We start from the raw sequence: 122,987 nt of genomic DNA, 5'->3' as shown, positions 1-122,987 counted from the left end.
TATCTTAAAGTTCTAGGTTCATTATTTCTACAAGAGCAACTCGTTTATCCTGCATGCATGCATGATACTCGCCTTGTGTTAACAGCCTAATACCTTTCGCGAAACAAAAAACATAAGATCCGTAACAGGAGATAGTTATATTTTAATTGATTATCAGTCAATGCACGTTTTGATAACTAACCAGTCAAACAAATACAAAACAAAAACTATGTCGAAAAATGTAGAAATGCGTCATATATTTTAGACTTTGATTGTCCCCGACATTATGATCTTCACACAACATAGCACCACACGCAGTAAAAGAAATGCATTGATTGTTTTACATACAATGGCTGTCATCAAAGATCATAATAGCTATCATTCAAAAAATTCTTTTATTACTTAGAGTGTAAAACTTGCTATTTTGTGAGTGGGCAGAGTTAATTTCTCATTCAAACTAATAGCTATCATGTGGTGAAAGCTAGACAGAATAGTGAATTATAATTATTATATCAAAAGGAAGTTGAAAAATATGTTGAAAATATTTTTCACGGATTTATGAGCTTGGTATACGTAACCTGAGTTTTTCTGCCACTTCAAATTCCCTTTAAAGATTTCATTTCATGTAAATTCACAGCAGCGTAGAAAGTAGCTAATTATTTTTTGCTGTGTGAAGTAAATTTGAAGACTGGTTGCATGTACACGTTCATTGTTTTAAATCATCTGAGAATGAACACTTTCTAAATACACAACTTCTGATATTTTCCCAGGTTACCTGACATCCATCTACGGTAGCTATACATACCGGCGCCAACAAACATTAACTTCTAATTAATCTAACTAAAATCTGCTTCCATTATCCAGATATATTATTACAAATTATGAGCAAAATTTCAGCAGTGATTGAAACTGCAGGCAAATTAACACGTCTTGCTGATAAAAGTCGAAGGCTACGGTTTTTGACAAAAAACAGCTTTATCAGAAGAACAGTTTGCGAAGATGTGCCCGTGATCACTATATTTTACTTGGATGTTCAATGCACCTGCTGTTAAGTTACAAACAAGCAAACAAATACAAAAGAAAAACTATTTGAAGAATGTCAAAATGCGTTCATTTAATCTAGACGCATAGTTCCTTCGTCATATGTCATTATTTAGTTCTCACACCAAATAGCGCATGCAATATGAAAATACATTCATTTTTGTATGCAATAGTTGTCATCAAGTAAATGATTTGAACCCGAGAGTATCGTTACAATCAGTTGTCATCAAATTAGAATTAAAACAGTCAATGGGAAAAAGTCCCTGTTTTATCTAGCTGAGAATTTCTATATCTTTCAAAGTGCATCGATTTGCTTTCTCAAAACTGATGTTTAGCAAAAGTAATCCAAATTATCTGGAAATAGATATTTATATTTGGACAAAGAAGTTTAAAAATTGGTTACCAATTAAAATGATTTATTGCAGCTTTGTTTGCAACAGTTAAAATCAGCCATTTTGTACTCTTCCCGACTTTTACTGCAAATTATGCATTCAACAGTCGAATCTACTTAAGAGACGGGAAACTCGTTTCAGAAAGGAAACTCGTATTAAAAAGTTCGTCCTATTCTGAAGGTATATGTGGGTAATTGGCTGAGAGTAATGCAAGCTGAGGTCTGATAATGTGCGTGCTTCGTTTTCTTTCGTGCGCTATTTTTTGAATGACCATCTAAATTCATCCTTTGATCGTATTAATTTCGTTAACTGGTCTTCTTTATCCGTCTTGATGCGAATTTAAGACACGTTTCCCGTCTTGACTAGATTCTGCTCAAAATTTTAACGTGCATTAGATTAACGTGGATAGAAATTCATATTTACACTTTCAGAAATATGTTCCACTTGAAAATCATTGGAAGCGAAAAATAGTCTTTCAGGCATGTTTAAAATTATCATGTCAGCAATTTCAATTTCCGCGTGTTTGGATTGGATGGCTTGATTCAACTACGGGCATCGACAATCAAAGTGCACGTTTTTTTGTTGTTTTATAATGAATTTTTACGAATTATGTACAAAATTTTTCAGTTGCTGAAAGTGTGTAACTAATATCTAAATGTCATTGCTCATGGTAGGGTCTACGCTTCTTGCCAACAACACCCCAATAATGGCTTAGTCGACAGAATCTTGGCTTCAACAAACAACTTTGCTGAAACAGTAGCTAATACAGGAAACATTGCAGGTGATCCTCAATTTAATTGGTTTTTAAAAGCACATGCTGATATGTTAAAATTAGCTTACAATAATTGCAAATCAAAACTATGTTAAGAATTTTAAAGGCGTCTTTAGTCTTTGATATTGTCACCGAAATCATTCTTCGGCGATGAAAAAAAGTTACACATGCCGCTACAGGAATAATTTCAGTTATTTTTATGCAGAACTGTCATTAAAGAAATTAAAAGAATCATTTTTGAAAACCCTTCACATGGCCTGTAGGCTAAGATAAAGATGTTTATTCCTCTGACTAAGTTCAGTCTCTTTCTAACGCTGGCGTTCATCTCAGTTCCTTTGCTTTTGCTTTTCTTGGCTTGGGTTTGTAAATAATAACGTGAACAATAGGGAATAAATTTATAATTTAAACTGGGGAAACCCACTACTTTATACGTTCTGAACATCGCGCATTTAAACCATAAATTGTACGGTTTTAACAGCTTATAAATGGTGTAAAATAGGCATATATAGCAAGTCTGGAATAGCAAATAGTAAAAACTAATTATGTCTAAATACAACGGGGCTCTCAAATCTCAATAACCCTGACCTGTAGGCTTCAGTCTACATAGCCTACTTAGTAATTCGTTACTGACTGTTTGGATGATTTTTAACAAAACTTTATGTTGTATTTCCTTGCGCAAAGATGTGTTCCTTGACTTATACATCTTCATTTATACCTTAAAAGATCATATCATGATACATCAAACCAAGTGTTAAAATTAGAAATAATACTGAGTGAACATTCTTCAATTTTAATATAACTTTTTACAACACACTTGTAGATTGTAGAAGTAAAATTCAACTGGCAGAAGAAGTTGTTGAACAGTTGTGCGTCGTTTGATGATGTATTTGTATATATGTTTCCTTGTTAAAAATTACAAAAGACATCTCATTCATATATACCTTTTATCGCCCCGTAAAATTTCTTTACGATCTTAGAAATGTAAATTCCATAAGATAATTCCATTTCTCTACCTAAGCAAACATACAAGGCAGTGTAAACGCTCGTGTATTTTACACACAATTGTACAGATCTACATAAAGAACTAAACTCGAAAAGGGAACTTAAGCTTTTATTACAAACACAAGCTTGAAATTGATTTTGCAAACAAAATTCATTCATATCATTGATGTATTCGAAATTGCCTACGGAATAGGTGCTGTTTTGGCTCTTTTAATAGTCCAAATACTTTATTGATGAAAACAACGTACTACCGTCGCCGGAAGTGTTGCAATATATAAATTGCGTTAGGCAATTTGTGATATATACATAAAAAGGCAATGTAAATAACATCTTCATAAGCGTATTGTAATTTGATTTTGAAGTCAAGAAATCGGAAATCTTCTATGTATCTTATTATTAAAGTTAAAAATGCTGTCATCAAAGATCATAATAAGTATCATTTAAAAAAATTCCTTTATTACTTAGAATGTAAAACTTGCTATTTTGTGAGTGGGCAGAGTTAATTTCTCATTTAAACTAATAGCTATCATGTGGTGAAAGCTAGACAGAATAGTGAATTATAATTATAATATCACAAGGAAGTTGAAAATGTGTTGAAAATATTTTTCACGGATTTTGAGCTTGGTATACGTAACCTGAGTTTTTCTGCCACTTCAAATTCCCTTTAAAGATTTCATTTTACGTAAATTCACAGCAGCGTAGAAAGTAGCTAATTATTTTTTGCTGTGTGAAGTAAATTTGAAGGGTTGCATGTACACGTTCATTGTTTTAAATCATCAGAGAATGAACACCTTCTAAGTATACAACTTCTGATATTTTCCCAGGTTACCTGACATCCATCTACGGTAGCTATATATACCGGCGCCAACAAACATTAACTTCTAATTAATCTAACTAAAATCTGCTTCCATTATCCAGATATATTATTACAAATTATGAGCAAAATTTCACAGCAGTGATTGAAACTGCAGGCAAAAAACAGCTTTATCAGAAGAACAGTATGCGAAGATGTGCCCGTGATCACTATATTTTACTTGGATGTTCAATGCACCTGCTGATAAGTTACAAACAGGCAAACAAATACAAAAGAAAAACTATTTGAAGAATGTCAAAATGCGTGCTTCGTTTTCTTTCGTGCGCTAGTTTTTGAATGACCATCTAAATCCACTCTTTGATCGTATTATTTTTGTTAACTGGTCTTGTTTATCCGTCTTGATGCGATTTTAAGACACGTTTCCCGTCTAGACTAGTTTCTGCTCAAACTTTTAACGTGTATTAAGAAGTTAGCCGGGAGAGTTTCAATGAGAAAATCACATTCACATCAGACGAGCTTCCCGTCCAAACGAGTTTTCTGGCTCTAATGTGAAATCGGCTATTCATGCATTTAAACATCTTATTTTACATCACCTCATACACCCTACATAAAGCAACTATTGCACATATTTTAAACCATGCAAGGCGTACATTTTACTTATAAACATGCAAACAGAAACTATACGTAGCTATACTACATATTTATTATATATATTTGTTTATATAAACTAAATCATGTTTAAAGATTGGTTATCCAGGCATTATATTAGTTAAAAATAAAAGTTTCTCCGGATTTTCACAAATAATTTTATTGAGCTTTCGACTCGTTGCTTCGAGCCTTCATCAGAATGAGGAAATTATCTATTTACACTTGCTTTTTGAGCGTCTAGCTGGATTAGCGGGTGGATTAATGTGATTGGATGGGGTGAAATGCGTTGCCATGGGTTTTGGTGTGTTGTGAATATGATCGGTGTTAATATTATTAGAGTGTAATATTGTAGTTTTGGTGTTGTTTGTAGTTTTTTTGTCCTTTTTCTTTAGTTGTGAGTATATGATGGGTATTTCGATATGTCTGTTTATTGTGTCGTTGTCTTTACTGTACAAGGTTCTTTAAATTCGCGTGCGTGTTCAGTCTGTGCGCGTCCGAGTACTTTAGTTTCTGTGCAGTCGAATGTGTGGTTGTTTCCGTGGGTATGTTCTGCCGGTAGTGAATTCGGATCTCGTCGTTTTATGGCGGTTTTATGTTCTGTGAGTCTTGTTTCGATTTTCTTTGATGTTTGTCCTATGTATTGTTTTGAGCAGTCTTTACATGCTATCATGTAGATTGCGTCGGTTGTATCATGAATTGTCGTTTTGTGTTTATGTTTGGTGAAACATGATTTTAGTTTTGTGTAGGTTTGTGGGCGACGTTAATATTATTAATCCCAAGCGAACAAAGCTGTTAAATTTAGTAAACTTCGAAGTCTAAAACACTATTCAAACGTATAGAACGTTGATAGAAATTCATATTTACACTGTCAGAAATATGTTCCACTTGAAAATCATTGGAAGCAAAAAATAGTCTTTCAGGCATGTTTAAAATTATCATGTCAGCAATTTCAATTTCCGCGTGTTTAGATTGGATGGCCTGATCCAACTACGGGTATCGATCAATCAAAGTGCGCGTTTTTTTTGTTGTTTTACAATGAATTTTTGCAAATTAAGTACAAAATTTTTCAGTTGCTGAAAGTGTAACTGTTCTATAAATGTCATTGCTTATGGTAGAGTGTCCGCTTCTTAGCTATAACAAACAACGGAATCTTAGCTATAACAAAGAACTTTTTTGAAACAGTAGCTAATACACGAAACATTGCAGGTGATCCTCAATTTAATTGGTTTTTAAATGCACATGCTGATATGTTAAAATTAGCTTACAATAATTGCAAATCAAAAACTATGTTAAGAATTTTAAAGGCGTCTTTTAGTCTTTGATATTATCGCCGAAATCATTCTTCAGTGATAAAAAGTGACACATGCTGCTACAGGAATAATTTCAGTTATTTTTACGTAGAATTGTCATTAAAGAATTCAAAAGAATCACTTGTGAAAACCTCTTATGCATTAAAATCCTAATAGCCATCAAAGTGAGTGGGTTGATTTTTTTTCTCGTGAATTCATATCTTGCAGTGAAAGATACGGAAATCGAAAGCAATGTTATTATAATTGCACAAGGAAATTGAGAAATCGACTACAAAATCAAGATTTTCGTCAATTTTGATATTTGGTAAAGTGCATCACTGCAACTTTTGTAATAATTGATCAATGCTCTTTAATGTACACTGAGTTTTGCTGCAGAAGCTTAGAGCATATGCCATCAAGAATGCATACAAAGGTATGCGATTTCTCGCCACCGTATAAAACATATATATTTAATATTCCATACTGTTTTCTGTTAAGCCAAGAGATACATTTTGCTGAAAAGAAAACAGAAATGTATCGAGTGATTAGGAAAAGCAAGTCTGTTAACAATTCTTTCTTCCTTAAATGTGGAATATATAAGTAGTTTTGAGTCTAATGAAAACTTATTACATATAAAGGATTGTAAAGAAGTAAGTGATTCCCTATTTATCTCGCTATGTCATCTTGTTTGTGTAACATGCCAGTGTATCCACCTGCCTCAAAAATCGACTACAAGGGGCACTTTGAAAGTGAATTTTATACAGTATTGACTGATTCTTACAAAATCATGTAGAACGTATGAGTATATTTGTTGAAAGTTCCGCAATGCTGTAGGTAACGTTGTTCTCAAACTCCTGCAGCCAATGCGCCCAACTCATACAGAATCATGGATCGTACACGATAGATGTCGCAAAGTCGAGAAAAGAATGTTTTCATTAAATAGTAATCTAAGAAGTTCAGCTGATATTTAATGTTCTAATGGCAATGCACATGCCGATAAGTAGCACTTGGCTTAAAGGCAGTTTAAGCAATGTCATGCAGTTAAAACAACGACGACCAAATGGAAATTCATATTTATTTCTTGCAAAAGAATGTCGAACAATTTATAGTTAAAAAGCTTAACACTTTGTCACTCGTTAGCAACACTATTCTGGGTAAGAGCAATACTGCTGCACTTACCATGATTTATCAATGCTGCTTCATTTTTCCTTGTTTTTGTTCTTGTCCTCTGGAATGTTGGTTGTGCAAGATAATATTTTAAAACTATGTCATGCAGTGAATGGAACATCAAATGAATAACAAATTATGATTTGGGAAAGGAAATTCCAAAGTACTCTCTAATTGTTTATTGATTTCGGTAGAAACAAAAACCATGCAAATGAATTTGAAAACATCCTCTGATGTATTTCGAAACAAAGTGCGATATATAAATACTATGCAGTCACAACATTTCATTTATTGCCTACCATCCAGACTGAGGTGAACACACATCAATTTTTTTGTGAAATTACCATAGTCATTGGAAATCTATAAAAGAAAGGTACTTGAAATAAAACTATTGATTTTCCTTGTCTTTGATGCTTCTTTTGCGTGATATAGTGGTATAAAATTTGGTTGTTTCATGATATTTTATAGAAATAGCTATCTTTTGTTTGTAGCATGTAGCAAGCGGAAAATGTTCCAGCCCTGTAACTTCAAAGAGTAAAAGGATAAATTTAAGTATAAAGTGCAACCCATAATTAAAAATATTTCAAACAGAATTTAAGCCATTTGATAAACCAAAATATGGTAGATCCAATTTTATTCGTCTGACGCTATTATACTTTACTTTCAATACTATTTTGCTACATCATTATATATAGAGCTATAAATGTAAATATTTAGCATAATGTTTCGAAAGGAGCTGTGCCGATATTATCATTGCAATCATAAAAGCTTAGACTATACTTGCTGGCTTTTGATATGATCTAGATTTTCTTAGGAGGGTCTTAAATTTTCGGTGCATGGGTAAATTCTTAAAAACTTTTAAAAAAATTTGTTCGTTAGAAAATTAGCTGTTTCCTCTGACATACCAGGTTCCCTTTCATTCCTGGACTGCGTGGCTTTTATAATTGGAACTGGTGTCATTTCGACATTCATACAGTTGAATGGCAGCGATGTCAAAGTCAATCAATCTACTTTAGTGTTTACTTTCTTATCAAAATTTCTTTACTCATTTCTTTGCTGAGCTTTCATAAAATTCAAATGGACTCTCACTCTGTACACACGCCCCCTCCCCAAATAATCAACCAAAGAAAATTTTTTGGAATCACATTGCCAACAATTTACGTTCAATCTATACGTTACAAAAAGAGAAATTTAATGCGTTGTGCATAGTTCGTTCTTCTTTATGATATAACTGAGATATGATTGTTGCGTAGTAACTACTACTAGCGTACAGCTAAGTTTACTTTAAAGAAGTATTCAGGAGAATACGGCAAGCTTGAACGTTGTAGCTATGTCGTATCTATGATAGCTAAAGTGGATGACTAAAGAATTACAATCTTTTGCAGTGCATGGCAAGGGAAGCCCAATCTTCACTTCTATACTATGCGGAACTTTTACTTCATTGTGTGAAAAATAATTGCCATCTATTGTTTTTCCAGTGATTGAACATAAAAAATTCACACTGTAGCCTTTGCTTCGCTACTGATATTCTGTTAGCTTTATTTTTGATCAATATATTTTGTTGACTCATTCATATATACCTTTTATTGTACTATACAATTTCATCTCCATCTTAAAAATATTAATTTAAACATAGAATTCTGCACCTTTACTGGTTCTCCCTTCCTTGGTAAGTAATATCTTATTTGTCTCAGACTTCTTGTAATTCAAAGCGCCTCAAAGTTCACACAGTGTAAAGACCCCTGTGACGGTGTTAGAAGAAAACATCAATAGACGACAGTGACCATCATGTTTGATGTTAGTTTTACAAATTTGAAACGTATGAAATGAGTTGTGTTATTTAATACTCCGCAGAAACTATGTAAATTGCGTATTTAGGTGTGAAAATGACATAGTAACATGAAAATCTGAACGCACACCTTCTGTAGCTTTAATAATTAAATATACAATTTCTTCCAAGCTTATGCCAATATCATTTACATAAAAATGCTTACAAAAGTTGCATAGTAGCATTTGATAAAAGTGTTCAGTCTTAAATATGCAAATTTAAATGAGCGACTGTGAGTGTGCAGCCTGAAATATTTTATTTTGAAAATAACTTCGAACCTCATATAATTTACTTTTGATATTAGCTAACATTAACTTTGAGTTGTAGCTATATAACTTTCAATATCATTGAATGTGAAACTTTGTTTCATCAATCTCGTAATATAGTTGCGGATTTAGGTACATCAAAATAAATGACTGCACCTTATTTTTGGATTTTTTTATATTTCCGAATACTTTTGAGGAAACTTCATTGGTAAAATTTTATTCTTTAAAATCGATAACCAACAGTTTTGTTCTGAAGGTATTTTGAATTTAAAATTAATCACCTATAATGTATTTTGAGGAACGCTTGATCCGCTACAGTCGTGATACTTAACGTAGTATTTATCATCAAAGTGCAATTTAACCCGTGAATGGTTGAATGTTGAATTTGAATAAACGTTAAATTTTATAATGTACACAGGAAGAGCTAGCTGCACGACACATTTTGCATCTTGTTGATGGTTACTAAAATTTCACTATGTCAATCAAAGTAAAGACTCGGCAATATTTTTAACTACCATAAACATTGTCGTCTCAGAAAATGACAGTGAACGTAACATAACGAAAGATTTTACCACAAAGAATCTCGCCAAACCATATCATAGGTGTAGGAAAATCAGTATTTTTTTGGGGGGGGGGGGGGGGAACGGAGGGCCATATTAGGCATGTTATAATTCATCGAAAACAGTAGATGTCAAAGGAATTTAATACTGCTTATCATAACTAAGAGCACTCTTTTCTATGCCAATGCACTGCTTATCGTTAAAACACAATTTCAATGAAGTTCAATTTCTCGCTATAATTTAGCATGACGAGCAAGTGGATATTTGTTGTGATCTTTTGCGTCCTAACAATTTCTACGAACATCGCTGACAGCATATGCTGCAATAGAATTAAGGAATTGGTGCAAAAGAAAAAGGCCTTTGCAACTCTTTGTGCATCAGGAAACAATCTCCCTCAGGGTTGCTGTGACGATATTAAGAAGGAAGTAAAGTCGTTTGAGGATGCATACCAGTCGTTATGTGTTAGTTCATGTAAGTTGACAACCACAATATGAACATAATATGGGCTCATATTTACAGAAATAGATCAATTAATATAAAATGGATCTGAACACTAATGACTGCACAATAGTTCTGTATAAAAGCATGATATATGAACGTACAAAATGGAATGAAATTTTCAAATGCTAATTCCAATCTAAGCCACAGGGGCGTAAAGCTACCAGGTTTATTTAAAGAATGGAAGATGTGACACAATTAATTTGTTTATTAAAAGCTATGCGGTCAGCAAATATTAAACAGTAACATGAACACGTATTGTTTTGAGAAAAAAAATCATGAATGAATGGGCCACAGTCACGTGCTCTTTGGCAATAAGTGCCAACAACTTAGATGATTTGTTTACAGTCCAAAAGTCAAGCTATGTTAATTTGAAACCATGCAATGTGCTATGCCATGGCAATGTAAATTGATGAAACAATATTTTAAGTTTTGTAAAAAAGAGCAGGTAATAAGAAGTTTTCTTAATTGCTTTCCAAAAACGCAAACTTGTATCAAATGACAGTTTCTTGATGTTTTATGTTTCGAAAACAGGTCATACTTAAAGCTAGCGGCTTAAAGCTAAGCTTACAAAAGGTTCATGTATGATTTTATTGTCATTCCTAGCAAACATCCTGGGGAACTCGAGCATTCTAAAGAATAAGCCGCAATGGATAACTCAGCTTCAAAAATGGCTGCCATCGAACTTAAGAGGTCATAAGACGGTGCTCTGTTACAGAGCAACCGTGAATGGTTGGAGGTCAAACAAATTCCACAGTCGTTGTGACTCGAAGGGACCAACACTAGTCATTATCAAAAAAGGATCGTATGTGTTTGGGGGATTTGCATCGCAATCTTGGGGAGGTGGTAAGCTTGAGAAAATTAGACAACTGTATAATTGTAGCTGTGTTAAGCTAATAATATAAACAAAACACAGAAAACTATTTTTATCTTGTAAATGACGTATTGGCAAGTAGAAAGGAATTTTAGGCTTAATAGCTTATGCATGCATCTATGAATACAAATTGCATGAAAACTTTTTTATTTCGGCCAACACATGCATGTATGCCAATATTAACTAAGAAAAACTACGAAATGTTTACAATAGAAAGGCATGAACAAAGATTAATCATCAAAAATTATCGAGCTCCGACTATTGAGAAAAATTACAAGCAATTAACATTATCTTTCACAAGTTAAACAATATCGGTTATGATTGGTCAACTACCTGCAAATAATTCTCGATATCTGTAGGTATGACGTCATGTCTACAAATAATAGTTTCTACAATAAAACAATTATTGAATTTGACCTTCGCATTATATCAAGAATTATTCAAACCTTGGTCAATGTTATAGTTGTCAATGTCTTGCCACCTACAAAGTATTGAAAATTATCTGTAGGCGTCGTAATTGTTTATGTGAAAATTGTAAACTAAAAAGTATGATCTTGCTCGAGATTTGCAAACGTTTTACAAACTATTTTTGCTCATATTATTGAATATAAAGACGTAAAAACAATTGAAAGGATTGCACTGTCAGTCAGGAGAGTTTTTGATGAGTAGTATCGGAAAAAAGACAAAAGCGAAATGCAAAAGTTTTGGCTTGATTGATTTTTCACTCAATATACGAAATCCAGCATTATTTTCTGATGCTTTTGCAATCGGCTTATTGTTGAAATCGTTACACAAATCTTGACAAAATCACAAATAACCATATAACACGTTGACTTTCAATAAGTCGTTGGATTTTTCCATGGAGAGAGATAAGCAGTATGAGCTATCTCTGTATAAGGAGCATCCAACTAAATTGTTGTTATGAAATTCTCTCTTAATTATAGGGTGGTTGCACCAAATTCCTTTATTATAGGAAGTGGTCGTTACATAAGAGCACCAAATTCCTTTATTTTCTCATTCAAAAACAAGGATGGTCTAAAACCTTTCAAAGCCACGATCTATAGATATCAGCAATACGCAATGTACACAAATACATACTATGGACCAACATTTGGAGGTGGTCATGACATTTATATCGCCAACAATGCTGGGTCCTATTCCAATTCTTACACAAACTTTGGCCATACATACAAGCTCCCATCTGGCTATTCCTACGGAAGCACAAAAGCAAAGAACTTATTGGCTGGCTCGTACAGGTTTTCTCCAAACGAAGTAGAAGTTTTTTATTTTTCTGCACGTAAGTTAGCAACAAAAATTTTATTTAAATTATAAATATATAGTTTTATTGACTTTAAATAAGATAAAATCTTGTGTCTTGATACATACAAGAATCTTGCAATGCAGGAAATATATCACAAGGGCATGACTTTTGCAATATATGACCTAGCTATATAGGAAAATAAGGAACGTGTATAAAAATATAAAAAGGAATGCATTTCTCGAATCTGACTTCAAGCCTTACATTTTGCACTATCTAAACTACAGAAATATGGCTGTTAGAGATGATGAAGGATGGTTTGTGTGCGTGTGTGTGTTTATAAGTGTTCGTGTAGGAGAGTTGTCAAACTGTTATGCTATTTCATAGATGTCGAGCTTTCACTCATCGTCAAACTGTACCATATGCATGAACTTAAAGATAATTTTCATAAATAACTGTGCAGTGGCTATTAGCTTTTGGCAAAACTTCATATGTTTCTCTTCCTAGCCAGAAAGTCAAGTTACGTCATGTTTAGAGCATGCTTAGCAATATGCGCTTACAATTAGCGGCGTAACTGTATAGGAGCTCTGCGTAGCAGAGCTGTAGGCACCAAAGCAATTACCTTACATGGAAGTACCTTGCGGTGTTATTCATGAAAATAAAGCGAATGAAATGAGTGTTTATTATATTTGGGCAAGTGGAAGCACTGAATATATCTCACTCAAAGTCTTTTATAAAGTAGTGCTCGTCTGAAAGTAAATTATATAAATAAATAGTGTTATATTAACGATTAGTCGGGAAATTTTTTATGTTGTTAGAGCTTTGGAGGAGGGAAAAAGTTAGCCCATTATGGAAAGTTACTGGCAGCCTAATTCAAACTTACGCCACTTCCTATAGTAAAGCAAAATTTCGAGACAGTCTTTATTGCTAAATTTGTTTTTCTTAATGATTTATATCTGAAGAGTTAACTTAAAGCAATAACAAAGCATTCAAAAGTTTCATATGGAATTTCATTTTCATCTCTAGCAATCCTGCAGGACTCAAGTATTATAAAGAATAAGAAATGGGTAGAAAAGCTTGAAGAATGGTTGCCGTCGAATTTACACGGCAAATTGACTGAGCGCTGTTACAAAGCATCCGTAAATGGTTGGAGTGGGAGCACATTTCACAGTCGTTGTGACTCAAAGGGACCAACACTGGTCATTATTAAAAGCGGATCTTATGTGTTTGGGGGATTTGCATCGCAATCTTGGGGAGGTAACTTGAGACAATCTTTCGAACATCATTAAAAAAAAATTTATAAAGAAGAATGAATTTTTCATGAGAATATCTTATACAACTTTTTCTCGTTAAGAAATTTCTATACAATGAATTCTTTATACGAGTATTTTTCCAATTAAAAAGCATATAGCTAAGAATTTATTCTTAAAACAAGAAATAAGACTAATTTGAGAATTAAAAATAATTCAAATTAGGTAGCTAATTAAGAAATCGTGGGAGAACATATTTTTGTATCAAGAATGTTCCCCCATCTGCATGATGCTCTTAATATCAAAACAACTGGATGGTTGAAAATTGGCTTTTTTAATTAAACAATAGAACTAAAAACATATATATAAGGTCTTCTAAGATAAAGAGAAAAATATGAGGTTCATAATAAATGCAAGAAAACGTTTGCCAACAAAACTGGCTACTAAATACAGTTATTAGTTAATATTTTTTTACAAAGGAGATTGCTGGCATTTCTCTTTTGGATTTAGCTACGATTCTACATGGCTTAAATCTTACTTCTAAGCTATAAAAAGATATTTCTTTCGTCATTAAGCATTGCCAAAGGACATAGCTATTAGTTTTCAACCCAGGATCCAACTATAGCAAATTTCATGAAAATCTTTAGTAAAAAACAAACTTCGGAAAGATTAGCCTTTGATGAAACAGCTAGCTTAATTTTTAACCTGTTTATATATATTAATGAGCTTATACCTGAAACATATTTTTATAAATGTACTAATATTCTATATATGGGCAGTCATTAATTTTACAATGTCGAAAGCCTTCTTTTGGTCGAGTTTTTGAAGAAACATTTTAAAAATAAAATATTGACAAAATCACAAATAGATTATCTTTAAATTAAAGAGATATGAGATTTGCCGATGAAGAGGCATAAGGTTCCAACTAAGAATTACAAGATTCGATCATTGAAAATATAGAATTGACAAATGGCATTGTTATATCTGTGCTAGGAATTCATATGCTCCATCGTAAATGCTCCATCTTAAATGTAATTTTGTATGTCTGTCTTTTATAGGAAACAGTCGTTACATACGAGCAGCAAACTCTTTCATTTTCTCCTTTAAAACAAGGATGGTCTGGCACCTTTTAAATCAAATAATCCAATAATGCATACGCAATGTACACAAATAGATACTATGGACCCACATTTGGAAACGGTTTTGATATCTATATTGCTAGCAACGCCGGATCCAGTTCCAGCTCATACACAAACTTTGGCTATGGATATAAGCTCCCATCTGGCTATTCTGCTGGGAACTCCAAAACACGAAACCTGTTACCTGGGTCATACAGATTTACACCAAATGAGCTGGAAGTCTTTTATTTTTCCACACGTAAGTTAACATTAAAAATCTTAATCATATATGGCATCATAAAAACAACAGCTTAAATTCAGCGGTTTGGCGTGCATAGCGACACAAGTCGCGTGACGTGACATTTGAAATCATGGAATTGAAATTGCAAAGACATTTCATTATGCAAGAACTACAAAAAATACTCGTGTGTACAGTAAAACCCCAATAACTTGTGTTCTCTTGAGGTTCAAAGAAATTGTGGGTTTTTATACTTTGTATATATTAGGTTATTATACGAAGGCATCGGTAATTTCAGTATTCGCTCACAATTGTAAGCTGCAACACAGCATTATACAAATAGTTCAAGGGTGATTAAAGTACTTTGCAAGACCAAACTTTTCAAAATTACGAATTCAGAAATATCAAAATCTTGATACTTTTCAGGCAAATTACTCATTATGAACTTATATAACTATGTGGAATGCATGATTTATCAATTTGTGCTGTTTAAATCAAATTTACACTTTTTACTTATATAATCTTCACCCTTGAAGCTTACCCTTTTATGATTCGAGATTAAAGCTCAAGTCATCCATAGAAATTTGACCTGAAGTAAAACGGAAATTCTTTCGAGTATGCATTATAAATTAAATATAAATTAAATAATATCAAATCCAGCAGAGCACTGCATAAATTTACATTGAGCTCGCGAAGAGCTCATGTTATTGTGGTTCTATTGTATTACTTTATGAAATGGAATATACGTTTCAAATATGACTTATCTAAATCTAATGTTTTTAGCTTACTCTAAAAAACAGTGAGGTAGCTATGAGGTGTGTAATAAGTTAGATGAGGGATGTGGATACACTGCGTTGTTTCGTAAATGCGGTTTTATCAGTAAATGCCAAACTGAAACATATATGCATGTATTGCATAAAGAAAAGATTCAGGTGTAAATAAATAGGTTAAATTCACATTTTTCTTGGCAAAACCAAAGTTCTTTCTCTCCTTCAAAAGCGCAAGCGACGTCACTGTCAGACCATGTCTTAATAACATAAGGTGATAAAAATATATTACTAAAAATCTGTGTTAAATACTCTTGTAGAATTAAACGACCTTTTTATTTTGCCTTATATTACATAAAGAGTTTGCTTAGTAAAGCAAGCAATTCAAACGTTTCATATAAATTTTATTTTCACGTCTAGCAATCCTACAAGACTCAAGCATTCTAAAGGATAAAAAGAGATGGATAGGAAAGCTTCAACAATGGCTGCCTTCGTACTTGAATGACAAAAAGACGGTGCGCTGTTACCAAGCAACGAAAAATGGATGGGGAGGGAGGACATTTCACAGTCGCTGTGACTCAAAAGGACCAACATTGGTTATTATTAAAAAGGGATCGTATGTGTTTGGGGCATTTGCATCAGAATCTTGGGGAGGTAAGGTCGAGTGACTTATACGACATTAATTGCATGTGAATACCTTTTGAATTCAATGGTCAGTCTGAGATAAAAATTGATGTAGCACGCATAAGAAAATAGTTTTTATAATAAAATGCATATTTTGTAAGGGATAAAACAGATATTATTTGCATGTTCGGTACCTTTTAATGGGAATCTATAGATATTTACAGGCTTGGAACTTCCTCATGTCGGAATATTACAAATATATATGTAAGCAAACAATAGTTAAGCCAACCTTAGTGCTTATTTCAATATGATAACAATAAAAATATGACAAACTGATTGAATAAGGCTAAGTGGAGTTGTCTTATATCTGCACGTCTAAGATTTTACGTTGACGTTATATCTAAGAATTAATCCTCATCAAATTTTTCATATAGAAATGAAATCTTAGCAAAATTGTAAACAAATTATCTTGAATTTCAAAAGTAATTCATGGCAAATTTTGTATAGCGGGTCATTGTTTCAGTCAAAAAGCATAAAATTTGATTAGTGAAATAGAAAATATCAACATCATCTTCATATATGAAACTTTTAACGCAAATTTTTTGTGTATTACTGTTAAATTACAGGAGGACGTTCTGGTTACATACAAGCACCAGAAGCTTTCATTTTCTCCTTTAAAAACAAAGATAATCTTGCACCCTTTAAGTCCAATGTTACAAGATACAAACAATATGCAATGTACACATACAGCAGCTATGGACCAACATTTGGTGGTGGTCACGACATTTATATCGCCAACAATGCTGGGTCCTATTCCAATTCTTACACAAACTTTGGTCATACATACAAGCTCCCATCTGGCTATTCTTACGGGAGCACAAAAGCAAAGAACTTATTGGCTGGCTCGTACAAATTTATTCCAAACGAAGTGGAAGCATTTTATTTTTCGCCATGTAAGTTATAACACCAAATTTTAAACAAAATATGGCATCATAATAATGATAATAATGTTTATTAGTTAACTACAATCGCGTGCGTCTTGGTATATATATCTACACCAAACTTAAAACATAGAAATATATCGTAAAATTGGAACATCATGCAAAGCCATCTTTACAAAACTATAAGAAATGATAAATGCTTACATGAAGAAATAAAATGGGATATAATTTTTAAATCTGACTTTCGTAGTCTAATTTTTTGCTGAATATAAAGGACAGGTGCACAGAATAAATAACTAATAAAAAAGTACAACTTGGAAGTTTTTGGTGCAACAGACTACTGCCAGAAGCAAGCTTCAAACCATGTTTTTGTGTGGTAAAGCGAGTGCATTTTAGAGCAAAAATATGGCTAAAACTGATTTATGAAGGTTAAAAATGCTTTTCTGGAATATAAGTGAACTATCTTTGTCACCAGTAATGTGATGTATTTTGAAGAAATTCTAAACACCTTTTAAACGATTTTGTAAACACATTTAGGTAACGTAAAAAAAATTTGTGATACACTATATTAGGAATTTATATTAGGTAAAATATTCTACGGCTTCCTCGCAGATTTTAGAGGAACTTTGTTGTCTAACTGGAGGTGTTATACGTAACTTTTTGTATGTATTAGCGACGTGTTTCAAAGGAGGAATTTCACAAACCAACTTAATGTCTATATGAAAAAGAGATCCGTCAAAACAAGGGCGAAACGTTCAAAAATTTAACATAAAATTTTATTGTCATTCCTATAGTGATCCTGCAGAACTCAGTTATTCTGAAAAATAAACAAGAATGGATAGGAAAGCTTCAAAAATGGTTACCTTCGAATTTATATGGCAAAAAGACGAAGCGCTGTTACAAAGCAACATCGAATGGATGGAGAGCAAGTACATTCCACAGTTGTTGTGACTCAAAGGGACCAACACTGGTCATTGTTAAATATGGAGGTTGTATTTTTGGAGGATTTGCATCAAAGTCTTGGGGAGGTAAGCCCGCTCTAATTATAAATTGTTTGGAAACTTAAGCATGTATTTATAAAACCAAATCTATTGAAACCTTCTACACGCCGGCAGGCACGTAGCCAGAACGATAATTGAGGGGATGGGGTATAATCATATATTCCTTTTATAATTGGTAAAAATCAAGGGATTTCAAAAGAAACTAATACTGTATATCATGCATATATGAAGGTCCCCTCCCCCCCCCCATCGTTCTGGCTTTGTGCCGGCACGCCCGAAGATCGTAAATACATAAACTACCAAACGTTAAGTTATGCCAGCAAATAGTTAAGAAAAACTATACCTATGTTTTAAAATAAGTGCATGAACTGTATTAGTTATAAAAAATAATCAATGGGAGTTATCTTATGAACATGCATTCTACATTTCTTTGATCTTGTTTTAAAGTTATATAGCCCAATATTTCTTTTGTCATTTAGCAGCACCAGAGTTATAAAAAACTTAAATCTTCGTCAGGGTGGGATATCATGTTTTGAAAATCTTCGTCAAAACAACAACATATTACTCACATCAGCTATGCAAACCGGGAGGTACGGGTACATGCATGCATGTGCTTAACTTGCAGTATTCAACTTTGAATCATCCTCGAAAATTTTATTCGCCGATAGTACCAGTCTACCCGCAGTTTTTTTGCAACTTTGACCAGCACCAAACCATATTTTTATAGTTATACGTAGTTTGCATACGAGATGCAAATTGAAGTTATGAAAAAACTCACGAGTCCATGATTTATAAATTGCATAAAAATAATTTAATAATATAGCTAAATGAAAGAGTTTCTCAATTCTGTTAATTTTTGACTTGAGCGTCGCACGTTTCAACTGGCAAGTTATAACTATCGACCGGCTCGTAATTTTTTAATTCGTTCAAATAATTTTTTTACACCATTGCTTCCAAACACAAAGCCAAAAACAAGGTAGCTATAATCAGAAGTGTTCGTATTTTCGGAAATGTCTTCCAAATGCAGAACTGTAGACTCGGTTTCTAAAGAAAATCTACTTAAAATTTACGCTAGCCATTGTATCCATTTGCTTTTGTTTACAATAACTTAAATTTCCCGCCATTGAAATGATTTATTTCGATTGGCTCTAGTTTGATTACCTTTTTGTTTGACTAACTAATCAGGTGCACTTTGTATAAGTAATAGCATGGTTTCGAGTGCAACTTGGGAAAAACATGCACGAGTAAGTTTTTCAAAGACTATCAAAAGTCCTAAGGTCAATTCAATTTGAAGTCTTTGAAAAACTCACGAGTGCCTGTTTTCCAAATTGCACGAGAAACCATGCTATTCCTTATTAATCATATACATGAAAAAATTTCTCAATTCCGTAGATTTTTGACTTCAGCGTACGTACATTGCAGCCGGCGAGTTTAATCATTGATCAACCGGTTCGTATTTTTCAATTCCGTCGGATATTATTTTCACGGCACCATAACTTCTGCACACGCAGCTAGAACAAGGTATCTACTTTTAGCAGTATTGTTATTTTCATCCAGAAACACTTTGCAAACGGTAAACTGTAAACTCCTTCGCTAAAGAAAATCCTATTTGCTAAAGAAAACTTACGCCAGTCGTTGTAATTGCTTTGTTTACAATAATTTAACTTTCCCGCTTTTGAAATGTTTTATTTTGATTGGCTCTTAGATCATTTTTTGTTTGACTAACCAGTCAGGAGCGCATTTTTCAAAAATAAATTGCACTGTATTTCCTTTTTTTGTATTGTGTTTCCTATTTTTGCACTGGTATTTACGATAAATTACACTCCTGTAAACCAATCAGAATTGAGAAATTTTTTCATGTATATCATTAGAAGAGAAATCAGCACTGGTGTTTCGCTTTTTTTACACTGATGTTTCTCTGAAATTTTCATTGCTTTTAACCAATCAGAATTCAGAAATTTTTCATGCATTAATATATAATATCTTTTTGACTTACCAAAAAGGAATGGAAATTACTAATAAATAATCACTAAAGAAAGCAATAAGAATTTCTAATTGAAATGTAATTGTTTTATGTTTTTTATTTGTAGGAAGTAGCCGTTACATAAGAGCATCAGACTCTTTTATTTTTTCTCTTAAAAACCCGGCTGGTCTGGCCCCTTTCAAATCCTCAATATATAGATATCAACAATATGCAATGTACACAAGCAGCAGCTATGGACCCACGTTTGGAGGTGGTCATGATTTGAAAATCGGCAACAATGCCAGAACCAGCACAAGCTCGTACACAAACTTTGGTCATACGTACAAGCTTCCATCAGGCTATTCGTACGGGAGCACAAAAGCAAAGAAATTGTTGGGTGGCTCCTACCAATTTCGTCCAAACGAAATTGAAGTGTTCTATTTCTCCTCATAATAATCGAACCATTCACGAATAAAAAGTGTCATAAAAAAAGCATGGTTTCTCCTTTTTTTGTTAAATTAACCGAATTAGCTGTCGCACGTAGCAAATAATCTCATAGATAATAATTGTAATCATTCAATAACAATGCAAAGAAACCAATATTGTAATTCCTTAAATGAGAATTGAAATACTTATTTTGCACTTATTAATTGCAACAAAACTTTTCTTTTCGACATGCTTTTGTCTTGTAAGATTCCTCTATAGTTGATGATGACTTTAGGTCATTGTGAGTAAACTGCCGTATAAGTTCAGGTTTTGTGTTCTTCAGTTGCATCATGGTGCTAGTAAGGACATCTACCTTGAATGATCGTTTGTTGTAGTCAATTTTTCGAGGAGCAGGATAACATCCTAACGCATCTGCAGCTAACTTTTGGATTTCGTCTATCTGCTTTCTTCTATCAGCTTTCGTTTATCTATCATCTTTTGCATACACACATTAATCGACTAAGGTTGAAGAGAAAAATGATACTTTTTAATGGTATTTGAGATGTCGCCGTACTATTCATTCATTATGGAGTATATGCTATTGATAGAAGAACACACGGCTGCGATGAAAAGAAGGTTAGTAATGAGAAATACTTTGTATAAAGTTTAGAATACCAATACACAGCTAAAGAATGCATAAATAACTGCAATCGTTTGAATTAATCACCTGAGTTTTCTAAATATATCATGCATACGCATACATTTATATGAGATTCCGCCAGCTACTTGTAGGCAAAATAAACGTTAGTCCCTGGAACATTTTTTGGGTGAAAAAGTCTTTGTCATTTCACCCTTTTACACATTTTACGTCTTTCTTTGCATTGTTCTCACTTCTCATAGTTGCTTTTGTCACTTAACACTACGACAATTACGTAACACTACGAGTATTGTGAACTCAAACTTACTATAAAATCAGAGCCAAACTGATAGCTGAAAAATAAATAGCCATTACAACCATGAAAATGCAAAATCAAGGATCGCTTCACTGTACATTATTGTATATATTTAATTAGATTTCTTTGCCGCAATATGTCATTTCATCATGTTTATTAGTGATGAACGGCAATTGACTGGTTGCCATTATGAAAATCACATGCTCAATAGATATATGTGGTCCAAAAGATTTCAATGAAGTGGCTCTTATATATGTATATTCATTATTCGGTGTATAATGATGAACAATAGATGTGACCACAATTATGTAACTGTATTAGTTATATGTCCCCAGTTAGTTGTAAAAATAAATACCATGTCCATGATTCACAAATAGAAAATGTTAATTTTGTTTAATACTATTTACAGATATATACATACATGATTTGTCAAGGGGCTTCAATTTGAGCAATTACAGTGTAGATGTTTGCAAGCAAAAGTGAAGCAAGCCATACATGGTTATTTTTATGTTAGATGCTTACAATTACTATATTCTCACAGAATATAATTTTTTGAATGGCAGGTTTGCATTGCATTCTCAATGTGGGGAAACAACTCGATTTTTTGTTCTTCAAAGCATTTGACCAGATGCACTTGCATCTTCTTCTGCAGCCAGGTAACAGAGCAAGGGTTCACACCATTAGCCAAAGCAACAGCATTTGCCACAGCAAAAAGACCACAATTAGATGATCCTTTTTGATGTTTTTGGAGAATCACTTTGACGTTTAAAGAACCATCCTGTTCTTGAAGGTTTTTGTAAACATTCTGGAGTTGCCTTTTTAATGATGAATTCAGGTTGGTACTCATAGATTCAAAGACCACTACTTCACCAGTTATGGATGTAGAAACCACCCAGTGGTGACCAATATTGTGACATTGAATTGCTTGGGTGATATTTTCAGGAATATCTATGAGTTTGTTACTGTATGTGACTGCTACGACTGTGTTCAGACCAGGGTGCGAATTAGTTGAGAAAAAACGATGTGCAAATTTTTTCGACGAAAATTTTTCTCCAGAGGCATAATCAAATGATATTAAATTAATTATTATACTGTACTATATACTAAATTAATACTTTTAGAACGTAATATTTTTATAACATTTTATCAACGTATACATATTTACAAGTTATCATGTTATAGTACACGATTAGTCACTTTCTGACGAGTCTTGGTCCGAAAAATAAGCATGTTTGCTGCAGCTTGATGCTTCTAACGTATCGACTTTCTTCTTTCGCTTCTCTGGGTAAGCGTGGCCTCCATATCTAATCCTTCGTTTCTTTTGTTCATACCACTGCTCTATTGAGAGAGCTGGATCATAATCTTCCACTGATGGACCCTCCTCACTAATTCGTAACAGACTGTCCAATCTTTCTCTTGACATTCTGTTACGTAGGTGTGGCTTCATTCTGGCCATTGTTGATAACATTCGCTCAACCACAGCATTAGAGATGGGCGTAATTAATAACAGTTCTACAATGTTAAGAACGTTTGAAAACTTTTCTTTACTAACTGGTGAAGAGAGAATGGCAGCCCAAACATCTAAGTATGGTATAGCTCTGCCATACGTCTCTGAAATCAACAACTTAAGCCCACTCCATTCTGTCAGCATCGTATCGTGCGACACATCGCATCCGTTATGCTTCAAAAGCTGAATGAAGTGTTCGACAAGTAGCGCAACCGATGCGTCTCCATAGCTCACCAAATTAACTTCCTCACCTGGCCAAGACTGGGTGTCTATAATTGGACAAAGGTGTTTGTAAACCTGGTGTCTCTTGAAGATCACTAAAGCGATTGCCCAAACAGAGAATAATCGCATCTATACACTCTTGTCGTTGTCCCGCAGCTCCATTTAGTTCACGGGGATAATTTGTGAGCACAACACCTTGATACGAAATCTGGTTCTTGTCGTCACCAGTAGGTTTGCAATCCTTCCGAAATTTATCGAAAGTAGCCTTTCAAAATGTACTAGCTTGAAGCTTGACCATAGTCCAGTCAAATTCCTTGATTCTCCTTAAAGCTTTAACTGGATCATTATCGTCAGTTTGTAGTCCAAGAGACAAAACACGCAAAGGACCAATAATGTCCACAAAGATAGAAGCATACATTGGGAAACGAGCGTCTTTCCATTTAGCTAGGAAGCCATTTATCTTCTGCTTTTGGGCATCAGGTGAAGTAGTTGCGGCCTACATAAGAAACAAAAAGTAACATATTACATGACATTAAATAATTTAATAAAAATGCTTATTACTGTTATTACAGGCAAACATTATTCTAGAAAATTTAAGGACGCGATGCAAATTTGATGGAAAACAGCAAAAGTTGGAAAATTAGCCATTTTTACCTGTTCAAGATGCTGCATATACATGCCGTAGTTCTCCAGGAAAACCTTCGTGGCGCGCACTTTGTGATCTATCCACCTTGTCCCACTTGCTTTGATGGGCTTATAGACAGTTTCTCCATACACTTCAGCTAGTTTTTTCAGCTCTCTCAGTTTCTTGGGTGACTTCTGGTACAGAGAAAACAGTTGACGCAATATTTCATCTACTTGTGCAAAAAACGTAGCATTGAATGCGTCGGCAGCAGCTAATTCTAGACGGTGATTGAAGCAGTGGACTACAGTGAGCCAAGGAGCGACATCTTTTAGACGAGCTGCTAAACCAGTATTTCTCCCCATATTAACACTTGCCCCATCTAGACCAGTTGCAGCTAGTTTCGATTCAAAGTTTGTAATGCCAAAACGGGCAAAAGCTTCTTTCATAGCTTCCTTCAGCCCTGCAGCATCTTCGTTTTCCACTGTTTCAACCGACATCAATTTGCAAGTACTACGACCGTTCTTATTCACATATAACACGTAAAATAATTCTTGTGATTTTACACTGGTATCGGTGCTGCAATCGCATAAAACTGACAAATATCTAGCATCCTTTAAATCTTCATCAAGATTTCCTTTCATGACCCCAGAAATGTGATCTGACAACTCAGCGGCTGATTGGTCTGTTCGATACGATTTACCTAGATCAACGCCGCACTTCTCCAGGAGCTCGCAAATGGGGATATACTTTTTGAAATGCAACTCTTCTTTACACTCAGTGTAAGTGGCATTAAAGAGATATTCCATCCTTTCGCGATCGGCAACTGCCATTTTGTTGAGTCCTTGCCCAATGGGAGTTTCGTTTAAGTATTCTTCAACATATTTCTCATGCAACGTTTCTTTCAAATTTAGCTTAACTGCCATCTTATGTTGATCAGAATTCATATGATTTACCACTGTGTTTTTATGAATGTGCGAGAGAAATTTTTTGCGTTTGTTATTCTGTCCTCTTTGTTTGTACACACTTTACAGCGCAGTGAATTCACCACTTGGCCATCATTCTCGTATTCAAGCCAGTCGGCATTTAATGTTTCTATCCATTTTTTTACTGTGTTAATTTTGCTAGTACAACCTTTCGACGAAGAAGCCATCATGGCAAGAAAAACAAAAGCGAGAAGAGAAACATGCACCTGCTTTTGTCTTCTGATTATCTAATATGTTTTATTGATGTTTACTTATAACAAAAAATATTTTTGTCATATTACAAACAATGCGTAAAAGCAAAAAGTACGGTTAATCAAGGTTGCCAGTTTGGTTTTTTTTCTAACGTTTCGCTCCCAAAAATCTTTTTGGCTTATTTTTCAAATTTGAAAATTTTAAAGGTTTTCTTAGGAATCAGAAGGAAAATGTCTCCTGATTTTAACGAAAACACTCAAAATAGCTATGATGCCAAAAAAAGTAATGATGTACAAACTACAAAACAACGCAATGCAAAAATTAATATTTATATATGTATTACATCCGTATATGGTCAGAAGAACCACGTATGTCGAATAGGAAGTTGACTGTTGACAGACTTTCCAGTCTCAAATTGACGACGTTCTTGAATTTGATGACATTGTCAGGGGCGGATCTAGAGTATGTCAAATCCGTCGCGCGACTGATGTTTGAAATTCAAAAATTACCTATTCATATTAATTAAAAATTCATTAATTATTCTTACTTTATTATCGCATTTACTTCGTGATAAAAGTCCAGCTTTATTCATTATTGAAAACTAATGACTAATCCAATGAATATCTCGTTGGTAACCAGATCAGTTGAATTTTAATTGACCTGGAATAACCAACTGATAAGCGGGGTGGCTTGACTGGTTCGACGGATAAAGGAGTCTATGAACGCCAAAACGCTTATTTCATTGGTCAATAGCCAGATCAGTAGACGATCTGGAATAATCTCGACCGATAAGCGTGGTGGCCGGACCTATAAGGGAGTCCACTTGCTATCGTGTAATTGGTTCGTTTAAATTTTTGTCTTACTGTGATTGGTTTGACCGATTTCGACTGATAGCCAACTGAACTAACATAGTCAAGCTCACTGTCTGAATTGAATGTTTGATCGTTTCATAGTAATTTTCTAAAGCATGATAGAAACTAAACTACAATCAGATGGAATTTATGGAAATCTTTTACAAATTCATATATTGACATAAATGCTGCTTTCCAAACTGGGAATTTTTTCAAGCGGGTGAAAAATTTATGGATGAACTGTAAATGCTTGGCAAAGACGATCTCGCGAGCGACATTTCAGTCATTGATGTTCAAAAGCAAGCCAACATTGTTTTGAGTTTTATCAGCAGAAATTTACATCCAAAATCGTAAGTAAAGGACAACTGAAGTGTATGCATGAATGTAATATATCAAAGTCAATTTATGCGAGTGTGTGATGCGATTTATGTTAATATGGCGTATGGTAAGCAGATTGATGCTTCTTAAATTGTTGCTGCCGAAGGACTTTTAGCTATGATTTCTTTTGTGCTTGGGGAATCGTGGCAGTTATATGGCAGCGAAATCCTACATTCCTGCAAATATATTTCAATGGGCAAAAAATCAGCAGCCATAAGGCGCCATACTATTATTTACTTTATCATAAACAAATGTTTGGGGCTTTTCAGTTTATGATCATTGATCATTAAATCATTGGACAGTTATATTCATGGCGTATTCGGCAAGATTCGAGACGCTTTCGGTGATTTTACAGTTCAGAGTTTAACAGGATGATAATACTATTTTAACAATACGTTTAATTTGAAGTTTTTGTTCTGTTAACACAAATTTTTGACAAAAAGTTACAAAATTCATTCAATTTTTGCTTTTGATCGAATTTTGCTGTATTTGAGCAAAATTTTTAATCATGAAAAAGTCAACCCTGGAAAAACTTAAGTGGCAGAATTCTGACCGTAGCTCAAGCCACTTTCGCCATAGCCTAGATCCGCCCCTGAATATCTTATATGGGTTTCCCCTTGCTTTCTGCCCTAGCTTTTCTATTTCTTCAAATGCAAATATTTCGGGAACTCTCCGTGTTTTGGGAAAAAGCCAACGTTGTGCTTTCTCACAATCTATCATCTTTCTCTTTACCATTTTTTCAGTTTTTCGGTTGTATTTTGAAGCCGGTTTTCACAGTTCAGGCAGAAAGTTGGAAAAACGAATAAACCGTCATTTTCCAATTGATTGAAATCATAGTGGTGACGAGGGAAAACTTTGCAGAATTCAATTACTTCATTCATTTTTTTCCTGGTGTCAGGTGGCTTCGATGACAAGTACTATGTAATCACCCATCAATATTTACTTGAGTTAACCTAGCTTGACCTTGATGCAATTGTAATTGGCATGATAGAAGTAAGTTTACACTTGCGATATAAAGTTCTTACAAACTAATGAGCACAATTGGTCAAATTATTATATTGTGGAGCCAATGAGATTCAAAAAATGCTCGTGATTGTTTCACAATATTATTTATACAAAATATTATCAAGGTTGCGAATTGCTGTTGTTGATCAATGATCAGATACAACATGACAAATGCCTATTTCAAGAATAGATTTTCATATTTCAAATATGATTCATCCTGGAGCTCAGATATAGCTACGGTTCGGGCAATAGATTAAAAGATCTGCTGGTCAAATTTTGTTTGAGACTCGTGTATTTTGATGTTATCAAACATATTTGTTACATTATATAAATATTAACGTGTATTAAGGAACATTTTACAAAGTTTGAGCAATTATGTAATTATTTATAAATGCTTTCACTGAAAAATGTTTAGAAAAAGCTCCGATTTTTGTCGCCAGTCAGAAATGATTTGACTTTTTCCATTTTTCCCGATCTCTGGATAATAAATGAAACAAATTGTATGCAACTTTTTCTATTATTGCCTACGCTGTTCATCAGCTTGTCATTCATTTGTCCATCAGTCTTCTTAGTTATAGCCATTCTGACCTTAATTGGTTTTTTATTTAATGAGTAGTTGGCAAACCCAATACATAGTTGGATAGTTTGCTTAAAGTTTTTAATTTAAATAGGTTGTTATATTTTACTGCTAAATACTACACTTTTCAATAGTCCATCTCTAAAATCTTTAGCGCTCGTCAAGCTTATGCGCAAATTTTCCAGTTTCTCCTTCAACAAGCAGTGTTGCGATTCGAGTTTTGCAATAAACTCGTAGAAAACGCTCTCTGTGTCCAGAAATTGCCTAAAACACCGGATAAATGCGACCAGGGTTAACCCACCAAACTGCAACAGGTCCAATAACGAATGACTGGATTCCTGATATCGCTTGAACAGAAAATAAGTAGTGAACGCCAAACCTGTATTTGAAATTTGAATGATTGAGCTTCCTTTTTTGGAATAGAACTTTATCTGCCTTAAAGTGTGCTCGCAAAATGACAAAATAACTAATATGGGAGCGAACTCCAAATAGGCTTTAATGCAATGAATATGAATACAATTACAAGGCTAAATCTAACCTGCACCAAGCATACCACGCCAACTCCATTTAATGGTTATCATTTTACCAGCAAGCTCATAAATAGCTTTTTCTGCTCCGTTCAATCGCCGGCTACACAAATCGATCTTCGTTTTTGCTTCCCTAACGATGTTGTCAAACTGCATGCCATTTAGGAAATCGACGCTTTCACTACCCAACATTTTTTTAAGCAACCTGCTCGCATCTGCGACTAAACTCTCAATGGATTTCTGGTGGTCCTTGACATCTTCCAAACACTGCACTATGTATTGACGCTCTCCTGGAAAAGGATCTTGATCGCTTGTCAGAAATGCGCTGACTATTTCCATTATCACGAAGATTCGAGCGTTAACCCCGATTTCTGAATAATTAATGTAGCAAAGGTACTGATGAGAAATAGATGCAAAATGGTTCAACAACATGGGTTTAAAATTCTTAAATCTACTTAGTTAAACTGCACCAAACATTAAAGATCTTTGGACACACACTGGTTGCATTCAGCCAATCAGAATTTGATGCTCAAAAAGTTGCTAAGCCCAGTCAATTCTGCAATTGTATAATAATATGTTCCTCTTCCAGGGCGATACAAGCAAACAGCTAGTCGAACCTCTGGAGGAATGGGCTCTTCAACTATGTTTTTCTTTTCGAGTACGTGTCTTAGGCGAGCAAGAATAAACAGAAACGTTTCCCGAGATATTCTAAATGTTTTCTTGTATCTCACTGCAGAATAGCTAACCTAAACAAGATTCCACCATCCTTTATTCTAGCAAGTCTCCGACATGATCGAGGCGTTATTGATGTTGAACGCGGGTTTTGCGAGCATAAACACAGAATCAGGGTGATCGCAGCTCTGATTGCTATGATTCTTCTATTAATCAATGACTGAATAAAAGAATCAAGCATTCTCCTTCGATTTTTGGCACGCTCTAGCATATGTCGCATAAAAATGATCTGTCTTTCTGCTATTTTTGTTTTCGTCATAATGAAAATCCCGCTATTTATTTGAGCATGCACGTTGTATAAACGCTGGCGTAAAGGAACGAAAGGTCATATGAATCATATGAATTAAAATTGACGTTTGAATCAAATTCCTATTTTGCCGTGCTCTGCCGAGCTTAATAGTAATTTGGCGCGGCACATCAGAAGTTCGCCGTTTGAACTAAGCCTTAATTGCCTACATAATTGAAATATACACGTAGTACGATAATATAAGGACGTAATGAAAATATTGTTTAGTTTACATTCCTTACAATGTAAAAGAACAAGTGTAAATTCTACTCACTTGTTAAATTATACAGTCCTCTCAATATTTGCTCCCTTTTTTTTGCATCCACTTTCATATTTTGACCTTTGTGTTCAAGCCATACCAGAGTCACGTCAATAGCTTCTTTAAATTGTGACAACCAGCTTGTTCGATTCGACCTTTCTCTTTCATTTTGGCGTCGTTTGACTTCGGTAATTGAGAACAACAAATCGCCCAAACGACGAGCTAATTTCCCGACTTCTTTAATTTCCTCACACTTAGCAGTCGCGTCCGTACTTGCGTTTTCATCCCCAAGCTCAAGTAGTTGGTTTGTTGATAACTGTTTTGCTGCCATAGTTGTGTAAGATTTTTTTGACTGTGTTAAGGTGGATCTCCACTAAACGATTTTTATGACGATCGTCTTAAAAATTCGTTGCGCCACATGCGCAGTAGGAAATAAAAATCGTCAACTAAATTGTCAAGCGCTCGACGAAAAGTAGAAACGGTTTGTTCAACAACAAAATGCGTTTTAACGGAAATTGTACAGGACGAAATCCGATTATGAAATTCTAGAATGGAATATAATCATGACAAAATGCACATTGCAAAGGACAAAATGCGCATTAGTAAATGAAAACATGGCTTTTAATTTTGGCGGGTTTCTACTTTTCGTCTATGGAAGGTAATCTCCGCCAAAATTAACAGCCATATTTTCATTTACTAATGCGCATTTTGTCCTTTGCAATGTGCATTTTGTCTTGATCATATTCCATTCTAGAATTTCATAATCGGATTTCGTCTTGTACAATTTCCGTTAAAACGCATTTTGTTGTTGAACATTCCATTATGATGACGTAACACATTATTCGTGACTCGCAAACATTGAGTTCTATAATAACTGGAGCGGCTATCTCAAGCGCGGCCATTGAGTTCTATAAGACCTGGAGGGGAAACGTCAACAAAATTACTATAATTTATTTAGCTAACTAATGAGCACAATTGGTCAAATTATTATAATATGGAGCCAATGAGATTCAAAAAATGCTCGTGATTGTTTCACAATGTTATTTATACAAAATATTATCAAGGTTGCGACTTGCTGTTGTTGATCAATGATCAGATACAACATGACAAATGCCTATTTCAAGAATAGATTTTAATATTTCAAATACGATTCATCCTGGAGCTCAGATATAGCTACGGTTCGGACAATAGATTGAAAGAAATGCTGGTCAAATTTTGTTTAAGACTCTTGTATTTTGATGTGATCAAACATATTTGTTACATTATATAAATATTAACGTTAACATATTATAAAACAGCAAAGCAACATTTTACAAAGTTTGAGCAATTATGTAATAACTTATAAGTGCTTTCACTGAAAAATGTTTAGAAAAAGCTCCGATTTTTGTCGCCAGTCAGAAATGATTTGAGTTTTTCCATTGTTCCCGATCTCTGTATAATAAATGAAACAAATTGTATGCAACTTTTTCTATTAATGCCTACGCTGTTCATCAGCTTGTCATTCATTTGTCCATCAGTCTTCTTAGTTTTAGCCATTCTGACCTTAATTGGTTTTATATTTAATGAGTAGTTGGCAAACTCTATACATAGTTGAATAGTTTGCTTAAAGTTTTTAAATTAAATGGGTTGTTATATTTTATTGATCAATTTACACCTGTTAAATTAACTGTCCTCTCAACATTTACTCCAGTTCTGTGTTCATAATTTGTGCTCCAATTGTTTGATATTTCTGTATGGTTACCATAAGAGTAAAATGAATGTATTCAAACAAAGCTTCTTAAATTTGTGTTCTTTTTTCAATTCGTTTGTTGTGTTATGATTTTCAATTTTCATGAAATCTCATTCGTGGATATTGCACTCGCTGATAACGTAACATGAGTCGACAAAAACAAACAATAAATTAACTTTGTAGGAACATCATCATTTGCAATTCTAAGTAATTACATTTGCAGACTACACCATCGAGCTACATGCATGCTAAAAAAAAATTAAACATTCCTTGGAAAGTCTGCTCTTTGTATTTCCCTTACAGTTAAAATCCATATAGATGCTGAGCCTATTTTCACCATTATTTGTGATGTGACTATTTGTTCATGTATCTTCTGAAGATTGTAAATCCTCAACCAGTCAAAAAGAACTGACCAAGTTCTAGAACCAGAGCTTATTTTTATAGCAGTCCGGGTAGCATAATGAGTTTTTTGAAATTTTAGATTCGTTTCCAGACCAACGTAAGTACATAATGGAGTGTGTGGAACATGTCAAAGAGCAACAAGCTCATATTGAATTGTCTACTATGAAGCGAGAAGGTTTCTTGATCAACGTCCTAAGGCAGGCTAAAGTGGGGGTCGGTTTGTATAGAATGCAATTTATAAATTATAATGGCGACACAAGCTAAATTTATAAGCTTGCTGAAAAATAAACATGTCAGGGGTGTCGAGTGGCACGCGTGTTGTGAGCAAGAGTAAAGATTAGAAATATAGATCACTGATGAAAAAGGCTTCATACTATAGTTGTACTCTATGAAGCTTCCGTCTGGCGTGTAGTTTTATCTTTCTGCCCATCCCATAAATCTATCGTTGAGCGTTTTAAAGTTGACAATAACAAAAATGAATGAAGAAACGTCGAGTAGCAGCATAACTCCCACAGCTTGAATACTATAAGAGAGTGGTCTGGGGAGAAAAATGCAGTCAAAGGCATTGTGTATGGTGAGCTCAGCAAAGTATTATGTTTTCACTATTTACCATCAATTCTCTTTGTATGTTGCAAGTAGATTGCCCATTCAGTAAATCAAATTTTTATAAAAGTTTAAAAAAGCCATTTTCTTGAAATAATATATGCTGTATTGCTTTTTTTCTACACTTGTACCTTATGATAAAAGCTATGATAGTAGTCTAGCATGAAACCTAAACAGCTTCCGTTTGGTCGCTCTTATTTCAACAATTTCAAAATGCTAATTAGCTACTATTTAGTTGTACTGCAGTGTTATAAAAATTACGTGATTGCTGGTTAAAGCGTGTTTGATAGCTTCTATATATCTAAAGCTATATGTAGATTTTTCACAAATAAAAATACAAGATAATAATATCAATTTTAGTAACTTCTTATCAACTAATGTAACATAATTTTTGAATAGATGTATATGTACAACTTTATATATAAGTGCTATACATAAAATACATGTGTGCAACATTGATGAATTAAATACTTCAGCAAATACTGTCAATACGATTACTGAATTAGAATGTAAATATTATTTTAAGTCTGTCTTGATATACCTCTACAACACTAAAACACCAAAAGAATCAAAGAATTATAAGAAACAAGGTCGTTAAACGCTGTCGTGTCATTAGACTTAGTTCTCTCTAGAACAACACCGTAATCGTTGTTGTAAGTTGTTCAATTTGATTGATAAAATTCCATACTTCAATTTATATTTCTCAAGATTTATTCGCAAATTATAAGCTCCACTGGGAAAGGGACGTGCCAAACACATGTAGCAGGAAGATATGCAACCTACCACGAACGAGTATGGGAATGCGAGCTGCTTCATTATAGAAAATACTAAAGAAGGTACAAATGTTTCAAGATCCACAAGTTTGCCTTCAGAGGATGTCATCCGAAATATAACATAGCAAGCTATCCCCCATCCAAGTAAACGAACGCTTCGTGTGACAAATTTTATTGTGCCAGCAATTCCCTCCAGTTCGTCAATGATGATTTTTGCCTGTGATAGATAGTCATTACAAAGATTAATTTCCAGTTGAGCACGACCATACAGCATTATTGTGTTTTCGCAATGTTTTATTTCCTCTTTTTCAATAAGCTCTGAAGTCCTTTCATATTTCACCTCAATCATACGAAAGCACTCTTCAATATGTTCGAATTTTGGTCTATGGAGAGTCTCTGGGAAGTCAAACGTGTCTTCCACAATTTTCAGATTCGGCATATTTTCCATTATACCAATTTGCTTCAATGATTTATTTGATGTGTGTTTGGGTTTTTCCAAGCAATCCCAAACATAAGCAAAGATGTGAATAATTTTTTTCCAACAATTTTTAAGATACGTCATTTTCATTCTACTGTTCAAGTGTACTTGCGAATGATTTTGATTCGGACAGGCCTTGATATTTATAGGTATGTGTTTAAATGTGTATTAAAGTCATTTTTTCTTTCTGATTTCAATTTTTTCTTTCTGATTTCAGTTTTTTCTTTCTGATTTCACTTTTTTCTTTCTGATTTAAATTTTTTCTTTCTGATTTAAATTTTTTCTTTCTGATTTAAATTTTTTCTTTCTGATATAAATTTTTTCTTTCTGATATAAATTTTTTCTTTCTGATATAAATTTTTTCTTTCTGATTTCAATTTTTTCTTTCTGATTTCAATTTTTTCTGACTTTTATTCTGACTGAGTATTTCATATATATATTACCATTTTTTTAATTTTAAAAAATAATTTTAATTTTCTTTAATTTTATTATTACAATCATATTTACTAAACTACTTCAAATTTTCTTTCTGATTTAAATTTTTTTTTCTGACTTAAATTTTTCTTTCTGATTTAAATTTTTCTTTCTGATTTAAATTTTTCTAACTTTTATTCTGACTGAGTATTTCATATATATATTACCATTTTTTTTTATTTTAATTTTTATATATTTTTATATTTTTTTATATTTTTATTTTTATATTTTTATTTTTGCAATTTTTGCATTTTTTTTTATATTTACTAAGTATTACGGTCTATCTGTCGCATCAACCCGCACCCGCAACCTTCAACCTGCACGTGAGCCTTGATGGGATTTGAACGCACATTCGTGGAATGGGAAGTATTGACATAACCAAATGCGCCATCTTGACACACTTAATTTTTTGAAAATTTTGCATATAAAATTGTTTTGTCTTACATTATTGTCGTCATAAGTACACGTACATGTGACATGACGTCATAAGTACACGTGCACGCTGCCGTAAAAGTGGTGAATCGATAATATGCATTCCAGCTGCTGTCAATCGTTGCGCATTCAATCATGACATAATAAGAAAAAAATGAAAGTTACAATATTTCATAATGATATTTGCGTTGCGTTCTGTCTTCTCAGTACTGATTCCAAATTTTATCTTGAATTCTAAAAGAAACAGTGATCGTTTTGCTACAGAAAATTGGTTAAACCACGAAGCTCTAAAAGAAATTATTGCGCTTTGGTAGTAATTCGTTGTTTAGACATTTCCCTGCTAAGTCGTGTATATCAATTGTATTCTCTATCGTCAGGTGTGACAGTTAAACTCAGATAAACGATATTACCTTCATGCAGTAATACAAATTACAAATTAAAAACTCTACAATGTTGATATGTCCAAGGGTGTTGATATCCTGTTTCATCATCAGTTTCAAATATTATTCATACAGAATGCGTGTACACTTACACAAATTGACTAGCAACATCTCAGTGAGGTGGGATTTTATTTACTGCACGTTGTCAGTTAGCTCGTTTTCAATTTACTCGAAAGTATTCATAAAGTATTTATTAAATGTGCTAAACGCTATCCCGACGAGAAAAATCATTCTGCAACAATTCTAGTCGTCTGTCTAAGTGGTTTAACTGCATCATAAAAAGAGTATGCTTGCGTCGAATCTTTTCAAGATTTTCTCGGAGCTCATAAGCACGTTTTGGGCGGAAACAAGACAACCACAAGTAGCCAGAAATAGCGCAGCCTGCCAGAAGAGGCAACCGAAGGGTTAATTTCTTTACTGCAGCACTCCTCAAAGGGACAACGTAGCTTGCAAGATCCTCGAGTTTAGATGTAGATGATGTAATACGATACAAAGAGTAACACGTGACTCCCCATCCTAGTAAACGCACGCCACGTGACACATATTTCACTATGCTTACTATTTCCATCAATTCGTCAATGGCAGTTATTGCCTCATCGAGAAAATCACGACAAAGCTGTATCTCCAATTGAGCACGACCAACGTATGAGTTAAACATGTCAATTTTGTGAGGTTCGAATTTTCTTGTTAGTTCCACCAAAAGGTCGGACGCCTTTTCAATAACATCCAAAGTTGGATAGTATTTTTCCTCCACCAAGCGAAGACATTCTTCAGCATATTCGCGTTTCGCGCTATACAGATTTCCCGGAATATCTAAGTTCTCCGATATGACTTCTAGCAACTTAATGGTCAAAGTTTGGGAGCCAAGAACTATAACCAAATATAAACATATTGAACAATTAATAGATTTGAAAGTGCCACGTCTTCCGCTTTGTATATAGTAATAGAGAGCTTCAGCTAGAGTACGACTGCGACGAGTAAGAAGTTTGACCGTGTAAGGGAATTGCGCGAGGAAGTTTGTTGTCGTTGTCGCTTCGTCAAAATTTTGTTTAGCTATAAACAACAGAACGAGCCTTTAATTGTGAAAAACACCGACGTTTGCGAAACAGCTACGGCTCCATTTGTCAATAATGATATCAACTAATCGGTAATACTGATTTTGCGAGAACATAGGATTCTTAAGAGTGAAAAATCTCCACTATTTTAAATTTTATGTACGATATATTTATGCTATTTTATTGTTTGTTTACCGTTCACTTTGCGTACGAAATACATGAAAGTTTTCAAGCAGTGGCGGATCCAGCCTGTAACTTAACCCTTTCATAAAATCTCTGTAATGTATTTTATAGGCGGCAGCAAACACGGCTTTTCGTTATCATTGCCAAAAATACAAACTCTTATAGATACATTGACAAAAACAAAAGCAACCGTTTATCAAGTAGAAAATACAAACACCTACCTATGATATGGTACAAGCCTCTTAACACCATCTCGTCCTCTGGTTTATTGGTAGTATCTGGTGTACTTGACGCGGTGTCTCGCATTGTTGAGTCAATGCTATCGATTTGGTCGGTTGCATGGCTATGATGCGATGATTGCTCCAACCAGTCCACAACCAAGCAGACAGTTTTCACAACTTTATTCCAACAATTTGTTAGGCGCTGATGTTTTGTCAATTTCACGTTGTCTTTCGTTTTCTTGATTTCCTGTTGTTTTTGTTCATCGTTTTCAAGATCGCCCATCGAACGTAAAAGTCTTGCGATTTCTAAAATTTGTTTTCTGTTTGCGACAGCAACAGGCCCTTCATTCTTCCCCAAAGGTAATCGACTTGGTCCCTTTGGATGTTGACTAATGTCTAATGCTTTAGATCTTATTGGGGATCTTGCCATACCTGTATTCGTTTGCTAGCCTTGCGAACCACTTCGACAATGCTCTCTCAAAGTCTCAACCAATATCCTATATCGCACAGATGTAACATGATAACAGCGTTGTCAAGTCTTCGTTTCATTTCATTTCTGGTGGCAATTTGTAGGGAAAGCCCCCCCCAAAAAAAACAAGTGAGAAACCTTGCCTTGCGCTGCTAGGTAACGGCACAATGTTCAAACTGCATGATATTTTGCAAACTATTCAACAAGAACGAACAACGATTGCTAAAATGATGATGGCATAGAGCCAATGAGATAATCGGCTAATACTCATAATTATTTCACTGTCTGTGGTATAACTACGTCTAATTAATGTTGTCAAAGTTTTTTTTGGTCCGACTTTGCAGTAATTCGGGTATTAGAAGAAAAATTGGGACTGTCAAGCATTTAATTGGCATCCTTACATTTGTAGTCATAATTTCTCTATTTGACTAGCGCATGTTACCAAGCAACGAGCAAGCGAGTCTTAGTGGTAAAACAATAAGATATGACCAGATTGCTTATCGCTCACCGATTGTCTGCCAAGCAGACCTTTCAGACCTACAAATCAGGTAAAACCACATGTATGCACTTCGTTCTTTTGACCAGGCAATAACCTATCTCTATTGTGCCAAATACCAAAATAGGCGCTATCGTTGCCCTTGTTATCAAGTAATATTAGTAAACAAATAAATTTGCACACAGCTTATTTTATAACTTTCCAACTCCTCCGACTCTTTCGTCTCATTCGTGAGGCAGCTTCAATGAGCGTTGATTTCACTAGTATTTTTATGGAATTGCATGACGGTAGCGTGAATATCATGGACATTCATCCATTACCGATCATCACGAACATAGGTGCTACTGGTGCGATAAGTTTTTATTTGCTGCATTTTTTAAGAAGCCTTGTGATGTCACCATAAATGCACAAGCTGGTAGAGTGCAATCTATATATTTAAATTGCTGACCGAAGCTACATCAATATTTTGTATTTATTATAAAATCTGACAAAAGTTGAAACTGTATTCCCAAACGTATGCTACGCAGAATGCAAGTAGTGCCAAAACTAATTATATGTACAACATTTAAATGAAACTACTTTAAGTAATTGCAATACGATAAATGTTTCATTTAACTTATACAATGTAAACTATAGCTCAGTAAAGAATTCTTGCTGAAGTGTGGTTTTAGTTCTTTTCTGTGATTCACTATATTAAAATATGAACTGATTAGTGAGTATTTGAATGTGCTAAACGTTGCCCTGACTAGGGGGATAAATCTTCGGCAACAACTTCAGTCGTCGATCTAAGTAGTTTAACTGCATCACCAAACGTTTACGTTTTTTCTTCATTTTTTCGAGATTTTTACGAAGCACATACGCACGTCTAGGACGCAAGTAAGACAGCCATAAGTAGCCAGAAATTGCGCAGCCTGCTAATAGTGGTAGAGGAGAGTCTAACACCTTCACTGCAGCACCACTCAAAGGGACAAAAGAGCTTGCAAGATCTTCGAGTTTAGATGTTAATGATACAATACAATATAAAGAGTAACATGTGACTCCCCATCCAAGAAAACGCACACCACGTGACACATATTTCACTATGTTAACTTTTTCCATCATTTCGTCAATGGAAGTTTCAGCCTCATCGAGAAAATCACGATAAAGCTGAATCTCCAATTGAGCACGAGCAACATGTGAGTTAAATTTGTTGATTTTTTTAGCTTTGGGATCTTCAGAATTTTTGGAATCTTTTGCTATTTCGTTTAACAGGTCGGACGCCTCGTCTATAAGATGTAATGTTGGAAGATATTTTTCCTCCACCTCACGAAGGCATTCTTCAGCATGCTCACTTTTCACATTATACAAATTTCCAGGAACATCTAAGTTCTCCGCTAAGGTCATTAGCAAATGGATGTTCAATGTTTGGGAGCCGAGAACTACAACAAAATACATATAACTACTAATAATGTTGAAACAGCCCACGTTTTCCGGTTTGTGATTTGTGGGCCTAGAACATAAAAACTATGTTAACTATGTAAATGCGGAAGACCGACACGTCTTGACAATAACAATCTTTCCTCTTTCGTAATACAACTTCTTGTTGATGTATAAATAAAAATCAAACACTTATATCTATTCAAAAATTATAGTCAAAAATTTTGACTCTGAAGATGACTACCGTTAAGGTTGTCGAAACGTCAGTCAACAACAACAAAAACAGTCCTTCTCAAGACTTTATTAACCTGGAGGATCATTATTTACAAACATGTATTTATCTATTTGGGAACCAAGTACAACAATTTCAAAACTGCTTTGAAAAGGATATGTCAACCAAAATGAGAAATTTTAAAGAAGCGATATGATGACAGTGTTTTCAGATTGCGTTTTGAATGCTTTCATTTTGTTCTCCGAGCGGTTCTCAGCTTCGTTCGTGAAATACCTATCTATATGGTGACCTTCTTATTGGCTGGAAAGAGTGTATAGATAGTCCAGGTGGTCAGGAAGAATATTTTGTCATTCTTGCTGGAATTTCATGTGTTGACCAATCGTGTTTCATCATTTATAATATCATCATCACATGTCGTTTTACATTAAAAGGAAATGCCGATGCAGCTGCAGCAATGTGGCAGAATCATCCGTTTTGAATTTTTAAACATAAAAAGAAGAACGTTAAATTTGTCCATCGTCCCATTCAACTAATCCTTTCTTTTTCACAATGTACTGTATTGGTCAAATTGCCAATGTTATTCTCAGAAATAAGGGGTAGAGAACATGCAGATAATCACATTTTTAATACCACATATCAAAAGGGCCCAGACTCGGCTGAATTTTTAGCAATGCATGAAAAAATTGCGAGTTACTAATTCAACGAATCTTAATTATTCTTTTTTCAAACATTTTCATGACATTATTATGTTTGACATTACATTTTTTGATGAAGTTTATTTATTCCATATGAAGACAGTGAACCACCATAGCTATCGTATCATCAAAAGCGCTTCCCCCAAGTATTTTAACTTCGTGGTTAAGTCAACTGCTTAACAAGACTTATGTTCATAATAAAAATGACGTTTTGCTTCTGTTAAAGAAACAAAATTTTATAGCAAATGCAACCATGACGAAGATGTCCTGAAAGCATGTAATAACAACTTTGTTTTATTGTTTTGAATAAATTTAATTCCATTTCCAGACTTCATGTGCTGTTTCGCGCATTGTTACAGCTCATCATATTTAGAGAAATTCCTAACTAAATGAAAAATTGAGGAAACTTCCCTTTTTGAAGCAAAACCTCGGCAACATATAGCAGCATTTTGTACTTGTAATAAAAAAATAGCAAATATATATGAGCAACATTTGTCAAATAGTGACAACATGGAGCCAATGTGATTCAACTAATCCTCGTTTTTGTATTGTTTCACAATTATATGTGCACGTATTATTGTCAATGTTGTTTTTCGCCAGCTATGAAATAACATGATGACAATGACAAGAATAGATTTTCTCATTTCAATGACAACTTAAGGCTTTGAAAGAAAAGATGTGTTAATCAAACGTTCTTGAATAGATCTTCGACTTTTTATACCACAAATTACAATAAAATATTACAAGATCATAAAATTACATTTTATATTTTACAAATCATGCATATAACAAACTATTAATCAACTTTTATACACACTTTTAACAGAAATATTTTCACAAAACGTTATTTAAGGTACTAAATCATGCAATTATTTAGAGTTCGAAAATCTTAGTGAAAATTACATTACAAATTTAAGCAAACTTAAAGTTTACATAAAGCTATGTTTTTGCTTATTTTAATGCGTAAAATAACACAGCTGAGTAGGTTTATCACGGTTCAATGTTTGAAAACAGAGGGTGAAAAACCACTGCGAAGTACGATGGCAAATAATTATACACCATTTTAGCTAAAGTACTATACACATTTCTTTCCAGGTCGATCTTCCATTTCTCTCAGGACAAGACCATTCTCTCTAGTATTAACACTTCGTGGCTTAAGTAACATTACTCAATATTGTAAATTGTAGGCTACAGGAACATTAAAACCCGGATGACCCCCTATTTTTGAATGGTCCATCTCTAAAATCTGTAGTGCTCGTCAAGCTTATGCGCAAATCTTCCAGTTTCTCCTTCAACAAACAGTGTTGCGATTCGAGTTTTGCAATAGACTCGTAGAAAACGCTCTCTGTGCCTGGAAATAAGCACATCCATCTTGCCTGATCAAAGGTTAAGATGTATGCACATGCACAATTTGGCTTGTCATCACGAGCGTTGCCATTTCACGTTGCCACAACAAGGTTGCAAGTTTAGCTTTTTTTCTTGTTTGCTGCAAGAGGGCTACAAACGTGCTGTACTTTGAAAAACGCGACGGCATTAGCATATTGCTATCCCCCACGACACTTCATTCAACTTTCAGTAAGACATTGCATCCGGGAAGTTAACTTTAATAACCAACACTCAGACAGGCATGCTCCCGGTTGATTGTCGCTTCAAAATATGCGTTTTCATCGCCAACTTCAAGCAGTTGTCGCTCGTCTTGGTTTAATATTTGTCTGACTGTCATAGAAATGAATGAAAGATACTCAATCAAAGTTTCCCTTTGCTACATGGGTTTCCCCTTGCTTTTTGCTCTGGCTTTTCTATTTCTTCAAATGGAAATATTTCGAGAACTCCCGTGTTTTGAGAAAAAGCCAAATTTGTGCTTTCTCACGTTCTATCATCTTTCTCTTTACCGTTTTTTCAGTTTCTTCGGTTGTATTTTAAAGCCGGTTTTCACAGTTCAGGCAGAAAGCTGGAAAATCGAATAAACCGTCATTTTCCAATTGATTGAAGTCGTAGTGGTGCCGAGGGAAACTTTGCAGAATTCAATTACTTAATTCATGTTTTTCCTTGTGTCAGGTGGCTTCGTGACAAGTAATAGGTAATCACCCATCAATATTTACTTGAGTTAACCTGGCTTGACCTTGATGCAATTGTAATTGGTATGATAGAACTACGTTTACACTTGCGATATAAAATTGTTCCAAACTAATGAGCACAATTGGTTAAATTATTATAATATGGAGCCAATGAGATTCAAAAATCCTCGTGGTTGTTTCACAATGTTATTTATACAAAATATTATCAACGTTCCGACTTGCTGTTGTTGATCAATGATCAGATGCAACATGACAAATGCCTATTTCAAGAATAGATTTTCATAATTCAAATATGATTCATCTTGGAGCTCAGATATAGCTTCGGTTCGGGCAATAGATTGAAAGATATGCTGGTCAAATTTTGTTTAAGACTCTTGTATTTTGATGTTATCAAACATATTTGTTACATTATATAAATACTAACGTTAACATATTATAAAACAGCAAAGCAACATTTTACAAAGTTTGAGCAATTATGTAATAACTTATAAGTGCTTTCATTGAAAAATGTTTAGAAAAAGCTCCGATTTTTGTCGCCAGTCAGAAATGATTTGACTTTTTCCATTGTTCCCGATCTCTGTATAATAAATGAAACAAATTGTATGCAACTTTTTCTATTAATGCCTAAGCTGTTCATCAGCTTGTCATTCATTTGTCCATCAGTCTTCTTAGTTTTAGCCATTCTGACCTTAATTGGTTTTATATTTAATGAGTAGTTGGCAAACTCTATACATAGTTGAATAGTTTGCTTAAAGTTTTTAAATTAAATAGGTTGTTTTATTTTACTGATAAATTTACACCTGTAAAATTAACTGTCCTCTCAATATTTATTCCAGTTCTGTGTTCACAATTTGTGCTCCAATTGTTTGATATTTCTGTATGGTTGCCATAAGAGTAAAATGAATGTATTCAAACAAAGCTTCTTAAATTTGTGTTGTTTTTTCAATTCGTTTGTTGTGTTATGATTTTTAATTTTCATGAAATCTCATTCGTGGATATTGTACTCGCTGATAACGTAACATGAGTCGACAAAAACAAACAATAAATTAACTTTGTATGAACATCATCATTTGCAATTTTTAAGTATTTTATATTTGCTGACTAGACCATCGAGTTACATGCATGCTAAGTTGCTTACAAAAAATTAAACATTCCTTGGAAAGTCTGCTCTTTGTATTTCCCTTACAGTTAAAATCCATATAGACGTTGAGCCTATTTTCACCATTATTTGTGATGTGACTATTTGTTCATGTATCTTCTGAAAAATGTAAATCCTCAACGCGTCAAAAAGAACTGACCAAGCTCTAGAACCAGAGCTTATCTTTATAGCAGTCGAGGTAGCATAATGAGTTTTTTAAACTTTTAGATTCGTTTCTAGCCCAACCTAAGTACATAATGAAGTGTGTGGAACATGTCAAAGAGCAACAAGCTCATATTGAATTGTCTACTATGAAGGCGAGAAGGTTTCTTGATCAACGTCCTAAGGCAGGCTAAAGTGGGGATAAATTTGTATAGAATGCAATTTATAAATTATAATGGCGGCACAAGCTATATTTATAAGCTCGCTGAAAAAATAAACATGGCAGGGGTGTCGAGTGGCACGATGGGGGCGAGCAAGAGTAAAGATTAGAAATATAGATCGCTGATGAAAAAGGCTTCAAACTATAGTTGTACTCTATGAAGCTTCCCTCTGGCGTGTTGTTTTATCTTTCTGCCCATCCCATAAATCTATCGTTGAGCGTTTTAAAGTTGACAATAACAAAAATGCATGAAGAAACGTCGAGTAGCAGCATAACTCCCAAAGCTTGAATACTATAAGAGAGTGGTCTGAGGAGAAAAATGCAGTCAAAGGCATTGTGTATGGTGAGCTCAGCAAAGTATTATGTTTTCACTATTTACCATCAATTCTCTTTGTATGTTGCAAGTAGATTGCCCATTCAGTAAATCAAATTTTTATAAAAGTTTAAAAAAGCCATTTTCTTGAAATAATATATGCTGTATTGCTTTTTTTCTACACTTGTACCTTATGATAAAAGCTATGATAGTAGTCTAGCATGAAACCTATACAGCTTCCGTTTGGTCGCTCTTATTTCAACAATTTCAAAATGCTAATTACCTACTATTTGTTGTACTGCAGTGTTATAAAAAGTACTTGATTGCTGGTTAAAGCGTGTTTGATAGCTTCTATATATCTAAAGCTATTTGTAGATTTTTCACAAATAAAAATACAAAATAATAATAGCAATTTTATTAACTTCTTATAAACTAATGTAACATAATTTTTGAATAGATATATATGCACATCTTTATATATAAGTGCAATACATAAAATACATGTGTGCAACATTGATGAATTAAATACTTCGGCAAATACTGTCAATACGATTACTGAATTAGAATGTAAATATTATTTTAAGTCTGTCTTGATATACCTCTACAACACTAAAACACCAAAAGAATCAAAGAATTATAAGAAACAAGGTCGGTGAACGCTGTCGTGTCATTAGACTTAGTTCTCTCTAGAACAACACCGTAATCGTTGTTTGTAAGTTGTTCAATTTGATTGATAAAATTCCATACTTCAATTTATATTTCTCAAGATTTATTCGCAAATTATAAGCTCCACTGGGAAAGGGACGTGCCAAACACATGTAGCAGGAAGATATGCAACCTACCACGAACGAGTATGGGAATGCGAGCTGCTTCATTATAGAAAATACTAAAGAAGGTACAAAAGTTTCAAGATCCACAAGTTTGCCTTCAGAGGATGTCATCGAAATATAACATAGCAAGCTATCCCCCATCCAAGTAAACGAACGCTTCGTGTGACAAATTTTATTGTGCCAGCAATTCCCTCCAGTTCGTCAATGATGATTTTTGCCTGTGATAGATAGTCATTACAAAGATTAATTTCCAGTTGAGCACGACCATACAGCATTATTGTGTTTTCGCAATGTTTTATTTCCTCTTTTCAATAAGCTCTGAAGTCCTTTCATATTTCACCTCAATCATACGAAAGCACTCTTCAATATGTTCGAATTTTGGTCTATGGAGAGTCTCTGGGAAGTCAAACGTGTCTTCCACAATTTTCAGATTCGGCATATTTTCCATTATACCAATTTGCTTCAATAATTTATTTGATGTGTGTTTGGGTTTTTCCAAGCAATCCCAAACATAAGCAAAGATGTGAATAAATTTTTTCCAACAATTTTTAAGATACGTCATTTTCATGTATTCTGTTCAAGTGTACTTGCGAATGATTTTGATTCGGACAGGTTTTGATATTTATAGGTATGTGTTTAAATGTGTATTAAAGTCATTTTTTCTTTCTGATTTCAATTTTTTCTTTCTGATTTCAGTTTTTTCTTTCTGATTTCACTTTTTTCTTTCTGATTTAAATTTTTTCTTTCTGATTTAAATTTTTTCTGACTTTTATTTCTGATTTAAATTTTTTCTTTCTTATTTAAATTTTTTCTTTCTGATATAAATTTTTTCTTTCTGATATAAATTTTTTCTTTCTGATATAAATTTTTTCTTTCTGATTTCAATTTTTTCTTTCTGATTTCAATTTTTTCTCACTTTTATTCTGACTGAGTATTTCATATATATATTACCATTTTTTTTAATTTTTGCAATTTTTATTATTACAATCATATTTACACTAAGTACTTCTTTAATTTTTTTTCTTTCTGATTTAAATTTTTTCTTTCTGACTTAAATTTTTTCTTTCTGACTTAAATTTTTTCTTTCTGATTTAAATTTTTTCTTTCTGATTTAAATTTTTTCTGACTTTTATTCTGACTGAGTATTTCATATATATATTACCATTTTTTTTAATTTTTGCAATTTTTATTATTACAATTATATTTACTAAGTATTACGGTCTATCTGTCGCATCAACCCGCACCCGCAACCTTCAACCTGCACGTGAGCCTTGATGGGATTTGAACGCACATTCGTGGTATGGGAAGTATTGACATAGCCAAATGCGCCATCTTGACACACTTAATTTTTGAAAATTTTGCATATAAAATTGTTTTGTCTTACATTATTGTCGTCATCAGTACACGTACATGTGACATGACGTCATAAAGTACGTGCACGCTGCCGTAAAGTGGTGAATCGATAATATGCATTCCAGCTGCTGTCAATCGTTGCGCATTCAATCATGACATAACAAGAAAAATGAAAGTTACAATATTTCATAATGATATTTGCGTTGCGTTCTGTCTTCTCAGTACTGATTCCAAATTTTATCTTGAATTCTAAAAGAAACAGTGATTGTTTTGCTACAGAAAATTGGTTAAACCACGAAGCTCTAAAAGAAATTATTGCGCTTTGGTAGTAATTCGTTGTTTAGACATTTCCCTGCTAAGTCGTGTAAATCAATTGTATTCTCTATCGTCAGGTGTGACAGTTAAACTCAGATAAACGATATTACCTTCATGCAGTAATACAAATTACAAATTAAAAACTCTACAATGTTGATATGTCCAAGGGTTTTGATATATCGTCCGAGACTCGAGTCATGTCTGAGTCATCTCTAGAACGCAAGCCGATAGGACGGAGTTCTATTCAGATGAATGAAAATTAGTTGAGACGATTCAAACAACGGACGACTATGTGAGAATTAGCCTAAACTCAACTTATCAAAACTCAACCCTTTACAGAACTTCACTTTGGATCTTCATTTTGATTCAGTTTTCAGAAATTTCACACCTGTTTCATCATCAGTTTCAAATATTATTCATATTGAATGCTTGTACAGTTACACGAATTGACTAGCAATATCTCAGTGAGGTGGGATTTCTAACTACACGTTGTCAGTTAGCTCGTTTTCAATTTACTCGAAAGTATTCATAAAGTATTTATTAAATGTGCTAAACGCTATCCCGACGAGAAAAATCATTCTGCAACAATTCCAGTCGTCTGTCTAAGTACTTTAACTGCATCATAAAAAAACTATGCTTGTATTGCATCTTTTCAAGATTTTCTCGGAGCTCATAAGCACGTTTTGGGCGGAAACTAGACAACCACAAGTAGCCAGAAATCGTAGCCTGCCAGAAGAGGCAACCGAAGGATTAATTTCTTTACTGCAGCACTCCTCAAAGGGACAACGTAGTTTGCAAGATCCTCGAGTTTAGATGTGGATGATGTAATACGATACAAAAGTAACACGTGACTCCCCATCCTAGTAAACGCACGCCACGTGACACATATTTCACTATGCTAACTTTTCCATCAATTCGTCAATGGCAGTTTTGCCTCATCGAGAAAATCACGACAAAGCTGTATCTCCAATTGAGCACGACCAACGTATGAGTTAAATATGTCAACTTTGTGAGGTTCGAAATCTCTTGTTAGTTCCACCAAAAGGTCGGACGCCTTTTCAATAACATCAAAGTTGGATAGTATTTTCCTCCACCAAGCGAAGACATTCTTCAGCATATTCGCGTTTCGCTATACAGATTTCCCGGAATATCTAAGTTATCCGATATGACTCCTAGCAACTTAATGGTCAAAGTTTGGGAGCCAAGAACTATAACCAAATATAAACATATTGAACAATTAATAGATTTGAAAGTGCCACGTCTTCCGCTCTGTATATAGTAATAAAGAGCTTTAGCAAAGTACGACTGCGACGGTAAGAAGTTTGACCGTGTAAAGGGAACTGCGAGTAAGTTTGTTGTCGTTGTCGCTTGTCAAAATTTTGTTTAGCTATAAACAACAGAACGAGCCTTTTGTGAAAAACACCGACGTTTGCGAAACAGCTACGGCTCCATTTGTCAATAATGATATCAACTAATCGGTAAAACTGATTTTGCGAGAGCATAGGATTCTTTAGACTGAAAAATCTCCACTATTTTAAATTTTATGTACGATATATTTATGCTATTTTATTGTTTGTTTACCTTTCACTTTGCGTACGAAATACATGAAAGTTTTCAAGCAGTGGCGGATCCAGCCTGTTATCTTACCCCTTTCATAAAATCTCTCTAATGTATTTCATAGGCGGCAGCAAACACAGCTTTTTGTTATTTAGCTATCCTTGCCAAAATACAAACTCTTATAGATATATTGACAAAACAAAGGAACCGTTTATCAAGTAGAAAATACTAATACTTACCTATGATATGGTACAAGCCTCTTAACACCATCTCGTCCTCTGATTTATTGGTAGTATCTGGTGTACTTGACGCGGTGTCTCGCATTGTTGAGTCAATGCTATCGGTTTGGTCGGTTGCATGCTTTTGATGCGATGGTTGCTCCAACCAGTCCACAACCAAGCAGACAGTTTTCACAACTTTATTCCAACAATTTGTTAGGCGCTGATGTTTTGTCAATTTCACGTTGTCTTTCGTTTTCTTGATTTCCTGTTGTTTTTTGTTCATCGATTTCAAAATCGCCCATCGACTGTACAAGTCTTGCGATTTCTAAAATTTGTTTTCTGTTTGCGACAGCAACAGGCCCTTCATTCTTCCCCAAAGGTAATCGACTTGGTCCCTTTGGATGTTGACTAATGTCTAATGCTTTAGATCTTATTGGGGATCTTGCCATACCTGTATTCGTTTGCTAGCCTTGCGAACCACTTCGATAATGCTCTCTCAAAGTCTCAACCACAGATCTAATAATACACTAGATAGTGCAACTGCTTACATTTCATAAGTAGTGGTTGAAGCCGGGCAAATTTACTTCCGGAGCCCCAAAGTAGTGAGAATCAATATGGCGTTGTATTAGAAAATATCTGGTCAAAGCTGATATCTTGCAATTACTTGCAAGTCACGACGGTTACATAAACTGGTTTACTCTATTAATGAAAAAAATCAATGTGACCATAGTTTTTCAAGAAAAAGATAGCAGAATACGCCAATACATCGCCGTAAAATTGATTTCAAGTGTAGCTCGATTTGAAAGCATCAGCAGCGACGAAGGCTTAAGATACTGGAATTTCCACATCTAAATATCATATCACAGCACAATCTGCCACAAAATAATCAATCGAACGTCGTGGAATTATCCTCCGATATTTATTGTTAAGTAAAACGAGTTGAAGATAACAGTTTGAAAGATTTTTCACGATTTGTACAAAGTATATTGTTCACTGTACATAATTGAATATTGCACTGGATTATTGTACCAGAAATACATTTTTCTTGTGTTTCTGGTCGGCAAACGAATATGCTATGTCAAGATGTGAGTAATTAATACGTTCAGAAATTATTTACAGAAAAAATGTGAAGAGTTTATCTCTGTTACACCAAATTTTTGTGAAGTATAATATAGCAAGTCACTTGTGAAACTGTTGATAACACAGGTTGATACATAACACTCTGTCTAACACGAGCAAAATATTTACTTATTAAATCAAGAAGAGTCACCAGACTTGTAGTATTGACTGTGTTTTACACATGTATATAAGCAATGTATTGTCATAGTCTAAACCAGTGGTATATATGGCCACTGCTCACAGTGCTTAATGTACTGTTATGGTGATGTTATGCTACTGTTTTCAACATTTTTGAAAGTAAATTTGGCTGCCCAAACACTAAGTTCCAGTGTTTCTGATGCAATAGAATACTGCACAAACACTCTTAAACTTCCACAATTTCAAGGATCAGAAGCCACTGTCTACTTTATTCGCATCATAGATCATCTGTTCGACATTCTTAACTCTCGAAACCCGTGTGCCAAAGGTTATAAGGCTGCTCTTCGAAAAAGCAACAAAGAAACTTGGGAGGCATTTTTAGCAGAAGCTTATAACTACATTATAAATCTGCGAGATGTATCTGGTAATCTGCTGTACAACACTCGCCGAAAGACAGGATTTGTGGGACTCTTGGTGGCAATAACAAACATCAAACAAATTTTCTCTGACCTAGTTGAAAGAAAAAATGCATAAATGAAATACATACTTACATACAAGTTCAGCCAAGATCACTTAGAGCTTTTTTTTGGGGCAATTCGATCAGCAGGAGGATTTAACAATAACCCAACAGCCCAACAGTTCACAGCTGCCTATAAAAGATTACTTTACGAAGCAGCATTGAAGGTAGAAATGGAAACTGCAAAAAGCAAGATAAAACAGACATCCTTGAGATTATTACTGATTCAGATAATGGAATTGACAAAATGATAAATATAAATGATGTTGCACTCATTAGGAAATATGATCTGGAAAAGGTGTTTCTGAGTCAACAAGAAGAAAATTTCTCTAATATGCCCAACATTCCTGTTGTCTCAGAATTTAAGACTGCTGCTATATCATATATAGCAGGCTTTGTTGTGAAGATGATTACAAGAAAAATTACCTGTTCTATTTGCTGTGGAGCACTTGGTTCAAGTCAACAATCTGCAGAATCTGATTTCCTGTCATTGAAAGACAAAGGTGGTTTGATAAAACCAACAAAAGTGTCATGACATATGTATTGAAACTGAAAAATATTTTCAGCGAATGCTGTCTTCAACAGATGGGCATCTACCACAAAGCAGAGCCTACCTAATGCTATTGCTATTTCAGTCTTAAGTAGCACAAATGGCAACTTCTTTTGAGGAACTAAATGACACATGTTTGATACAACTGTCACTGACAACCATACTCACAAACTCATTAAAGCCATCTCAACATGTTATAGCAAGATCCGATTTTACCACTTAGGGAAGTGTTATACAGAGAAGTTGTACAATAACAAAGTCAGGAAGAAACTAAGTAAGTTGGTATTATTTAAACATCAATGACATTTAAACTATCAATTGTGTATATATATAATTAGATGTATTTAACTGGTTTAAAGAAATACTCAATACATCTAATAGCTACATAAAATCCACCTAAGCATACTTTTTATCTAACTAATCAAAAAGTTATAAATCAGTTTTAAAGCAGCGAAGACTGCTGGAATTTTTTACTTCTACAAAACTAATTTTTGGAAGTTATTATTCTCTTTAGAAAATTAATTCCATTCAATAATGTTTCAGTCAATGAACACAAAAATATTTGTATTGCAGACGTACGAAACGACCTTGCTTTTTAACAGCAGTTATGTATTACAACAGCAGTAATGTATTATATTATACGTTGCGTTACTTGTACAGTTTAGCTAACATCTTTATTTGAAACAGTGTAAATATTTAACGCAAAGTATAATGTAATTTTGACGGTATAATCAAACAGAATAATATATTGAAAAAGATTTCATACCGCTCATCGTTATGCTTGTTGTACATCAATCAGCACAATACATCCATAGATCGAGTATGATATCGTTGTATTTGCCACACGAACTAAGCCACACTATCGCAGATTGTGCTGTGATATGATATTTAGATGTGGAAATTTCAGTATCTTAAGCCTTCGTCGCTGCTGATGCTTTCAAATCGAGCTACACTTGAAATCAATTTTACGGCGATGTATTGGCGTATTCTGCTATCTTTTTGTTGAAAAACTATGGTCACATTGATTTTTTTCATTAATAGTGCAAAAAAGTTGATGCAACCTTCGCGATTTGCTAATAATTGCGAGATATTAACTTGGACCACATATTTTCTAATACAACGCCATATTGATTCTCACTACTTTGGGGCTCCGGAAGTAAATTTGCCCGGCTTCAACTTTTATGTCAGTTGCTCTATCTAGTGTATTAGAGAGCTTAAGCAACTACGTTTTGCTGGACGGCAACGGCAAGAGGAAGTTGTTTTTATTTCCGTTCTGCGTTGTATCTATTTTGTTTACGCCGTCGGGCCTCTGCGCCGACCTGAAAATACTTGCTTGAAGGTTGCCTCTAAAACCTCTCTAAAATGAATATGGCTGACAATTCAAAGAAAATGGAGTGGACAGATGAGCACGATTTATTGTTGATGAGAGAAATGATGGTTAGTGATCTGTTTTAATACAAAAAGGGAAGCCCCAATCGGGGATTAGTATGGGATTCTATTGTCGAAAACTTAAATAAAACGGAAGCGCAAGTCTTTACTTTAAAAGACAAGAGAAGTGTTCGAGACCCGTGGAGTCTTTTAAAAGCTAAGTTCAAGCAGAAGATGCGCAAAGAAGAAAGGGCAAGTGGCATTGATGTCGACGAACTGTCGGTGAAAGAAAGTTTGATTAAAGAGTTGTGCCAAACAGAGGACAGCTTCCTTGAGGTAGCATCAGTTCAAAGGCAAAAGGAAAATGCAAATGCTATTGATATAAGGATGACAGCCTTGGAACGAATAGGCGAAACAAGCAAGAGAAAATCTGATGGGCAAAACTCTGATGTTAAGCTTAAGAGAGTACGCCGCGGAAGTTGTGAGTTAGTCGAATATTTGAGAGAAAGATCAAGCAAGGAAATTGAAATCCGTCGTGCAGAACTAGAAGTAAAGCGAAATGAGCAAGAAATACAAAATCAATTGAGTACCCCAGCAGCTACACAACAAACAGAAGTCTTAAAAATGATGCAACAACAAAATCTAAAAATGATGGAGAGCCAAGCTTTACTTCTTCAGCAACAACAGCAATTGTCAACAGCATTTCTTGACATTATTCAGAGGTTCACAACCAAGTAAGATTGTGTTGTCACTTACAAGGAAAGAATTCTTAACTGTTGTGTTTTAGCAATCTGTGTAACTATGAACTTTTAATGTTTTGCTATTTGAATTATAATACTTTTCTCACTTACATTTGTCAGTACTTACATAACAAGTTACATACTTGCTAATTGTTTGTGTGTTTAATAATGAGTCATTTTGGCATTCATTAATTAGTTATAAAGTAATTCTCCAAGGTTGGAGGATCTAACTGAAAAAACTTGGATGTTATATTTCCATACATGCAAGTGAGTGAATTTCTTAACAATGCACAGACAATATATGCTTTCCCAACACTACTTAGACCTATTTTGAGGTTTTTGAAGACCATGAACGGAATGAGTTGATCACATCTCCAAATAACCATTCCACAGACACTCTAACTGAACTCATTTGCTTGTTGAATTCTTTCATTCTGTCTGTGATTACCCCATGCCCGAAGGAGCTTGTAGATGAATCCTCTTTGGATAAGCAGGATTCCCATATATGCATAATGGTCTCCCATCCACAGGAAAAGCATTTTGTTCCAGGTCTTGATGGAAGTTTGAGTCAGCCAGCATACCAGCATCATGTTTTTTTCCTTCTGTAATATAGAAAGTATTTGCCTGAGTTATAGACTGTTTTGCTTGTACAATATAGTGTGTACAATAATATTTTCATTTAAATAATATAAGCATACCAACTGGACCAAAATATGTGCAATCAAACCATTTGGCAATGCCACACCCTGGAACTTCAAAGAGTGAACTCTTTTATGGCCATTGTAAACAATTCGCTGATGTTTTTGGCCGTGAAATTGGTCTGACCGTTCCATCAATAAAGCCAAAGCAATTTTCATAAGGTGCTCCTTTTTCATGGATGGCATTGGCATAAACCTGTAGATTTTCTGGGCTTAAAAGATCATGGTTCCATTCTGTAATTTTTCGCTTATGATAATTATAAAGTCAATGATGGTATTTGCAATCATACACAACTCAGGAACTGGTCGCCCAAATCTGCCAATCATGTCTGAAAATCGACAAGGGTAAGCAAGACGATTTAAAAGAATGCATAGCCCCTCCAGTCCTGAACATGTTGTCCTTTGTGGACACTTGACTATTTCAGGGATTCTAAGATTTTGTTGGAGGAAAATCAAATCGTGTTTGTTGGCTCGGAATTCTACTTTACATTCATCCTCACTTAGATTATCTAAAAAAAATAGCTCATAATTTTTGAATGGAAGCTCTGGGTTCCTTGATTTATATGCCTTGTACAATATGATCAATTCATATTCGGTAATGTAACCTTCTTCAAAAAGCACGAGACAAAAGTTTCGTATTGTATTAAACGAAGACATGAAAATAAGTTCACTTTCTACCGCCGCTTTCTATTACGAACTTTGCTTAACTGTTTTAAATATACGCGGGAACGTCATGCCCGTCCCAGTCTTTCGCGATGTCTCACGACGCCGTTGTCGAATAAAACGTTGCTTAAGCTCTCTATTATTAGATCTGTGGTCTCAACCAATATCCTATATCGCACAGGTGTAACATGATAACAGCGTTGTCAAATCTTCGTTTCATTTTATTTCCTGTAGCAACTTGTAGGGAAAGTCCCAAAAAAAAAACAAGAGAGAAACCTTGCCTTGCGCTGCTAGGTAACGGCACAATGTTTAAACTGCATGATATTTTGCAAACTAGTCAACAAGAACGAACAACGGTTGCTCAAATGATAATGGCATTAAGCCAATGAGATAATCGGCTAATACTCATAATTATTTTACTATATGCTGTATAACTACGTCTAATTAATGTTGTCAAAGTTTTTTTTGGTCCGACTTTGCAGTAATTCAGGCATTGGAAGAAAAATTGGGACTGTCAAGCATTTAATTGGCATCCTTACATTTGTAGTCATAATTTGTCTCTTGCCTAGCATATGTTACCAAGCAACGAGCAAGCGAGTCTTTGTGGTGAAACAATAAGATATGACCAGACTGCTTTGCGCTCACCGATTGTATGCCAAACAGACCTTTCAGACCTACAAATCAGGCAAAACCACATGTATGCACTTCGTTCTTTTGACGAGGCAATAACCTATCTCTATTGTGCCAAATACCAAAACAGGCGCTATCGTTGCCTTTGTTATCAAGTAATATTAGTAAACCAATAAATTTGCACACAGCTTATTTTACAACTTTTCAACTCCTCCGACTCTTTCGTCTCATTCGTGACGCAGCTTCAATGAGCGTTGATTTCACTAGTATTTTTATGGAATTGCACGACGGTAGCATGAATATCATGGACATTCATCCATTACTGATCATCACGAACATAGGTGCTGCTGGTGCGATAAGTTTTTATTAGCTGCATTTTTAAGAAGCCTTGTGATGTCCCCATAAATGCACAAGCTGGTAGAGTGCACTCTATATATTTAAATTTTTGACCGAAGTTACATCAAAATTGTGTATTTACTATGAAATCTGACAAAAGTTGAAACTGTATTCCCAAACGAATGCTACGCCGAATGCAAGTAGTGCCAAAACTAATTATATGTACAACATTTAAAATAAACTACTTTAAGTAATTGCGATACGATACATGTTTCATTAAACCTACACAATGTAAACTATAGTTCAGTAAAAAATTCTTGCTGAGGTGTCGTTTTAGTTCTATTCTGTGATTCACTATATTAAAATATTAACTGTTTAGTGAGTATTTGAATATGCTAAACGCTGCCCTGACTAGGAGGATAATCCTTCTGCAACAACTTCAGTCGTCGATCTAAGTAGTTTAACTGCATCTCCAAACGTTTATGTTTTTCCTTCATTTTTTCGAGATTTTCACGGAGCTCATACGCACGTCTAGGACGCAAGTATGACAACCAAAAGTAACCAGAAATTGCGTAGCCTGTGTTGAGCGGCAAAGGAAAGCCTAACCTCTTCACTGCAGCACTAGGGACAACGTAGCTTCCAAGATCTTCAGGCTTAGATGTGGATGATAAAGTACGATGTAAAGAGTACCACGTGACTCCACATTCCAGTAAACGCACGCCACGTGACACATATTTCACTATGTTAACTTTTTCCATCAATTCGTCAATGACAGTTTTTGCCTTATCGAGAAAATCACGACAAAGCAGAATCTCCAATTGAGCACGAGCAACATGGGAGTTAAATTTGTTGATTTTTTTAGCTTTGAGATCTTCAGAATTTTTGGAATCTTTTGCTATTTCCTTTAACAGGTCGGACGCCTCGTTTATAAGATCTAATGTTGGAAAAAATTTTTCCTCCACCTCGCGAAGGCATTCTTCAGCAGGCTCGCTTTTTACACTATTCAGATTTCCAGGTACATCTAAGTTCTCCGCTAAGGTCATTAGCAAATGGATGTTCAATGTTTGGGAGCCGAGAACTATAACAAAATACATATAACTGCTAATAATGTTGAAACAGCCCATGTTTTCCGGTTTGTGATTCGTGGGCCTATAACATAAAAACTATGTTAACTGTGTAAATGCAGAAGACCAACACGTCTTGACAATAACAATCTTTCCTCTTTCGTAATACAACTTCTTGTTGATGTGTAAATAAAAATTAAACGCTCATATCTATTTAGCTGCCTACCTAGTATGTATCTTGCATACTTGACGCACTGCCATCGGTTTTATCGGTTGAATCTTTGCTGCTAGCATGGCTACCATTTAACAAATGCGATGGTTCCTCTAACACTTCCAGAACACAGCAGACAGCTCGGACGACTTTCTTCCAACAATTTGTAAAGCGCTGACGTGTTGTCAATTCTACGTTTTGTATTCTTTCCTTGATTTCCTGTTGACTTTGTTTGTCGACTTCAAGATCGCCTTTCGACCGTACAGCTCTTGCTATTTCTAAAATTATATTTTTGTTTGCGGTAGCGACGGGCGCTTCATTTTCTCCTAGAGGTAGTTGACTTGTTTTCATCGGACTTTGGCTATTATCTGGAGCTTTTGCCATAACTATATTTATCTACCTAGGAACCAAGTACAGCAATTTCAAAATTGCTTTGAAAGTGATATGTCAACCAAAATGAGAAATTTTAAAGAAGCGATACGATGACAGCGTTTTCAGATTGCGTTTTGAATGCTTTCATTTCGTTCTCCGAGCGGTTCTCAGCTCCGTTCGTGAAATAACTATTTATATGATGACCTTCTTATTGGCAGGAAAGATTGTATAGTCTAGGTGGTCACGAATAATGTTTTGTTATTCTTGTGGGAATTTCATGTGGTGACCAATTGTATTTCATCATTTATAGCATCATCATCATATGTCGTTTTACATTAAAAGGAAATGCCGATGCAGCTGCAGCAATGCGACAGAATCATCCGTTTTCAATTTTTAAACATCAAAAGAAGAACGTTTTTCTTCTAATCCCTTTTTCACAATGTACTGTATTGGTCAAATTGCCAATGTTATTCTCAGAAATATGGGGTAGAGAACATGCAGATAATTACATTTTAATACCACATATCAAAGGGCCCAGACTCGGCTGAATTTTTAGTAATGCATGAAAAAATTGTGAGTTACTAATTCAATGAATCTTAATTATTCTTTTCTCAAACATTTTCATGACATTATTATGCTTGACATTACATTTTTTGATCAACTTTATTTATTCCATAATCCACTTCGTGGTTAAGTCAACTGCTTTACAAGACTCTTATGTTCATAATAAAAATGGCGTTTTGCTTCTGTTAAAGAAACAAAATTCTATAGCAAATGCAACCATGACGAAGATATCCTGAAAGCAGTATAATAACAACTTTTTTTTTTGTTTTGAATAAATTTAATTCCATTTCCAAACTTCATGTGCTGTTTCTCGCATTGTTACAGCTCATCATATTTAGGGAAATTCCTAACTAAATAAAAAATTGAGGGAACTTCCCTTTTTGAAGCAAAACCTCGGCAACATATATAGCAACATTTTGTACTTGTAACAAAAAAATAGCAAATATAAATGAGCAAGATTTGTCCAATAGTGACAACATGGAGCCAATGAGATTCAACTAATCCTCGTTTTTGTATTGTTTTACAATTATATGTGCACGTATTATTGCCAATGTTGTTTTTCGCCAGCTATAAAATAACATGATGACAATGACAAGAATAGGTTTTCTCATTTCAATGACAACTTAAGGCTTTGGAAGAAAAGATGTGCTAATCAAACGTTGTTGAATAGATCTTCGACTTTTTATACCACAAATTACAATAAAATATTACAATATCATAAAATTGCATTTTATATTTTACAAATCATGCATATAACAAACTAGTAATCCACTTTTATACACACTTTTAACTGAAATATTTTCACGAAACGTTATTTGAGATAATAAATCATGCAATTATTTAGAGTTCGAAAATCTTAGTGAAAATTACATTACAAATTTAAGCAAACTTAAAGTTTACACAAAGCTATGTTTTTGCTTATTTTAATGCGTAAAATAACACAGCTGTGTAGGTTTATCACGGTTCGATGTTTGAAAACAGAGGGTGAAAAACCACAGAGAAGTACGATGGCAAATAATTATACACCATTTTAGCTAAAGTACTATATACATTTCTTTCCAGGTCGATCTTCCATTTCTCTCAGAGACAAGACCATTCTCTCTAGTATTAACACTTCGTGGCTTAAGTAACATTACTCAATATTGTAAATTGTAGGCTACAGGAACATTAAAACCCGGATGACCCCCTGTTTTTGAATGGTCCATCTCTAAAATCTTTAGTGCTCGTCAAGCTTATGCGCAAATCTTCCAGTTTCTCCTTCAACAAACAGTGTTGCGATTCGAGTTTTGCAATAGACTCGTAGAAAACACTCTTTGTGCCTTGAAATAAGGACATCCATCTTGCCTGATCTTAGGTTAAGATGTATGCACATGCACAATTTGGCTTGTCATCACGAGCGTTGCCATTTCACGTTGCCACAACAAGGTTGCAAGTTTAGCTTTTTTCCTTGTTTGCTGCAAGAGGGCTACAAACGTGCTGTATTTTGAAAAACGCGACGGCATTAGCATATTGCTATCCCCCACGACACTTCATTCAACTTTAATAACCAACACTCAGACAGGCATGCTCCGGGTTGATAGTCGCTTCCAAATATGCGTTTTCATCGCCAACTTCAAGCAGTTGTCGCTCGTCTTGGTTTAATATTTGTCTGACTGCCATAGAAATGAAATGAAAGATACTCAATCAAAGTTTCCCTTTGTTACATGGGTTTCTCCTTGCTTTTTGCTCTGGCTTTTCTATTTCTTCAAATGGAAATATTTCGAGAACTCCCGTGTTTTGGGAAAAAGCCAAATTTGTGCTTTCTCACATTCTTTCATCTTTCTCTTTACCGTTTTTTCAGTTTCTTCGGTTGTATTTTAAAGCCGGTTTTCACAGTTCAGGCAGAAAGCTGGAAAATCGAATAAACCGTCATTTTCCAATTGATTGAAGTCGTAGTGGTGCCGAGGGAGAACTTTGCAGAATTCAATTACTTAATTCATGTTTTTCCTTGTGTCAGGTGGCTTCGTGACAAGTAATAGGTAATCACCCATCAATATTTACTTGAGTTAACCTGGCTTGACCTTGATGCAATTGTAATTGACATGATAGAACTAAGTTTACACTTGCGATATAAAGTTCTTACAAACTAATGAGCACAATTGGTCAAATTATTATAATATGGAGCCAATGAGATTCAAAATCCTCGTGGTTGTTTCACAATGTTATTTATACAAAATGTTATCAACATTGCGACTTGCTGTTGTTGATCAATGATCAGATACAACATGACAAATGCCTATTTCAAGAATAGATTTTCTTATTTCAAATATGATTCATCCTGGAGCTCAGATATAGCTACGGTTCTGGCAATAGATCAAAAGATCTGCTGGTCAAATTTTGTTTAAGACTCATGTATTTTGATGTTATCAAACATATTTGTTACATTATATAAATATTAACGTGTATTAAGGAACATTTTAGAAAGTTTGAGCAATTATGTAATAACTTATAAGTGCTTTCATTGAAAAATGTTTAGAAAAAGCTCAGATTTTTGTCGCCAGTCAGAAATGATTTGACTTTCTCCATTGTTCCCGATCTCTGTATAATAAATGAAACAAATTGTATGCAACTTTTTCTATTATTGCCTACGCTGTTCATCAGCTTGTCATTCATTTGTCCATCAGTCTTCTTAGTTATAGCCATTCTGACCTTAATTGGTTTTATATTTAATGAGTAGTTGGCAAACTCTATACATAGTTGAATAGTTTGCTTAAAGTTTTTAAATTAAATAGGTTGTTATATTTTACTGCTAAATACTACACTTTTCAATGGTCCATCTCTAAAATCTTTAGCGCTCGTCAAGCTTATGCGCAAATTTTCCAGTTTCTCCTTCAACAAGCAGTGTTGCGATTCGAGTTTTGCAATAAACTCGTAGAAAACGCTCTCTGTGTCCAGAAATTGCCTAAAACACCGGATAAATGCGACCAGGGTTAACCCACCAAACTGCAACAGGTCCAATAACGAATGACTGGATTCCTGATATCGCTTGAACAGAAAATAAGTAGTGAACGCCAAACCTGTATTTGAAATTTGAATAATTGAGCTTCCTTTTTTGGAATAGAACTTTATCTGCCTTAAAGTGTGCTCGCACAATGACAAAATAACTAATATAGGAGCGAACTCTAAATAGGCTTTAATGCAATGAATATGAATACAATTACAAGGCTAAATCTAACCTGCACCACGCATACCACGCAAACTCCATTTAATGGTTTTCATTTTACCAGCAAGCTCATTAATAGCTTTTTCTGCTCCGTTCAATCGCCGGCTACACAAATCAATCTTCGTTTTTGCTTCCCTAACGATGTTGTCAAACTGCATGCCCTTTAGGAAATCGACGCTTTCACCACCCAACATTTCTTTAAGCAACCTGCTCGCATCTGCGACTAAACTCTCAATGGATTTCTGGTTGTCTTTGACATCTTCCAAACACTGCACTATGTATTGACGCTTTCCTGGAAACGGATCTTGATCGCTTGTCAGAAATGCGCTAACTATTTCCATTATCACGAAGATTCGAGCGTTAATCCCGATTTCTGAATAATTAATGGAGCAAAGGTACTCATGAGAAATAGATGCAAAATGGTTCAACAACATGGGTTTAAAATTCTTATATCTACTTAGTTAAACTGCACCAAACATTAAAGATCTTTGGACACACACTCGTTGCATTCAGCCAATCAGAATGTGATGCTCAAAAAGTTGCCAAGCCCTGTCAATTCTGCAATTGTATAATAATATGTTCCTCTTCCAGGGCGATACAAGCAAACAGCTAGTCGAACCTCTGGAGGAATGGGCTCTTCAACTATGTTTTTCTTTCCGAGTACGTGTCTTAGGCGAGCAAGAATAAACAGAAACGTTTCCCGAGATATTCTAAATGTTTTCTTGTATCTCACTGCAGAATAGCTAACCTAAACAAGATTCCACCATCCTTTATTCTAGCAAGTCTCCGACATGATCGGGGCGTTATTGATGTTGAACGCGGGTTTTGCGAGCATAAACACAGAATCAGGGTGATCGCAGCTCTGATTGCTATGATTCTTCTATTAATCAATAACTGAATAAAAGAATCAAGCATTCTCCTTCGATTTTTGGCACCCTCTAGCACATGTCGCATAAAAATGATCTGTCTTTCTGCTATTTTTGTTTTCGTCATAATGAAAATCCCGCTATTTATTTCAGCATGCGCGTTGTATAAACGCTGGCGTAAAGGAACGAAAGGTCATATGAATCATATGAATTAAAATCGACGTTTGAATCAAATTCCTATTTTGCCGTGCTCTGCCGAACTTAATAGTAATTTCGCACGGCACATCAGAAGTTCGCCGTTTGAACTAAGCCTTAATTGCCTACACAATTGAAATATACACGTAGTACGATAATATAAGGACGTAATGAAAATATTGTTTAGTTTACATTCCTTACAATGTAAAAGAACAAGTGTAAATTCTACCCACTTGTTAAATTAAACAGTCTTCTCAATATTTGCTCTCGTTTTTTTGCATCCACTTTCATATTTTGACCTTTGTGTTCAAGCCATACCAGAGTCACGTCAATAGCTTCTCTAAATTGTGACAACCAGCTTGTTCGATTCGACCTTTCTCTTTCATTTTGGTGTCGTTTGACTTCGGGAGTCGAGAACAACTGGTCGCCCAAAGAACGAGCTAACTTCCCGACTTCTTTATTTTCCTCACATTTACCAGTCGCGTCCGTACTTGCGTTTTCATCCCCAAGCTCAAGTAGTTGGTTTGTTGATAGCTGTTTTGCTGCCATTGTTGTGTAAGATTTTTTTGACTGTGTTAAGGTGGATCTCCACAAGACGATTTTTATGACGATCGTCTTAAAAATTCGGTGCGCCACATGCGCAGTAGGAAATAAAAATCGTCAACTAAATCGTCAAGCGCTCGACGAAAAGTAGAAACGGTTTCTACTTTTCGTCTATGGAAGGTGATCTTCGCCAAAATTAAAAGCCATATTTTCAATTACTAATGCGCATTTTGTCCTATGCAATGTGCATTTTGTCTTGATCATATTCCATTCTGGAATTTCATAATCGGATTTTGTCCTGTACAATTTCCGTTAAAACGCATTTTGTTGTTGAACATTCCATTATGATGACGTAACATTATTCGTGCTCGCAAAACATCAAATTTTACTCGATCACATTACAACTTATTTATAATTATTTACCGCCAAAAATTGTTAATATCAAATTATACTGTTGCAAAATTTTATGCAATAACTATCACGATCTTTGTCCTTCGAAGCAACTTTAGTATTCTGTACAAAAGAAACGATTTTTGGTATGGGGATGATAATGGAGCGAAAATCGAAAGGCAACAGCTTTACTTCGCCGAGCAGCAAATTTACTGAATCCAGACTCTTCTGAATCAGCAAGTCTTAGATCTTCATTGTAATCTTGCCGATCATGGAGCTGCTCAACGTGTCCAATCGTCAACACTAGACAGCACATTGCAAGAATAACATCAGGCTTCGTCATCTCAAGCTTCAACATCAAGATCATTTTGTTCGATAAGAGAGCAGGAGTTTAGGCGGTTGTTTGCACCGTATAATCAAGCTAACAATGGAAAGATGTTTTCTCATCCACAAGCAACGTGGTCGATCTAATTCGTGGGGATAACAAGGTCGGTGTTATAAACCACAAGAAACTTGCACTCACGATTTTTTTTGCCTGGCAAACCATGAGCAAGATTGTGTGCCTACTAGAATGGAAAAAATTAAATTACAAAAAGCTGGTCTTGGACGTAAACGTATTTCTTTCCATAAAGATTCAAGTCCAGCCAAAGTGAAGGCAAAATTAGAAGAGATCTATCCCCGGCTGGTATCAGGCGGTGGTTTTGAGAAATTAAGGAGTGGTTTATCACCCAAAGATTTGTATCTTATTACCCCTCCACCAAATACTGGATATTCTGTCCACTTTCTTCGTGATAGTTCTGGCCTAGGGCAGGCAATTGCATATATTAGACCAGTTCAAGCTGATCTAGATTCCTCATCCTTGGAAACGCTCATGCAGGAGATGCTCCAGAAAACAAGGTACTTTATTCATAGCTTTGAGTAATTTAAGTGATAAATTATTAGACAGGAAATGTTATACATTGTTTTTGCTAGGATATATCTATTGCACCAACAGTGAAATGCTTAAATTGCTCAGTGAAGATTCCAATGAATTCAATCAGGAATCATATGGTTGAATGTGGAATGGACAATCACCATAAACAATTTAAGAAGGTCAAGATCAATGTATGCTATAAGCTTGCATTAATTCCTATTACAAATTTACTGTGAAAATGCCGCACTGTTTTTTGTTCACCTACTTATTTTGATAATTGAATGAATAATTTTTTATCAGGCAAGTTTTTCTGGAACTCCATTAATGTCTGAACTGCATGAAATGTTTCCTGACCTTCATGATACTGCCGTAGAAGAAGCTGTAGAAGTGTGTGAGGGAGACATTGAAGTGGCAGTTTCATCATTGTTGGATCACAGTAAGTTCTTACATCATTATATCAAGTTCCATGTATGGGATTATCAATATATTTTGGTCGTAGCATAGACTCCATTAAGGCTGAATGGCGGATATGAAAAGACAAATATTTTTTTAATAACTACCTCCAGATAATGAATGAATTAATGTGTTTATACATGTAACTTCAATTATAAAGGCAAAGGAATATTACTTAAAGAGGAGATGCCTAATTATGATGCTGTTGATAGTGCAGACTCAGATTCAGAAAATCTTCAACAGGCAACAGAAGTTCGTCTGCAAGAAGGTACGAAGAAATTAATAGGTACATACATGCTGCTAAACACTCATAAATGCATCATAATTGCAGCATTTATCTTAGTTATTTTCAAAAGAAACGAGTTGTAAATGATTTGATATAGTTTTCTTGATTGGTTAAAAATGATGCTTTGCTTCATGCATGACTTTTAGCTTGTTGTTTTAACTGGCAATATGCTCCTGCAGCACAATTTGGTCTCAATATGAATGAAGTTGAACATGCTTATTGTGATTTTTGCATGTTGTATTTAGGTGTAGAAGTTGTGATATTGGTAAGCTTAGTCTAGCAAAATACTTGCTGGGTTGTATTGCTACAATAAACATTTGACTGGTTTTCTATTTAAGAACAAAAGAAGACAGTCATTGAAGAGTATCGAGATGCTACAATTGTCAGTGACAGTCCAGTTTTTCGAGTTTATGTCAACCGCATGGCAACTGACTTTGCCAATGACATTTTGGGAATTTACAAAAATCACAGTAGTAAGTTGTGTGCTTGGTTCAGCGTAAAGTTTGAAAACAAAACTTCAGTTGGTAGTGGTCCTATGCGAGAATTTTTCAGCCTAGTAATGAAAATGATTCTTGATGATTTTCCATTGGATGGTGAAGAAAGGCCCAAAACTCTTGTTTTTGAAGAAGAAAATGACCATAAAGTTCCTGTAGCCAACTCACTATTGAGAAGTACAGGCTTCTATAAGTGCATTGGAAGAATAATTGCACATTCTTTCCTACATGCTGGATCACCACTATTTGGAATTTCTAAAGTAGTTGTTGATTATTTGGTATGTGACAAAGATGAGATTCCTTTAATAGAAGTTGTGGATATACCTGACATTGACCTGAGGATTGCATTGAATGAGGTTTGAAAAGTTTTATTGCATGTGAGCATTGCTTTTCAGTATTTTGTTAGAGCTAATCATGTGTTTTATGACATAGTTGAACAGCCTTGGCAAAGATGAAGCTCCTGGAACTGCATTGAAAGATTTTTTAACTCAGTACAGAGATGAAGCTTCAATTTTAGATACATCATTCTCTGGTGCAAATCATCATGTTATTGCCCAGCAAATCATGTTACATGCTGTCATTACCCGTAGAAAATCAGAGTTGCAAGATCTAGCTGATGGAATGAATGAGTTTGGACTGGTTGATTTCCTGAAGAAACACAAAGATGTTGTTCAACCACAACTTTTTCCACAATCAACTGCTTCTCTTATAAATAAAGACGACTTAAAAAGAATTATTGAAATTGAAGAAGAAGGCGTTCATAGTAATCAACTGATGTTGTTTTTGAAACAATACATTGATCTAATTGATGGGACAACTAGTGGTAAGTGTTTTGGTAAAAAGATTCGGGGAAGGTTGTAATTGGTTGTAGTCAGTCTATGTATGTGTTTTTTGTGTGAATATGGTTTGCTTTTTAATATTTGCACCACAACTGATTATATATTATGTTGGAGCAGCAGTAACTTTATCTGTTTGAACAATATCAATGTCAGTAACATTTTCTTGCTTTTAAATTGGACCTTTGCTTTCTTCAAAAACTTAAATGTTTGACTGTTTGAGGTACTAGTTATATTAATACTTTAATACTTGTCCATTCCTAGGGCAAATCTTAAAGATCTGTTGTCTTTTGGACTGGGTGTGATTTACTGCCTGCAAATGGTGCAATCCTGCATCTCAAAGTTGACAGAACAAAAGATCGTAATCTGCTGCCAGAAAGTAGAACTTGTTTTCATTTGTTAGTTCTTCCATGTTATGAAAACTTCGATGAACTGAAAGCTAAACTAGATAGAGATTTGCAATTTCGTTCAAGAGGATTTACCAATATTTGATCTTGGAACAGTTTATGCATCTCTTTCAGCAATAACATAGCTTGTTACAGCTAATATGGATGATGCACTAAATTGAAATATTTTTATTCTTTGTTTTGGATATCATTTTATAGTTAAAGACTTAAAGTGAATATGTTAATGTTTCATTAAATTTTGTTCTGTCAGTGCATTAGCATTTATGTGCTAAAAACATTTTCTGCTAAAATGTTTGAATAATCAACATAATGAAAATTTATAGCATTCCTTGCCATACATATCTTGTTTTGTATTATCTGAATTGACACCAACGAACAATAGGTCAAGTAGCTTTTCTTGTTTTGTGAGTTCACAATGTCACTCGTCTTCCTGGTGCAGTCTGGTATTTACAAACTGTAGCAACTCAATGTATATGTCAGCACCATTATGATTAGAAGGCCTTAAAGGATTAATGGTTCTTTGCAGGTCATCAAGATCTATTTCATTCTATGGAATGTTGGTTTCTGGAACAATCACTTGTTGCTGATCAGTTTCATGACATGCGTAATTTTGTGAAAAGGTAGGTGGAAATTCTTGGTTTACCTTAGTGAATTAGAACATTAAATTAGATTTTGACTTCAACATACATCAATTAGCTTTGGATCCAGTCTGATGATTATAATCTAAAGCATAGTCTAAAAGTAAAGTTATGAGTTAGTCAAATCATGATAGATTTCTTTCTGTTCTTATGGGAAATCTATTGTAACCTTCCTGGAAAAAGCACATAATGCAATGAAAACACATGTTCTTCATTTGATGGATCCAATATTCCATTACTTTCTATATGATAGAATAAATGATAAAAAAGACTTGTACAACCAACAAAAAGATCTCGCCACAAGAGCTCAATCCGTTGGTTGTGCACACTTCTTCCGGTAATATGACTGCCACGACCGGGTCCTCGCAAATGGTGGTTTAACATAAATTGAGCAATACCAACATTTTCACCTCCTTTATCTGTTCTTACTCTGGATGGCAGTCCATATTAAGATACACCAGATAGAAATAGACTTAGAACAGTATCAGCTCGATTGTTTATGCTACAGCAAGTAAATACCAGCAAACGTGAATAGCCATCTATTCCTGCATGAGTCACAAATCTCCATCTAAAAATATGAAACTACTAGCAAATTTGTATGCAAAACTGAGATTTATTAACGCCCAAAAATAGGTATTTTTTAGTAGCCCGCCTAATCAATTTGTGATTGTAGATAGTTTAGAAAATTTTAAACATATTGTCAATAGATTTTATAATTCGAAAATTTGATCTTCGTGCATTTTTTAGAGCTCAAAGTCGGTGATTATTTGCCTGACCGTGACATTAAAAAAACTAGGGTGAGAACCTAGATCTGACGTCTTATGGCGAATACGTTTTAAGAAAACACCGTATTTTACACATAATTTCCTCAACAGCATAGCTATATCGTTGCACTACCCATGTGTGTGCCATCTTGTGTCGTGGATGCTCAAAAACATCCAATTTTAAACAAAATACAGCAGATGAATTCGCGACGTGACGTCAAAAACAACATTAGTTACCAGCTTTTTTATACTGGCGGTCAAACAATGAAAATGGTCAATTTTTCAATTTATCATATCTAAATGGCAGAAATGCAAAATTATGATATAGCGGGCACTTTAACACTAAACAGCTCATGGTTTTATATATAAGTACAAATGCAACGTATTTTTACTTCAATGTAGTGTCCATTATAGACACTAATGAGCGAACGATGCATCGCAGTCTTCGTGAAACGTTTCAAAGACACGATATAGTAATTATCTCAAAAAATGGCGTTCATTCAAAATGGCAACCAATTTATCTTTAAATTTGTGAGATCTTTTAAGATGTGCTGTCTCTACTCTCTTTTGTTCCAAGCTCACTTAAGCTTTTTGTTCCAAGCTCACTTAAGCACGATGTAAGGCAGTAAGCACGATTACATTACTTTCAAATTAAGCGAAAGAGTCGATTACTGTGGCTTTTAATTTAACAATGAGCAAAGAGCACATTTGTGCTCCAGGGAAAACTGTCGAAAGAAAAGATAATAATATTTAGGACCGTTTTTGTTATTTTTCAAACTTACTTTCGATATTACGAAAGAAATGACTTAGGAACTTGACTAAAGATGTGTTTTATTAACGTATCTTGAACTTTCATAAACGTTTTTGTATCATTCAAACAGTGTTCTCGTGTATGCATTGCGCACCTTCTTCGTTTTTCTGCTCAAAAATGCTCAATCCGCCATTTTTTGGTGGTAAATTCATTGAACTAAATACAACTGAACTAAATACAACTGAGCTTGATACAACTGAACTAAATAAAGTTGTGTTTAGTTCAATGGGTAAGTTATGCAAGATCAATGGAAAGATGGAGTTTCGTAAAGGTTTTCCCTTTGTCAAAAGCATTGAGTCAAAACATTGAATGAAAGTTATAAAAAAAGATTTCAAACCTTCGAAATATTTACAAACGAATAAACGTTACATCTCTTAAAAAACATTTCACATTTTATTATCTTAATGATATTGATTTGCCTTGTATCTAACAAGCCAGAAATTAAATAAGTCGGCACGAATCTGTGTTTTTCTGACGTATGTTTACTTACAATATTTATATCAACTTTCTTCAATCAATTACAACACTTTAATTTATTTTTCGGTAGTAAAATCTGTTTTCTATCCATCTTTGGACTGTTATCTCGCACAAGTAGAACTTACAACACACTTTCTTTGCTTTGTGCAAATTATAAAATTTACAACGTTTGCAAATTACACATTTCTATTGCACCCTGTCCCAAATGTGGCCCAACAACCAACTACGACGCCCGGTGAAAGCCAACAAAAAAAAAACGGGCCTTATATGGTTAATGTAATGTAATTAACAAATAGATAACATTTAACCGTTGACTGTTTAGTTATACAGCGGGTATGACGTCATTTGTGATAAGTGGCCACGAGCCGCCGAGGTGAATACTCGTGTTTCTATTTCAAAAACAATAAGTTTTCTGTGATGTCACTTCCGTGCGTTTGCACTCATATAGATCATAGCTCTCGACCAATGAAATTGCTTAAATTCTTAAAGTAATTACGTAAGACGACAATATTTGTGCTAAACATGTCCCTCGACTGACTTTGCGAATTTCCAGTTTTGCTAGAGCTAGCTGAGCCACATGCAGAGGTGCATTAAGAACGTTTCGAGTGAGAGATGCCATCCACTACAGATGCAGCTTCGAAAAAATGCATTCTTTTTAACCCTCTATAGCCCGCTGCAGAAGAAAAGGCATACTTGTTAATCGTTAGATGGAGCGTAAGCTATCTTAGCAAAAGTTGCGCGCATTTAGTTCCTTTTATTATCCAGAGGTGGGAAACAATATACTAAATGGCATGTGCATTTCTGACAAACAAGAAAGGTCCATTGAATTACAAATTATACAAATTGAATTACATATATAACGCCAAATTTTGCTTATTTTAAAGCGTATAGAATTACAACTTTGCATGTTGGCCATGCAGTGTTCAGATATTATAACAGGAAAAATGTATAGAGAGTATGATTTTGAATAATCTTATATTGATTTCATACTCATTGTTTTTAGAGTGATCTTGCATTTTTCTTACTTTTATAGTAGAGACAATACTGCTCTCTAGTATTTAGAGTTTGTATGCAGTGGCGGATTACTCAGTGGGCTAGGTAGGTCGAAGCCTAAAGGCCCGCGCTTTCGAGAGGCCGGTTGTGTCTAGACATAGTTAGTTCTTAGTTTTTGCCATTCTGGACTAGTTAATGTTCTTAATTTAGACCATTTATGTTATTTTAAACCGTACGATCTACTGTTCAAGTGTACGATTCTCATGCAGAACTCGTGAAGTACTCGGTTTTCCAAGTTTGAATTTTAAACTTACTTCTTACTGTTCGTACTATGAGTTACAAAACAAGCCGGGAATTCAAAGGCAAATTATCATAAGGAACGCAAACGTCATAAAAAAACTGAACAACCTTGTCTTAGGCTACAGGCCCCATAATTAGTAATCCGAGCCTGTTTGTAGGTTAAATAATCAAGCTCGACGTAAATTCATACTGAAAACAACGTTAAGGTTTAATTGGAGTGTCATCAGGAACTTAAGCAATTCTCACAATTACATGTATTCTATATAAAATGCAGGCCAAAGTTACATCAATATTGACTATATGAAATGCCCAACGGCAACGAAAATAAACAGCGCGTCCATTCCACGCTATACAGCCAGCAATGGTCCATCCCTGTGATCTTTTGCGCTTGTCAAGTATATGTGCAATTCTTCTAGTTTTTCCTCGAGCTTTCGGTGTTCAAATTCGAGTTTTGCAACAGACTCGTAGAAAACATATGTTCCGCGTGATAATAAGCACATCCATAGGCCGCCTCCGATTAAAGCAAGCCCACCATACAGCAGCATGTCCCATGATGAACGACTAGATTCCTGATATTGCTTGGCTAGGACACCCGTAGTGAACGTGCAACCTGTATTGATATTTGAATAAGTTATATTTTTTTCATAATGTGATCTCTTGTAGTAGCTAGCTTTTAACAACATTTACAATTGTGGATCCTCGAGATTACTACAGGGAGTATAAAATGAAATGAACTGTTAGGAAAATCACTCTAAAGTCATCAGCGCGCTAGAGTTGCAAACACTTTTGGTCAAAATAGTTGGTTAGACTTCTAGTGTCTCATCAGCCAGTAAAGTTGTGGAAAGAAAGGAATATTTTTAGAATAGAATTTTTGTTACCGTGAAATACTTTTGAAATAGCTTGCGCACATAAATGAAAAAGATGAAAAGCAATTGTAACACATATTGTTAAAATGCTGCAGATGTTGTTCAAGCTAACAAACTTTTAGGAGTTTTGACTTATGCGTGCGCAAACGCTAAGCTTTTCGAAATGGTGGTTATTTTAAAATGAAATGAAAGATACTCAATCAAAGTTTCTTATCTCGTTATCTTGGTATTGCTGAGGTCAATGTGTTATGATATTAAAGCGTTTCTGTTCGTGAATTTTATATCACGTGATTCGACACAATCGGAAACACGAAAATAGAAAGTCAATTGACCTTATATGGATAATGTTATTAGTTTTCTACTTATTTTTTCTCTTTAGCTTTTGTACAACTCACAGTATGATTAAGGAATGTTGTCACATGCAAGTTAAAAATAAATTATCTTGGAGAAATCCTGGGAAATTCCCTTTGCTATATGGGTTTCCCCTAGCTTTTTGCCCTAGCTTCTCTATATCTTCAAATGCAAATATTTCCTCAAATGCAAATATAAAAAGCCAAATTTGTGCTTTCTCACATTCTATCATCTTTCTCTTTACCGTTTTTTCAGTTTTTTCGGTTGTATTTCGAATAAACCGGCATTTTCCAATTGATTGAAGTCATAGTGGTGCCGAGGGAGAACTTTGCAGAATTCACTTACTTCATTCGTGTTTTTCCTGGTGTCAGGTGGCTTCGGGCAAGTAATAGGTAATCACCCATCAATATTTACTTGAGTTAACCTGGGTTGACCTTGATGCAATTGTAATTGACATGATAGAACTAAGTTTACACTTGCGATATAAAGTTCTTACAAACTAATGAGCACAAGTGGTCTAATTATTATAATATGGAGCCAATGAGATTCGAAAAATCCTCGTGATTGTTTCACAATGTTATACAAAATATTATCAACATTGCGACTTGCTGTTGTTGATCAATGATCAGATGCAACATGACAAATGACTATTTCAAGAATAGATTTTCATAATTCAAATACGATTCATTCTGGAGCTCAGATATAGCTACGGTTCGGGTAATAGATTAAAAGATCTGCTGGTCAAATATTGTTTAAGACTCTTGTAATTTGATGATATCAACATTTTTGTTACATTATATAAATATTAACGTGTATTAAGGAACATTTTACAAAGTTTGGGCAATTATGTAATAACTTATAAATGCTTTCACTGAAAAATATTTAGAAAAAGCTCCGGTTTTTGTCGCCTGTCCGAAATGATTTGACTTTTTCCATTGTTCCCGATCTCTGGATAATAAATGAAACAAATTGTATGCAACTTTTTCTATCATTGCCTACGCTGTTCATCAGCTTGTCATGATTAGTCCATCAGTCTTCTTAATTATAGCCATTCTGACCGTAATTAGTTTTATATTTAATGAGTAGTTGGCAAACTCTATACATAGTTAAATAGTTTGCTTAAAGTTTTTAAATTAAATAGGTTGTTATATTTTACTGATAAATTTACACCTGTTAAATTAACTGTCCTCTCAATATTTACTCCAGTTCTGTGTTCACAATTTGAGCTCCAATTGATTGATATTTTTGTATGGTTACCATAAGAGGAAAATGAATGTATTCAAACAAAGCTTCTTAAATTTGTGTTCTTTTTTTCAATTCGTTTGTGTTATGATTTTTAATTTTCATGAAATCTCATTCGTGGATATTGCACTCGCTGATAACGTAACATGAGTCGACAAAAACAAACAATAAATTAACTTTGTATGAACATCATCATTTGCAATTCTAAGTATTTTACATTTGCAGACTACACCATCAAGTTACATGCATGCTAACAAAAAATTAAACATTCCTTGGAAAGTTTGCTCTTTGTATTTCCCTTACAGTTAAAATCCATATAGATGTTGAGCCTATTTTCACCATTATTTGTGATGTGACTATTTGTTCATGTATCTTCTGAAAAATGTAAATCCTCAACGCGTCAAAAAGAACTGACCAAGTTCTAGAACCAGAGCTTATCTTTATAGCAGTCGAGGTAGCATAATGAGTTTTTTGAACTTTTAGATTCGCTTCCAGACTAACCTAAGTACATAATGGAGTGTGTCGAACATGTCAAAGAGCAACAAGCTCATATTGAATTGTCTACTATGAAGGCGAGAAGGTTTCTTGATCAACGTCCTAAGGCAGGCTAAAGTGGGGATCAATTTGTATAGAATGCAATTTATAAATTATAATGGCGGCGCAAGCTATATTTATAAGCTCGCTGAAAAAATAAACATTGCAGGGGTGTCGAGTGGCACGATGGAGGCGAGCAAGAGTAAAGATTAGAAATATAGATCGCTGATGAAAAAGGCTTCATACTATAGTTGTACTCTATGAAGCTTCCCTCTGGCGTGTTGTTTTATCTTTCTGCCCATCCCATAAATCTATCGTTGAGCGTTTTAAAGTTGACAATAACAAAAATGCATGAAGAAACGTCGAGTAGCAGCATAGCTCCCAAAGCTTGAATACTATAAGAGAGTGGTCTGAGGAGAAAAATGCAGTCAAAGGCATTGCGTATGGTGAGCTCAGCAAAATATTGTTTTCACTATTTACTAACAATTCTCTTTGTATGTTGCAAGTAGATTGCCCATTCAGTAAATCAAATTTTTATAAAAGTTCAAAAAAGCCATTTTCTTGAAATGATATTTGCTGTATTGCTTTTTTTCTACACTTGTACCTTATGATAAAAGCTATTATAGTAGTCTTGCATGAAACCTATACAGCTTCCGTTTGGTCGCTCTTATTTCAACAATTTCAAAACGCTAATTAGCTACTATTTAGTTGTACTGCAGCGTTATAAAAAGTACTTGATTGCTGGTTAAAGCGTGTTTGATAGCTTCTATATATATAAAGCTATTTGTAGATTTTTCACAAATAAAAATACAAGATAATAATATCAATTTTAAACAAAAAGAATGATAGCACAGCGCTATAACCAACAACTACAAACAATAACGACCTTATCTAACAACATTTGAGAAATTAACCTTCCACTCCTCTATAACATTCCAACTATTTAACCTTGTGATTATACTTATACATATTGGCAAGCGGGATGCTTGTAACAATCTATGTTTAACATCAATATCAATTTTATTAACTTCTTATAAACTATTGTAACATAATTTTTGAATAGATGTATGTGTACAGCTTTATATATAAATGCTATACATAAAATACATGTGTGCAACATTGATGAATTAAATACTTCGGCAAATAACGTCAATGAGATTACTGCATTAGAATGAAGATATTATTTTAAGTCTGTTTTGATATACCTCTACAAAACTAAAACACCAAAAGAATCAAACACTTTAAGAAACAAGGTCGGTGAACTCTGTCGTGTCATTAGACTTAGTTCTCTCTAGAACAACACCGTAATCGTTGTTGTAAGTTGTTCAATTTGATTGATAAAATTCCATACTTCAATTTATATTTCTCAAGATTTATTCGCAAATTATAAGCTCGACTGGGAAAGGGACGTGCCAAACACATGTAGCAGGAAGATATGCAACCTACCACAAACGAGTATGGGAATGCGAGCTGCTTCATTATAGAAAATACTAAAGAAGGTACAAAACTTTTAAGACCCACAAGTTTGCCTTCAGAGGATGTCATCCGAAATATAACATAGCAAAGTATCCCCCATCCAAGTAAACGAACGCTTCGTGTGACAAATTTTATTGTGCCAGCAATTCCCTGTAGTTCTTCAATGATGATTTTTGCCTGTGATAGATAGTCATGACAAAGATTAATTTCCAGTTGTGGATTCTCAGGTTAGCAGTCCGGTAGATGCGTGAGTCGGAATCGTATAATATAAGTAAATGATTTTTATTCGATCTAGTAAATAATGATATAGTATAAATAACAAATGTGCAGTTTAACAGTATACCAAACGTAAATACATGAACTCACTTCTTTGCCGGGTCCTCACGATCTACATTAATTTCAATACAGGTTAGCCGATATAATAAAGTAATACAATGATGAAGCTTTCGCCCAGGTTAGCATGTGGTAACTGTCAGCTGCACTATAGACTCAAATCCTTTTTATTCCAATGAATATTGCGCGTCAAATTACGCGTCAGTTAAAACATGCATAAATTAAACTCCAGTGCTAAATAATTATATCCGTGCAGTTTGTCAGCAATCCATCCTCCCCGATAAGGAAACATTACTTATCAGTTTATTTCTTCTGCTGCTTGAATCACAGCAATCTTGGTGATTGGTCTGGAGTACTCTCCTGAACTTGTTTTGACCTTTACGTTTCGTACCTTTCCATCCTCTCCCGGGTACACTTCTACTATCCGTCCTACTGTCCACTTTCCTCGTACAGCATTTCCGTCAGCCACTATTACCACATCATCAACTCGCACATTTTCTTTTCCTGATTCCATTTTTTTCTGGGGACAAGTAATGGAAATGTGTCTCTTGTCCATCGTTTCCAAAACGAGTCCACGATCTTTTGCACAAACTCCACCCTTCTTCTGGGGTTTTTGGTTTCTTGAAATGGACCTTGTGGTACTTGAACAGATGCTCTACCCAGGAGCATATCATTGGGGCACAAATATGAGCCGTCATCGGGATCATTCGGAGGTCGTCCAATTGGGCGTTGATTTACTAAGTTCGCTACTTCCAGTAAACAAGTATACAGCTCAAACGGAGTAAGTATGTGTTCTCCAATCGCTCTCTTCAGGGCTCGTTTGCAGCTTTTCACCATCGCCTCTGCACATCCGTTTTGATGTGGTGCCGCTGGGGTGCTAAACTTCCATTGTACTCCCTTTTCCGCGCAGTAGTCTTGAAGTAGCCTTTTGTCAGCTCCTTGGATCATTTTGCGCAGATCGGTCAATGCACCAACAAACTGCGTACCGTTATCACTCAAGATTTCTGCTGGGTATCCCCGAATTGAGAAGAATCTTCGCAGAGTCTGGATAAATTCCATCGCTGAACAGTCGGTGGCGATTTCTAGGTGGACTGCTCGAGTATTTAGGCACGTAAAGATTACTCCGTAATGTTTCGTTCTCTTGTTTCTTCCCACTTTGACAGTCAGTGGTCCAAAGTAGTCGCATGCTGTGTAGTGGAACGGTGGGGAATGGGGTTGAAGTCGCTGTGGTGGTAAGTTGGCCATTATCTGTGATTCAGTTTTTGGGTTTGCTGCTCGACATGTGACACACTTTGCCTTGATGCTCTTTGCTAAATCGTGTGCTCGAATGATCCAATACATTCTTCTGATTTTTGCTACCGTAGTTGCCACGCCGTGGTGACCTCTTTTGTGAAACTCTTCCACTATCAATTTGGAGACTCGGTGATTATAGGGCAAGAGAGCAGGATGCTTGGTTTCGTAAGAGACTAATGAGTTATCAATTCTTCCGCCAACTCTGACCGTGCCTTCTTCATCGGTAAAGGGCTCAGAGATCTTAATTCGTTAGATTTCAATTGTGCACGAATCTTTGTTTGAGCTCTTTTAATCCAGAATGTCCTACTTCTTTCGAGTTCTGCCGGTGTTAAGCAATCTCCTCTTGCTGTGTCCTTCGCTGTCGACCGTACCTTTGCTAATAATGTTGACTTAGCTCTCAAAACCCAAGCAGTAACTCGTACGAGCTTTCTCCAACTTGAAAACCTTTCACTGTCAATTACGTTTACTGACGTTGTCACTGCACCTACCAATTTTGAACTTCTACATTCCCTTTCACCTTCTTTTGCATCGGGTTTTGCGTTTTCGACCGGCCATTCTTCCTTTGGCAAGTACAGGAATTCAGGACCGTTTTTCCATCTATCCGACAGCTCAACAACACGGAGACCACGGGATACATCATCTGCCACGTTCTGATCCGTTGCGATGTGTCTCCATTGAGCAGGTTGGACGTTGCTTTGTATTTCCCCGACTCGACTTGAAACAAATGGTTTGAGTCGTCTTCCCTGGCTGCGGATCCACGCAAGAACAATTGCGCTGTCGGTAAACAAGACACTCTCTTTTAGTGGTATACGGAGTTCATTTTGGATGGTCTTGCATAAACGGCTGGCTAACACGGCTGCTTGTAGTTCTAATCTGGGTATTGTTAGCTCTTTCAATGGGGCGACTCGTGACTTTGCTGCAACAAACCGTACGTTCACCACTCCATTAGGTCCTATACTTCTCAAATATGCACATGTTCCAAATGCTTCTCGCGATGCGTCGGCAAAGGCACATAAGATCGGTGGCTCAATCATTACAACGGGACATAGACATCTTTCCAACGATATTTCGTTTAACTGATCCATCTCTTTAAAGTACGTCAACCATTTTGTTTGATCACTTTGCGATAGTTCATGGTCCCAGTCGAGTCCTTGCTGCCACAGTTCCTGCAAACCAATCTTTGCCCTTATAAGGTAAGGTGCTGCAAAGCCTATTGGGTCATATATTCTAGCGACTTGGCTTAGGATCTTCCTCTTTGTGAACTTTGGCTGTTGGGTGTGGCATATTTCTACTTTTACTTTATACTTAAGCACATCCTCTTTCTTGTTCCAGGCCAGGCCGAGCACTTTTGACTCTTGTTTTCCATGAGGAACATCAACTTCATTACCATCTTCTTGCTCGTCTTTCCTGTTCAACTCTCCGTTTGATTGCCATCCCTTCACATGAAACCCGCCATTATCAAGGATGCTGTCGATTGCTTTAGTCAACCCGATTGCTTCTTCATTTGTAGCAACTGAATCCAGAATATCGTCCATGTAAGAATTGTCCTTTATAACTTTTGCTGCTCTCGGGTTCTCTGATGCTCCTTCATCTGCAGTTTTCCGCAAGGCAACTTGGGCCATCGCAGGTGCAGGTTTGTCACCGAACGTAAGTACGTTCATAACGAAAGTGTCCGGAGGTCTATCAATCTCTAAATTCCTCCATAGGAATCGGTGTACCTGCTGGTCTTCGACAGGGATAAGGATTCGGTGGTACATCTTTGAGATGTCCGCAGTGAGGGCAACTTTATTTTCCCTAAAACGGAGAATAACTCCGAATAGAGAGTTCAGAAGATCAGGCCCCTTTTGCCAATAATCGTTCAGCTTATGTCCTCGGAACGTAGCGGACGAGTTGAAAACGATACGAACCGGGGTGCTTGTACTGTCAGGTCTTAGAACTGCATGGTGGGAGATGTAATGGACTGGTTCTTTGTGTTCCTTAACTTCCTTCTCGGATAACTTTCGAGAAAACCCCATGTTTTCCATTTCTGTCATCTTGTTGTTGTACGCTGCTGCTTGCGTAGGAATTTTCAATAATCGACGCTCAGTTGACTCTAGTCGTTTCAATGCCTGGATTCTGTTATCTGGTAAGTCTTGGGGGTTTTTCTTCCATGGATATGGAATCATCCACTGCTTTCCAACCTTTTTTGCAGACTGTTCAATCACTTGCTTTTCTTCTCTTTCGGATTGGCTCAATTTTTCAGCTTCACAGGTGCACGGCTTTACTGTTACTCCCATGGCTTCGGTTGTCCAAAATTCTGATAAATCAACTGCTTCTGGGTACCTCACGTGTAATACAGTTGTTGTTGCATTGTTTGACTGTCCCGTTGATGATCCGAACAGAACCCAGCCGAGTGGCGATTCTCTCGCGACCACATGTTCGACTTGCTTTGTTTTACCCGTGTGCATGTATGCATGATCGATTCCAACAAGTAAGTCGACTTGGCCCTTTCCACGCTTCACCTTGTCCTTTGGTAGTCCGAGTTTTTCGATTGCATTCCTGGTATTGATTCCTTTGACATCCTCGCTGATATATGGTATTCCAACTGCAGTGATTGTGTACTTCTTTGATTCTCCGATTCTGCTTACTTGAACTTTGTAGCTCTTTGTGCAGATTGACTCTTCCTCTCCACCTATTTTTATGATGTTAACGGAGATGTCTTTCCCTTTCAGACCGAGACTCTCCGCCGTTTCGCTGCGGATTAGACTTATCTGAGCTCCAGAATCCAGAAGAACGTTGCCGCGCTTGTAGAGACCATTTGATCCGCAAATGTTAGCAGAAATCACTGGTAGGATTGAGTCGTTTAGACCAGTCACTGATGCAACCGTTGCAACTGACTTGTGCAGCAGCGGATGGTGACTGGATGTGCACTGGACTCCGTTTTCATACTTGGTGCATTGCTTTCGCCTGTTGCAATTTGCTTGACGATGATCCCGACCTGCTTTCTTCAAACAGCTGAAACACACGTGATTATCTTTCGCAACTTTTATTCGCTCATCAACAGACATCGCTGCCAATTTTTGACACTGGTCCGGCCAATGATTTGAGTTCTTGCAGAGCCAACACTTGAATCGGTTTTTACTTTCTTCCGTGACTGTACCATTGACATGATTGACTTTGCGTCGAGTGAGAGACGTACCACTCCTGACTGGGGCTGTTGCACGCATGCGCGACTTCATCTCAATTGTCATCCAATTCATCAACGCTTTAAGGGTTGCGGGCTTTTTCTCTCTCTAAGTCTTTCGACCACACTTTTCGATCATCTGGACACATCTTTTGTTCAATTATGGATAGCATGTGGCTGTTATCCATGTCACTCGGAACCCCTACCTCTTTCAACGTGTTGAAACACCGCCTAACCAAATGAACTAAATCACAGAAACGCGCGTCTTCTCCTGTTTCTAGGGCTTTAAATTTAACGATGTCCTGCGTTATGGTGTCTGATACGTACCGAGGGTCCCCGTATATGGAATCTAAGTATTCCCACGCTGCTTCATAATCAGAACCAATACCTTTTATTAATTCAAGTGGTTTCTCTTTTAAACAAGTTCGCAGTAGTGTTATTGAATCTCGTTTTGTATATCTCGATTCAATTGCATGCTTGAAATCCGCACGAAATATTGCATATTCACGTACGTCGCCCGAAAATTTCGGTAGCTTTGGTTTTTCCATTTGAAACCCGCAGGGACTTCGTGTATTTTCAGATTCATTTTTTACTTCAGATTGGGACGTAATTTGATTCGGAAAATTTTCCTCATTTGTTGGGCTTATTTCGGTGGGAGCGTTGACAGATTCCTCGGAAATTACCGCGTGGGAACTTTCCGCCACATTGCTCATTTCATCACCTACGCTGGTCGGGTTTTCCTCAATAACTGTGGGGCTCATATTACTTGCGCTGTCAACATTTTGCATTCCGATCATTCCAGACGAATTTTGCTCGTTTTGACTGATGCTAGCTTCTGAAGTTTTCACTGAAACCAATTGTTCGATATAATATTTTGCCTCAATATCAAGTTTTAAAAATTCGTTTTGGCACTCATCTAACCAATGCTCTTCTGCTTCAAAAGCTTCATCGTTCATAATCAAATTTGCATAAAGCTCATGTTTCTCTACCACGTTGTCGAACGCTTGTTTTACTTTAACGAGATAGTCGCTTACCTCGTTTGCTGGTCTTTTATTTATACACAGATGATTCAAGGCCTTTCCCAGTCTTGTCAATGTAGACTTGGCTGCTCGGCGTTTGAGCTTAGCAGTCTTCAGTGCCTCGTCTTCGTTACTCATGGTTCAGGTTCTCCACGCGATTAATTTTTCTTCAGAAATCGAATGTTGTGGATTCTCAGGTTAGCAGTCCGGTAGATGCGTGAGTCGGAATCGTATAATATAAGTAAATGATTTTTATTCGATCTAGTAAATAATGATATAGTATAAATAACAAATGTGCAGTTTAACAGTATACCAAACGTAAATACATGAACTCACTTCTTTGCCGGGTCCTCACGATCTACATTAATTTCAATACAGGTTAGCCGATATAATAAAGTAATACAATGATGAAGCTTTCGCCCAGGTTAGCATGTGGTAACTGTCAGCTGCACTATAGACTCAAATCCTTTTTATCCCAATGAATATTGCGCGTCAAATTACGCGTCAGTTAAAACATGCATAAATTAAACTCCAGTGCTAAATAATTATATCCGTGCAGTTTGTCAGCAATCCAAGTTGAGCACGACCATACAGCATTATTGTGTTTTCGCAATGTTTTATTTCCTCTTTTTCAATAAGCTCTGAAGTCCTTTCATATTTCACCTCAAGCATACGAAAGCACTCTTCAATATGTTTGAATTTTGGTCTATGGAGAATCTCTGGGAAGTCTAACGTGTCTTCCACAATTTTCAGATTCGGCATATTTTCCATTATACCAATTTGCTTTAATGATTTATTTGATGTGTGTTTGGGTTTTTCCAAGCAATCCCAAACATAAGCAAAGGTGTGCATAATTTTTTTCCAACAATTTTTAAGATGCGTCATTTTCATTCTACTGTTCAAGTGTACTTGCGAATGATTTTGATTCGGACAGGCTTTTGATATTTATAGGTATGTGTTTAAATGTGTATTAAAGTCATTTTCTTTCTGATTTAAATTTTTTCTTTCTGATTTAAATTTTTTCTTTCTGAATTAAATTTTTTCTTTCTGATTTAAACTTTTTCTTTCTGATTTAAACTTTTTCTTTCCGATTTAAATTTTTTCTTTCTGATTTAAATTTTTTCTTTCTGATTTAAATTTTTTCTTTCTGATTTAAATTTTTTCTGACTTTTGAAAATTTAATGATGAATGAAAAATTAGTTGAGACGATTCAAGCAACCCGGACGACTATGTGAGAACCACCCTTTACTCAACCTATCAAAACTCAACCCTTTACAGAACTTCACTTTGGATCTTCATTTTGATTCAGTTTTCAGAAATTTCACACCTGTTTCATCATCAGTTTCAAATATTATTCATACAGAATGCGTGTACACTTACACAAATTGACTAGCAACATCTCAGTGAGGTGGGATTTTATTTACTGCACGTTGTCAGTTAGCTCGTTTTCAATTTACTTGAAAGTATTCATAAAGTATTCATTAAATGTGCTAAACGCTATCCCGACGAGAAAAATCATTCTGCAACAATTCCAGTCGTCTGTCTAAGTAGTTTAACTGCATAATAAAAAGATTATGCTTGCATTGCATCTTTTCAAGATTTTCTCGGAGCTCGTAAGCACGTTTTGGGCGGAAACAAGACAACCACAAGTAGCCAGAAATCGCGCAGCCTGCCAGATAAGGCAACCGAAGGATTAATTTCTTTACTGCAGCACTCCTCAAAGGGACAACGTAGCTTGTAAGATCCTCGAGTTTAGATGTGGATGATGTAATACGATACAAAGAGTAACACGTGACTCCCCATCCTAGTTAACGCACGCCACGTGACACACATTTTTCTGTGCTAACTTTTTCCATCAATTCGTCAATGGCAGTTTTTGCCTCATCGAGAAAATCACGACAAAGCTGTATCTCCAATTGAGCACGACCAACGTATGAGTTAAATATGTCAATTTTGTGAGGTTCGAAATCTCTTGTTAGTTCCACCAAAAGGTCGGACGCCTTTTCAATAACATCCAAAGTTGGATAGTACTTTTCCTCCACCAAGCGAAGACATTCTTCAGCATATTCGCGTTTCGCGCTATACAGATTTCCCGGAATATCTAAGTTCTCCGAAATGACTTCTAGCAACTTAATGGCCAAAGTTTGGGAGCCAAGAACTATAACCAAATATAAACATATTGAACAATTAATAGATTTGAAAGTGCCACGTCTTCCGCTTTGTATATAGTAATAGAGAGCTTTAGCTAGAGTACTGCTGCGACGAGTAAGAAGTTTGACCGTGTAAGGGAATTGCGCGAGGAAGTTTGTTGTCGTTGTCGCTTCGTCAAAATTTTGTTTTAGCTATAAACAACGGAACGAGCCTTTTTATTGTGAAAAACACCGACGTTTGCGAAACAGCTACGGCTCCATTTGTCAATAATGATATCAACTAATCGGTAATACTGATTTTGCGAGAACATAGGATTCTTTAGAGTGAAAAATCTCCACTATTTTAAATTTTATGTACGATATATTTATGCTGTTTTATTGTTTGTTTACCGTTCACTTTGCGTACGAAATACATGAAAGTTTTCAAGCAGTGGCGGATCCAGCCTGTTATCTTATCCCCTTCATAAAATCTCTGTAATGTATTTTATAGGCGGCAGCAAACACGGCTTTTCGTTATTTAACCATCCTTACCAAAAATACAAACTCTTATAGATATATTGACAAAAACAAAAGTAACCGTTTATCAAGTAGAAAATACTAACACCTACCTATGATATGGTACAAGCCTCTTAACACCATCTCGTCCTCTGGTTTATTGGTATTATCTGGTGTACTTGACGCGGTGTCTCGCATTGTTGAGTCAATGCTATCGGTTTGGTCGGTTGCATGGCTATGATGCGATGATTGCCCAACCAGTCCATAACAAAACAGACAGTTTCCACGACTTTATTCCAACAATTTGTTAGGTGCTGATGTTTTGTCAATTCCACGTTGTTTTGCTTTCCTGTTGTTTTTGTTCATCGGTTTCAAGATCGCCCATCGAACGTAAAAGTCTTGCGATTTCTAAATTTTGTTTTCTGTTTGCGATAGCAACGGGCACTTCATTCTTCCCCAAAGGTAATCGACTTGGTCTCTTTGGATGTTGACTAATCTCTAATGCTTTAGATATTATTGGGAATCTTGCCATACCTGTATTCGTTTGCTAGTCTTGCGAACTACTTCGACAATGCTCTCTCAAAGTCTCAACCAATATCCTATTTCGCACAGATGTAACATGATAACAGCGTTGTCAAGTCTTCGTTTCAATTAATTTCTGGTGGCAACTTGTTGGGAAAGTCCCAAAAAAAATAAAAGAGAAACCTTGCCTTGCGCTGCTAGCTAACAGCACAATGTTCAAACTGCATGATATTTTGCAAACTATTCAACAAGAACGAACAACGATTGCTCAAATGATGATGGCATAGAGCCAATGAGACAACCGGCTAATACTCATAATTATTTCACTGTCTGTGGTATATCTACGTCTAATTAATGTTGTCAAAGTTTTTATGGTCCGACTTTGCAGTAATTCAGGCATTGGAAGAAAATTTGGGATTGTCAAGCATTTAATTGGCATCGTTACATTAGTAGTCATAATTTGTCTCTTTGACTAGCGCATGTTACGAAGCAACAAGCAAGCGAGTGTTTGTGGTAAAAAAATAAGAGAAATGACTAGACTGCTTCGCGCTCCCCGATTGTATGCCAAACAGACCTTTCAGACCTACAAATCAGGCAAAACCACATGTATGCACTTCGTTCTTTTGACCAGGCAATAACCTATCTCTATTGTGCCAAATACCAAAATAAGCGCTATCGTTGCCCTTGTTATCAAGTAATATTAGTAAACCAATAAATTTGCACACAGCTTATTTTATAGCTTTCCAACTCCTCCGACTCTTTCGTCTCATTCGTGAGGCAGCTTCAATAAGCGTTGATTTCACTAGTATTTTTATGGAATTGCATGACGGTAGCATGAATATCATGGACATTCATCCATTACCGATCATCACGAACATAGGTGCTGCTGATGGAATAAGTTTTTATTTGCTGCATTTTTTAAGAAGCCTTGTGATGTCACCATAAATGCACAAGCTGGTAGAGTGCACTCCAAATATTTAAATTTTTGACCGAAGTTACATCAAAATTGTGTATTTACTATGAAATCTGACAAAAGTTGAAACTGTATTCCCAAACGAAGGCTACGCCGAATGCAAGTAGTGCCAGAACTAATTATATGTACAACATTTAAATAAAACTACTTTAAGTAATTGCAATAAGATACATGTTTCATTAAACTTATACAATGTAAACTATAGTTCAGTAAAGAGTTCTTGCTGAGGTGTCGTTTTAGTTCATTTCTGTGATTCACTATATTAAGATATTAACTGATTAGTGAATATTTGAATGCGCTAAACGCTGCCCTGACTAGGAGGATAACTCTTCTGCAACAACTTCAGTCGTCGATCTAAGTAGTTTAACTCCATCTCCAAACGTTTATGTTTTTCCTTCATTTTTTCGAGATTTTCACGGAGCTCATACGCACGTCTAGGACGCAAGCATGACAACCATAAGTAACCAGAAATTTCGCAGCCTGCCAATGGTGGCAAAGGAAAGCCTAACCTCTTCACTGCAGCACTAGGGACAACGTAGCTTGCAAGATCTTCAGGTTTAGATGTGGATGATAAAATACGATATAAAGAGTACCACGTGACTCCACATCCTAGTAAACGAACGCCACGTGACAAATATTTCACTGTGTTAACTTTTTCCATCATTTCGTCAATGGAAGTTTTTGCCTCATCAAGAAAATCACGACAAAGCTGAATCTCCAATTGAGCACGAGCAACATGTGAGTTAAATTTGTTGATTTTTTTAGCTATGGGATCTTCAGGATTTTTGGAATCGTTTGCTATTTCCTTTAACAGGTCGGACGCCTCGTTTATAAGATCTAATATTTTTTCTTCACCAGGCGAAGGCATTCTTCAGCATGCTCGCTTTTTACACTATACAGATTTCCAGGAACATCTAAGTTCTCCGCTAAAATCATTAGCAAATGGATGTTCAATGTTTGGGAGCCGAGAACTATAACAAAATACATATAACTGCTAATAATGTTGAAACAGCCCACGTTTACCGGTTTGTGATTCGTGGGCCGAGAACATAAAAACTATGTTAACTATGTAAATGCGGAAGACCAACACGTCTTGACAATAACAATCTTTCCTCTTTCGTAATACAACTTCTTGTTGATGTATAAATAAAAATTAAACACTTATATCTATTTATTTGCCTACCTAGGATGTGGTACAAGCCTCTCAACATTATTTCGTTCTTTGATTCATCGATTGTATCTTGCATACTTGACGCACTGCCATCGGTTTTATCGGTTGAATCTTTGCTGCTAGCATGGCTACCATTTAACAAATGCGATGGTTCCTCTAACACGTCCAGAACACAGCAGACAGCAGTGGCGTAGCTAGGAAAAATAGTCACTCCCGCCAATCCATCTCGCGCCGGAGGCGCGACCCCACTAGGGGGGTCCGGGGGCATGCTCCCCCGGAAAATTTTGAAATCCAGAGCCTTGGAAACAGCATTTCCTGCGATTTCGAGGGCGAATTATTTGTTGTACAATAATTTATAAAAACCCATTTTTGTTAGCTGCATTCTTAATGTGGCAATCGTTGAAACTGCAACTAGTTAAAAAGGTACTAAAGGTGGCTCAGAGAAACGTTACGCAGGAGACAATTTTCCCCTAAAACATAATTTACTCATCACTGCCCCTGCATAAACAGAAGAAATTTGTATTAGCACAAAAATAATATAGTATACGACACTTCTAAAGTGCATAGAGAGAGATTTTTCTTAGCATTCTACTTGTTAGTTTAAACTTGTTTAGATTGGGGCAAGTAGACAGGGATGGCTTTATTCTTTAAAGTTATGCTTAATTTTCTCAATGAAGTACCATGTATTATACGAACAAATATCAAAACACATACTATACTCATCATTTATAAAGAAAGGCCAGCCTCCTGGGTTTTCTACAAATTTTCAACCACCTCGTTATGCAACACCTCTGATTCCTCTTTCTTTTCAATGATATCTTTGTGAATAGATATTCTACACAAAGAGCTAAGCCGACCTTGACCCATTCTATTTCTTAAATAGCTTTTACCCTTTTAAGCAAGAAAACGACCTCTCTACTGAAGCACTTGCCACTGCCAACACACCATTCAATTTTAACAAATTTACCACTTGACCTAAACTCGACTGGAGATTAAATTTGAAGATGTATTTAAGAACCTCATTACTGCACTCTTTGTGAAAGTCCTTGTCGTTGTAAATGAAGGAAAGTTGACTCTCCAAAGTTTGGATGTCAAAAGAGGACTATACTTATCTTTGAGAAGATTGATCTTCTCCTGTGGAACTATGCCCTTCCATGTAGTAAATAGTTTAGGATTTACAAGGTCTAAAAACTCGAACTGATTAATATCTTGAAATCGTTCACTTAACATGCCTTTAATGGAATCAATAATCTCAAAATAAAGCTGTTTGTAATTGTATCTACTATCTGCTCTGGTTGCTGGTGGGCCTACTTTTCTAGTGCAGTTTGGTAAAACTCGGTGAAAGCTTGATCTGTGCGAAGTGACACAATAAACTGCTTGAAATTGTCAATCTTGCTTATGCCATAGTTAAAATGGGTTTCCTATTTTGAAGAATGGAATACAAAATTGTGGACTGTTCTAAAATCCTGTAAAAACACACACTAGACAAAAGAGAAAGCTATCAAGATAATGCAGTAAGCCACTTATTTTACTTAATGACTCATCATCCCACCCAGCTGGTTGTTCAAGTACCCCTCAAAAATATCTAAAAGTTTTTCATAGTTTTGTGCAATACATTGATTAATCTAGAGCGATAATACCATCTTGTTTCACCAGGGCAGGAAACTCAAGGTTGTTAGATGTGAGAAAAGCTTTTCTTTTGGGGCATTGCTTGTAAATGTGCTGAATGTAGCTATATTAATAAAAAGATTTTAACAGGAGAAATTGATGAGGCTGACTGGCATAGGACCAGGTTCAATCTATGAGCGGCACAATGAACAAAATGAGCAAAAGGATACTCTTGTCGAACCAATGCTTGAACACCATTGATATGGCCAGAAATGACAGAAGCACCATCATATGTTTGTAAAACCAGTTTTTCTTTTATATTAGAATACTCACCAAGTTTATCTTTGACAACTTGTGATATTGCTGTGGCATTTCTGTTCATACTTACATCCACAAATCCTAATTGCCTCTCCATAATTTCACTTGCTTTGTCAAACCGAGCAATAACACTTAGCTGCTCTTTGGTGGAGACATCAGATGCTTCATCAACCTGAATACTCATAAATGTGCAATCATTTATTTCCTTTCTGATTTCATCTTCAATAATTGAATCAAGACAGCTGATAAGACCATTTTGAATTTCTGGGAGACTCCAGTAAATCTTCTGTCACCAACTATATCAGATTCTGCTAGTCTACTGTGCAGTCGACGCTCAAATACAGAATCAAACTTAGCAAAACATTTGAGAAACTCTCTATAATTACCTTTGTTCAAGCTACCTTCGGACTCATTGTGACCTCTAAATGGCAACTCTTGCTTTGACAAATACAGCACGGCCTCAGTAACAGTTTTTAAAATTTCTCGATTTTGTCTTACCTCCTCATTGTGACGCTGAATCTCATTTCTTCTAGCGAGGGACATAAGACAATCAATTCGTTCACTAGCTCCATACGTTTTCCATGTCTTAAATGCAGTCAAATGCGATTTAGATTTTTCATGCTTCTTAGCATCAGACATAATACTCCGCATATCGTTGTAGCCATTCTTAGTCCACGATGGCGATGTTTTGGGGAAAACATTAGACATGGCCAACAAAACACTTTCTGCAAGGTTGTACTGCCACACAGCCAGTCCTTCGCCTCATACCAATCTCTCTGAAATGCTCTTCCCTTATTTTGGATAGTTAAATCAGGAGTAGGCCGTTCATGAACGATAACATTCTGTTCGACCGACGATCGAGCAGAGAACGGTTTAGCTAATAAGCTATTTACTAAATCAACATCAGTTGAGCAAATCGCAGTCGCACTTGAAGCCATTGTGTCATACACAAATACAAAATAGCAATTTGAGAGTAAACACAATGGAAAATTAATACCGACAATGACACGTAATTTGATAATCACTAATCGCTGTACTCGTATTAAAAGGTCGAATAATTACAACCTCCGCCAATTTAAAATAGCGGGAGTTCGACTATAAAACAGCAGATTTGAGCATGCGTCAAGTCCCTTAGCCAACCAGAATTCCAAACTTCTTATATAGAATTATATTGTATGTTCCGCCCTCTGAAGATGGGCGGAATACGGAGAATCGCGCGAGTATGCAATGTGCGAGAAAAGGCGGTTGCTAGGTTACATAACAAATCTTGAGATTTTGCTGTATTACGATTACGAACCACCTAATAAAAGCGTAAATATGAACGAATAAAACATAATATTACAAATTGTTCGTGAAATAATGTATATCTTATGTCCAAATAGAATATTTATTATTTTTTTGGGAAATTTCTACTCCCGCCGGGCGGGAGTGGCGGGACCGCTAGCTACGCCACTGGCAGACAGCTCGGACAACTTTATTCCAACAATTTGTAAAGCGCTGACGCTTTGTCAATTCTACGTTTTGTATCCTTTCCTTGATTTCCTGTCGACTTTGTTCGTCGACTTCAAGATCGCCTATCGACCGTACAGCTCTTGCTAATTTTAAAATTATCTTTTTGTTTGCGGTAGCAACGAGCTCTTCATTTTCTCCTAGAGGTAGTTGACTTGGTTTCATCGGACTTTGGCTATTATCTGGAGCTTTCGCCATAACTATATTTATCTACTTGGGAGCCAGGTACAAAAATTTCAAAACTGCTTTGAAAATGATAGGTCAACCAAAATGAGAAATTTTAAAGAAGCGATACGATGACAGCGTTTTCAGATTGCGTTTTGAATGCTTTCATTTCGTTCTCCGAGCGGTTCTCAGCTCCGTGAAGTACCTATCTATATGATGACCTTCTTATTGTTTTACATTAAAAGGAAATGCCAATGGAGCTGCAGCAATGCGGCAGAATCATCCGTTTTCAATTTTTAAACATCAAAAGAAGAACGTTAAATTTGTCCATCGTCACATTCATTTAATCCCTTTTTTCTCACAATGTACTGTATTGGTCAAATTGTCAATGTTATTCCCAGAAATATGGGGTAGAGAACATGCAGATAATTACATTTTTAATACCACATATCAAAAGGGCCCAGTCTTGGCTGAATTTTTAGCAATGAAAGAAAAAATTGTGAGTTACTAATTCAACGAATCTTAATTATTCTTTTTTCAAACATTTTCATGACATTATTATGTTTGGCATTACATTTTTTGATCAACTTTATTTCTTCCATATGAAGACAGTGAACGACCATAGCTATTGTATCATCAAAAGCGCTTCCCCCAAGTATTTTAACTTTGTGGTTAAATCAACTGCTTTACAAGACTCTTATGTTCATAGTAAAAATGGCGCTTTGGTTCTGTTAAAGAAAGAAAATTTTATAGCAAATGCAACCCTGACGAAGATATCCTGAAAGCAGTGTAATAACAACTTTGTTTTTTGTTTTGAATAAATTTCATTCCATTTCCAGACTTCATGTGCTGTTTCTCGCATTGTTACAGCTCATCATATTTAGGGAAATTCCCAACTAAATAAAAAATTGAGGGAACTTCCCTTTTTGAAGCAAAACCTCGGCAACATATGGCAGCATTTTGTACTTGTAATAAAAAAATAGCAAATATATATGAGCAAGATTTGTCCAATAGTGACAACATGGAGCCAATGTGATTCAACTAATCCTCCTTTTTTGTATTGTTTTACAATTATATGTGCACGTATTATTGCCAATGTTGTTTTTCGCCAGCTATGAAATAATACGATGACAATGACAAGAATAGGTTTTCTCATTTCAATGACAACTTAAGGCTTTGGAAGAAAAGATGTGCTAATCAAACGTTGTTGAATAGATCTTCGATTTTTTATACCATAAATTACAATAAAATATTACAAGATCATAAAATTACATTTTATATTTTACAAATCATGCATATAACAAACTAGTAATCAACTTTTATACACACTTTCAACTGAAATATTTTCATGAAACGTTATTTGAGGTACTAAATCATGCAATTATTTAGAATTCGAAAATCTTAGTGAAAATTACATTGCAAATTTTAGCAAACTTAAAGTTTACATGAAGCTATGTTTTTGCTTATTTTAATGCGTAAAATAACACAGCTGTGTAGCTTTATCACGGTTCAATGTTTGAAAACAGAGGGTGAAAAACCACAGTGAAGTACAATGACAAATAATTATACACCATTTTGGCTAAAGTATTATACACATTTCTTTCCAGTCCGATCTTCCATTTCTCTTAGAGACATGACCATTCCCTCTAGTATTAACACTTCGTAGCTCAAGTGACATTGCTCAATATTGTAAATTGTAGGCTACAGGAACATCATAACTGGGATGACCCCCTGTTTTTCAATGGTCCATCTCTAAAATCTTTAGCGCTAGTCAAGCTTATGCGCAAATCTTCCAGTTTCTCCTTCAACAAACAGTGTTGTGATTCGAGTTTTGCAATAGACTCGTAGAAAACGCTCTCTGTTCCTGGAAATAAGCACATCCATAGGCCACCCGCGACCAGGGTAAACCCACCAAACTGCAACAGGTCCAATGACGAATGACTGGATTCCTGATATCGCTTGAACAGAAAATAAGCAGTGAACGCCCAATCTGCGCCACGCATACCACGCAAACTCCATTTAATGGTTTTCATTTTACCAGCAAGCTCATAAATAGCTTTTTCTGCCCCGTTCAATCGCCGGCTACACAAATCAATCTTCGTTTTTGCTTCCCTAACGATGTTGTCAAACTGCATGGCCATTAGGAAATCGACGCTTTCACTATCCAACATTTCTTTAAGCAACCTGCTCGCATCTGCGACTAATCTCACAATGGAATCCTGGTGGTCTTTGACATCTTCCAAACACTGCACTATGTATTGACGCTTTCCTGGAAACGGATCTAGATCGTTTGTCAGAAATGCGCTTGCTATTTCCATTATCACGAAGATTTGAGCGTTGTTCCCGATCTCTGAATAATTAATGGCAAAGGTACTGATGAGAAATAGATGGAAAATGGTTCAACAACATGGGTTTAAAAATTCTTAAATCTACTTAGTTAAACTGCACCAAACATTAAAGATCTGTGGATACACACTGGTTGCATTCAGCCAGTCAGAATGTGATGTTCAAAAAGTTAATTGCCTACACAGTTGGAATACTTCAAAATACAATATAGGTTTTCCCTAACAAAGCAATTTTAACGTTCATTGTGACATAAAATCGTTGCGTTTTAAAACTTTCTCGGTTTCTCCTTTGTACATTTTGTCTTATTTAATTTTAGCCAAAGGGTAATTCAGGTTCATTCCATATTTGGAAGTTAAGTTGGCAACATACGAACTTGTTCCAAAGCCATCATCTGAGAATCATAATATGAACCCTACAACGAACTTATGAACCCTACTACGAACTTAAGGATTTATAATACGAACTTGGCAACCATGCTTTCAGAAGCCAAGTCCAGCCGACCAATTTAAAAAGCAAAGGAAGAAGCAGATGCCGAAGAAAATCGCCATCTCGAAATCGAATATTTTTGTCAAAACAAGAGACGTAACAAGTGGTAATTTTTAACGTGAAATACTTCTTCTGACAAAATGAAACATAATACGATGCACAAATGATATATATACGTGTATAAATACAAATATACACGTAGTACGATAATGTAAGGACGTGATGTGAACGTTGTTTTGTTTGTTTACATTCCTTACAACGTAAAAGAACAAGTGTAAATTCTACCCACCTGTTAAATTATACAGTCCTCTCAATATTTGCTCTCGCTTCTTTGCATCCATTTTCATATTTTGACCTTTGTGCTCAAGCCATTCAAGAGTCACGTCAATAGCTTCTATAAATTGTGACAACCAGCCTGTTTGATTCGACCTTTCTCTTTCATTTTGGTGGCGTTCGACTTCGGGAGTCGAGAACAACTTGTCCCCAATACTCCCCAAAAGACGACCTAATTCCGCGGCACTTTTAATTTCGTCACTGTAAGCAGTCGCGGCCATACTTGCGTTTTCATCCCCAAGTTTAAGCAGTTGGTTTGTTGATAGCTGTCTGGCTGCCATTATAGTAAAAGGAATAATATTGAAACAAAATTTGTTATGTAAGTCTTGTTGTGTCCGATGTTTTGATTGTGTTATGATTGTCGAGAAGTCCCGTTTGTGGCTTTTATAAGCTCCGATGACGTAACCTTATTCAGCAAAACAGACAATCAATTTTATATATTTAGCTTTTGCATTTACTGAAAACGTAATCAAGTCACATATTTTCTAAAAAAGGTATTATTTTGGGGAAATACCCTTCGTTGTGAGGGGTTTCCCAAGTTGCTTTCCATGGAGGGTTATATTTCTGCTCAAATTCTTGTGTTCTTATTTGGGAAACTACCTCTGTTATGCGGAAATTTCCCAGTCGCGTTTCGGCTGTAGCATGCAAATATTCTCTCATCATCAAGCAGCGGCATCATGTTGTACGCATTGCTATTAAATTTAAAAATCTTAAAACGCCGTTTAGAATAGCGACTGTAGTATCGCGTACGATCGTTGAACGAAATATATAACCGAAAAACTACCTTTTGATAAGCATACAGACTGCATACCTGTATTTGCATGAAGCCAGACGGGTAAAGTCACGCATGGAACGTGCGTGGAAAGACTGGGATTAATTAAATGACGGCTTCAAATTTTCACGAGAAGTAGCCTTCCAGTAATATTCAGTTCAATCCACAGACATTGTTTCCTTTACTCTGGTATTGCTGATTAAAAGAGAGAGACAGCACAGGAAAAAGAAATCTTGAACGTGATTGTTATTTGTTATGAAACGAGGCCTTGATCATAGACAGAAGATGGAAGACTAAAGAAGCAAGCAAAAAAAAGTAAAAAGTCAGGAAAGAAATGGACAATTTGTATGTAAAGTGTAGGCCGAATCTGCATCACTATTGATTATTCCAGTTTCTCTTTCAAAAAACAGCGTTGTGCTTCGAATTTTGCAATGGAATCTTAGAAAACGCTCTTTGTGCCTGAAAACAAGCACATACACAGGACAAATGCGACCAAGGTAAGCCCAGCAAAAAGCAAAGTTTCACCGGTTCAGTGTAGACTGGTTCAATTCCATATATCGCTTGTAGAGGACATAAGTAGTGAACGTCTAACCTGAAAGAATAGAAATTGAAATTTGAGTACTCAGTAAGTTATTTCTTTGTAATGACTTTAGTTTATCTACCAATCACAAATTTTTAAAGGGATTAATGTAGAAGCAAACGCGATACAGGCCTTGAATGCAAGTAAGGTATAAATACAATTAGAAGGCTAAAAATTCTAACGTGCTATACGTATGCCATGTGACACTCATCTTACTGGGTTCATTTAACTGCCCCGTCTAATCGCCGGCTGCACAAAGGAAATAGATGTGGAAAGCAGATTCTTCATCAATCCTCGTCGACTTTGCTCGAAGCAAGGGACTACATGAATTCCAATTGACACAAAATTTTCATTATTGTTATTGATTTTCGAAGTTTTTATAAAGTTTTATAAACGTCTTGCATATTATTTATTCTATAGATTAAATATATATTACTTTAACTCGCTTCGTGAAAAGCTATCCTTATGTAAGAAATGCGTACCAGTTTTTCTATATATCGCTTCAGATGTGTTACAGTTCCAAACTCCAGGGGCGGATCTAGGATTTTTCAAACATCAGTCATAAAACGTCGGAGGCGCTCCGCACCTGGGGGGGTCTGAGGCATTCTCCCCTGAGAAATTTTGAATTTCAGAGTCTTGAAAATGCCATTTTCAGCGTTTTAGAGCAATACAAAATGTATTTTGTGGGCATCGTTTTTGCGTAAAAACAACACATTTTTCTTACGTTTTTTTCAAAAAAATAAAGTGAACAATACTTGAATGTTTTGCCAAATATTTAGGCTCATTATCATGCCAAATATATGGCTCATTAGCATGTCTAGGAACGTAAATTTATTTTACAATAATGCTATTCAAAACAGATATATTCTTTAAAATTTCTACCAAGTTGTCAGGCATAGACCCCCTAGAGACCCCATTCAAACCTCTATGTAATAAGTTAAGTTAGAAATTTGGTACTACAAGTGACAGTTCATAGATATAGAAAAGCTCAGACTTCAAACCATGCAAGTTTATTGTAACTCTTTACCCATCTCCACATCAGTGCCAGCAAATTCACCCTTTGAGAAAAACTCAAAATTTTTTCTGCCAAAGATTAAGCAAAATTATCAGAGTGAAAATTTGCAGTTAAGGTTAGCTTAATGCCATAAATGTTTATTAGGCATTTCACTAGACTATTATCTTCTGCAAGGTGTGCTATATAGCAATCACTAGTAGCATTGTATTATCAAATACAAACAGAATGTAACCAACATGTCTTTAATTATATAATTACATGAATGTTAAAAATGGTTTATGTGTCATGCTTACTGGTTATGATAAATATCTTTTCATATGATCAAAGCTTGTTTAAATGTAAAACTAAAATAATTTAGTTTAGAAATTATAATGATCATCAGAAAAATTACCTAGTGATCATGAAAAATACTTTGCTGTTTTGCCAAATTTCAAGGTTTATCTGCATACATAGGAAGACATTTTTACTTTATAGAAAATGCTTTTCATACATCAATAGCCCTTTGGAATTTATGGCAACAATCTGGTATGAGCCGTAGATTAACACACCTTTACATCTCTACATGAGGTGTTCAGTTAGAAAAGGGACGATATGTGACATGGGACAACATTTCATGTATGTGAAATACTCAGGTTTAATACCATTCCAGTCAAATTGTCAAAATAAAAGCTTCATGGATCATAAGACTCAAAATCACAGGTTATAGTAAACAGCTTCTCATGTAATCAATGTTAGTTTTCTCAAATCTTAAACAATATGTAGTATAACTGTCCAATGATTGAATGATCAATGATCATAAACTGAAAAGCCCCAAACATTTGTTTATGATAAAGTAAATAATAGTATGGCACCTTATGGCTACAGATTTTTTGTCCATTGAAATATATTTGCAGAAATGTAGGATTTCGCTGCCATATAACGGCCACGATTCACCAAGCATTAAAGAAATCATAGCTAAAAGTCCTTCGGCAACAACAATTTTAGAAGCATCAATCTGCTTACCATACGCCATATTAACATAAATCGCATCACACACTCGCATAAATTGACTTTGATATATTGCATTCATGCATACACTTCACTTGTCCTTTACTTACGATTTTGGATGTAAATTTCTGCTGATAAAACTCAAAACAATGTTGGCTTTCTTTTGAACATCAATGACTGAAATGTCGCTCGCGAGATCGTCTTTGCCAAGCATTTACAATTCATCCATAAATTTTTCACCCTCTTGAAAAATTCCCAGTTTGGAAAGCAGCATTCATGTCAACATATGAATTTGTAAAAGATTTCCATAAATTCCATCTGATTGTAGTTTAGTTTCTATCATGCTTCTGAAAATTACTATGAATGATCAAACATTCAATTCAGACATTGTGCTTGACTATGTTAGTTCAGTTGGCTATCAGTCGAAATCGGTCAAACCAATCACAGTAAGACAAAAATTCAAATGAACCAATTGTAAGATAGCAATTGGACTCCCTTATAGGTCCGGCCACCCCTATTATCGGTCGAGATTATTCCAGACTGTCCACTGATCTGGCCATTGACCAATAAAATAGCGTTTCTGGCGTTCATAGACTCCTTTATAAGTCGAACCAGTCAAGCCACCCCGCTTATCAGTCGGTTATTCCCATTGAGCTCTATAACTCAATAACCAGATTGAGTTCTATTATAGAACTCAATGGTTATTCCAGGTCAATTAAAATTCAACTGATCTGGTTACCAAGGAGATATTCATTGCATTAGTCATTAGTTTTCAATAATAAATAATGCTGGATTTTTATCACGAAGTAAATGCGATAATAAAGTAAGAATAATTAATGATTTTTAATTAATATGAATAGGTAATTTTTGAATTTCAAACATCAGTCGCGCGACGGATTTGACATACTCTAGATCCGCCCCTGCCAAACTCCTGCACCAATCTCCCGAAGTTTACAAGTTCGACAACTTTGAATTGATAAAATTTGAAAGTTTTTGCTTATATCGGATGCTGGAAAGCGACGAATGATGTAGAAATATATTTTTAGGCCATGTCATCTCGACATACGAACCGACGCAAAAGGCGTCGAAGTCGTTCAAGATCATCAATTTCTGATCAAAAAGACAGCGCAAAAAGATATCGTGAGCGTGATGGTGGTGAAGACAGAAGGCCTGGGTCTAGGAGAGAGGATAATAGACGAAAGGAGACAAGAAGAAATACTAAAAATCATGAGAGGAATAGACAGGAGTATGAAAAACAACGTGAAACGAAACATCAAAATCACAAGTATGTTATTGATAGTATTTTAGTACAATTCCAATGCATTACTTAATTCCATCTTGAACATCAACTGATGAAATTGGTTTCATTCAATAGTTTGTATTATTTATTATACATTTTCATTGATATTTCTTTCAGTTTGAATGTAAATGACAGTGAAGAACAAGCTAGTCCTAATAAAGAATAGCCCAATTTCAAGCTATCAGGAAAGCTTACCGAATATAAAAACACGTATAAGGTAGGTTAACATATATACTTAGTACTGATAACCAGCTCAAATATTCGGATGCGTGTGGACGAAAGGCTTATCCGCAATTTTTTTGTTGCAGATACGAAACTATCCGTATACGTGTAAACGGGGCCTTCGTCCTCGTTTGGATTGCAAATTTGCCATTTATAGGTTCCTTGGGGATCGATTATTGCTGAATTATGCAAATTATAAAATGTCAACTGATTTCAAAGATGACCACTTTGATACACCGTGTAGATTTTGACATTAACCGGGCTAACAACAAAATGTTTTGAATGTCGTTCATTTTACTGTTTTATTCTCCAGACTACTCGTTCCTTTGTCAATTCTTCTATTCACCAGCCTTTCTATTGTCACGCGTTCTTTTGTCAACTGGTTGCATTCGACGCCCGATGCATTGTCCAAAGTCTGACACCACCTAAATAAAATACAAGGGCTGTCACAATTAATATGAACTTTGGATGCGACAATAAAGGGCTGAAGCATGCTGGTCAACCGGTGAATTTGGACACAAAAAATAGGACCAAATATTGAGAGGACTGTATAATTTAACAAGTTGGTAAAATTTGACTTGCCGTATTTTGTAGGCTGTTAGAAAGCCGATTGCGATGAGCATCGAGAACAGACAACGAGAACAGACGAGCACATACTTTAGGGAAACAATTACGTAATTGCAAGAAATCATCTCTCAATGTCTACGTGAGTACCTTGGTTGCAACACTAAAAAGTTCAAGACTTTATATATAAGTACAAGCTTCGTAGGTGATCACAAACATCTCGTCTGAGCGAGTAATACATTAAACTTTGATGCACCGTATTTGTATTTAGTTCAATACTAGAGACACTAAGGAGTGAACGGTGTATCATAGTCTTCACTAAACGTTCAAAAAACAAGATGTAGTAGTTATCTCAAACAAATGGCACCTCATATTCATATTGTTGGAATATAACAGCTGAAACTCAAAAATACTAAAAAGTAGGCAGGACTTCAAGACAGCACATAAATTAAGCGATCAGTATCCAAAATGTTACGACAATTAGTGGGCCTGTTAAGTCTTAACTTAAGAGAAGTGTCAAAGGAAGATCGAGACAGAAATTTGATTTTGTAGCATTTTACACAAAATTATTATCATTGTTGTCGTTGAACTTATTTTTATTATTACGAAAACGAATGACTTTGGGGCTTCACTAATGATGTTTTTATAAAGCTTATTAACATCTCGTATAGTTTTTATGTATGTTGAATTAAAACTGTGTTCATGCATTGTTACAACATGCACGTATTGCGTATCGTTTTATTTTTTCACTCGCAACCCAGATGCTCGATCCGCCATGACTTTATCATTCCACATTTTAACCAGACACACATTCAGCTGGGCTAATCGAGGACAGTGTTTGGTATTTGCGTACTATAATAGTTACCAAAGAGCAGAACGAAGTTTACGGCAATGCAATCTCGAATATATTACTTACATATAAATCGTGTTTCATTATACTTGTCATTAGTGTCACACGCACATGAAACAATCTATGAAAGATTTTGATTAGTTAAAGAACTTTGTGTCAGCCACGTAATTTATATAATCTCGCGACAGTGCAGGAGAGCCCGAATATTAAACTTGCGTTTAACTTAAGGTACGTTTACACACAACGATTTGTCGGGCCGACACTGATGCCACATTATGTGTTCATGCCATATTTGGAAAGACTCAAAAAATGGAATGAAAATCTGTAACAAACTACAGATTTGTTCTATTGAGTTCTATAAGACATGGAGGGGAAAAGGGGTCTGGACCCGGTTGTCAAAAACATGGTGGTAATGGCGGATTTTGGTGGTCAAAACTTCCACCTTAAGAATTTTTTTCAATATTCACTCCCTCCTGATTTCTAATACTGTTTAAATGAATGATAACAAGCGAAAAAAAGCAATTACGATACTGACAGCATATCATGTGAAAATAATGCTTCAGCATTGCGTGAAAAACACAGTACACACACATCAAGAAAGTCGACGGCTGAGAAACGCATATTTTGGCTGTAACATTTAAGTTATTTCATGAAATTTTAACCTTTTAAAATTAAAAATCAAACGGCATTAGTAGACTTGTCAATCTCGTCAAACTTATTCATTATTTCATGCTTCTGTGTGTTTGACTGTTTGTAAACAGTTTGGTGCTAATATTTTTCTTGCTCAATTGGATAAATCACTGTTAAAATGTTCCTAAGGAAGCGAGAAAATGTTTGATTCAGTACTACGACATAAGTCAACTGAAAATTTTCCATGGATAAGTATCACAAGTGTATTGTCATTACCTGATAAATCTACTGAAAATTCATAAAAAAAGTATGTTGAACTAGAAGAGCTACAAAAAGGAAAAAACTCAAAACACCATGATGATACTGTTGGTTGGAAATTTGTAATTTGTAAACTGCTTGGCAGAATCTTGGATCTATTACTGAACAGAACTACATTAATTTTTCATTGAAATTACAAACTTGGAAACTAGTTTGGAAACTAGGAAAGTGCATTGGTTTCTCTGACAAAAACACTCTGTCTATTGCTGCATAAAGGCAAAGTAGTTAATTGACAGTGTAGGTGAAGAAATTTAGCAAGTTCTATAGATATTATTGTGCAAATTTTACAGTTTTGCTTGAACAACTTACAGCTACCAATACTAATTATTTATTTGTACAAACTAACAATTGGGAATTAAATGATAAACAACTTAATAAATCTTTGTATTTTACATCAAGCCTTTGAATTTGTTCCTTTTATCTTTAGGCAAAAAACATATTAATGAAAGACTTACAAATCAAGTTTCACGAAAATAGTATTTTGTACAAAGAAACTAAACATAATTGGAAAGGTCACATGTTGAAGACAGATTTTGATCTTTTTGCTAGGTTGCTTGACCATGAGCAATTTAAATTTGTTTACAATTTGTTTAAAGAATGCTTTTTATTGATTTCTACTAATTCTTCATAAAACACAAAGAAGTTTTTTGTCATCTAACTTTGCTTCTTCTACATTCAACTTTATTGTAACCAATGCATCTGATGTGAATTTGTGGATCACCTGGAATCATACCACGTAACGATTTGGTGAAATGTGACAATAATATGTTTGATTTTTCATGCATATTAATAATATAATCACAAGTTACTGTGAAAAAAAATTTCAAGATAGAAACAAATCTTAGCACATTGTTCATTACACTTCTTTTATCTTGGTTTTGAAGTATTAACCTGTTTACTATAACAATAAATAATTCACTTACAGTAACGCTAAGTAGTACTTTAAAACTGTTTGCATAAATCCAACTTTCCAATCCCATTATAATTTTCTACACTATACAGTCAGTCAAATTGAGGAGGCAAACAGTTTAATAGTTATTTTTATTATGCGGCATATACCATAGTTCTCATTAATTTGCATTGCACTGCATTCAACTTCAACACAACTCTGTTGTAAACTTTCCTTCATCTTTAAAAAATAAATATGATCAATTTCTGCCCCATTTTTGGGAGGTAAACTGAATTCAAATCAGGAGAGTTTAGCTTGATCATGATACAAGATGGATGCAAAACTCGATAAAAATTGGCAGCTTCGCCACGTCTGGCAGCGATAAAGTGAAGAACAAACAAGACTAGACCAAAATAACTTTAAATTAAAACTTAATAGTAGAAACACTCTTCAAGTATCGTGTTAAAAACAAAATAGTAAAACTACTACTGTGCTACTTACCGGAGTCATGAAATGTTTCCTTTTCTGTCGCTATTTCAGCATCCGCAATCCACGGAAGTTGGCAGATTGTTTAATAAATAAAATTTTAAAAAAGTGTTTGTGTTAGGAAAATAAATAGTTTTAATATTTTCTATACTTGCAATGGTGGTGTTCAAATCAGGGTGGAAGACAAAATTTTTATTTCATGAGCCCGCGTCTTTCCGCTGCCTTTGACCACCAAAATCCGCCATGTTTTTGACCACGGGCCGCGCGCTAATAATTTATAGTAATTTTGTTGACGTGTCCCTTCTAGGTCTTATAGAACTCAATGAGCGACAACGACAACAAACTTCCTCGTGCCATTCCCTTACACAGTCAAACTTCGTACTCGTTGTCGTTGTCGTACTCTTGCTAAATCTCTCTATTGATTTACTTTGCATAGAACAAGCAAAACAACTGGTCACAAATTTCTTGTCCAGTAATATTTATGCCATTGAATAACATTACCATCTGTTCTTCAACAATACTTCTGTCAAATTCAACAATCCATTGTAACACTTCTGCAAAAATGTTTCCCAACTTAATTAACACTTTAAGATGTCATTTATCCATTTTTCAATATGACAAATCCTAGAAAATAGTTGCTTTGATCAGTTTATTCTCCTAAATATTATGCAGGTTGCCTATGCATTTTTGTTCACTGGTAGGAATGTCTATACACATTGATTTTTGAGCAAAATATGCAATGTAGAAAGTATACAAAAATTAGACATTACTTATAAAACTATACATAGTAGTCATGAAAATACCATTTGAGGCTTAGCAATATAAAAGTCATGCTTAATGGAGTGTTCTGCTTTATTATTATGTTGCAAAACTTGCGTACATTTAGTTCAAACGGTAATCCAGGAATGGGAAATAATGCAGAAATCTTTATTGTAACAAACACGAACAGTCCAAGTATAGTTTAGATTTATTAATGCGATTTAGTGATACATTGGCATCGGGAGAGTTCATTTCTACAACCACTAATTTGAAATTAGCCGTTTTAAAACGCTTATAATAACGTTACACTCATGATGATGGAAGTATAACTAATCCAATCTATTTCCAGGGAAACGTGATTAGGTCAAAACATAGTGGAGTGCTTTAAAGGTATTAAACTGGTATTAGTTTGTATGGGGTCGTCCATCGTGAAGGTGAGCTGGTTGCTTAAAAAAATGTTGCAAACTGAAGACGTTGGTCATTTAAAAGACAGGAAATTTGACAACATCGTCGGTCAGGCAAAAATGCAGTGCCGAACTGTCTTTTAAGGAAACCGGTAAATTTCCCAATGCATCCCTCACTTATATGCTCGTTGGTGTCCTTTTTTCAAAAAATACTTATGAGGAAACACTGGTAAATTTATTGACAAAAAAAAACAGAGAAAACGTAATATTGCTGCAATTCAAAATATTAAAATTATTTACAGTTTGAAACTAATTGATTAGCGTTTTTTCTTATTAAAATAATTTGTTTTACCGCAAAGTATTAGGCTCAAGCAACTGTCTTCGATTGGCCCAGTGCTTGGAGCATGGTGCAGTTTTCAAAAAAATGAAATGAGCAGAATCCTAATTTTTGGTTTATTATTCATCCAATTTATTTATTTTTTTCTCTGTAATTCAGGTAGCCGTCAATAATTTATGCTTGATAGCACAAGGACTTCCATTCTTCCTCCCCCTGGGGAAGCAAATCGTTCTCTACGAGAATATATTAAGTCTCGAACCACAACATCGTGGGTTGAATGAGAAACTTGAAGATTTTGCAGAAAGTTTGATAAGCAATAAAGATTAAAAACGCTGCTGAGTTAGTCATCCTCTGATGGCACAGCGCCAATGAGGCCAATGAAATATTTGGCTAATCCTTGTGATTAAAAAATTATTTTCACAACATGCTATATTCGTTTATTTTCCAATGTTGTTGTTGGGTATATACACACAATACACGATGGCTTTTTTAAGAATAGGTATTCACCTTATTCACATTTCATACATGACCTACTTTAGGACTCAGACTAGGAATTCAGGATAGTTCAGCAAGTATGTGATAAGACATGAGCTCAGCCGTTTGAAGTTACACTCTCTATTTCCAAACAGAAATTTGCAAGTGGAGGTGTCAGAGATGCATAACATTGCCCCATATCAGGCTTGAAGCCAGGAAAATATGTGCTAAAAAAGTTCGAGAAGAAAAAAATGGGGACATTAAGCAGCTGTTTAAATCAATTGAGGAGCACACAAGAAAAGCAGCGCAAATGAAAGCACTAGTTAGGAACTTTGCCAAAACATTAGCAAGCGAGGCTTCCATTGAGTATGGTCATGCTCTAAATTACACAAATGGAGGGCTTTATAGTGAGTTTGTAACATTGAAAAATTATGTAGAGGGTGAATTTCAAAAGTATGTGAGCAACACTGGTCAGGTTTGTGGGAGTTGTGAGGTAACACTGAAGGCAGAATCATTCTGTCACTATACCTATGAGAAGTCTGGACAACAGCTAATGGTTTTGGACATCCAGGGAGTAGATCATAGTTTGTTTGATCCAGAGGCTGCAATTTCAACTCTTATTGATGATATTGACAGGACAATTTTCTTTTGCTATGGCAACCTTTCGACAGATGCCATTGATAGGTTTAAGGTAGAGCATGTTTGCAACAAATTTTGCCTTATGCTTAAGCTCAAATAAATGTAGATAATATAGTTACGTTTTGACTGACATTTTAAATCAAGTTTGATTGACGGTAATAATGTTTTTGTTCAAATTTCTTGATCAAGTTCAGTTTTCAAATACGATTTTAATAAAGCGAGTTTCTATTGTGTCTTAAAAAATATTCACATCAACATGACTCTTTAAGTATAAATAAGCTTCCTTAGCATCACTGGGATTAATTTCATGTATTTGGGGCAAATTCTTCTTACACTCTTCACCAACAGCTGGTCTTAAATAATCATCATTGTCTTCCAAAACATTTGATAACTCAGAAACCTCAAGCAGTTGTTCTTCTGTAATATCAATTCCACATTGTTCACCACCATACTTTTCTGGAAAATGGAATATGTGTTCTTGAATTCCTGCTGGCAGTTCTACTACTGTGAAATTGGCACCACATGAGGCACCACATTCAACACAACATTCATCACAACATTCATCACCACACTCAACTAAAATTTATCATTCAAAATGATAAATTGAAAAATCGTCTTTAAAACACGTTTTCCATCAAATACAACAGTAAAAAACAATTCTTAACTGTTTAATACTCTTTTACTGTCCTTAACCATCACAAAAAATGTATAAAAGTCGAGAAATTTAAGAAAACACTAAGCTTTATATTACAGTGTACTTTCCATTTCTCTTAATTAGCGTATAATTTAAAAACTGTATGACGTAACCGTATGACGTTACCTGCACTTAAATCTTGCCTTATGACTTTAATATAAAACTTAGAATATAAAATAATATAAAATATAAAATAGTATAAAATAATATAAAATAAGCTATCATGGCTTAATTGCCATCAGGTTGTAAGGGGCAGACACAGAAAAATTATTTTCTGCGGGGGTGAACAACCGCAGAAAATAATTTGGCGAAAAATCCTCAGATTTGCACTGGTAAGGGGGCGATTCCTAAGATGAAAAATAAAAATAATCTTAATTTGATCGGTTAAACGGAATACTTAAAACAAAAAGAGAAAATAATTATGAAAAAACAGCAAAAAATTCATTGAGAAAAAATTTAGGGGCTTAAAATAAGTCCTCGTAAAAAAGTTTCTTGTTTTAATGCCTACCCAAAATTTGGATATTGGTCCAGCTAAAACTTACGCATATTATATGTTTTATTCCGTCGTTGCTTGATAATGAAGATGTTGAATGTATATAAAGATGGTTACTATTAAAAAATGATACAATCAATGAAAGTATACAGTAAATAAGATAAGAAATGCTTTTGAAGTACCTTTTTTGTATAAAAAAACAAAAGGAAGCGCTTGCTGTGCTTTTTACCAAAAAATATTTTACTTAACGCCTTTAGACTATTGCAAAAAGTTCAGCTTAATGGTTTGAATTATGAACAAAAGCTGTGAGAAATATCATAAGTTCGTCATTTATACTTAGTTTCGCATAACAAACTCATTTTTTTTCTCTGAGTGTGAATTATGCAGATCAGGTATGATTATTAATCTCTAATACTCGTCTGTGTCTCTGGAAAGTACAACTGAGAAACAAAAAATGAAAAATGTTTCATTGTTTTCCATATACTTTAGCGCAAATTTTGCTTTTCTTCTCCGCAGCAATTGTTTTGTTTGCGTCCTCCTCTCACAAAATGCTGGTGATATAATTCTCACAAATTCCTGAAATAAAACCGTTCATTGTAAAGTGGTATATGTCCTGAATATATAGCAATATGGCTATAATTTTATCAAGCTTTTACGCAAATCATTAAGTTTTTCCTTCAACAAACGGTGTTGTGCTTCGAGTTTTGGAATCGATTCGTAGAAAACGCTTGGTCTAACTCCAAAAAAGAACATCCACATATTCCCAATGAGCAGAGTGAGCCCCCCAAACTGCAACAAGTCAAACAAAGACTGACTCGATTCTTGATATCGCTTGTACAGGACACAAGAGGAGAAGGCAAAACCTGGATAATAAAATGTGTTTGCAAATGTTAAGATGAAAGATAATAAAAATGGCTTAACTGAGCACTGGATGCAAAGAAAACGAATACAACAACTCAGATATAAATCCAACCTGCAGTACGCATACCACGTGACACCCATTTAATGATGTTCATTTTCTCAGCGAGCTTGTTAATAGCTTTTTCTGCTCCGTTCAATCTCCGGCTGCACAACTCAATCTCAATTTTTGCTTTCCTGACGACTTCGTCAAACTCTCTTCCCACAATGCAACCGAAGTTTTCACTGTCTAACATTTCTTCAAGCAACCTACTTGCGTCCTTAATTAACGACTCTATAGTAGCCTGGTGCTCTTTGACATTTTCCAAACAATTCATGATGTATTGACCTTCCTCTGGAAACGGATCTTTTTCCATGTTTAGAAATGCACAAGCTATTTCTAATATTAGGAAGATGAGCGCATTATTCCCCAATTCTGAATAATAAATGAAATGTAATGTACGCTATTTTTTCCAACATAGTAAACTTTTTGACCATGAGCATTCAGTAAATATGCTTTTCCTTTATGCGCTGTTCATGCTGCAGTCTAACCTCCCGTCCCGTTAAGCCTGGTTTCCACTATTGGTTTAACGCGACAAACACGACAGCGATTAACTTTAATCGCGATAGTCCCATAGGAGAACGTGGTAATAATCGCAATAAACGGCGACTAACAATCGTGACAAACGCGATAAAATATCAAAAAATTTTGATATTTTTTTCGCGTTAATCGCCAAAATGACGTCATCTTGAATGAAAATTTAGGAATTTAAGATGGCGAATCCAAAAACGTTGTTTTCTTTTATTCGATTCCTTTCTACGGCGTCGCCGTCGCCTTCATAAAACATAAGCTACTGCAATTACTATCAGATCGTGTTTTTTTACTGATGCCATTTCTCAAAATAATCGCCATCCGACATAATGTAAACAACACGTCTAATCGCGCAACCATTGCCAAGAAAAGTTATCGCTATCGCTTTTATCGTGATAAACCAATAGTGGAAACCAGGCTTTAGCAAACACCCTTAGGACCACGACTTAATTGATGTTTTCTTGCTAAATGCATGCTGGTATAAATGTCGTGTAGACGTTTGACTATAGTGATTTCTTCAAAACGTGAAAACAAAAAGTCATAGATATAAATTAAAGTCATATATATAAATGTATAAAATAAAATAATGACAAGTTTTATCATACAAGTATTGAATTTTGCATGTGCGCAATTAAATAGTGAAATAAAAACCATATGCCTAGAATTGGAAATGTGGAGTTCTTCACTAGTAAAAATGCGTACCGTTAGTGCTAGCTTTAGCGCCTTAGCGCTAATTTCATTTTCCCGATTTTTAATACGGCGTTTATGCGGGAGTGGTGCATAAGTAGGAGCGGCGCTTATTAAATTTTTTATTGCCCCAAGCAAATAACGAGTGCACAAAACCTACCTTTATGATGTTTTATTATATAACTTAATGAAAATAGTGTCACATAGGCGCAGAACAAGGTTGTCATAAACTTTAAAGTTTATATATTTTTTCCGAGCGCCGCACTTAGTTACTCAGAAGCGGCGCTTAACCGAGAGTGGCGCTAAATAACTTTTCTCGATTCTGAGTGCGGTTTTTCACAGAGAGCTACGCTAAAGAGAGAATTTAATCAGGTTGTGCAATAACAAAGGTTAAGCGTAATTTACACGAGCAAAGTTTCTGTGGCAAAGTTGTCTTTGGCAAAGTTTTTTGCTCGTGTAAATAACGACATTTGACAAGTATTTCTATGACAAAGTCATTTGTTTCTATTAAACCATATAAAATGACCATGCAGCTTCACGTCGAAAAATGTTATTGTATTCCTCGGACAGTTCGTTGTATGACTGGTAAGTTGATGGTATTGTCAGTAGAGGAGCACATGTGTGCGCAAAAGGTCGACGTGCGTTACCAGATTCAACACTAAATGCAACCTCGATTGAATCAACTGCAATGTTGCTACCAGTAACATACTGGAGAAAAACACTAATAACGTTGTCGTCAAGAGATTTAACAAACCGCTATAAATGAGAGAAGCATTCCCATTCGGCATCAGAGGCTGAGCTTGAAAGCAATAGCTTGCAAACCTTTTCTGGTTTGGCTTTTTCCTTCATAAAACTCACCAAACTCTCAACAGTTTCAAATTGCTTAAAACGTTTCAGTTGCTTCAGGATCGGTGACCATGCATTAGCCACGTATTTTGGACGCTGTATTATTTCTTGATGAGCTAACTCCTCAATAATTTTGGCATCGAGCTCTTTTAATCACCCTGCGGCACTTGTAACTTGAAAGCACGTCAGCTACATCTTCGTCCAATGACGGGTCAGGGCATTCATCACTGATACTTCTTTTTAAAGTGTCACTTTCGTCCTTTGATATATATTGATGAAAAGACTCTACTAGCCAATCCTTAGGAAGCGCGTCCTCCGAAAAAAGACAAGAAGCAATAAATGCACTGGACAAAGTAACAGGAAAATATCCAAAGTTAATAAATCCTGCAACAAGAATACGAGCAATACTTTTCCATTCACTCTGTTGGTAGTCATGACGTATAGCTGGGACTTTTTCGGAAGCACCAGTAGCCAGTGAGTTATAAAACTAACTCCAAAATATGCTAAGCGCCTCTCGTTTTACACCAGAGCCTCTTCCGTCTAGGCAACACGACAAAATACTTTTGTCCTTGAACGCAATAATCATGTCTGCTAACACATTGTGGCGGTTAATGGCAATTTCCTTAACCAAGCGATTGTTTTCCTGAAGCTGATTACCACTGTACAATTTACAATCTGCATCAATATTTACGTCTCCATCATCTTTCAAATCAAATAATATAGCACTTTTACAATCACAAAAACAAAGATTTTATCAGGCATACAGTAAGTAACAAATCTATTTTTATAACACTTTTGGCAAAAGTGAGTGATTGATGTCTGCAGATAAAATTTATCACGGTTTAATAATATTAATAATAGTATTAAAAATAATACCAATAATACTAATAATGCAAGTACTAATAAGGATACTGATGGAAAAATGCTAGGGTAGTTGGGATACAATTAAAGATAAAAATGTTCAACTAGTTTGTATAGTTTCTTTGGCATACTCTATATAAATAAAAATAAAAATAATACTGACGATGATGATGATGATGATGATGATGATAATGACGATGATGATGATGATGATGATGAATATTGTGGAAGACATTAGGAAGATATAAGAATACATTTAACAAAAGTATTTCAAACAACATGGTTTTAGGGGCTTAATTGTTTTTATTATAAACTATTTAATGTAGTAGTGATTATTTGATTCTTTAACTGGGTCAATAACTTTAACAATGTCTGACTCATTTTATTTTCATATGCATGGAAACATCAGTTACCTTGTAAATCAAATGGTTCTTCCAAGTTTATTTCAAACAATTCACACTGGTTGTTTTGCATTTCAGCATCATCAAGCTGCTTATCATTAATGGCTTCATGTTGCTTCAAGGGTTCATCTATGACCCCAGTAGCTTGATTTATTTCTCCAAATTGAGCTTGATTTGCTTGATAAATTACAATATATGAATAAGTGTTTATGACAAATACTGAAGTATAAACATTAAACAATTTTGCTCCTTTCAATGTATAAAAAGCTTTATATTATATATTTTAAACTTTTTTCATCCCTAGAACATGTATATATATACTGCTATAGATTTCTCAAGAGATTTTACTCCAAAACAATAAAAAAAAGAATATTTTCTCAAATCCCACCTTGAAAATTGTTAATTAAGATTTCATTAAGACTTGAATCATTTGATAACCTCCATAATTCATCGTCCTCAACATCGTCAAACACATTTTCTGGAAGACTATACCTTTTACGTTTCTCTTTATTTGTAGACTGATTTAGGATTTGTCTACAGGGCCTAATATAAACTGGTTTGTTGTTGCTAAAGATTCTGTTGATTACAGAACCATTTAAGTATTGACCTTGAGCTAATGTAGGTTTGAGAAGTGTTGTATGGAGAGAATGCACAATCTCAATTTCCACGTCATCAGGCAGGGTTCCTTGAAAAGCTTGGCGTATTTCAAGTTCTACGTCAATGTCAGTCCACTCTTTGTGAAATTCAAACGCACAGATGATGTGATCATTTTCCTGCAGAAAAACTTTTCCTCCTTGATGAGGTACATTCTTGTCATCTGGACATGATAGTAAGATAATATCACGCGAGAATGGCCCAGTACTAACTTTTTTCGACTTAGAACATTTTCTCCAACGATTTGATCTCATAGTTGACCGTTGGTCACCGAAATATCTTCTGGTATTGTAGGAAGGAGTTGCCAGATGTGAAGAGGAAGCTGTGACGGATGCATGATTTGTGCAGTGCGACTGCGTTGTATTACTTGGTTGATTTACTTCCATACCTGATGATAATGAATGTTGTCCAAACGTCTTTCTTACTTCATTCTTAACCGAGTCGTGGACTTCAACACTAGCATAGTTATTGGAAGATGCCCCGGTACTTGCCAAGGCATCCGAAAATTTTTCGATGCGGTTAAATATTTGCGAAAGTATCTCTCTCGCACCTGATAAAGATTCAGTCGCCATATTGTTTTTAATGAGCCTATAAACGCGGAAAAAATTGGTGCGAAAAAAATTTCGACTGCCATAAAAATTCTCGACTGTAAAAAAATTCTCGACTCCAAAAAAATTCTCGACTGTAAAAAACATCTCGACTCCAAAAAAATTCTCGACTGTAAAAAAATCTCGACTCCAAAAAAATTCTCGACTCCAAAAAAAGTCTCGACTACAAAAAAATTATCGACTGCCAAAAAAATTCTCGACTGTCAAAAACATTCTCGACTGCCAAAAAAATTCTCGACTGCCAAAAAAATTCTCGACTGCCCAAAATATTTTCGACTCCAAAAAAATTATCTAACTGGACTATATAACCTGTATTCTCAACAGTAAAAAATAATCTTGATGGAAAAAAATTCTCGACTACTTTTGTCCACTATGGCTTTCCATAACAACATGTCAATGGTGGCATCATCTCGGTGGAGTGACGAGTCAAGGTTAAGTCAATGTTCTGTCGTTCTCTACTGTTGGAATCTTTAAGAAGCCGAGAAAAGTCTTTGGAATTCAAAGCATGAATCTTACCGAAATCGGAACATTAAGAAAACGCAGCAAAATAATAGTTGCGATAGAGCACGCATATTAACGGTATTTGCATTCTCATTGAACATACGGCATTTTTCATCAGTGAAATTTGCATATTATCAATACACTATACGTCAGAAAATTCTGCAATATTATTAAAAACAGTATCGTGATGTACTTCTTCAACAATTTTTATCGTGGGCAAACATGAATCCCGAAGCATCAAGAATATTTCCGTCATAAAGTAACATTTCCGTCAAGAAACTTAATATCTGAGCGAATTTATTTCCTTCCGTTCGAGAGAAAAAAAGACATCACAGAATATGAATCTAGTTCCCTCGTGAGAAAGGTTGCCTTTCATCTTGTTCGGAAAAAAACAAAAGAAAAATTATTGTGTCATCATGAACAAATCAGTTGTATTTTTTGATGCATATCACATATCTATTTTGAAGAGCCTGAATGTCTTCAGCAACAACTTTCACTATAATCTAAAATTCAGTACTAGTATAAAAAGATTACTTCATGGTTGGTTCGTTTGTATGATATTTAATAGGCATTCGTTGAGAAAGATTGAAAATATATTAGCCCAACATTAAGACTTTTAATAAAGCCTTTAAAATTTTTATGTTTAATGCTTTAAGCCATTAAAAGTCTTATCACTCTTATTATATGTTGGGACATATGTAGGATATATATATATATGTTGGGATATCATGTTTATTATAATAATCCGCTTTCCGCCTAGCAAATCTCTGGCCACGATTTTCAAACATATTTACATTTTGTTGTGTTTCGTGTTTATTCGTCACGTATCACTGGTTTTAAAATTTGTTTAATACGAACATAGAGGTGCTTGATCCAGTTTTATATCGAGAATTGTATTGCTTAGAAGTTTTGTACGGATTCTGTAAATTTTATGTATATCGGTGCTGTAACACTGTATGCGACTCGCACGGCCTGGGAAATGTAATACGTACCTACCTGTTAAATTATAGAGTCCTCTCAATATTAGCTCCGTTTCTCTTGGCTCTAATTTCTCACTTTGACTTTCGCGCTCCAGCAAATTTAGAGTCTCAACAAGCGCTTTTAGGTACTGCACTAACAAACCCAAATTTTCATTTTGGTAGTGTTCGACGTTTGACTCTGATAACTGGTCGCCTATAGAACGACACAATCTCCCGACTTCAATGATTTTAGCTCTATAAACAAATGCATTCATAGGCTCGTTTTCATAGCTAGCTTCAGACAGCCATACTGACATTTCCCTGACAGCCATAATTAATAAAAATCAAACTGACCTAGTGGTGGTAATGTTATTTGCTTCAATTTTATACATCAACAAAAATTACCAGCTCTTATCTTAACTGTAATTCAAAGAACCCAATGTTGCATATAATATTAAGTATATTATTAACAATAATTCCTTATTTAGACATAGTTATCGTCCTGTTTGGTTTGTGTTGCTAGGTATGATTGTGCAAAGGAATGTAAGTTATGCCAGAAACGTTTATAAAATGACAATGATGTATTGATGACTACAGTAAAACTGATCTATTAATTTAGGCTTAATTACTTCGTAATTCCAACGAGAAAGTTGTTACATTTCTCCCATGTTATTGTACACTAAAGATTGCTCTCTCTAATCATTTACACTTTATTTACACCATCTCCATTCAAACTTCATTACAACTCCCTTAGATGTCAGCTACATAGAATACGGCCTGAGTAAAACCTCATTCTAAAGCAGTCGATCCATATCTGTAACTAGTAGTGCTTGACAGTTTTGTGCGTAAATCTTCCAAATAATTTTTAAGCGAACGGTGATTGGCTTTAAGTATAGGTAAAGATTCTACGATAACGCTTGCTTTGCTTTGAATTAAGCCAATCCATAGGCTGCCTGCAATCAGGGTAAGCCCACCAAACTGTATCAGGTGCCATGCCGACTTACCTGATTCCAGATATTGCTTGTAGAGGACATAGAAAGTGATGCAATAGCCTAGATTGGAAAATAGGAAATTGAAAAATTCTAGTTTGATTTTAGAAATGAACAAGAAGCCTATCAGGCGTTCACTAGAGCTACAAATTACGACAGCTGCCGAATAGCACAACTAAATTCAAGTCAAGCACATCGTTACATGCGGCAAGTAATTATGTCAATCATATTTCATTTTTAAGTGCCATTAATGACACACACGCGTGAAACGATCCAAGAAAGATTTTGGTTAGCTCAATCTCGCCACATTACCGGAAAAACGGTAGCCAGAGTAATAAAAGTAATAGAAATTTTATTTTGGAACATTTCGATGCTTTATGAATCCTTTTCAAGCAATGTTTACATAAGGAATTTAAAAATGAATCAGAGATTTCACTACTTTGCATATTTGCATAATTCTATCAACAGCGTAGAAATCATACAATTATTTTGTCAATGCATTCTTCTTGTTGGTGTACTCGAGCATAGAATTGCGGAAAATTGTTAAAGTAAATCAATATTACTTTTTTCCAATAACTATTGAACACTTGCTTTCGACTTTTACTAGTAATTTAGTAGTCCATTCAGTGAAGAATTGCTTATTGTTATTTCAGAAAATCATTGAAAAATCATTGTTCTTAAGGCGAAACTGCAAGCTTAAAAGCAATATTACTTCTTGCTACATCTAAAGACTAAGTATAAAAGCTAATGTCTCTGTTGAAATACAACGAATCTGTGTCAAAAAATTGAAGAAAATTGTTTTGGGAATATCAAATAGCAATTAAGGTTCTACGCAATCTGATTGGCTCAAGACCTACAATATAAATAGAAATCGTTGATTGAACGAAATATTTTTAGCTTGTTGCACTAACTATTTTTTTTATTGGTATAGCAATGCTAAATTTGCATGGTTAGTAAATAATATCTGAAGTACGTTATTTCGAAGACTATCAAAATTTTCTCTCTATACAAATTTTTTTGACATAACTGATTTTATGAATTTTTTTCCAGTGACTTAACACAAAATATTTGCGCACCTGGAGTGAAGAATCGGGATATTTCGTCAATGATTTGTGTACTTTCTGCAATGTATACTGAGCTCAAAGTTTGATACATTGTAAGTTGTGTTGCTTTTTTTTATATTTCAAGTTGATCAAAGTACAAAGTTAAAGAAAATTCACCCACCTGTTACTTTGTACATTCCTCTCAATATATGCTCTATTTTTTTTGAGTTAATGTTCACATTTGAAATTTCGTGCTCCAGCTAATCTAAAGTCACATCGATAACATTTGTTAACTCTGTTAACCAACCTAAATTTTCATTTTGGTGGAGTTCGAGTTTTGACTCTGATAACTGGTCGCCTATAGAACGACACATTTTCCCGACTTCAATGACTTTGGCTCTATAAACAATTGTGTTCATACGTTCGCACTGATCGCCAACTTTAGACAGCCGTATTTTGGAGGCCATAATTAAAAATATGAAGACTAACTTAGCTGTGCTAGGGTTAATCAGTTTAAACTGTTACCGTTAATACGAAATCACTTTCTTCATTGTTATACAACCTAGTGTTTGGCATGTATAATCTATTAACAATCAACTGACCTTGTATAGAAATGGAAATATTTAACTAGCTTTTTATTTTACATTTGTTGACAAGGTGACCAAGTCACATGTTTCCTAACGATAGATAATTTTGGGAAACTCCCTTCGCTGTTTGGGCTTTTCCTGTTATGTGGATAACATCATAGAAGTTGATTACATGGAGCTTTTTTAAACCGGGGTTGAGCTCCTCTCTGATCCAAAAAACTTAATTGAAGCATTATGCGCTATGGCATATAAACTCGACGAATGACTGGATTTCTAATATCGCTTGAACACGAAATAAGCAGTGAGCGCCCAATCTGCATTTGAAATTTAAATGACTGAGTTCCTTTTTTTCTGAAATAAATTTATATGCCTTAAAGTGTGCTTAATGCAATGGAATGAAATGACTAAAATGGAAGCGAGCTTAAAATAGGTCTTTTTGCAATGAATATGAATACAATTACAAGACAAAATTCAACCTGCACATTACATGCTGGTAGCGTTCGACTTTTGACTCTGATAACTGGTCGCCTATAGAACGACACAATCTCCCGACTTCAATGATTTTAGCTCTATGAACAAATGCATTCATAGGCTCGTTTTCATCGCCAACATCAGACAGCAATACTGACATTTTCCTGACAGCCATAATTAGTAAAAATCAAACTGACCTAATGGTGGTAATGTTATTTGCTTCAATTTTATACATCAACAAAAATTACCAGCTCTTATCTTAACTGTAATTCAAAGAACCCAATGTTGCACATAATGTTAATTATATTATCAACAACAATTCGTTATATAGACACAGTTTTAGTCGTGCTTGGTATGTGTTGCTAGGTATGATATGTGGTGCAAAGGAATGTAAATTATGCCAGAAACTTTTATAAAATGGCTATAATGTTTGATGACTAAAGTAAAACTAATCTATAAATTTAGGCTTAATTACTTCGTAATTCCAACGAGAAAGTTGTTGCATTTCTCCCAATATTATTGTACACTAAAGATTGCTCTCTCTAATCATTTACACTTTATTTACACCATCTCCATTAAAACTTCATTGCAACTCCCTAAGATATCAGCTACATAAAGTACGGCCAGAGTAAAACCTCAATCTAAATCGAATAATCCATCTCTGAAACCAGCAATGCTTGACAGTTCTGTGCGTAAATCTTCCAGATTCTCTTTAAGCGAAAGGTGATCGGCTTTAAGTTTAGATAAAGATTCTTTCATAACGCCTGCTTTGCCTGGAATAAAGCCAATCCATTGGCTGCCTGCAAACAGGGCAAGCCCACCAAACTTTAACAGGTCCCATGATGACTTACCTGATTTTTCATATTGCTTGTAGAGGACATAGAAAGTGATGCAACAGCCTAGATTAGAAAATCGTCAGTTAAAAAATTCTAATTTGATTTTAGAAATGAATAGGAAGCCTATCAGGCGTTCACTAGGGCTACTTGCGAACAATGTTTGGTTGTATTTGCAAATTACGACAGCTGCCGAATAGCACAACTAACTTCAAGTTAAGCACATCATTACATGCGGCAAGAAATTATGTCAATCATATTTCATTTTTAAGTGCCATTGATGACACAAACGCGTGAAACGATCCAAGAAAGATTTTGATGGGCTCAATCTCGCCACATTACCGGAAAAACGGTAGCCAGAGTAATAAAAGTAGTGTAAATTTTATTTTGGATCATTTCGATGCTTTATGAATCCTTTTCAAGCAATGTTTACATAAGGAATTTAAAAATGAATTAACGTAAAATGGTTTTGATTTTTAAGTATCACGATTGTAAATAATTTAAACAACTAATAAGTGAAATTTCATGGCTTGAAAACGATTCATGAAACATCGAAACTTCGCAAAATTGAAATTTCAAAGGTGACTGAACAACAGGGCAACATAGGAAACAAAGAAATTGACCCTGGACGCCATTGAAAGGACATAAATCCAACCTGAAGCACGCATACCACGTGACACCCATTTAATGATGTTCCATTTCTCAGAGAGCTTGTTAATAGCTTTTTCTGCTCCGTTCAATCTCCGGCTGCAGAAATCGATCTCCACATTTGCTTTCCTGACGACGTTGTCAAATTCCCGTTGCTTTGCGTAATCGAATTTATCACTGTCTAACATTTCTTCAAGCAACCTGCTTGCGTCTTTAATTAACGATTCTAAAGTAGCCTGGCGCTTTTCGACTTGTTCCAAACAGTTCAGTATTCTTTGACGTTCCTCTTTGAATGGATCTTTTTCGTTGTTTAGAAATTCACAAGCTATTTTTAATATTGGGAAGATTTGCGCATTATTCCCCAATTCTGAATAATAAATGAAATATAATTTACGTTATTTTTGTAACATAGTAAACGTTTTATATTGACCATAAGCATTCAGTAAATATGCTTTTCTTCATGCACTATTAAATAACTACGAAAAATTTCTGCAATCAGCAATTATTTACATTTTTGCTTTTGATTTAATGAGATTGCGCTAAACCTAAAATTATCGTTAAATATACGCAGAGTTCAACATTTTTAAATGATGATTAAAGAAAATTATAAATTTTTTTACACAGATTTTAATTACTTACTCTTTGGAAGAGATATCAACTTTAAGCTTCACGTTCTGTACGCCTGTGTTAAAGTATTTTTATGCCAAATCTACAGCTTTACAAAACATTTGCACAACCTTATTTAACATTAGAGGTTTCACTTTTTTGCATATTTGCGTAATTCTATCAACAGCATAGAAATCATACAATTATTTTGTCAATGCATTCTTCTTGTTGGTGTACTCGAGCATAGAATTGCGGAAAAATATTAAAGTAAATCAATATTACTTTTTTCCAATAACTATTGAACACTTGCTTTCGACTTTTACTAGTAATTTAGTAGTCCATTCAGTGAAGAATTGCTTATTGTTATTTCAGAAAATCATTGAAAAAATCATTGTTATTAAGGCGAAACTGCAAGTTCAAAAGCAATATTACTTCTTGCTACATCTAAAGGCTAAGTATAAAAGCCGATATCTCTGTTGAAATACAACGAATCTGTGTCAAAAAATTGAAGAAAATTGTTTTGGGAATATCAAATAGCAATTAAGGTTCTACGCAATCTGATTGGCTCAAGACCTACAATATAAATAGAAATCGTTGATTGATCGAAATATTTTTAGCTTGTTGCACTATTTATTTTTTTTATTAGTATAGCAATGCTAAATTTGCATGGTTGGTAAATAATATCTGAAGTACGTCATTTCGAAGACTACCAAAATTTTCTCTCTATACAAATTTTCTTGACATAACTGATTTTATGAATTTTTTTCCAGTGACTTAACACAAAATATTTGCGCACCTGGAGTGAAGAATCGGGCTATTTCGTCAATGATTTGTGTACTTTCTGCAATGTATACTGAGCTCAAAGTTTGATACATTGTAAGTTGTGTTGCTTTTTTTTTTATATTTCAAGTTGATCAAAGTACAAAGTTAAAGAAATTTCACCCACCTGTTACATTGTACAGTCCTCTCAATATATGCTCTATTTTTTTTGAGTTAATGTTCACATTTGGAATTTCGTGCTCCAGCCAATCTAAAGTCACATCGATAACATTTACTAACTCTGTTAACCAACCCAAATTTTCATTTTGGTGGAGTTCGACGTTTGACTCTGATAACTGGTCGCCTATAGAACGACACAATCTCCCGACTTCAATGATTTTAGCTCTATAAACAAATGCATTCATAGGTTCGTTTTCATCTTCGTTTTCATCGCCAACTTCAGACAGCCATTTTCCTGACATTTTCCTGACAGCCATAATTAATAAAAATCAAACTGACCTAATGGTGGTAATGTTATTTGCTTCAATTTTATACATCAACAAAAAATAGCAGTTCTAATTATGGCCGTAATCAAAAGAACCCAGTGTTGCATATAATATTAGGTATATTATTAACAATAATTCCTTATTTAGACATAGTTATCGTCCTGTTTGGTTTGTGTTGCTAGGCATGATTGTGCAAAGGAATGTAAGTTATGCCAGAAACGTTTATAAAATGACAATGATGTATTGATGACTACAGTAAAACTGATCTATTAATTTAGGCTTAATTACTTCGTAATTCCAACGAGAAAGTTGTTACATTTCTCCCATGTTATTGTACACTAAAGATTGCTCTCTCTAATCATTTACACTTTATTTACACCATCTCCATTCAAACTTCATTACAACTCCCTAAGATATCAGCTACATAGAATACGGTCTGAGTAAAACCTCATTCTAAAGCGGCCAGTCCATCTCTGCAACCAGTAGTGCTTGACAGTTTTGTGCGTAAATCATCCAGATTCTATTTAAGCGAGCGGTGATTGGCTTTAAGTTTAGGTAAAGATTCTTTAATAACGCTTGATGTGCTTTGAATTAAGCCAATCCATAGGCTGCCTGTAATCAGGGTAAGCCCACCAAACTTTAACAGGTTCCATGATGACTTACTTGATTCTTGATATCGCTTGTACAGGGCATAGAAAGTGATGCAACAGCCTAGATTGGAAAATCGGCAGTTGAAAAATTCTAGTTTGATTTTAGAGATGAACAAGAAGCCTGTCAGGCGTTCACTAGGGCTACTCGCGAACAATGTTTGGTTATATTTGCAAATTACGACAGCTTCCAAATAGCGCAACTAAATTCAAGTCAAATACATCATTTCAAGCGGCAAGAAATTATGTCAATCATATTTCATTTTTAAGTGCCATTGATGACACAAACGCGTGAAACGATCCAAGAAAGATTTTTATTGGCTCAATGTCGCCACATTACCGGAAAAACGGTTACCAGAGCACTTCACAAAAGCAATATTAATTTTATTTTGGAACATTTCGATGCTTCATGAATCCTTTTCTAGGAATGTTTACATAAGGAATTTAAAAATGAGCTAACGTAAAACGGTTTCAATTTTTAAGGATCGCGAATGTAAATAATGAAAGCAACTAATAATTAAAATTTCTTGCCTCGAAAACGATGCATGAAACATCGAAACTTCGCAACATTGAAATTACAAAGGTGACTGAACAACAGTGCAACATAGGAAACGAAGAAATAGACCCTGGATGCCATTGAAAAGACATAAATCCAACCTGAAACTCAAACCTGTTCTTAAGAAATTCGAGGAATACTGTAACCCTCGTAGCAGCACTACTATTCAAAGGCACAAATTCTTCACATATCGTCAAGCAGAAGGGCAGTCATTCAATGATTTTGTAACTGAACTTAAAAAACTTTGTGCTGACTGTGAATTTGATGCACTCAAGGATTCCCTTATTAAAGATATGATCATCTGTGGTGTCACTGATAATGGTCTTCGTGAGCGCATGCTTCGGGAGCCTAAAATTGACCTTAAAAAGGTTGTAGAGCTTGGTCATGCCGCAGAGCAAGCTAAACTACATGCTAGACAACTGGCTAGTCATACCGAGCAACGTGTTGAACTCGTCAACAAATATAAGAAGCAACAACCCCAGGCTCATTCCTCAGGATCATGAGAAAATAGTGGTCAACTGATCAGAAACTGCAAGTTTTGTGCAGGTAGTCATCTACGTGGGAACTGCCCCACGTATGGCCAAAAGTATAACAAATGTCACAGAAAGAATCATTTTGCCAGATGCTGTAGACAGAAGATTGACAAGATAAATAATGATCAAAACAATCCTTTATTTGATTCCTCTGATGACAATGACTTTCTACTAGACAGTATTATTGCCACCGAGTCTGATGTCTTCCCAGATCACCAGGATAATCTACAGGTCAACACAGTAAGCAGTGATGTTGCTACAGGACACTGGTCAGTCACTTTCCATGCTGGGTCCCGTAATATTATGTGTAAAATCGATACAGGAGCCCAGGTAAATGTCTTACCCAAGAATATTTACAAAAAATTAAAGCCTCGTCTAACAATAAAAAGCACAACAACTAAACTGTCTGCCTACAATGGTTCTCCAATACCTGTCCATGGCAAATGCATCATTCCCGTGAATCATAAAGGACAGAAGCACCACCTCTTATTCATCATAGTGGACTCCGATATCACACCCATCATAGGATTGGCTACATCAGAACGTCTAAGTTTGATCAAACGAGTCTACAAGGTAACAGAATCTAATACTCAGAAATCATTTAGTTCAAACACCATTCTTGATTATTATTAAGACTGCTTTGGGGAGATTGGCACCCTAAAGTCAATATACCACATGGAATTAAAGGAAAGTGACTCACCCGTGGTAGTACCCCCTCGTAAGGTACCTTTTGCCCTAAAAGCTCGACTGAAGAATGAACTGGACCACATGGAACAACTGGGTATAATTGAAAAAGTCGAAAAATCTACAGACTGGGTAAATGCTTTGGTTGTCGTCAAAAAGCCCAATGGAAAATTACGCATTTGCCTTGATCCCTGTCCCTTAAATCAGGCTATAAAACGCCAGCATTATCGATTACCCACCACAGAAGAAATAACATCTCAAATGAGTGGCGCCAAAGCCTTCAGTAAACTCGATGCAAGTAATGGATATTGGCAGATAGCAGTAGATGATTCAACCTCTGACCTCCTTACCTTTGGCACAGCGTTCGGGCGATACAGGTTTAAGAGAATGCGATATAGGATTCACTCAGCTAGTGAGATTTTCCTACTTCAAATCTCCAAGATTATTGCGGGCTGCGAAGGTTGTGCCAACTCTCAGGATGATATGATTGTTTGGGGAGAAACTAAAGAAATCCATGATCAGCGCTTACAGAAAGTCCTTGCTCTGATCAAAGAAAGTGGACTGAAATTGAACAGGCAAAATGCATCTTTGGTGCAACTGAATTAACATTTCTTGGTCATGTCATGTCAGCAGATGGAGTAAAGCCGGACCCCAAAAAGTTGAGGCAATCACTGAATGCCGATTTCAACTAAAAAGTTGAGCTCCGGCGATTTATGGGCATGATGAACTATCTGGGAAAATTATTCATAACTTGTCTGACGAAACAGCACCACTCAGAGCCCTCTTAAAGAATGATACCGAATTCGTCATGCAAAAGCCTCAACTTGACTCCTTTGAGAAACTCAAGCGCCACATATCTTCTGTACCGGTTCTGCAATTTTATGACCCAAACCTCACAATTTGCATGCGAACAGACTCCAGTTCAGTTGGTCTAGGTGCAATGCTAGAGCAATGTATAAACAGCACCTGGCGTCCCGTTGCATTTGCCTCCAGAGCGTTAGATTAGTCTGAACAAAACTATGCATAAATAGAGCGCGAAACCCTGTCCGTCGTTTTTGGATGTGAAAGATTCCACAAATACCTTTATGGTCGTACATTTGTGGTTCAAAATGATCACCAACCATTAAAAGCAGTATTCTCCAAAAGCATAGTGCAATGTCCCCACGAATACAACAATTTTTCTTCGCGCAAAAATACAACTTCACCTTTGAATATGCACCTGGTAAAACCATGAAAGTTGCTGATGCGCTCAGTCGAGCATCTCTCAACAGTAAACCAGAGATCAATCCAAAGGAAATGGCTCATCACGTCCACTCGGTCATCAATACACTTCCAATTAGCGAATCAAGACTTTCACAAATGCAACGTGAAACGCGGATCGATCCAGATCTACAGATCTTAAAGCAGTACACAATCAATGGTTGGCCATCCAAAGACGAAATTAACAACACTGTAAAACCATTCTATAACTAAAGTCATGAAATCGTGTACAACAACGACCTTCTTTTAAAAGGACAGCAAATTATCATACCTACCTCGATGCGTTGTGAAATCCGAGAGATTATACATCAAGGGCATCAAGGAATCGAAAAATGCAAAAACTGGGCCCGTCATGCCGTGTATTGGCCAGGGATGAACCATGAGTTAGCTGTCCTCGTATCTCAATGTGCCACATGCATCAATCATCGTAATCGACATCAATGGTAGACATTGATCCCACATCAAGTTCCAGACCAACCTTGGGTAAAAGTTGGCACAGATCTTTTCACACTCTACAGACGAGACTACGTCATAGTTACTGACTATCACTCAAAATTTATCGAGGTAGCTCACATACCAAGGCCAGTGGATTCTCCTTCAGTTGTACGTGGCATAAAAGATCTTCAGCCGACATGGAGTACCAAAATTGTTGTCAGCGGTAATGGCCCTCAATACAGTGCCTCGTCCTTTAAACAATTTGCTCGAGAATGGGACTTTCGACATGACAACACAAGTCCTCACTTCCCTCAATCAAATGGTATCGTTGAACGATCTATCCAAACAGTCAAGCAAACAATGAAGAAAGCTCAGGAAGCTAAGAATGATCCATTTCTCTCACTACTAATATTGAATACAACACCCGCAAATGATGGCAGTTCCCCCGCCTACAAAATGTATCACAGGAACCCACGCACAACCTTTCCTGCAGCAAAAGGTCAACAATCAATGTCACTCCCTCCAACTCTTACGTCAAGGCAGCGTATGATTATCATGCCCGAGACCTATCAAATATTGAGCCGAGCACCACGGTCCGAATTCGAACTAACAACGACAACAGCTGGGCACAAACCGGACAAGTAGTCAAGAAGTGTAAGGAACCTAGAGCATACCTCATCATGAATGAAAAGGGGCACATGGTCCGTAGGCGTCACCTCCTACCAACAAAAGAACCATCTATAACCAAAGAACCATCAAGACCAACTATGATGACCTGCAAACGCTGTCAAAACCTAATCCCGACAAGTCATCAGCACCTCATCAAACATCCCGATACGGCCGACCCATACGTACTCCATCACGATACGCAGACTACAATATGTCGCGAAAGTAAGCAGACCTTGCTTAAAAACAGCACTATAGCACACATATTTTAACTACGTTATGTCATTGATAAAACGGAAGATGTTGCATGTCAATGTCACTCCACATGACCTCCTTGTGAGAGATGAATTCGAGAT

The 122,987-nt window shown here is 35.4% G+C and overlaps 14 protein-coding genes, 1 long non-coding RNA gene and 1 pseudogene across 17 annotated transcripts; 3 read left to right on the top strand and 13 right to left on the bottom strand.

Annotated features, from left to right (window-relative positions):
* The first annotated feature begins 7,371 nt into the window (after positions 1-7,371).
* LOC124434608 lies at positions 7,372-20,940 on the top strand (annotated as a pseudogene).
* A 2,678-nt stretch (positions 20,941-23,618) lies between these two features.
* On the bottom strand, positions 23,619-24,727 carry LOC124434562 (zinc finger protein 862-like). The gene is made up of 2 exons (XM_046984445.1): positions 24,053-24,727; positions 23,619-23,894 (listed from the first exon to the last, which is right to left on the bottom strand). Exons 1-2 carry the CDS (start codon positions 24,662-24,664, stop codon positions 23,667-23,669), a joined length of 840 nt encoding a protein of 279 aa, XP_046840401.1. The 5' UTR covers positions 24,665-24,727; the 3' UTR covers positions 23,619-23,666.
* Positions 24,728-27,706: 2,979 nt separating this feature from the next.
* LOC124434264 lies at positions 27,707-30,303 on the bottom strand. Of its 2 annotated transcripts, none has more exons than XM_046984146.1 (3): positions 29,829-30,303; positions 28,548-28,907; positions 27,707-28,388 (listed from the first exon to the last, which is right to left on the bottom strand). In XM_046984146.1, the coding sequence occupies exons 1-3, from the start codon at positions 30,142-30,144 to the stop codon at positions 28,108-28,110; spliced, it is 957 nt and encodes a 318-aa protein (XP_046840102.1). In that variant the 5' UTR covers positions 30,145-30,303; the 3' UTR covers positions 27,707-28,107. The 2 variants fall into 2 exon arrangements, with proteins under 2 accessions (XP_046840102.1, XP_046840104.1); XM_046984148.1 differs by having other exon boundaries at positions 27,707-28,356.
* A 4,746-nt stretch (positions 30,304-35,049) lies between these two features.
* Positions 35,050-37,126, bottom strand: LOC124434960. The gene is made up of 2 exons (XM_046984917.1): positions 36,604-37,126; positions 35,050-36,014 (listed from the first exon to the last, which is right to left on the bottom strand). Exons 1-2 carry the CDS (start codon positions 37,031-37,033, stop codon positions 35,347-35,349), a joined length of 1,098 nt encoding a protein of 365 aa, XP_046840873.1. The 5' UTR covers positions 37,034-37,126; the 3' UTR covers positions 35,050-35,346.
* Positions 37,127-47,430: 10,304 nt separating this feature from the next.
* Positions 47,431-48,381, bottom strand: LOC124434286. The gene is made up of 2 exons (XM_046984170.1): positions 48,117-48,381; positions 47,431-47,528 (listed from the first exon to the last, which is right to left on the bottom strand). Exons 1-2 carry the CDS (start codon positions 48,379-48,381, stop codon positions 47,431-47,433), a joined length of 363 nt encoding a protein of 120 aa, XP_046840126.1.
* A 622-nt stretch (positions 48,382-49,003) lies between these two features.
* LOC124434981 lies at positions 49,004-51,622 on the bottom strand. Its single transcript, XR_006944953.1, has 3 exons — positions 51,189-51,622; positions 50,299-50,356; positions 49,004-50,052 (listed from the first exon to the last, which is right to left on the bottom strand). It is a non-coding gene; the product is annotated as an uncharacterized LOC124434981 (long non-coding RNA).
* Positions 51,623-51,672: 50 nt separating this feature from the next.
* Positions 51,673-52,848, top strand: LOC124434349. Its single transcript, XM_046984231.1, has one exon. It carries the CDS (start codon positions 52,025-52,027, stop codon positions 52,526-52,528), a length of 504 nt encoding a protein of 167 aa, XP_046840187.1. The 5' UTR covers positions 51,673-52,024; the 3' UTR covers positions 52,529-52,848.
* Positions 52,849-59,486: 6,638 nt separating this feature from the next.
* Positions 59,487-62,134, bottom strand: LOC124434395. The gene is made up of 3 exons (XM_046984288.1): positions 61,565-62,134; positions 60,284-60,643; positions 59,487-60,124 (listed from the first exon to the last, which is right to left on the bottom strand). The coding sequence occupies exons 1-3, from the start codon at positions 61,878-61,880 to the stop codon at positions 59,844-59,846; spliced, it is 957 nt and encodes a 318-aa protein (XP_046840244.1). The 5' UTR covers positions 61,881-62,134; the 3' UTR covers positions 59,487-59,843.
* Positions 62,135-75,904: 13,770 nt separating this feature from the next.
* Positions 75,905-80,051, bottom strand: LOC124434285. Its single transcript, XM_046984169.1, has 2 exons — positions 79,101-80,051; positions 75,905-79,003 (listed from the first exon to the last, which is right to left on the bottom strand). Exons 1-2 carry the CDS (start codon positions 80,049-80,051, stop codon positions 75,905-75,907), a joined length of 4,050 nt encoding a protein of 1,349 aa, XP_046840125.1.
* A 1,203-nt stretch (positions 80,052-81,254) lies between these two features.
* LOC124434473 lies at positions 81,255-82,879 on the bottom strand. The gene is made up of 2 exons (XM_046984374.1): positions 82,672-82,879; positions 81,255-82,071 (listed from the first exon to the last, which is right to left on the bottom strand). The coding sequence occupies exons 1-2, from the start codon at positions 82,754-82,756 to the stop codon at positions 81,722-81,724; spliced, it is 435 nt and encodes a 144-aa protein (XP_046840330.1). The 5' UTR covers positions 82,757-82,879; the 3' UTR covers positions 81,255-81,721.
* Positions 82,880-84,075: 1,196 nt separating this feature from the next.
* LOC124434430 lies at positions 84,076-85,675 on the bottom strand. The gene is made up of 2 exons (XM_046984324.1): positions 85,237-85,675; positions 84,076-85,024 (listed from the first exon to the last, which is right to left on the bottom strand). The coding sequence occupies exon 2, from the start codon at positions 84,919-84,921 to the stop codon at positions 84,352-84,354; it is 570 nt and encodes a 189-aa protein (XP_046840280.1). The 5' UTR covers positions 84,922-85,024; positions 85,237-85,675; the 3' UTR covers positions 84,076-84,351.
* A 4,353-nt stretch (positions 85,676-90,028) lies between these two features.
* On the bottom strand, positions 90,029-92,462 carry LOC124434776. Its single transcript, XM_046984678.1, has 2 exons — positions 91,946-92,462; positions 90,029-91,174 (listed from the first exon to the last, which is right to left on the bottom strand). Exons 1-2 carry the CDS (start codon positions 92,268-92,270, stop codon positions 90,537-90,539), a joined length of 963 nt encoding a protein of 320 aa, XP_046840634.1. The 5' UTR covers positions 92,271-92,462; the 3' UTR covers positions 90,029-90,536.
* An 11,985-nt stretch (positions 92,463-104,447) lies between these two features.
* LOC124434386 lies at positions 104,448-111,970 on the bottom strand. Its single transcript, XM_046984278.1, has 3 exons — positions 111,446-111,970; positions 105,376-105,735; positions 104,448-105,265 (listed from the first exon to the last, which is right to left on the bottom strand). Exons 1-3 carry the CDS (start codon positions 111,738-111,740, stop codon positions 105,036-105,038), a joined length of 885 nt encoding a protein of 294 aa, XP_046840234.1. The 5' UTR covers positions 111,741-111,970; the 3' UTR covers positions 104,448-105,035.
* Positions 107,578-110,014, bottom strand: LOC124434385. Its single transcript, XM_046984277.1, has 3 exons — positions 109,075-110,014; positions 108,699-108,863; positions 107,578-108,126 (listed from the first exon to the last, which is right to left on the bottom strand). The coding sequence occupies exons 1-3, from the start codon at positions 109,910-109,912 to the stop codon at positions 107,912-107,914; spliced, it is 1,218 nt and encodes a 405-aa protein (XP_046840233.1). The 5' UTR covers positions 109,913-110,014; the 3' UTR covers positions 107,578-107,911.
* A 2,731-nt stretch (positions 111,971-114,701) lies between the features above and the next one.
* On the bottom strand, positions 114,702-117,953 carry LOC124435049. 2 transcript variants are annotated; one of them, XM_046985001.1, is made up of 3 exons: positions 117,532-117,953; positions 116,002-116,346; positions 114,702-115,397 (listed from the first exon to the last, which is right to left on the bottom strand). In XM_046985001.1, exons 1-3 carry the CDS (start codon positions 117,839-117,841, stop codon positions 115,135-115,137), a joined length of 918 nt encoding a protein of 305 aa, XP_046840957.1. In that variant the 5' UTR covers positions 117,842-117,953; the 3' UTR covers positions 114,702-115,134. The 2 variants fall into 2 exon arrangements, with proteins under 2 accessions (XP_046840957.1, XP_046840956.1); XM_046985000.1 differs by having other exon boundaries at positions 115,987-116,346; positions 117,532-117,952.
* Positions 117,954-120,261: 2,308 nt separating this feature from the next.
* LOC124434280 (uncharacterized protein K02A2.6-like) lies at positions 120,262-120,876 on the top strand. Its single transcript, XM_046984163.1, has one exon. It carries the CDS (start codon positions 120,262-120,264, stop codon positions 120,874-120,876), a length of 615 nt encoding a protein of 204 aa, XP_046840119.1.
* The last annotated feature ends 2,111 nt before the right edge of the window (positions 120,877-122,987 follow it).

This window comes from Xenia sp. Carnegie-2017, unplaced genomic scaffold, assembly GCF_021976095.1.
Source record: "Xenia sp. Carnegie-2017 unplaced genomic scaffold, XeniaSp_v1 HiC_scaffold_14, whole genome shotgun sequence".
NCBI classification, from domain to species: Eukaryota; Metazoa; Cnidaria; class Anthozoa; order Malacalcyonacea; family Xeniidae; genus Xenia; species Xenia sp. Carnegie-2017.
This window is presented reverse-complemented; position numbering and strand designations above follow the sequence as displayed.

Bases quoted from the DNA above. Each gene is read 5' to 3' on its own strand.
- LOC124434562 (XM_046984445.1), bottom strand. From the start codon at position 24,664: ATGAAAGGAAATCTTGATGAAGATTTAAAGGATGCTAGATATTTGTCA. The intron at 23,895-24,052 runs GTAAAAATGGCT...TTTCTTATGTAG, and splicing joins ATATGCAGCATCTTGAACAG to GCCGCAACTACTTCACCTGA.
- LOC124434264 (XM_046984146.1), bottom strand. From the start codon at position 30,144: ATGGCAGCAAAACAGTTATCAACAAACCAACTACTTGAGCTTGGGGAT. The intron at 28,908-29,828 runs GTGAGTAGAATT...TTAATTATTCAG, and splicing joins AGGACTGTATAATTTAACAA to AAATCGGGGTTAACGCTCGA. The intron at 28,389-28,547 runs GTTAGATTTAGC...TTTCAAATACAG, and splicing joins GCGTGGTATGCTTGGTGCAG to GTTTGGCGTTCACTACTTAT.
- LOC124434960 (XM_046984917.1), bottom strand. From the start codon at position 37,033: ATGGCAAGATCCCCAATAAGATCTAAAGCATTAGACATTAGTCAACAT. The intron at 36,015-36,603 runs GTAGGTGTTTGT...ATTTGGTTATAG, and splicing joins AGGCTTGTACCATATCATAG to TTCTTGGCTCCCAAACTTTG.
- LOC124434286 (XM_046984170.1), bottom strand. From the start codon at position 48,381: ATGAACAAAAAACAACAGGAAATCAAGAAAACGAAAGACAACGTGAAA. The intron at 47,529-48,116 runs GTAAGTATTAGT...ATTTGGTTATAG, and splicing joins AGGCTTGTACCATATCATAG to TTCTTGGCTCCCAAACTTTG.
- LOC124434349 (XM_046984231.1), top strand. From the start codon at position 52,025: ATGCGCAAAGAAGAAAGGGCAAGTGGCATTGATGTCGACGAACTGTCG.
- LOC124434395 (XM_046984288.1), bottom strand. From the start codon at position 61,880: ATGGCAGCAAAACAGCTATCAACAAACCAACTACTTGAGCTTGGGGAT. The intron at 60,644-61,564 runs GTGGGTAGAATT...TTAATTATTCAG, and splicing joins AAGACTGTTTAATTTAACAA to AAATCGGGATTAACGCTCGA. The intron at 60,125-60,283 runs GTTAGATTTAGC...TTTCAAATACAG, and splicing joins GCGTGGTATGCGTGGTGCAG to GTTTGGCGTTCACTACTTAT.
- LOC124434285 (XM_046984169.1), bottom strand. From the start codon at position 80,051: ATGAGTAACGAAGACGAGGCACTGAAGACTGCTAAGCTCAAACGCCGA. The intron at 79,004-79,100 runs GTAGGGGTTCCG...CGAAAGACTTAG, and splicing joins GTTTCAACACGTTGAAAGAG to AGAGAGAAAAAGCCCGCAAC.
- LOC124434473 (XM_046984374.1), bottom strand. From the start codon at position 82,756: ATGCGAGACACCGCGTCAAGTACACCAGATAATACCAATAAACCAGAG. The intron at 82,072-82,671 runs GTAGGTGTTAGT...ATTTGGTTATAG, and splicing joins AGGCTTGTACCATATCATAG to TTCTTGGCTCCCAAACTTTG.
- LOC124434430 (XM_046984324.1), bottom strand. From the start codon at position 84,921: ATGCCTTCGCCTGGTGAAGAAAAAATATTAGATCTTATAAACGAGGCG.
- LOC124434776 (XM_046984678.1), bottom strand. From the start codon at position 92,270: ATGGCAGCCAGACAGCTATCAACAAACCAACTGCTTAAACTTGGGGAT. The intron at 91,175-91,945 runs GTGGGTAGAATT...TTAATTATTCAG, and splicing joins AGGACTGTATAATTTAACAG to AGATCGGGAACAACGCTCAA.
- LOC124434385 (XM_046984277.1), bottom strand. From the start codon at position 109,912: ATGGCGACTGAATCTTTATCAGGTGCGAGAGAGATACTTTCGCAAATA. The intron at 108,864-109,074 runs GTGGGATTTGAG...TAATTTATCAAG, and splicing joins CTTAATTAACAATTTTCAAG to CAAATCAAGCTCAATTTGGA. The intron at 108,127-108,698 runs GTAACTGATGTT...TTGATTTGAAAG, and splicing joins AGAACCATTTGATTTACAAG to ATGATGGAGACGTAAATATT.
- LOC124434386 (XM_046984278.1), bottom strand. From the start codon at position 111,740: ATGGCTGTCAGGGAAATGTCAGTATGGCTGTCTGAAGCTAGCTATGAA. The intron at 105,736-111,445 runs GTAGGTACGTAT...TTTATTATTCAG, and splicing joins AGGACTCTATAATTTAACAG to AATTGGGGAATAATGCGCTC. The intron at 105,266-105,375 runs GTTGGATTTATA...TTTATTATCCAG, and splicing joins ACGTGGTATGCGTACTGCAG to GTTTTGCCTTCTCCTCTTGT.
- LOC124435049 (XM_046985000.1), bottom strand. From the start codon at position 117,841: ATGGCTGTCAGGAAAATGTCAGGAAAATGGCTGTCTGAAGTTGGCGAT. The intron at 116,347-117,531 runs GTGGGTGAAATT...TTTATTATTCAG, and splicing joins AGGACTGTACAATGTAACAG to AATTGGGGAATAATGCGCAA. The intron at 115,398-115,986 runs GTTGGATTTATG...TTTCTAATCTAG, and splicing joins ACGTGGTATGCGTGCTTCAG to GCTGTTGCATCACTTTCTAT.
- LOC124434280 (XM_046984163.1), top strand. From the start codon at position 120,262: ATGGAATTAAAGGAAAGTGACTCACCCGTGGTAGTACCCCCTCGTAAG.